Source organism: Pteropus medius, unplaced genomic scaffold (assembly GCF_902729225.1).
Source record: "Pteropus medius unplaced genomic scaffold, Ma_sr-lr_union100, whole genome shotgun sequence".
NCBI classification, from domain to species: Eukaryota; Metazoa; Chordata; class Mammalia; order Chiroptera; family Pteropodidae; genus Pteropus; species Pteropus medius.
The window spans coordinates 10,122,320-10,266,498 of record NW_024355008.1 but is presented as its reverse complement, the minus strand read 5'-3'; the positions used below and the strand labels follow the sequence as shown (position 1 = coordinate 10,266,498).

Genomic DNA, 144,179 nt, shown 5'->3' with positions numbered 1-144,179 from the left:
GAGGCTGCAGCCAGACAGGAAACATGACAAGCTCAAATTTGACAAGGGAAGAAGGAAGGCAGAAAGGATGCAGGGTGAAAGAATTGTTCCTAGGACAGAAGTTATACTTCTGACTCTTCTGACCATTTTATTCTGCCTCAGAATTTTCCTTTCTAATGGGGCTCAGTGATGAGCCATATCTATAGCTACAGGAATATTATGCAAAATAACAAGAAATTGGAAAATGTTTGGATTGCTTCATATGGCTAGACATGAGGTGAACCTAACCAATCTATTTAGTTTAGCTTTGGTCACAGTTGGAAATGATGGTGGCTGCACGCCACATTTCCAACATTCTTATTCTCCAGTTCCATGCATTAAATTACTCACTTGACAGTCACCAATGACTAAGCTGCTACCCTGTACTAGGATTTAGGATTATAAAGGGGAATAATCGTATTTTCTGTGTGCAAGTTCTTAGACAGTGTACTATGATAAAGTTATTAACAAAGCATTCTTGAGGGGCAGGAGAGGAAGACTTCTAGTTATTTGTCCAATATACTCCTGTCCCTTAGCTTAATTCATTTATTTCTCTTGGAAAGTCCCCTTCCCAACCCTGACCACTAAGCCACATCCCTTGAAATTTTGACCATTCTTCAAATGCTGTTTTTTTCAAAAAAGCAGTTCCTAACCTCAAAATTTGGAATTAATCTTTCCATTCTGTGTGTTTCTATAATATTTATTTACATTTCTGTTTACGCCAATTAGTTTTTTTAAATTGTATATGGTGAATGTACACACACACACACACACACACACACAAGGCTTCTTAAAATGTATTCGGGGCCTGTTCATTTAGAACGACTAATCTACAGCCCGTTTCAGGATGCTAAAGTGAGAGGATCCTGCTTTATTCTAGCAATTGAGAATCCTTATATGCACATGGCAAAAATAATTGCTTGTTTTGAAGAGGCATGAAAGAAATGGCCGTTAGACCTAAAATGACCCAATTTTTCTTCTTATCTCTTTCTACGTTGGGACAAAGAAGTAGCAACAAGAACAACAAAAAAATTAATCTAAGAATTTTTTTAATGTGGGAAGGACTCTATATTTCATTTACTCCAACATCTTTTTTGCAGATGAGGAAACTAAGTCCCGATAGATTTGGATATTTCTTTGATATTACACAGCCAGAATCATCAATATCAAATTTTGAGACTCTTGAGTTCAAGGCTCTTTGTTCAAGATCAAATATTTTACCTTTAATAAAAAGAAGGAAAAGAACATGGTAAAAAAAAAAAAAAAAGTAGCACTAAAATATACAAAGAAAAGGAATTCATTGAAAAGCCATGTACATTATAGGAAAAAAAATTTCCTATCAGTCCACTTGTCCATAAAGAATATCATGCTTTCAACAACATCAGTGAAAATGTCTGTAGAGTTTAAAGCTTCAATTTAAAAATCTGACTTTTGCAATTTCCAGATTTTTTTACCCTTAGAGTCTATAATCATTCTATACGGTTGACAGTGAGAATCGTTCTGAGGTTCTTCTCCAAGACATTTCAATATGTTCCAGTGATACCGGTCATTAACAGGTGTTCTTAACAGTTGTGGAAGTAAAATAATATATTAAGGCTTTGCGGAGTAGGGCACACTCACACATGTTCTCTCCCATCATGACTTAGGCAAATGCAGCAGATGCAATCAAATCTGACATAGTTTACTCCATTCTGGGTCTGCTATTACTTCCAGAACCTGTGCCTTTTCCCTGCCTTTTCTCATGTCACTGCTGAGCCAGCCCTGTCCTTACAGATGCGATCCAATCTTATAGACACCGTAGGTCAGCACTTGCGAGCACAAACTCGTACATACACACACACATACATACACGCAATAATAGGTCTCACTACTAAATTTGAATTTAAAACTTACTGTGTTCTAATTCTAAAATTCTATTTACAATTCCAATTATGAACAGTGAAATATATATCACTTAGCTATATACTCTGTATACATAATGTATGTGAATCTATCTATCTATCTATCTATCTATCTATCTATCTATCTATCTATCTATCTATCTATCTGTCTCTTCCCAGTGATACATAATCACTCAGATAAAGACCACCTAATCTAAAAATTTTTCATTTGCTGCAGAGGATGGTCTCTGAAAACTAGTTTTCAGTTAGAGATTACCCTGCCCCCCATACACACACTGCTGCTCTGCACTTCCCAAGGTCCCCTTGAGGGCAGAAGGAGAGTTCACCGGTTTTGAAGTCAGCTACACAGAGACTTAAATATTAGTTCTGCTATTTACTATTTGTGTGATCTGGAGAAAATTACTTACTCTCACTGGACAGTAATTTCTTTATTTCCAGAATGAAGGTAGTGATACATCGTGGAGGGGTAAGGATTTGAGGTAACGTCTGCTAGTGAGTGCTGCATGGTAGTGCTCAGAAAATAATAGCTATTATAACGAAGGTGATGATGAGAGGGAAGAGGAAGAGAGGATGGAGTAGGAAAATGTTGACCTCCACTTTCTAAAATGTCTTTTGTATTTTTTAGTAAGGCTTGGCAGAACTTGACTGCTAGCCTTTATCTGGGGAATATTAAAGTTGAGGTTGGGGAGAGGGAGAGAGAACTAGTGGTGGGGCAGGGGTGCAGAAGGGGTGGCTAACATTTAATATGTGATTTTCCCGTCTTGAAGCTCATATATACATAAACTCATGTCCCTTCTACTGCTGGGAATAGGACAGTCATTGTAGTGAATTCAGCATCTTTTGAGAAGTCAAGGCTTGTTTGCTTGCTTGCTTGCTCTTATTGATTGATTGATTGATTGATTGATTGCTTAGAAGGACCAAACTTTACAAAGAAGGGTGAACAAATTCCTGTGTACTCAATGGCAGCTAATCATAGAATTTCCAGTTACAGCAGCAGACTCTGGTTGCTTGCCAACTCTGGCAATTGTAGTCACTGTGAGATACCCTACAGATTGCAGAACAAATGTCCAGCTCCTTTGTGGAGTAATGGTGTCAGAGTGCACTGTCAAGCCACAGGTAGAGCTGCTGCTGTGGTCTGAACCTTTCAAAGTACAATGGGAAGGAGGAAGCCCCAGCCTACCCCAGACATGCCCTGAATGACAGAGCCATTTAGGGCCTGTGTAACATGTCATTCTGTTTGCAAACACATACTACTTGCCATACCACTTGACAAAACAAACCATCAGAAAGCCTGATGACAAATGACTAATGTTAAAAGAGGCCTGTGCATCACTCCAATGATGACTCCATAGGTGTCAATTAAACATGGAAAAGACCTGTTCTGAAGTATGACCATCTGACATTTCCCAAGGATCTGCAGTCACTGGCTGATAGAGTACAAGTGATCATAACTATAAAGAGATTTAGCAGCCCTCTCCATGCTCAAAAGCAACAAGAGCCCATGGGGACAAGGAACTTGGAAAATCTCCAAAATTAGAAGAAAATAAGGAAAAGGCTGCATCTGAAGCCAGCACTGCTCTTCCTCATGCATAGAAAGCAAAGATCTGGGGTTGAATGAGGTCATCTTTCAGCCACCAAAAAGGCAGACTGTTCCCAGGAATGCTGAGGAGTTTGTCTTGTAGTCTAGGGGTGAAGTCAATTGTTATGTCTCCAGGTGAGAGAAGGAATTGGCAGTAGTCCACTCCCTGCTCCTAGGAATGCTTTCCAAGTACCAGCATCTAGGACTTTGCCCAGCATACTAGGCCAAGATCATTGTAGTTCAAATGTCCTTCATAGAAACCATGCTTTTACTGGCTTTTGAGAGGAAGGAAGAGGACCCATTTAACAAATCTAATGAGAGTGATGCCAAGGTATAAAACTCCTAGAAGAGAGACAGTAGCTGGAGCAGAAGTGCTTTTCAAGGCTGTGGTTCTAGATCTGTCAGGCAGACACCTGTGTATATATAGACAAAGCTTCAAACACCACCACCTCATCACACCTAATGACTACCTGTGACAAGTGCTTGCATTCTCTATTTCTGGCTTTTCCAAACACGAAAATATGTGTCTTTACACTCAGTCCTGATTCTGAACCTATTCTTTAATGCTAATCTTTTTGTTTGTTTGTTTGTTTCTTTCTTTCTTTCTCCAATATGCAAGGTCAGGTAAGAAAGGAAATACTTTTCAGTTTTAATTTTGATCCAGATCTAAAATTATTAATGACTTTTTATTCATTACCCTTGATCCCTCCTTTTTTTCTGTGATTCAAGTAAATGCAACCCTCACATACCCTGACCCCAACATTAGAAGATAATAGTCTTAGAATAAGGTTATCAAGTAAAAACAAAACAAAACAAAAAGACAAAAAACGGTGCTTCTATTCTCCTCAGTCCCTTTTGCCAATGATGCAGCGTACTTAAATCTCTTTACAGTAGCTGCTTCAGTGTTAAGTTTTTGGTTTGGAAATAAAAAGAGGCTTAGTTAAGGTCAATTACTTAGTTAAGGACAATTACTTTATCAGCACAATAGAAAACAACCCAACCCATTAACAACACTAAAATGGCAGAAGCGAACACAGTGGGAACAAGTAGGAAGAGAGGAATACCTGGGATTGCCAGATTGGAAAGGGGCACGTTGTGGAGGTGAGGGGGCAGCGAGGCCATCCAGTCGGCATTGCAGACCTCCGATGATGTCTTTGTCCCGCTGGGGTTGGGGGAGCAGATGGTCCCCATCCTGAGTTTCCTCCTTACCTTCCTAACTGCCAGCATCCCTCTCGGTCAGTCAACAAACTGTCCAGGTTCTGTCGAGTGCCACTCACTCAGTGATCATCATGCCCAGGCTCTCTAGATATTTCAGGTCCACCTTTGTCACTCCAGTCTTACCAAAATACCTTTCTGCCAGGGAGACAGGACAAATAGGTGGTTCTCTACCCCACAGCACCCGCAGTCCCCACCCTCTCAGGCCCAGCCGCTGTTCCACTCCTTTAATCTGCTCACTGCCGGCTCCGTTAAACTTCTTATGTTCTGCTCTGGAGCACTGGAAAGGTAGGCCCCTAGAGATAAATCTTACAGAAACTGAACGTACGACGAGCAGCCACGCCCGTAGCCACTTACAAGACAGGTGCCTACACAGCATATAGACAAGCCGGTGGCTCTATACATACGTGAGCTCCCGGACGCTCCATCACCAGCCTGATACAGGCTTCTGTGGATGTCACTGGGCTGGCACCTAAGCCAGGCCTGCCTGCGCTCCCTCCCCCGGCTTCTCCGCACACACACCTCCTGCCCTGTGCTTCCTGAAGGGGCTCAGAAGAGTAACCGGCGGCACCCGGACTCACGGCAGCCCCGCCCACACTGCCGGGCAGATTTGCCGGGCTAGGCGGCCCGTGATTGGCCGCCGGCGAAGCGCGCTCCGATTGGCCCGCGCTCTCCCGGGCTGCCCCGCGGAGCAGCTTCCACCCCTCTGCTGCCCCAGTCTCCTCCCTCTGTTTCTCCAGTAGGCAGCCAGCCTGCAGAGACTGCAGCTGGAATCAGCAGGAGCTCAGACAGGACTCTTTCCTCGGGCTTTCACCTAGCCAGCACCTATAGATATTTCTTTTCTTCCTTCTTTTCCCTCAGCACGCATACACACACGCGCGCGCGCAATAACAATTACACAGAAACTATTAAATTTTCAATAAACCACAGTGATAGCAGAACAACAAGAGGTAAAGAAGCTGAGATAGGTGCAGTATCCTGTATTTGGATGACAACATCAGGGATGGTTTATGTTTCGACCATTACGTAATTAAGATTCACCTACACACCACTTATTCCCATTTTACGGAGGAAGAAATGATACCTTACATTGTATTGCCCTGTTATTTGAACCTTCTTCCAAATTTTTTGTCCCATTTGCTCTTCACAGTACCCCCTTATGCGGGGTGGGCAGGGAGAGTTGCTGGTACGATCTCCTTTTCATAGATGAAATGGACGTTTGGGAGCGGAGCAGTTCATACACTATTTGGAAATCTCATTTTGGAATGAAGCTTATACGCACACTAACACATCTCCCAGCTTTCTGCAATGTCCCCTACTCCTTCGAATGGTCCTTAAACCATAGGGTCTCTAAGGGTATGAGAACTTTGCACACCGATAATCATAGGGACGTCTTGGCAAACTGGTAAATGAAAAATAAACATCTTGGCCTTGATGGTGGGGCCATGGAAGGCTTCAGGCTAGGCTGCTCCTCAGTGATTCAAGGGGGGCATATGGAAAAAGGAAACAGCAGTCTTTGTTAAGAGAAGGCTGAAAGTTCATATAAAGATCTGTAGATCAGCTAACGTTTAATCACCATGCACCCACCTCATCTTCAAGATAACTTTACAGCACCAGTGCCTGAGTCCCAGCCACCTTTTCATAGTCATAACTGCCACTGCCTATTGTTCCCTTTTGACACATTATTAAAATTTCCTCTTCCAGGCTGTTCTTAACATTCATGTAAGCATGCTTTTCAGATTTTTGAGCTGCATAATATTATCAAAGTTTTTTTTTTTTTTTCATTTTCTGAAAGGAGTATACCTTGGTTAATAAGAAATGTACACAATTCATCATGTATCTTCTGATACTTAAAGGGCATTTCTATAGAGTGCTTTTTTCAAGTACATCACAGGGCATTGGAAATATGTCACCTAGCTATTTGAGTCAACAAAATTGTTTATTCCCTTGGAAAAATTACTCTTAAGAAATATCTCAAGATTTACTTTTAAAATGTCACCGTTCTTACCTTCCCTTGAACTTAAATTTTTTTCTTTTAAATTTCCCAAAACAAAATTTTATGGAAGATGCCTAAGGCAAACAAAATGTGTTATTTAAACTCTACTGCAGAAATGTTCATTTCAATCCCATTTTTTGTTGTTGTTGTTTGTTGGTTGGTTTGTTTTCAGCTCTTAATGGAAAGAGTGAGCATAATAAGAAAGTTTGAACTTTAGACTTAGAGATATCGCTGTGTGAGAACTTGAAAACAAGAGAAGTGAAACCACTTCAGAATGAGACGTTTTGTACGTTGGGCAGCTATTTCAAAACTACTTCATTTGCCCAAGAAAATGCTTCAAAAGAAGACAACACTCTCTCCAAATATTCTTTTTTTAAAAATAAATTTATTTAAATTAGTTTTAAGTATACAGTACATTGGTTAGACATATATTGTTCATAAAATGATTTCCCCAATTGCCCCCTTCCCCCAACCCTCCACTTAGCCATCATATTAATGCTAACTACATTCCCTATGCCATGCTTCCCATCTTTCCACCCAACTATCAACTACTAATTTGTACTTCTTTAACCCTTCACTCAATTCTTCCAGTTCCCCAATCCCCCTCCCCTCTGTCTGTCACCAAATTGTCCACTATATTTGTGAGTCCGTTTTTTATTACTTTTTTCTTTTTGTTTCTTAGATTCCATATATAAGTGAAATCATATGGTATTTATCTTTCTCTATCTGACTTATTTCACTCAGCATAATAACCTCTAGGTCCATCCATGTCATTGCAAATGGTAGGATTTCATTTTCTTAATGGCTGAGTAATATTCCATTGTATATATGAACCATAATTTCTTTATCCAATCGTCTTTGATGGACATTTAGGTTGCTTCCATATCTTGGCTATTATAAATTGTGCTGCCATGAATATTGGCATGCATAGATCTTTACGAATTATCGTTTTGGTTTTCTTTGGATAAATACTTAGAAGTGCAATTGCTGGGTCAAAAGGTACATCCATTTTTAATTTTTTGAGAAATCTCTATACTGTACCAATTTGCAATCCCACCAACAATATATGAGGATTCCCTTTTCTCCGCATCCTCGCCAACACTTGCTGTTTTTTGATTTATTGATAATAGCCATTCTGACCGGTGTGAGGTGATATCTCACTGTGGTTTTAATTTGCATTTTTCTGATGATTAGAGACCTTGAGCATCTTTTCATATGTCTGTTAGCCATTCGTATTTCCTCTTTGGTGAAGTATCTGTTCAGGTCTTCTGCTTATTTTTTAATTGGATTGTTTGTTTTTGTTGTTGAGTGGTATAAGTTCTTTATAAATTTCGGATATTAACCCTTTATCAGTTATATCATTAGTCTTTTTGTTTTGTTGGTGGTTTCCTTTGCTGTACGAAAACTTTTTAGTTCAATGTAGTCCTATCGTTTATTTTTTCTTTTATTTCCCTTGCCCAAAGAAATATATCCGAAAAGAAATTCTTGTTAGTAATATCAGAGAGTTTACTGCCTGTTTTCTTCTAGAAATTTTATGGTTTCGGGTCTTACATTTAAGTCTTTAATCCATTTTGAGTCTATTCTTGTATACGGTGTAAGAAGATGGTCCAACTTCTTTTTCTTTTGCATGTGTCTGTCCAGTTTTCCCAACACCATTTATTGAAAAGGATGTCTTTACCCCATTGTATACTCTTACCTCCTTTGTCATATATTAAGTGAGCATATAGGTGTGGATTTATTTCTGGACTCTCTATTCTGTTCCATTGATCAATGTATCTGTTTTTATGCCAGTACCATGCTGTTTTGATTACTGTAGGCTTGTAATATAGTCTGATGTCAGGTAGTGTGATCCTTCCAACTTTGTCCTTCTTTCTCAAGATTGCCATGGCTATTCAGGGTTTTTTGTGGCTCCATATAAATTTTAGGATTATTTGTTCTAACTCTCTGAAAAAGGCCATTGGTATTTTGATACAGATTGCATTGAATCTACAGATTGCTTTGGGTAGTATGGCCATTTTAACAATGTTGATTCTTCTTACCCATGAACAGGATATATGCTTCCATTTATTTGTGTCTTCTTCAATTTCTCTTTTCAATGACTTATAATTTTCTGTAAACAGGTCTACCTTCTCGGTTAGTTTGATTCCTAGGTATTTTATAGTTTTCGATGCAATCGTAAATGGAATTGTTTTCTTAATTTCTCTTTCTGAAAGTTCATCATTGGTGTATAAAAATTCCACTGACTTCTGAATATTTATTTTGTAACCTGCTACTTTATTGAATTCATTGATCAGTTCTAACTGTTTTTTTGTGGAATCTTTAGTGTTCTTTTTATATAGTATCATGTCATAGGCAAATAACGAGAGTTTTACCTCTTCCTTTCCAATTAGGATGCCTTTTATTTATCTTTCTTGTCTTATTACTGTGGCTAAGACTTCCAATACAATGTTGAAGAGGAGTGGTGAAAGTGGTCATCTTGTCTTGTTCCTGATCTTAAGGAAAATGCTTTTAGCCTTCTCCACTGAGTGTGATGTTAGCTATAGGTTTGTCATATGTGGCCTTTATTATGTTGAGGTATGTTCCCTCTACTCCCACTTTGCTGAGAGTTTTTGTCATAGATAGATGCTAGATTTTGTAAAATGCTTTTTCCGCATCTATTGATATGATCATATGGTTTTTATCTTTTGATTTGTTAATGTAGTGCATCGCATTAATTGATTTGCGGATATTGAACCAACCTTGCATCCCAAGAATAAATCCAACTTGATCATGGTGTATGATATTTTTATTGTATTGCTGAATTTGGTTTTTTAATATTTTGTTGAGGATTTTTGCATCAATGTTCATAAGAGATATCAGCCTATAGTTTTCTTTTTTTATAATGTTTTTGCCTGGTTTTGGAATCAAGGTAATGGTGGCCTCATAAAAGGAGTTAGGGAGCCTTCCCTCATCTTGAATTTTTTAGAATAGTTTGAGAAGAATAAGTGACAGTTCTTCTTTGAATGTTTGGTAAAATTTGCCTATGAGCCATCTGGTCCAGGACTTTTGTTTTTTGGGAGGTCTTTGATTACTAATTCTATTTCATCGGTGGTAATTGGTTGGTTCTGATTTTATGCTTCTTTTTGACTCTTGGGAGATTGTATGTTTCTAAGAATGTGTCCATTTCTTTCAGATTGTCCAATTTGTTGGCGTATTATTGCTCGTAGTATTTTCTTATGATCCATTGTATTTCTGTGGAATCTGTGGTTATTTCTCCTCTTTCATTTTTGATTTTATTTATTTGAGTTCTCTCTCTTTTTTCCTTGATGAGTCTGACTAAGGGTCTGTCAATTTTGTTTATCCTTTCAAAGAACCAGCTCTTGGTTTCATTAATTTTTTGTATTGTTTTTCTAGACTCTATTTCATTTATTTCCACTCTGATCTTTATTATTTCTTTCATTCTATTCACTTTGGGCTTTGTTTGCTGTTCTTTTTCTAGTTCTTTTAATTATAAAGTTATATTGTTTATTAGAGCTTTTTCTCGTTTCTTGAGGTAGGCTCGTATTGAATTTCCCTCTTAGGACTGCTTTTGCTGTGTCCCATAGATTTTGAGTTGTTGTGTTTTCATTTTCATTTGACTCTAGGTATCTTTTGATTTCTTCCTTGATCTCATTAATAACCCATTCATTGTTTAGTAGCATGTTATTTAGCCTCTATGTGTTTGTGTATTTTCTCATTTTTTTCTTATAGTTGATATCTAGTTTCATACCATTGCGATCAGAGAAGACGGTTGATAAGATTTCAATCTTCTTAAATTTATTGAGACTTAATTTGTGTCCTAACATGTAGTCTATCCTTGGAAATGTTCCAGGTGCACTTGAGAAGAATGTATATTTTGCTACTTTGGGGTAAAATGCTCTGAAAATATCTATTAGTCCATCTGTTCTAGTGTATCTTTTAGGCCCATTGTTTCCTTGCTGATTCTTTGCCTGGAAGATCTGTCCATTGGTGTCAATGGGGTGTTAAAGTCTCCTACTATAAGTGTATTACTATTGATCTCTCTTTTTATGTCAGTCAATAATTGCTTTATGTATGTAGGTGCTCCTATGTTGGGTTATGTCCTTTTGATTGATCCATCTCTTTTTTATTATGTAATGCCTTCTTTTATCTCTTATTATAGCCTTTGTTTTAAAGTCTATTTTATCTGATATAAGTATTGCTACCACGGCTTTTTTTAAATTTCCATTTGTGTAAAATATCTTTTTCCATTCCTTTACTTTCAGTCTGTGAGTGTCATTTGATCTGAAGTGGATCTCTTGTAGACAGCATATGCATAGGTCTTGTTTTCTTATCCATTTGGTTACCCTATGTCTTTTGATTGGAGAATTTAAACCATTTGCATTTATAGTGATTACTGATAGGTACATTGTTATTGTCATTTTATTATTCATATTTGTTATTTTTATTTCTTTTTAGGTGAGGCAACCCTTGGTTGACCTCACAGATTGCAAGGACCTTGTCAGTTTACAATCCCTTATTTTTTTTATGCCTACAGCACCAGGTCTTCCTATGTGGTCTCCCATCCAAGTACGAACCAGGCCTGACCCTGCTTAGCTTCTGAGATCAGACAGGATGGGGCTTTTTCAGGGTGGCATGGCCGTAGACTTCATATTTGTTATTTCTATTTTCTTTTTTACCCCTTCTCTTTTTACAGAAGACCCTTTAACATTTCTTGTAATGCTGGCTTGTTGATGATGAATTCCTTAAGCTTTTTTCTGTCTGGGAAGCTCTTTATCTCACCTTCCATTTTAATTGAAAGTCTTGCTAGTATCTGCATTTGTAGATTCTTGTTTTTCATTACTTTAAATGTTTCTTGCCATTTCCTTCTGGCCTGCAAAGTTTCCTTTGAAAAATCAGCAGACATTCTCATGGGGGTACCCTTGTAAGTAACCAGCTTCCTTTCTCTTGCTGGTTTTAAGATTCTCTCTTTGTCTTTGAGCTTTGGCATTTTAATTATGATGTCTTGGTGTAGGTCTGTTTGAATTCCTCTTGTTTGGGACTCTTCGTGCTTCCTGAACTTGTGTGTCTAATTCCTTTGCCTGGTTAAGGAAGTTTTCTGTCATTATTTCTTCAAATAGATTCTCAATCCCTTGTTCTCTCTCTTCCTCTTCAGGTATTCCTATGATTCGTATATTTTTATGCTTCATGTTGCCCCAGAAGTCTCTTAAACTATCTTCATTTTTTTAAATTCTTTTTTCTTTTTGTTGTTCTGATTGGGTGTATTCAGCTGCCTTCTAATTAGCTGATTCGATCTTCTGCTCCATCAGATCTACTGTTGAATCCTTCTAGCATATTCCTCATTTCTGTCTGGTTCTTTTTTATGGTTTCTATGTCCTTTTTAATGCTTACTATCTCTCTGTTGAGGTTCTCACTGTGCTCATCCATTCTCCTCATAAGTTTGTTGAGCATCCTTATAACCATTATTCTGAACTCTGTCTCTGGTAGGTTGCTTGCCTCCATTTCATTTAGCTTATTTTCTGGAGTTTTCTCTTGTTGTTTCATTTGTGGCATGTTTCTTTGTTTTCTCATTTTATTAGCCTCTCTGTGTTCATTTCTATATCTCAGGAATATTTGTTTCATCTCTCAGCCTTGGCCAGATGGCCTAATGTGGAAGGTGTCCTGTGTGGCCCAGTGGCGTACTCTCCCTGATCCCTTATGCTGGGACTTGACCTTTGTGCGGGTTTTGTGTCATCTTCTGTTGTTGCCAAGCCTTTATTGTTGTTAGTAGATCAGTGGATGGGATTAATAGTCAGGTTGACTAATTGTGGGAATTGGCTGCACCTTCAAGATAAAAGTTGTTGTGTGGGGGCTGACCCCACTGAGTGGGATTTGCCCTAGCAGGCTTGTGTACTTGTTTCAACCACCCTATGTGTGTATTACTACTGGAGCTAGTCAGGAGTTGCTCCATTGTGGTCTGGTGCCAGCCTTTAGATGTGTTGATTTTGTGGCCTCTTGGGAGAATCTCCCCCATAGGCCAAGGTCAGCCACTGCTTTTGATTGCTCAGGGCTCCCTGGTGAGAACTACAAAGCGGTCCGCTGATGGTTGTTGCCTATGCTGGATCTACAGGTAAGTGGAAGAGACAATGCTGTAGGCAGCTCTCGGTTATCCCCCATCCCCTATGGCCTATCAGATGCCTGTAAGTCTCTGAAACTGGATGAGCCTCTGAGTGATGTGCGTGTTGGGTGGTGCAGGGACTCTGGGAATCTCCTGGGTCTTGTGAGTAAGTTTCCCCCTGCCAATTCAGTGTCAGTTTACGTGCTCACGCTGTCTCTGTGGCTTGCTGTACACGTTTCCACTTGTAGCAAGGTCAACTGCTGCCTACCCAGGGCCTAAATGCACGACCCAAGGGCAGCTGCCTATCAATGTTCAGTGGGCACTTTGTGTAGTGGATGGGACAGGAGCTCAGGGAGTCAAGGGCCATCAATTCAGACCCCTGCAATCCCCTTAAGAGATATTGCAGCTCCTACAGGCAGCAGTGGTCTGTCCACAACTGTTTTCTTCGAAATACAGTCACTGCGCTAGCCAAGGTCTGTTGCTTGCGCTAACTGCTCAACCCCAGAGCCAACCCCAGGACACAAGAGGCTACTTGTCAATGGGCTGCAGGCAATTTGTGACTTGGGTGAAGTGGGATCTTAGGGAGACAAGGTCCATTTGGCCAATACAACCTCAGTTTTGCTACAACTTCTGTGCCTGAGTGTTCCTCTTGTAGACACAGATCACAGTGAGACCAGATGCTGTCAGGGGTGTTCCCACAGACACTTGTGCTCCCTGGACACAATATTGCAACTCTTGCAGGCAGCAAAGTTCTGCCTGCCATTGATTTCTATGCAGTACCCACCTGTGCCAGCCAAAGTTTGTTGCCTGTGTGGATTAGGAGATCAGGGGAGGGGAAGGGTAGGGCTGTGGCAGTTCACTGTCAATGGTCCCCCGGGGGCAATTTGTGGGTAGGTGGGGCGGGGTCACAGGGCTGGTTGCCTGCTGGGAATGGAAATGTAGTTTATAGTGACGGTGCTGTTGCTGGGATTGGAAATGCCTCACAGTGATGTCCGCCCCACTGTAAATACTTTTGGTTCTCGGAGCTGGCGGTGGCAATCATCCAGCAAGAAGTGCATATGTCAGTCTGCAGGCTGGGTGGTGTGGGGTCTCAGAGAGACAATGGCAGTCAGATCAATTCATCCTCAGTCTTGCTGAAAATTTGGTAACTGTTGTGAGTTCCTGCAGAAGACCCAGCTCACAGCGAGACCAGCTGCTGTCTGGGACTAGCCCATAGGTCCCTGATATCTGCTCAAGTTCGTGTTGGCAGCAGGGATCTGCCTGACCCTGTCTCCGAAATGTGGCTCACAGCACTGGCCGCTTTTGCTAGGATTAGAAACTCCTCTCTTAGTCCAGAGCTTCCTAATGGCCCTGTGAGAGGGGTCTATAGATTGCCTGGTAGGGGGCGCTGGACTAAGGCACAATGGTGGCTGCCTTTCCAGCCCTCGTTCAGATGCCCGGCAATGGAGACCTTTTCAGAATGAATCCCGCGCAAGCCTCTGACCCACCTCTGGCATTCTGGGTGAGCGTCCTCAGGTCAGAAAATCTTTGTACAGGTCCTTTAAAGGGACGTCTAGGAGTTTAGTTGCCTTCCATCTAACCCAGACGGCCAGAATCCCCTCCAGTTTCTACAATTAGAATTATTGGAATCTCCTCTTCCCTGGGCTGGGACCCTGTGCTGAAGAGCCCCCAGATGTGACCAAGACCCCCATCTCCCTCAGGAGAGCCTCTGCAGCCCGGCTCTCCCTCCTGGCGATCCTCTACCACCCACTGGTGTGGGTCCAGCCCGATTTGCGATTTTGCCTCTCCTACCGGCTTCGATGTAGCTCCTTTATATTAGATGTAGGTGTTATGATCAGCTGGACTTCAGGTGATTCTCCACATTGGTTATTTTATAGTTTGGTTGTAATTTCAATGCGGCCCTGGGAGGAGATGAACCCTGCTTTTACTTAGTCTGCCATCTTCCCCGACCCCTCTCCATATATTCTTGAGTCAGTCCTGGAAGACATCTTGCAAGTAGAAACACATCTGCTATAGTATTTGGCATATAGCAGGTGCTCAATAAATATTTGTTAGAATGAGAGAGATGCTTGGCAAACATGCTTTGCTGGGTACTAGGTAGTACCTTAGAGCAGTGCTTTTCAAACTGTAAGTGTAAATCAATTATATTCTGACTGAGTTGGCCTCAGATGGGTATGAGATTCTACATTTCTATAAGCTTCTATCTTGTTAGATGCTGATGCTGCTGGTTCGAACCACACTTTGAATAGGAAGGCCTCAGAAAGCAGGCTCATGTTTGATAGGTAGGACTATGTATTGCTTTTTCTGTCTCTTTTCCAAGGTTTTGTAATCGTTTATATTACTTTTTTAATTTTAAAATATTTGCATTAAAAATCCTAACTAAGAATCTTTAAATATTAGAAAATATTTTTTCTGTTATAAAATAGAAACCAAGTTATCAATGAAATTTTTGTACAATTCCACAAATGTTTAGAAACAAATAATTTTAAAATAAAAATTAATATTTCAAATTCAGATAGTTAATATTTTGTTACACACTATATTATGAAATTTATCAATGGGAAAGGATACCAAATTACTAAAAGGACTGAACTTTTCAAAGCAAGTCAATTTTCATTAATAATCATAACAAAATGGAGTGCTTATTATTTGGAAATTATTCTGATAGGTTCTAGGAAGAACAGTTAAATAAAAGTTGATGAACCTCAGATAACATATAATCCAGAAGAAAAAACAGTCAATTATGTGAATTACAAATTGTAATGTGAGGCTAATGAATGGTTAATAGAGTTACATGTGGCAGATGATAAAAGGTATATATTTTGGTGGGGGAAGGGCCAAGAGATCCATTATTATAGGAAACGACATTCGAGCCAGGTCTGGAATTCTGAGAGAAATTTCTACAAGTGGAAAATGGGTGCGGGGTTCTGGAGTGGGAAAGGGATGTGGGAAAACATAAGCAAAGCCGTACAATGAATGGGAGATAAGAAAAACAGAAAATACACTAGAGCGGCAGCACATAGAATAAGTGGGAAATATGACTCATTTACTCTCACTGAACCTTCACAGGGACCCAGTGAATTAGGTAATATTTCTGTGTTCATTTTGCAAAGGATGCTGAAGCTTACTGGCTATATAACTCTGCCCAAGATTTCATAACTCGTTAGTAGAAGAGCTGTGACTACAAATATCTTGACCACTGTGCCAGTGGCTTCTCGTTGTATGTTACATGGTATTATTGTAAGTCAGGCAAGGCTGTTTATGACTGTAGTATATAAAGAGTTTATACGTTTGTTTTTTTTTCTCTATAGACAAAAGTGGCCATTATAGGTTTTTCAGAAGGGGAGTAAAATGATTCACATTGTACTTGGGGAAGATAATGCTGACATACTGAAGAACAGCTGGAGAAATATGGTCTGTCAGATAAGTCTTTGAAATCAGTTATCTAAGCAAGAGAAAAGTGAGAAAGCATACAGAAGGCCTGACACACTCAGACTAAAGGCATGACCTTTCATAGCTATGGTGCATGCTTCTCCATCCCCACGTCTCATCTCCAAAGACCTATAAATCTAGGGCCTGAATAGATGGCCTGACTACCTCTGAAATATTTTTCATCATTTGAAAGTCTCGTAAAATTAGTCATTCATTTACATTATATACAACCAAACCTGTTTATATGAATACATCTATAAGTTTTGTTTTTTATGAAATTTTTTTCTTCATTACTTGATCAACAGCCCTATTGAATTACAGAAGTGACTGCAGACGTTGCCCTCTCTTGGAGGCTACATTATATTGTGAAAGTATCTAGGATGCCTCATTTTTTTTTGGAATCAAGTCATAAATGAATAGCGAGGGTCCCAGAGTAAGCACCTAAACTTGCCAATTTGACATGTCTGGATGGCAGGGCAAGATGACCTTCATTTTACTCAATTAAAGGTAACCTAAGAGCCTCAGAGGAAAAATATTGACAATGATAGTGCGGCTGGGGCTGTTTCTGGCCCCCACTTATAAGACCCTGTGCTCTTTCTCTCCCAGTCTGAGTGCTAGACAGGAAAGGAGCAGACTTCAAAGAGAATCAGAATCCAGGCACGTGTTTGATCCAAGGACATTTCTTAGAGGTGAGTGAAGATATATGCTTGTAATATCACAGTGATGTGTCATTAGCAATTTTTTTTTCCTGCCTGAAGGATGTGGGGAGGGTGAGAGACTGAAATGAGAACCATGTACATGAGAGATGGGGTGGAGTATAAGGATGCTTTGTTTTGTGCCTCATGTAAGCAGAGTTTATTATTTATCCCTAATCATCCCCATCCTCCTTTCTCCAATTCAAGTAAAAAAAAAAAAACAAAAAAACAAACAAAAAAACAAACGTGATAAGGATCAGAGAAAAATAAAGAGATGTCATCAACATGGGTGGTGCCCGGGACATGATGACAGCAGCAGCAATTACCTCCAGGAAGTGACAAGAGCCTCCAAGGAAAGGGAGGTAAGGAAGCGCACTGACTAGTGAACACATGTGGTACACCTCAGACATTCCTGACATTGAAGACAAAGTCAGGAGGTGGGAATCCAGTTATTTTGTTGATTAGGGCTAGAGCCATAGACCATGTTGTTATGGCCCAGTCACTGATTATACTTAGGTGAATGTCTCTGAGAAACTGAGTACGGAAGCAGCAGCAACTTAAGCAGGAAGTCGTTATATGTGGTATCACCTCATGCCCTCCTGGTCTTTATGGCCCACAACTGAGATTCTGTAATGAGACAGAAGTGAATGGCAGCAGTAATGAGCCATAAGACTATTTCTCTGAGATTTGTAAGCTTGATATTCAAGAAGATTCTGAGTGTCTCTCTGCCATTTATATTTATTGAACATCAAGTTTTTCTGGTATACTTTGAAAAAAGTACAACACAATATTACTATAATACTTTTGAGAAGAATTAATAACAAGTGATGAATGTAAACTTAGTTTAATGTCCATTTACAGTCATGTGCCACTTATCCACAGGGATAGTTTCTGAGAAATGCATTATTAGGCAATTTCATCACGTGTGAACACAAACCTAGATGGTATAGCTTATTGCTCTCAAGTTACAAACCTATACAGCATGTTACTGTATTGAATACTGTAGGCAATTGTAAGACAATGGTAAGTATTTGTATATCTGAATATAGAAAAAGTACAGAAAAAAAGATTTAAAAAATGGTACATCTCTATAGGGCGCTTACCATGAATAGAACTTACAGAGTTGGAAATTACTCTGGATGAGTCAGTGAATGAGTCGTGAATGAATATGAAAGCCTAGAACATTACTGTATACTACTGTAGACATTATAAACACTTTACACTTAAGCTACACTTAAATTTATACAACACAAGATTAAATCAAGCTCAATTATTCAATTGGAGACAGTAAACATGAGCTGTATGAGGCTGCTGCTGGCATAACATGGCATACTATTTCACAGTAAACTTTTTTTTTTTAATAGGTAGAAAGAGTACATTGTAAAATAAGGATAAAAAGTATAATATAGTGAACACATAAGTCAATAACACAGTCATTTATTATTATCAAGTATTATATGCTGTACATAATTGTATATGCTATACTTTTATACAACAGGCAGAGCAGTATGTTTGTTTATATCAGCATTACTACAATCATGTGAGTAATGTGTTGCATTACGATGTTACAACAGCTATGATATCCCTAAGAGATAGGAATTTTTCAGCTCCATTATAATCTTGTGAGACCACCATTCCCTCATATGTGGTCCATCATTGACCTAAATGTCATTATGCAACACACGACTATATTTCTTTTACTGCACAGCATTCTTTCACCCTCTCCCCTTCCCCTAATTGAGAAAAATAAAGCCTCTGAGGCCTTTATTTTCCAGCCAGTTAGCTGCAAAGTACCTTATTCAGTATGTTTTGGAGCCACCTTCTGGTACTAAAGGCACACTTCATGCACAGTAAATTTCCTTTCAGTTTCAATTATCCTAAAAATGTTTCCACATCACCAGCACCAGCAGGAAAACTGGGAGCTTATGCACACAGATTCCTGGGTCATACTCCAACCCTACTGAATCATCCCCTGGGGGTAACACCCTTTTTCCTTCCCTTTAAATAAGTTACTTGAGGAAGTTTTATAGCCCAGATGCTTTAGATTAAGACTTTGAAATGCCAAATAATTTCTCTTTAAAAAAACAAACAAACAAAACAAAACAAAACAAAAAACATTAGAATAGGTAGAATAGCAGAGTAAGTAATTTTTGTGCATGTTGTATATAAATTTATGCAATCAGAAAAGGATATTTTGGTTTAACTGGCAAGAAATCTAAATGTTCTCTTATCCCACCTCAAGTTTCCTGAAATTATGAGAATGACATTCTAATGTATAAATTAGTAATCACTTGGCCGTCAGGCACAATTAGAATGAACTCTGTACATTTGTTATTCATTTAGCAAATTTAATCTTAAAAAGAAATGCATTCTTTTTCATGACGTGACTTGGCACTTTGGGTTACATCAATTGGAAATAGCATGATGCCACATAATCTAGGGGTTAATATCAGGGTACTTGAGAGCAGATATTATCATCCTCTCTCAACCTTATTATTAAAATTACAAGATTGTGCAAACAACTTTAACCAATAAAGATAATTATTTAAAAAAACAAAAAAAATTTAATATAAATAAAAATAATGAATCTTTAGTGTTTTTCCCTTATCAACTCTCTCAGAATGTTAGGTTATAGTCAAAAGCCCTTAGTATGTTTTTTGGCCTTTTGACGATTTAGTTTCAAAGAATTTTGATCGGCTTAAGTTTCTGCAGCTAACCCCCGCAAGTCAGCCACAAGTCTTGCTCCACCCTTCCCAAATTGGTCAAATTGGTCATGGAGGAAGTTGTAGTTTGTCTCAACCATCTATCTGTGCCCACTCCTTCCGCTTCCTTTTAGTAGCAGAAGTAAAAGAGAAAGTAAAGTTCATCTCATATATCTTTCTGTTCAGTTAAGTGTAAAGAAGAATGTCCTAGAAGTCAGAGTTAGGCTGTAGAACTGTATCTTTACACGGTCGTCTTGACTTCTTTTCTTCATTATTACCTTCTATATGCAGATCTTTGACCTTTTTGTGCTGAAACTGGGACTATTGGAACATCATATGTTTAAGTTTGGATCTGATATTCTAAAATCATGCTTCTGTCAGCAAAAACTTGAGATTGTGGTTTGGGGAGTAGTTTTAATAAAGCTTTTACATAGGTCACACACTCTAGATTCTGAGAAGGCTCATATTTTATTCTATCCCCTCCTCCAATTCAGCACCCCAGATGAGATGCTCTGATCTCAGGAAGCCATTTAAATTTAAATTTTTTTTTAAATTCACTCAAATTATATACATATATATAACAAAAATTTATATATAAAACAAAATTTTAATAAATTTATAAAAATATATATTATTTTACTTGAATAATAATTATGTTCTAGATGAGCTATGCTTATTCTGTAGCTTTGAATCTGTCCTGGAGTGCATCCATATCCCTGAGTACTCATGATTCTGAATATGAAAGTCTGAGGGAAAGGCACCAAAGCATCTAATTAAACACAGGAAAGCTCTCTTGGTTCACTCATGCTGTGACCCAGTTCTGCAAGATAGAAGGCTGCAGGTAGATTTGAGGTCAAAACTTGAAATAGTGTCCATTTGCCCAAACCTTAAATGATATGGGGCAACAGCAGGTTGAGAATCAACCTTCTGCTGATTGGACCAACTTTCTCTGGCCATCAGAGACATGACTATCTTCTGAAAGCGATTAGAGGACCAAAGACTTCCTACCTAAGACTTAACTCTCTGCTCTTGACTTGATCAGGTAAAACTTTACCTGTAGGGCCCTGGCTGTCTTTCCACTCAATATACAATAGCAAAGCCTGATCAGTTTACATAAAGAAAGCAAAAGACAGAGCTCTCTGTCCCAGGTCCAGAACTCCGTGGCAATTCTTTGATCTGTTGAGACCTGTTCTTGCTCTCAGTTTCAGACCGTATTTCCTCACCCGGTTAGCTGGTATTCTTTTTTTTTTTCCTCTCCAGCTTTATCGCAATATAACTGACAACATTGTGTAAGTTTTAAGTGTACAACATGATGATTTAATATATGTATATATTGGGAAATGTTTATCACAATAAAGTTAGTTAACATATCCTTCACCTCACATAATTACCATTTTTTTATTGCTTTTATGTTGAGAACATTTAAGATCTATTTTTTCAGCAACTTTCAAGTATAAAATATAGTATTGTTAACTATAGTCACTATGATGTACATTAGATCCCCAGAACTTATTCCTCTTACCATTAGAAGTTTATAGCGTTCCACCAACACCTTAACACACACGATGTGTATGTTGACTTATTTTACTCTTCACTGATTCCCTGGATCTGGCATTTTTCTACACCAGTAGATACCTGCCTAACTTTACCAAGCTGAGCCTTTGAAACTAAGCCAGAGGCCTGTTCAATATAAGGCATCTACTAAACCACCCAGATTTAGGCCTTAATCTCTCTGGGCTTGATTGAGCTGCCACAAAAGAACATTTTCAAGAACATAGCTGTCAGGTAGATGTATTGATCTGTGACATGGAATGAGTCAAAAAAAGCTCAGCTCACCACTATGAGGGAGACACTGTCACTGTTTTTAGCTAAATTCTTTGTTCCACGAGGCATTTTTCTTTCTCCTATTCACTCATTTGCCATCATCTATCATTCACTCACTCAATACTTATTAAGCCTCAACTCGTTCCAGGACTCGCCCTCACTCTGAGGGTGCTAAGAAGTACAAAATAAACTCACACTCTTAAGGACATTTGAGTCCAACAGAGGAGTTTGTGGGCTGCATTTCTGTAACTGGCAGTGACATTGCAAGTTTTGATTTAAACATTGCACCAAAGCAACAGTTAGGTCTCAGTAAAATAGAGTGTATCTTCAAAACAAGTATTGAACAAATACATGTCGGTCAAGCTGTTTACCAAAAATTTGGGATGATGGATAAAGTTCTCTAAGGGGAGAGAGGCAGTGACTGCTGAGCTTTCTGCCCCCAGCCTGAGGAGACCCCAGCAGGAATGTCTAAAGGGAGCTGCATCCACTACTGTCCCGTGTGCAGGATCTTGCTGCAGGGACTGATGCCAACCTGGAACTCTTTCCACAGTTTCTACTGCGGTGTAGAACAAAAAACACTGCCCAAGGGTGTGAGGAGGAATTGAAGTCTCTCTCTTGGGTGAAGTCTGGAGTGACACAACTTTGTTTCCTTTGATATAAAATACTTTAATGGGAGAGGAAAAGCTTGCCCTGGAGTCTTGGGAAAATCAAAGGGCTCTATTCATTTCCTAAGAAAGAAAAATTGATTAAAGTTTTGGTGGATCCCAGCCAGTACCTAAGGCAGAATAGGACCCAGAAATGAAATGAAAACAGCAAACTTGCAAAATGAATCCTCATTTATTTTCTGAATTTTCAGATTAAATAATACCCAAGGAACAGAAAAAGAAAACTCCCTGAAATAAACAGATCTTTGCATCTTTTACTGTTTAAGAGATGTAATGTTGGAGAAAAACGGGCTGGATCTGAGTCAAATTAAGTATCACTTCTTAAGGACTTACTTAAGTATTTTTTAAAACTTTCTATTTTGGAGAAAATTTCAAATTTTAAAAAAGTTACAAAAATAAAAACAGTAAATAAAAAAAAAAACCATACAATCCCTTTACCTAGATTTATTTATTGGTAACATCATCTGCTTTTCTCTCTCTCCCTCTCTTTCTCTGTCTGTCTGTCGCTCTCTATGTGTGTGTGTGTGTGTGCGTGCGTGTGTTCATATGCATGTATGTATATGTGTGTTTACATACATATGCACATATACCCTTTTGAGAGTAAGTCACATACATCATATCCATTTATCCCTAAATACTTCAGTGTGTATTTCCTAAGAATAGGAATATTCTCTTACATAACCACAGCAGAGTTATCAATACTTTTATATAGTCTCCTGCCCACATTCCAATTTTGAAAGCTGATCTGACAAATGTCAGATCATCAGATCTCCTTTATAGCATTTTTTTACTCCAATAAAGGATCCAGTCTAGAATCAGATATTGCAATTAATCACCATGTGTTTTTAGCTTCCTTTAATCTGGAATATTATTAGTCTTTTTTTGTCTTTTAGACATTTTTTATTTTGTGTTTATTTAATGTTACTTTGTGATTGAATTCAGTTTATTCATTCTTTGCCTTAATACTGCACAGGTGATATTGTGTCCTTCTCAGGGTGTCACATTCGGAAGAGCGCTGTGTCCATCTGTTTCTCATTGGTGATGTTAATTTTGATCACTCAGTTAAGTTGTCTGATTTCTCCACCGCATAATTGCTGTTTATTTTTTCCTCTCTTCTAACTAATAAGCATACTTTAGAGAAACCCTCAAAGACCATGCAAATATCCTAATTATCATCAAAATTTTCTCCTTAATTTGTCATCTATTGATGATTCTATCCTGATTAAATTTTTACTATGATAATAACTTTCCAACTTGAGCACTTTTTCCATATTTGCCAGTTAGTTCTTGGCATTCTATTATATGCAAGAGCCCTGTTTTCCTTCTTTCCTTCCCTTTTTCCTTTTCCTTTTCCTCCTCCTCCCTCCTCTCTTCCCTTCCCTTCTCCTCCTCTCTCCCTCCTCCTCCTCCCTCCCTCCTCCCTTCCTTCTTCCTTCCTTCCTTCCTCCTTCCTTCCTTCCTTCCTTCCTTCCTTCCTTCCTTCTTATACCTCTCCTCCCACCTTTCTCACATTCTATTCTTACGTATATATCTATCATCTATTATTGGTAAGGACTCATGAATTTCTACTTTTGTAGAAACACTGTGTTTGTAGCTACTTGGAATAGTATTTTCTTTATTTTTTCTCTTTCAATGTAATGATGGTATTTATTTAAAATACAACTGAATTAATCTATTTCAACTTGCTTTCTATTTTAGGATTTTTTCCCTTCCTATTCTCAATTAATTAATTTTACTTTTTTAATATGTAGAACATTGGCACAATTTCACAAAAAATATACTCAGAGAATTGTCACTCCCTCTCACACCCTTGGGCAGTGTTTTTTGTTCTACACCGCAGTAGGCATTTATATGTGTGTGTGTGTGTGTGTGTGTGTATACATACGCATACATACATATATTTTTTTTCTTATTTTTTCTTTTTTCTTACACAAAAGTAGTATATTATATACTTTGGTTTGCTTTTTTTCACTTAATAATATCTCCTGGAAATCACTCCATTTCAGACAATAGAGATTTTCTTCATTCTTGTGTTTACAGCTGTACTGTACTCTATTTTGTGTATTTACTATAGTTTATCCAACCACTCTCCCATGTTTGGACATTTAGATAGTTTTCAATACTTGCCGACTATAATACTGCCAAGAATAACCTTGTACATATGTAGTTTAATATTTTTGGAGGTAGAGCTACAGGTTAAATTCCCGAAGAGGAATTGCTAAGTCAAAGGATAAATTCATATGCAGTTTTGTTTGATATTTTCAAATTCCTCTCCGTAGTGGTTGTGCTATTCATGTCACATTCTCTTCAGCAACATATGAGAGTGTGTTTCCCCTCATCCTTGACAACAGAGCACACTGTCAAACTTTTGAAATCCTTGTCAAGTAAATGGGAAGGAAATGATGTCTCAGTCAAGTTCTAATTTGCATTTTCTTAAATATAAATAAATTTAAAATTTTTTTGAGCTTTTAAAAGTTATTTTTATATATTTTCTTGTGAATCAATGGTTCATATCTTGGGCTCATTTTTCCATAGAAATTTTTATTCTCAATATTTATAAATTCTTTATCAATTTATAAGTTCTTTATCACTCTTTTTCTGTGTTAAATGTTGTGAATATTTTCATAGTTTATCCTTTGATTTTTGAGTTTGCTTTTTTCATGCAAATTGTTTTTATTTTTAGTAGTTAATCTTATCCATCTTTCCTTTCATTGCACCTGTATGTATGTATGTGTGTATATATATATATTTTAACTATATTAACAATTATAGGTACTAAGTTATTATATGTATATTATAACCATAGTATAGAATATTTTCTAGCACATGTATATGTATATATGTGTACATATAACTCTACTTATATCTATACTACACTATAACAATAGTGCATGTACATGTATAAATATAGCTATACATAAGTAGATAGCTATAGATATGTATATTCATATTATATATATGTATACACATAAAGAAATGTACTATTTTCTCTAGACTTTTTACTAGAAAATTTTCCAAAGACTTTTTAATCATCTATGGAGATTAATCTTATGCTTTTCTTCCTAAGCCCTATTTATATGGTGAATTATATTAAGAGAGTTTCTATTATTGAGCCCTCCCTGCATTATGGGTATAGGGTATAATCCTCAAGATTTTAAAGTCCCATAACTGTCTCAGATATAGTTCAAAATCTCTATTATAGTGCCTTTACTTCTATTTATTGCCTCCTCTCTGAAGCCTTTTAAAATATTTCTCATACTTTGTCCTCGAAATGATACTCTCTTCTTTATTCTTTTCTTTGTGCATACTTTTATTTTTATATGTATCACATTGTACTGTATTTATTTGTTTAAATGTCTGTCTCTCCTATTAAACTCTATACTCACTGAAGGCCTAGATTCTTAGATATATTTTATATCAGTTTCTTAAATGCGAAATTTAAAAGCCCTAACTGCCCATCCAAAAGAGGTAATTAGGAACAGCGCTTATCATATATTTCTGTTAACTAGCCACAGATATTTAAATCAATTCCTATTTACAATTATGTGAGATTCAGATCTTTGAATTAGTGCAACAGCTTAACATATAAGACAAATACAATGTAACTCAATTATCCATGAGTGGAATTATGCTGATCCCAAACTAGTGGGGCAAAATGGTTCTACCATAGATGAAATCATAGATGAAATTCTCAAATCTTCATTCCTCTTACCATTCAACATCAACAGATATTTAAGTCTTGAAGAGAGAAAGTGCAGAACAGAGAGGTTAACTCTCGTACATAGTTCTCAGGTTATCAGGTCCACTATCAAATTTCTCTTCACAGTTCATGTAACTGTTGTTCTATTCCCCTCCACCTTGTCTTCCCAGCAGTTCTGAGTATTTGCTGGTGATAGTTGAATGGCACAATACTGTAACCAGTTTTACATGGTGGTATGTCTTCCTTTGACAGTAAATGGGGAGTTGCTTGACACAACTAGGGCAAATGTGCACACGTTCTTGACATTGATCAAAGATAGTTGGATGTGACCCCATCCAGGTTCTCTTTTTATTATGTTATGATCTTGGGTTTGTAACTCTTCTTCATTCTCTTAAGTGTCCCTCTGCATAATCATAGTCTCACAGAGCCTTTGAGCAAACATGAGGAATCTGAGAGAGAAGACCAGGCAAAGAATGTAACGGAGGTTAGGTTCTGGTTGGGGAGAAAACTTCAGATTCTATTTTCTCATTCTTATGTTAATTTTCACCAAACTAATGTCTGGACCAATCACAGTCACACTAGACAGGTTTAAGAACAATCTCAAAAGTGTTCCCTGGCTCTCATATGCCTAAAGACATGTTCTCCTGCTCTTTGGTCATGTCTTCCTGGCTGCACCATGGAGCCTTGGTAGTAATCACAGAATCCAGTAAAAAAATAAAAGCCCTTTGCAGGAGCTAGAAAATAAAATGCCTTGTTCCCACCATCTCATCATATGTTTCTGGATGGAACAACAGCTCATTTCTGTCAGTTAATGTCTTTTTCTTCAATAGTGGTAACTTTCACCCACCACTTACTTCACTGCTGCTGTTGGCCACTTAATTTTGACAACATTATTGACTGCTGTTGTCAAATACTCAAGCTATGTATGTCAGCCTTTAGGGAACAAAGTTTCTGTGTTTCTGCAATTCAACCTTCCGGTTCAAGCCAAAATCTCTCTCCTAAATCAGAGTCACAAGGGGGCTGTCTTCCAGAACCTCTTCCCCTACTCAGAGCCTCTGAGAAAATGTCCTTTTCATTATCTCTGGTCTTGATCAGTTGCTTTAAACTTTCTTTCCAGTTTCTGATCTTGATTACTTTCTTTTCTTTTTTCATTTCCTAGTCATTTTTTTTTCATGCTTTACTGACCTTCTTACCTTTAGGGCTCAATTATTTTTCTTTTTCTTTTGTTTCTGTCAATAATTTTTGGAATATACAACCTGGGCATTAAAAAAATCAATATTTACTTAAATGCACACAAAATAGCTCTCATCTATAGTAAAAGGAGATACAAAAGCAATTAAATATCATGGTATAATGGAGATTGATCACACTCTGCACTGGAAATCAGAGAACTGCATCATCATTTTGGCTCTATCACTTCTAATTATGTGACCTTGGGCAGGTCAATTTCATGGAGCCTCTGACTCTTTATTTTCAAGATGACCTCAATGTGCATCCTGGTCAAGAATTTTAAGATTTTAAAGATTTATACTGAAAAGTTAATTTGCTCAAGCCAATCATATGTTCTTCAGTTGAAACAAAATTTATGTTGAATCAAAGGATAGACTATTTTTGACTAAGGCACATATTTAATCTCTCACCCTAGGCACTTGTATATAATCAAAAATATGCCTACTTCTGGACTTATTTGTACAGGTTAACTGTTGCTACAATACTGCTGTGTAACAATCACACAATTTCATTGGCATACAACAACATTTAATTTATGTACCTTTGAGGCACTATGGAGATTGGTTGATCTAAATTGGGCCTGGCTTACGTGGTTCTTCTCCCCATGAATCTCTCATCTTTTTCTTGGAGCTAGCAGACTAGTCTGAAAATGTGTTTCTTATGGTAATGGCAGAGAACAAGAGAGTGAGTCCAATCATACAAGCACATTTCAAACCTTAGGTAGTCATGTCCATGATAATTCATTGTCCAAAGGAAATCATATAGTCACACCCAAAGTTAAGGGGTGCTCATGATGCAGATGGGTAATGAAGTGAATAGTTTTGAACAATAATCTAACACATTGTGCTTTGGAAATGAGTGATGAACATGTTTATATATGGCTTCTTCTCAGTGAAAATAAAGGCAGTGATGAAGACATGCAGAAACTTTAGGGATTAGAGAGTCCAGTGTTGCTACTTTTCCTCCTGTGGGACATAACTGAATGCACTTCAGGAGAGAGGAGTTGCTGTTTTGAGACAGCTTTTATGAACTTACTTGCACAATTTTAAGGTTCAGGTATAACTGTCATTTTAGTCAAATAAAGGAGGCAAGATCATAGCACTATCTGAAAAACATCTAGAGCCCCTCCATCTTTCAGGTTTGTGAAAAATTCCTCTGAACCACTGGCCAAGTATTTCTCCTTGGTTAGGCCCCTGCTCACTCTATTCAAGTTAGAGATGATTTTGCAAATTCTGACCAGGACTTATTTATAAAACCAAAGGAGGGTGCTTCAAAGAGGAGCTAATACTAAAACACTGTGAGACACCTGTTATACAATAGATTGAAAAATTACATGACTTATGTTGTATTTCTGTATGTAAAACTGTCTATCCCTTTACTGCAACAGTCTAAACATCCTCAAACTCTGCCACTTTTTACCCCAAAATCTCCACTCGTATTCATGTCTCTTAACGAAACCGTAAAAGAAAACCACAATGAACTTTACACAAGTTACTGATGACTAAGCTGTATTAAATAAAAATACGCATAAAGCAGCAGCCATATATATGAAGTTAGTCATTCCTTTTTTGAAAACTAATGAGAAATTGAGTGTTAATAAGGCAGAAAAACATTGGTTTATTTTCCCATTTATTGGGCTGTATTATCTATTACTGTGTAATAAATTTAACCTAAACTTAATAGTGTTAAATAATAAATATTTATCATATCATGCATTGTCTATGGGTCAGGAATTCAGAGGAAGCTTAGATAGTTGTGGCTCTCATGAGGTCCCAGTCAAAAGATTAACTGAGGTTGCAGTTATCTGCAGACTTGAGTGGAAACTGGAGGAGATGCTTCCACATTGGCTTACTCACGTGGCTGGCTAGTTGATTCTTGTTGTCAAGAGGAGGCCTTGGTTCCTGGACAGGTGGACTTCTCAATAGAATTGCTTGAGTGTTCTGACAGCATGGCAACTGGCTTCTTCCAGAGTGAGTGATCAAAGAGAGACCAAGGCAGAAGCTACGATGTATCTTATGACCTAACCTTGGAAGTCACGCTCTGGTTGTGCAAGTTACTCTCAAGATTGTGCAAGTTCATGACTCTGAATGTGAATATCTCCTTAAATTTTACAGTCTTGGTGACTTGCTCGCTTTATTCTAGTCCTGACCAGCTATACAAGTCATCTGTATTCAGTGTCAGAGGGGACTATATAAGAGGCAAGAATCATTGGGGGCCATCTTGGAGGCTGGCCACGACAAGAGTTAAGCATTAAGCACTTAACCAAGATTCTGACCAATGAGAAAGGACTTCCACTTGTTCAGCAGTTCTCAGCTTTGATTGAACACTTGAATCATCTGGGAGTGCTGATGCCTGGACCTCACTCCACAGTTTTTGATTTAATTGCTTTAGAGGGACCAGCTGTAATATTTTAAAAAATTCTCCAGGTTAAAACCACAATGAGATACCACCTCACACCTGTCAGAATGGCTATCATCAATAAATCAATAAACAGCAAGTGTTGGTGAGGGTGCAGAGAAAAAGGAACACTCATACATTGTTGGTGGGATTGCAAATTGATACAGCCACTATGGAAAATAGTATGAAGGTTCTTCAACAAATTAAAAATGCATATGCCTTTTGACCCATCAATTGCACTTCTGGGATTTCTCCAAAGAAAACCAAAACAATAATTCATAAAAGATCTATGCACTCTAATATTCATGGCAGCACAATTTACAATAGCCAAGATATGGAAGCAACCTAAATGCCCATCAACAGATGATTGGATAAAGAAACTATGGTTCATATATACAATGGAATATTACTCAACCATTAAAAATAATGCAATCCTACTATTTGCAATGACATGGATGGACCTAGAGGTTATTATGCTGAGTGAAATAAGTCAGACAGAGAAAGATAGATACTATATGATTTCACTTATATGTGATATCTAAGGAACAAAATCAAAAACTGACTCACAAATGTAGTGGACAATTTGATGACGGACAGAGGGGAGGGAGGTTGGGAGGCTGGGAGAATGGGGTGAAAGGTTAAAGAAGTACAAATTAAAAGTTGATAGTTGGGCAGGGGAGCATGGAAGAGGGAATGCAGTTAGCATTAATATGATGGCTAAATGTAGGGCCAGGGTAGGGAAGGAGCAATTGGGAGGATCATTTTATGAACATTATAGATGTCTAACCAATGTACTGTATACTTGAAACAAATTTAAATAAATAAATTTATTTAAAAAAATTCTGCAGTCAAGGGTAAATATACTGCAAAGGAATGAAAGGTTTCTTTTGATACTGAAGTCCACACAATATTTGCTATCGTTTATATCAACATCATCCATTCTTCCCTCCTAGGGCAGGGGTATGTGGCAAGGTTTGGAGGGACAAGGGGCATCAGTAATTTATTCATTCACCAACTGTTGCTGAATACAGAATGGCTCAGGCTGACTATGTTTTTTTTCTCTCTCACCTATACACTCTATTTTATAAAAGATTGGAAGGAGCAAGGTTAATTTATCAATGCTAGCCTGATATGATTTGAGGCTCTTTATTTGTTTCAAGACATATCAAAACGGGCAGATTGGATGAACAGGAAAGTCCTTGGATGAAAAAGAGAATAATGGGAATTAAATGTGTTAGATTGGAGTTAGGCTATTTGTTTACTTATATAACAGTTTGCCAATGACTTGGTGTACACATGTGCATGCACACACACGTAAAGTTGAGAATAAGATCACTCTTAGCTCATATTATTTTAGAGGCCAGTGAAATGTCGTACCTACAAGGCTACTTGGTTGTTGGCTAGTTATCCCTTTGATCCCTCTTCATCCCATGGGGCGGGAGCCTGGACTGAAAATGATGGGAGAAGGGTGAAGGAGGATTGGAACTAGGGTTCTTGTGAAAGATATTGTTTTCTTCCAGTGAAAATAAACAAAATTTCAGTATGAAGACTAACTGTACTTTCTTGTTATTTGGAAATCTTGTTAGAGCTTTCACATTTTCTTCCTAGGGAATGCAACAAGCCTCAGAGATTATGATAATTTGGGCTAATAGTTTAGCATGTTGGCAAAGAGAAGAGGATCTAGTAAGGACATATTCTTGAAACCTCTGTCGTCACCTCAATCTGAGAATTAAAATGAAAAATAAAAACACTGCAAGTATTTTTTAATGACAGCAGCCTAATTTGCACTTCTTATATAAGCAAGAACATTTCCTACAGATTGCACTGGGTGTCAGCATGACATATCCTCTTACTCTCATTTAAAGGGACATGCAGATGAAAGGGGATGAGCTGCTGAGAAAACAAGTCATTCTCTTCTGACATTCATTTCAGCTGCAGTGGAAGCTTGGCTAGAAGGCAAATATTTAGCAATACAAAATATCTATCTTCTCAATAGGATTTTAGCAGAGTTTTGTTGTATGGCAAAGTCTCAAAGAACTACAGCGTGTCCATCTCATGACAAGGCAGATCACTTCCAATGGACTCTTGAATGCAAGTGTACTTGATGGGAGGTGGAGGTGGCTTGAAAGGTGGGGGTCTTTCCATGCTAGGAATAAAACATTGTGTTTTCAGTGCTAAGAATGTAAGGTGTAATTAAAGGAGATATATATATATATATATATATATATATATATATATATATATATTTAAAGTAGGAAATGGCAAAAGAGGAGACATGCCCCACTAGTTCTCTATTATCCCACTAGTTGCCTATTCTATGCCAGAATTTTCCTGGCATAACCTATGCTTGTTAGTCTAAGATGATAATATTAATCAATTAATTAATTAATTATGCCTGGTATTTTATCATTTGCAAATCATTTTTATCATAACATTATTTAATTTGTATCTAGAAATTGACTATTACTGTCACCATTAAACATATAAAAATGTAGCTCAGAGGTTTCAAGCAACTTGCTCAAGAGAATCAGACCAGCAATTCAAGTCTTTTAACCAGAATCTATACTCTTCATGGCAACTACTTCCTGAAAGAAGAAATGAGCCTCTTATGTTCATTAAAACATTCCTCTAGAGACAAAAATTTAAAATTCTAGAACCAAAGACTGAAGCTTTTCAAACAGTCCCTTTGCCAGCCATACCCCCAGACTTCACTCATTGTGTACTGTGGGGATACTGCTGAGGTGGGAAGTAAAGCTCTTCTGAATCCTTGAGTTGGTTGGTACTGGATGGATAATGCCTGAATCCCTTCTCTTTATTTTTTTATGTTATTTTATTTATTTATTTTAGGTGAGGCAATCCTTGGTTGACCTCACAGATTGCAAGGACCTCGTCAATTTACAATCCCTTATTTTTTTTTTATTTTTAATTTTTACACCTACAGCACCTGGACTTCCTAAGTGGTCTCCCATTTAAGTACTAACCAAGCCCAACCCTGCTTAGCTTCCAAGATCAGAAGGAATAGGGCTTGTTCAGGGTAGTATGGCCATAGACTGAATCTCTTCTCTTTAAATCAGTGAACATTCTTAATGTCATCTTTGTATAAAGTACTGTTCTTTGTTAGCACAACTCATCTCTTGTCTGAAAGGCATCAAACATACAGGTGAGTCTGGCGTTCAGCTATACAAATACTCCAGCCCTCTTGATATTAAGAATCAGAAATATATCTGTGAGTATATTTATGTCTGTGACTCAAACTCCTCCACCCCTTGTCTGTCAATCCATAGTATCTTAACTTCTCTAGATCTCTCTCTCTCTCTCTCAATCTCTTTCTCTCTCTCTCTCTCTCTCTCTCTCTCTCTCTCTCTCATATCTCTATAAAACACAGACATTTGAATGCAGAACAACAAAAAAGATCAGCGCATATTTTCAGACTCCCGTTTTCTCATTTACATATACAAATCCCTAATGCCTATTACCTTAGTGGAGACAATATATATCAAAATGTAGATACAATTCTAAGAAATTTGCAATTCTATTTTTCAGAGAAATGATGAATTTTTCAAGGTCATATGGTGGCCAAAATGTAGTACTGGACAAGAAAACAGAATTTCTGAATATTATTTTAGTGTTTTATCCACCATGAAACACTCCTTGCACATGGTTATAGTCTTCAAAGATACCCTAAGAAAAAGAGAGGAAAGTATTGCACAATGGTCAAAGTTATCTTCTATAGCACTCGTAAGATACAAGAAAGATTAGCTCTATGTATTATGAGGGTTTCCTCTAATCATGACCTAATCTGTACTGATTCAAAATATCCAAGTCAGAGAACTGGAGCTTAACCTTACATGTCATTTCAGATAGCTCAGTTCAAACTGAAGAAAAGTTCTGGAAAATATTTCAATAAGACAAAAAAAAGGGTAACCAACTGCTTACTTTCTTTTCCCCCTGGGGAAAAGGAAAAGGACAGTAGAGGCTCATTCTGCTGAAAAGCAGCTGGAAATGTCTTAAAATTACCTTTCTCATTTAATTTCACACTTGAGCATCTAGGACTGGCTTGGCTCAGGCAGTTCAGAGATGCATGAAAATGAAAAAAAATAATGAAGGTTAAAAGAAAAATTATTTTCAGTTTTGAGGCGAGGGGAAACTCAGTTTTTATTTCATGCCCACTGACTTGTTCCATCTGATGAATGTTACAGCTTAAGCAGGTAGAGGGGACATCAAGTCAGAAGTTGTGCATCTAATCCAAACTGCATGGAGCTGGGAAAGCTATATAGCCTCTCTGAGCTTCCTCTGGGCCTTATTTCCTCAGTTAAATTTAAGAAGGACACCATGCTGAGTGAATATTGTGTACTGAAAAGGTATCTGTTTCTGCATATCTTAGTATTATACTCACATTTCTCTTTGGTATTGACACCATTTTCTCACTCCAAGACCAAACAATACCAGGCAAATAAAAAGCAAAGCTGCCACAATAACTGGCCAAGACATTCCATCTTTGGGCCTATTAACCACAATACCTGAAAAGGGTGTAAAGAGAGAGAAACTTTAATGCCAAACTTTGGCAACTGGAAACCAGGATCAATTGAACTATTTCTCCTACATGTCACATGTTCTCTCCATGGACCGTAGGGAACTTCATTGAACACAATTATGCTCTGAGATCATATCTATGCTTCATTCTCATTTCTGGTTTGGCATTTATACAATTACTTTTTTACATGAATGTCTTTCTTGTTAGAATGTTCGACAACTGGTTTTTTCTTTCATTTTCCCGAGGCCTGGCACCTGGCATTCAATGAAATGTTATTTGTAAGAAGGAATTAAAAAAAATGCTAATCTATAAATTTGTATTCCAAATTTACTCCAGTAAAGAAAAGTTTATGTGTGAAATAATGGTCTAGCTTTGGATTTTCTTATTCTTGAAGGAGTCATTAAATGCTTTATGGAATATTAGTGTGTTAGGCAGAGGAAGAAAGAGTAAAAAGCATTATAACATTCCAAAGCCCTGAAAGGCCAAAACTGATAAGGCCTGGCTAAGACCCATGGAGCTGTAGTGTTGAAAGGACTATTGTCCAAGACTTCTCATCCAAATGTCACTCGAGGAATCATATCGAGGGTAGAGGTTTTCTAATCCTTTTCTATCTCCTTCCTTCTTTTTCTTCCTATCTCCTCCTATCAATTTCAGCAAAAGAAAGGGGGAAAAGGGACAAAAGGAGTAAAACTGAAACCATTGGCTTTGCTCTTTTTATGATCTAAAAAGGGAGGAAGTTGCAAGTAAAGTGCTGGCTAAAATTATATTGGTGAGGAATTAATAGATTGATTTTTACAATCTATGCTGACTATACTTATACTCAGCTCATTCATTAACTTTTGAACACCAGGTGAAACTTCATGAATCAAAGACTTTCAAATATTTGGATTCTAGACCAGAAACAATATAATACTATATTCTGGATGCTTTTACTTTTTCTCTAACATGAAGAAAGAGTTAAGAAAATTAACTCTAAGAAATAAGATTGGTTCTAAGATTGTCTGGCAGAAAATAAAAGGGACTGTTAATAATTACATAGTTACTTAACTTTTTCCTTTTCAAAAATATTTTATAATCATGTTAAAATTCAAAGAGCACAGAAATATAAAACTATAATGAAAAAGAAGTGTCCTTACTACTTCAGGTGCTAGTTACCTACACAAGCGGCCGTAATTTTCAATAGTTAATTATATAATACCAGAAATTTTCTGTGCATACATAAACTTATATACATATCATGAATATATATCCCTTTTATTACAAATGGAGGTACACTATACATACTGTTCTGTCCCTTGGCTTTTTTCTCTTATAAAATGTTCTTGGAATATTTTCTAAAGAAGTATATAGAGATTTACCTCATTCGATTAAGTGACTGGCTAGTTTCCCAGTGTATGGATCTATCATAGTTCATTTAATTGATTTCTTAATATTAGGTGGTTAAATTGTTTCCAGGCTTTTGTTATTTCTGACAACATTCCAGTAAAATTTCTTATAGATTACAAATAGATCTTTAGCTCTTTAGATTTCATAGATCTTTTGGGCCAAATGTGTATTTTTATATCAGAATTACCTGGATTGATTTTCTTTTATAGTTTCAACTACATTATAAACTGCTTGTAGGTAGAGACTAAGGTTTTTAATTTCTTTTAGTGCCTAGATTTGCTACATTGCTTTTTATACAGCAAAGTTTAAAAGAAAAATCGTACGCGTCTAAAAAACTGGATTTAAAACATTAGTTAGCAAATCTTTTCTATGTTTACATAGTTTGAACTGCAGCCATGTGATGTGGTCATGTTAACAGTGGTTATCAGTGTGGAAGATTTTTCTTTTTACAACACACATACACTGAAGGTACCCTGGAAACTCATGTAGTTCTATAATATATAACCATATGAGATTATGTATTGACAAGTGGCTAGAGAGTACATAGTAATTCAAATCATTAGAGTATCGCAATCACAAAATAAACAATCATACAGATGGTCAAGTCAGGACTACATAAAGTTCCATTTTAGTTGAGTCAACTTTATTAGTAATATGGTGGGATATAACATTTGCCCCCAAAGTTTTAGAGAAATGGAAGGACAAAAGTTATTAAATGGGTGTTATATCAATGTTTACAAATTTTCTCCCAACTAAATATAGAAAGGGAGACCACTGACTTCAGGAATGTCTTAATGTAGAAGCAGAGCTCCAATCTTGCCCTATCTCTAAAGTAGGCAGTTCTTGAAGGCACTAATGTCTTAAAGAGATATTGGTAGGATATCAGTTTGCAATTCTGTTGACACGTTGTATACAGGATGATGCTCTAATAATCTGAAGACCTCATGACCTTCAATATGAAGTAAGCTGAGTACCCAAGTGAAGTGTTAATCCATCAAGTGAGTATATCTTGAAGTGAAAGAGTTGATTATGCATCTGAATTTACAATCAAGACCAGCATTGGGAGGGTCCTAACTTTATTGAGTCCTTTGCTCTCTTATGATACAAAACAAGAGATTACATTTAGCACTGATAAAATTTTATTAGTTGAATTATAGGAATTCTCTTTGTTCTAGTGATCTCTTTCTTGCCTCAGACTCCATTTTTACAAGATTGAAATTCTTCTCACTACTTTTTACTTGGTTAATTTTTATTCTTTTTTTTTTTTGTATTTTAATTTAAATTTATTCTCAGAGAACCCTTTCTTGTTCCCTAATTAAAAATAGATTTTTTCTATTAGACTTTGACAACACCTTGTACTATATCATAGCATTTTGGAAATTTAATTGTATGATTACTTATTTACTGTATATTATCTCTAATAGATTATAATCTTCAGGAGGCCAGTGTATACTAAATATCTAGCATAGTGCGTGGCAAGTGGTACGCAATCTAAATATTTGTTGAGTGAGTAAAACATAAAATCCAAAAAAAATAAATGGCAAATGACTTACCAGTGATATGGATCTGAATATTTTCAGTAGATCCATTGGCAGTTGTGAGAATACTTGACAATGCTTTGGATGTGCTGGTGAAGACATCACCTAGGTATACAAAGGGGATATCTAAACTAATCCTAATAGTTATCTCAACCTGAAAAAATGATGGAAAATCATGATTGGATTTCACCTGCTATTAGGAAGAGCTCAATTTGAATGGCTCAAAGACTCCTAAAAAAATGTGTAGAGTTTACTAAGGACAATTTACAGCAAGGTTAGGATCCTAAGATCTGTTTAATGGCTACCAAAGAAGTAAAACTTCCTATTGGTTTATAGAAAAAAGAGAAAGTGTTCAGCATAAACAGCAAAATGATATCTGCTAAAAAAATCTCCATGAGAAATTTAAGTAGTTATGGGAAAATGTCTTAAGTTGCAGTCATGGAAAGATGAGGCATACCCCTATTTTTCAGGGTATCAGAGGTCCAGCCAATCAAAACAGTGATTCTCCCCACTCTAATGTGCTTGAAAAAGCCAATAAAAAAATCCGTTTCAATATTTGAGTAGATAAATAAATCCATGTTGACAAATCATTCCATTTTCCAATGGAAAAATAAAACTTAAAATGCATTTTTAATGAATTCGATTGGCCAAAACAGCTGTTATATAAATTTAATTTTGAAATAAAATAGAGAAAAATCTAAAACTTGGTTTCTATCTTCTTTGAGTGACTTGGAAAGATATTGGTTTCATTCATTGTTATTTTCATCATCAAAATGCACTTTTAAATACTTATCTGAGATTGGCTTCTTATCAAATATTACTCTTTTATCTCTGCCCAGATGGAGCAGACCACTGCCTTTCCTGACCCTAAATCTTCCCCAAATACTCACCATGAAGTGTTGAGCCTACGTTTGAGGGGAATGGACTGTACATTTCACTGGGCATCCATGAAGCTGATAAAGGAAGCACATATTAGAAGAATTGATTTGTATAAGACTAGTTATTTTCTCTTCTAGACCTTTAATTGAATCTAATAATTATTAAAAATAAATACAAATGAACATTTAAAGCAAGATAATTGAACTATTCAAAGCACATATTAGAATGTCCCAAAATAAAGTGGGAGTTGGAGGTACGCTTGTGGTTCAGACATCACTAATTGGGAAGGTTTTGATTATAGCCACTTAGAAGAAAGAAGAAGGAATGAAGGGAAAATGCTAGGAGAGATTCTTCCAACCACAGAGAATGTGTTGTGAATATTCTCATGTTCATCCCATAGATGATTTAAAACAATAAGAAAGAATGAAAGCCCTGGTGTATAATGGTGGCCTTTGGTCATTAAAAGGTGCCAATAGGACTGTGAAGACCTTGGTAGAACATGCGCAAGTAAACAAAGTAGTTTATATTTGTGTGTAAGCTGACATTCCTGTTCAACTGTGGAAACTGAACTGTGTCAAAAGAGAATTATCAGACCCCTATGGCCACAGGTCTATTAGCTGCTGGGTAAGTCTTTTTGATGCATTTGGAGGCAAAACATCCCCATGAGCGGATGGCAGCCAACTTGGGCGACACATATGGCTTTTGAAATTGATTTATAAGCTCATTTTGTTTAGTTCCTCATCTCTGCCAAGAAAAATCCACTTCTTGGCCAAACTCCACATATCTGTATTTGGTAATAGGCCTATAATGTGATATAAAGTAAAATAACTATAGTAGTACATGAGTAGTATGCTCATTTATTTAATATATTAGCATGAATAATTTTCCAAGCTAAGTGCTTTCTTGTGTGTCCAGACCAAACAAATAAGCAAAACCAAAATGAAATAAAAGAAACATTAAAAAAAACCTTTTGTCCTCCCCTTTCTTAGTTTCCCCATGAAAGCCAAGAGCAGTTGCATTCAGACAAAGTATAGCAATGCTTTCTAGGGATTGCTCACAGGGCAACCTGTCATAGCTACTTCCACGTGGAGTTACCCCACAGATAAGGTTGGTTTTGTGAACAGCTATTTTGAGTTCAATTAGGCCAAGGAGGTGTTCTTATCTTCAATATAATTTTTCTAACCCTGCATCTGTGATTTCCACCATTTTTTTATTTTAGATGGAATACCAGGGTCTATAGATGTTGATGGAGTATTTTTCTAATGATCGTTTTTAATGATTAAGCCATTAAGTCAGGAATTTGATTGACAAAGAGAAACAACTATAAAAATAAATTGGGAACATGCCTGGATTCAGGTAAAATTATGAAGAAGGTAGTTTGTTCTGGATAACTTTACAGGTTTATTTGCCCAATATTGTATCTCCCTTTCTTCCTACTTTTAGAGTTTTATGCCTTTACATCTTATCTCTTTCAATTTTATTTGTAAGAAAGAAAAGTATAAATTAATTTATGCTAAGATATAAGTGGTTGAACAAGTGCTATCCCTTTGAGCAAAATGGGTATTAAGAAAATAGATTTTCCATTTCATATTTATCAGCAGGTCAATAAAAAACATTTAGCAATGATCGATTACATGCGGACACCAACAGTTTGTTGTTGTTGTTGTTTACCATATACAGAGTGCCAGTCTTTTCTGGTCAATATTGATTCTCTCCAAATAAAATAACAAAGTATAACACAGTTTCAGGAGATAGGGACACCATCAGCATGCCCCATTCAAATTACAAAAACGGCAGTACTTAAAATCGTGGAAATTATTTGACCATTTTATAAAAGTTATTTTTAGATTGTGAGGAATTTTTCAAGTGTAAAAAAGGAACCTCAAAAATGCGTGATAGAATTAAACTACAAAAATCTATTTTGGAAAAGTAGGGGATTACTTTTTCTAATTTTGGTCTTAAGATTTCTCTTTTAACTTTGTTTAAAAAATACAGTGGGGGAATGCATTGACAAAAGTGAAGAACTTCCAGTTGATAGATTCGATATGTTTGAAAATACCTGAGTAATTTAAAGGAAAAATTTCAAGAGCAAGAATAAGAGTTTATTATAAATAAGAGTTTTTCAGCAAGACGAAGAGATAAACAATTCTTGCATCAATTGCTCCCACAGGAGGGAGGTCTTCCTGAAGAATGATTGTTTATAGAATCATCAGTAAAATAGAGTTGGCTGCCTCCAATGATTCATCTTTCACTAAAACAATACTTTTCTAAAAGTTTCTACATTCTATTATTTAAAAATCCAATTTTTAGAATACATTCCACATGGATTACTCTATCTGCCATTTTTAAGTCTCCTTGAGAGTCTCAGCAGAATTGTGTTGCTATTGTCTTTTAATTTATTGAAACAGTCTATGGTCTTCAAGGCATCATCATGTTTGTTAAATACAAGAGTTAAATCTCCTTTAAATCCTTTGAGCACCCGTTTTCATCAAAATCCACGAATGAACACAACTTTGACATTTGGGTGGTAAACACCAACTTTATGGATAACCTCTTCTAGTGTATCACTAACATCAACCGAAAATATAAACAGAGGGGTACTATGTTGTTGGAGTTTCTCAGATAAATTCTTATATCCTCTCTTGAGCATAACCTTGGTTTCTTCCATGGTTTCTGTAAATTTAACTTTTGGTAAAGCTTGTTCAGCAAGGAAACGATGTGACTTAGCCTATCATTCCACCATAAGAGGGTATTCTATGGTAAAAATAGGATCAGCTTCAATAGCATAGTAGTTTTCATTTGTTTGCAATAACTTCTTTAGACATCCATCTATAACCAGTCTATAATATTATGACATATTAGAAATCTTTTCTTTTTGTAGGAAAATCTTCTTAGTTTCATATCAATATCTGTGATTATCTGAAGTTCAGCAGCTCCTCTTTTCATGAAACCACAGATAACTTCTTTATTCTTGTTGCAAACTGAATCTCTCTGAAATTCTGGCATAATTATTATATTTCCAGAACTTTTCTTGGTTTTCCAATCTTCATTATGTCACTCTAAATTTTCTGTCCTTGATTTTGTCCTAGGATGACATAGGTGGCAAGCAATATCTATAGATACAGAGATCTCAGTGACCTTGGTCTTCTGCTCCATTTTCCTCTTCGAGGTGAATATAGACTGGGCCAGCACTACTTCTTCTACCAGACATACATGCTGGCATTAGCTACAGTGTCTACTCTTGCCATGATCATCTAGTCCATAGATGGTACCCTCATGTTCTTCCTGACCATGAAGATGGCACACATGGGCTTTTGAAGTGTGAGGCTTATGTGCTAGCTGTGGAGAAGCCCCCCAAAGTTGATATTTTAACAAAAGATAGAATTTTAAATCAGAGAAATAAATTTTCAATTTGAGACTGACCTAATCAGGAACTGGGTGACAGAATGGGAGAAAAGCATTTTAGAGAAAAGGAAAATGGATTAAGGTGTAATATGAGACATATATGATTTTAGAATTCGGGGACAAGTGTGGTGACTTTAGAGAATCGGTATTCCAGCCAACAGGGAACAGAAAGACAAGATTCTCATGCAGACTGAAATAGGAGCTGTGGGTTCTCTCATTGCTATGTCCCTGCTATTGAACCTCAGTCCCTCAACTTTAGCCATTCTTTAACCCCTGCTTATGGAAAGTAGAAGGGTTCTTACGAAATTAATAGGCACAGCTGCCAAAAGCCTGAGGAGAACCAGACAGGACCAGGGACCAGATAAGTAATGTGTCTTTAAGATTTAAAAAGAGTATGTAAAATTTGAAGGATAATAAATACATGGTCAAAGAACAGAATAAGACCCCATATGAGGTCAATAAGAGGTTCTCTGAGTCCCAGGTGTGTGTGTATACTGATAATAAGTTTGTTGATTTTGGTAATGGGGCAAGTTTGAGGCATAGGGGCCCATGGAAATTCATATTGTTTTTCTACTTGTCCAACTTAGACAGAATGACTTATTAAATGTGGCTTTAGGCTCCAGTGGACCAGATGAATGATAGGGAAAAACAGAATGAAAAAATCAATTAAGCTTCAATTTTCTACTTCATGGCCTGATCATCTGAGTGTCAGGGTGAAAATATGTCCCTGGATATTATTAACTTTATAAATTTTGAGCATTTATTTGATCAGATTTGGCATCCTCATTCCAAAGGTGGGTAGTTAAAGTAAAATAAACATTTCTGTTCCAGACTGTGGGAAACTTAATAGCTGAACTATGATTAGATTCCAATATTCTTAAATCCCAGCTTAGACCTCTTTAAGTAGATAAAATGACAAAAAATACATTAAAACATATATTTATAAATTTAGTGTACATGCAATGCACTCAGAACCTTCTGGAGACATTCAAATATATATGAGCTACACAAAATGCATATATGAACAAATATATAACATGATCGTAAACAGCACTTGCACTTCTGAGTATTTATCCAAAGGAAATCAAAACACTAATTCATAAAGATCTACGTAGCCCTTCATTCCTGGCAGTGCTTTTCACAACAGCCAAGATACGGAAGCAACCTAAATGCCCATCAACAGAAGATTGGATAAAAAAATTATGGTACATATATACAATGAAATATTACTCAGCCATAAAAAAATGAAATCCTACCATTTACGATGACATGGATGGAACTAGAGGTTATTATGCTGAGTAAAATAAGCCAGACAGAGAAAGATAAATACCATATGATCTCACTTAGATGCAGAATCTAAGGAACAAAAAGAAGAAACTGAACGAAAACAGATGCACAGATACAGAGGACATTCTGGTGATGGCCAGAGGAGAGTGGCTGTGGGAGGCTGGGACAAAAAAGTAAAGAGTTAAGTTAGGTACAAATTAGTAGTTAAAAAATAGTCACAGGGATGTAGAGTAGAGTATAGGGAATATCATCGATAGTATTGTAATGGCTACGTGTAGAGCCGAACGGGTGTTAGAATAATCTGGGGGATCATCTCATAAACTATATAAATGTCTAACCAATGTACTGTAAACCTGAAACTAATAAAAAAAATAGCAAGGGCACTAAAAACACTGCTAGTGGGCTTATTTCACCAGAAATCAGCCCATTATCACTCTTTTTCTGTTTCTGAATATTTCATAAATCTATTAAACATACTGAAAGAAAAAAAATCCCATTGTCAATGCCTGTCCCGAGCTTTATCAAATGCATCACCTAATACTGGATGTCACATTGCAGTCTAATCCAACGAGTAGAAATATGTTTCAAAAACAGTTTGGGAATGAGCAATCAATATTCACTTATTGGATCATAATGTCTTTTTGTCGATGATTATAAATAGAACTGACTGTAGGAAACTTTTCTCTAAGTTTATGGATAAAAAATAGCAATTAGTTAACCATATCCTCTTATTCTTGCATATGTAAGAATGTGGGTTTTCACTGTTGGGAAAAAATTGTTTGTTGAGTTTTAAAGTCACTTTCCGGAGTTCACAATTTCTAAGGCTATTTTAATGGTAAAAATGATAAAGAGCTGTGAGACGATAAATGAAGTTTTCAATTGGAGAAAGATAGAAAATATGAAGGATTATAATAGTTCATTTCATTACGAAATCTATTAAAAAGACCAAGAATATACTTGTATAAATTATAAAGCACTTTCAAGCAAGTCCCTTTTAGTTTACCAGTTTCTGAGGTAAAAAGTACCTTGGGTGGCCTGTATGCATCATATTGATGTGATGCATGGGAAGAAAGGTTTTCTTTTTTATTCCTGGCAAACATAGTATTATAGCTATGATTTAAATAAAGCAAACAAATAAGTTCAAAAATTCCAATTAAGCAGATTATTTCTGAGTGTTTTCTTTCTTGTACTTGCCCATATGTACACATATTCTTTCAATTATTTAAGAAATATTGGCTGAGCACCTATTATATGCCTGCTATTGTTATAGACATTAGGATACTAAAATGAACAAGACAGAAAAAAGGTTTAGGTCCCTGTTATTGTGTATCTTACATTCTAGTAAAATTTCAATACACAAATAAACAAAGAAAAAACATCAGACGAGTATTATGCTGAGAATTAGAATATGGGAATGTATATTTAAGCTGGAGTTCAGCTTTCTTCTATAATATTATTCAATAAACTTTTATCCCCACTGTTACATAATTTTCCCTTGTAACCAGCAAGTATTATTTCATTTATCTGTTCAACAATACTTGTTGAGCATTAACCTTATGCCAGGGATTATCTTAGGCACTAGGAAGACAGGTAAGCAAACAGTTAAACAAAAATCACATGGAATTTATTTGTATAATATCCAGAATAAAAGATGACAAATTAATGTAGGTAGAGTTTCAGCATAGTTTATTACAAACAACTCAATTTTATGTTAACATCATATGGGATAAATATTAATCTATTAAGTATGGACTTTCATTCTCAGTCTAATACTTTTATTCTCAATTTATATCAAATTGGTAAAAATTTTCCAGCTCATAGCCTTGCCTATATAATAAGATATATTGGCAATATTAGTACTTTTTGGTTATTGTTTTAATTGGCTTCATAATAGTTCATTGAGTTAATATGTCATCCTATTCCATAATCTCTTATTATTGAACATATTCTTCCTAAACACTCCCTCACCCTCACTCTCATACACACAGATTTTTTTGGTTATTGTAAATAACATTACAAATGTTTACTCCTGTCCCATCTCTGGTATGGTCGTTCAAAATCAAACAGTGTTGTGAGTGTTGTGTCTATCATTCGTTTACTTAATTTTTAAATAATCATATACTATGTATATTTAAATATTCACATACTATGTATATGGTGTTTGGTTGTACTTGTTTTTAAATTTTCTTTAAAAAATATCATTCCTTATATCGTCAACTAGAATTTTCTTTTTAAAAAAAGTTTATTAGGGTAACATTGGTTAATACAATTATATAATTTTCAGGTATACGTTATAATTTAACATCTATATATTCTATTGTGTGATTATACCCAAAGACTACTTTCTTTCAGCTACCATATATTTGATCCCTTTTACCCATTTCACCCTTTCTCAAACTCCTTATATTTGACTCTCTTTATCCTGTCTAACTCTTTCCTCCTCCTCTGTTCCCTACACTCTGGTAACCACTAGTTAATTGTCCACGTCCCTGAGTCTCTGTTTGTCCTGTTCATTTGTTGCTTTTAGGTTTATATCCCACATGTAAGTGATATCATGTGATTTTCAACTTTTTCTGTCTGACTTATTTCACTTAGCATGATTATCTCGAAGTCCATCCATGTTGTCGCAAATGGCAGTATTTCATCTCTTCTTATGGCTGAGTAATATTCCATTGCATATATATACCACAGCTTCTTCAGCCAATCATCTATCGTAGGACACTTCGGTTGCTTCCATGTCCTGGCCACTGTGAATAGTGCTGCTATGAACATTGATGTGCAAATATATTTTCGGATATGAGTTTTCAAGTCATTGGGGTAAATACCCAGTAGAGTGATTGCTGGATCACATAGTAGATCAATTCTTTGTTTTTTGAGGAAGCTCCATACTGTTTTCCACACTGGCTGTACCAATTTGCAGTCCCACCAGCAGTGTATGAGGGTTCATTTTTCTCTGCATCCTCTCCAACATTTGTTATTACTTGTCCTGTTAATAACAGCTATTCTAACAGGTGTGAGATGCTGTCTCATTGTGGTTTTGATTTGCATTTCCCTAATAGCTAGCGATGTTGAACATATTTTCAAGTATTTGTTGGCCATTTGTATGTCTTCTAGGAGGAAGTGTCTGTTCAGGTCCTCTGCCCATGTTTTGATTGGATCGTTTGTTTTCTTGTTATTAAGTCGTGTGAGTTTTTTGTTTATTTTGGATATTATTCCTTTATCAGAGGCGTTGCTTGAAAATATATTTTCCCATTTAAATGGTTGTCTCTTTACCTTGTTGACGATTTTACTTTGATGTAGTCCCATTCATTTATTTTTGCTTTTACTTTCCTTGCCTTTGAGGTCAAATTCATAAAATCCTCTTCAAGTCCAAGGTCCTTGAGTTTAGTTCCTATGTTTTCTTCTATGCATTTTATTGATTCTGGTCTTATATTCAGGTCCTTAATCCATTTTGAGTTAATTTTGGTGTGTGGTGAAAGACAACAGTCTAGTTTCATTCTTTTGCAAGTGGCCTTCCAATCTTCCCAGCACCATTTATTGAAGAGGCTTTCCTTTCTCCACTGTATGTTTTTGGCTTTTTTGTCAAAAAGTATTTGCCCATATAAATTTGGGTTTACGTCTGCACTCTCGATTCCGTTCCACTGGTCCATGTGTTTGTTTTGCTACCGATATCGTGCCGTTTTGATTACAGTTGCTTTACAGTATAATTTGAGGTCAGGTAGAGTGGTGCGTCCAGCCTCATTCTTTTTCTCAGGATGGCTTTGGTAATTCGGGATCTTTTGGGCTTCCATCCAAATCTGATGATTTTTTGTTCTATTTCTTTAAAAAATGCTGATGGGATTTTGATGGGGATTGCATTAAATCTGTATAATGCTTTAGGTAATATGGTCATTTTAACTATGTTGATTCTTCCAATCCAAGAACACAGAATATCTTTACATTTCTTTGTATCTTCTTCAATTTCTTTTAATAGGGTTTTATAGTTTTCATTATATAGGTCCTTCACATGTTTCGTTAAATTTATTCCTAGGTATTTCATTCTTTTTGTTGCAATTGCAAAAAGAATTACTTTTCCACTTCTTTTTCTGACACTTCATTATTAGAGTATAGAAACACTATGGATTTTTGAACGTTGATTTTTTTATCCAGAGATTTTACTGTATTTGCTTATTGTTTCTAGTAGTGTTCTTGTGGAGTCTTTAGGGTTTTCTATATAGAGAATCATGTCATCGCAAATAGTGACAGTTTGACTTCTTCGTTTCCTACTTGGATGCCTTTTATATCTTTCTCTTGTCTGATTGCACTCGCTAGGACCTCCAATGTTATATTGAATAACGGTGGCGGTAGGGGCAGCCTTGCCTTGTTCCTGATCTTAGAAGGAAGGTTTTTAGTTTTTCACCATTAAGTATAATGTTGGCTGAGGGTTTGTCATAGATGGTCTTTTTTACGTTAAGATACTTTCCTTCTATGCTGATTTTGTTAAGTGTTTTGATCATAAATGGATGCTGTATCTTGTCAAAGGCTTTTTCTGCATCTATTGATATGATCACATGATTCTTATTTTTTAATTTGTTTACGTGGTGTATCACATTAATTGATTTGCGTATGTTGAACCATTCCAGTACCTCTGGGATGAAGCCCACTCGATCGTGGTGTATAATCTTTTTAATATATCGCTGTATTCGATTCGCTAGTGTCTTATTTAGGATTTTTGCATCTGTGTTCATGAGTGATATTGGTCTGTAGTTTTCTTTTTTTGTGTTATCTTTACCAGATTTTGGTATTGGGCTAATATTGGCCTCATAAAATGAGTTAGAAAGTATTGCCTCCTCTTCAACTTTTTTGGAAGAGTTTGAGGAGAATAGGTATTAAATCTTCTTTGAATGTTTGGTAGAATTCACTGGCGAAGCCATCTGGTCCTGGGTGTTTACTTTTTGGTAGGTTTTGGATGATTGTTTCAATTACCATACTGCAGATCGGTCTATTTAGATTTTCCAGATCTTCTTGATTCAGTTTAGGAAGATCGTATTTTTCTAAGCACTGGTTCATTTCTTCTAGGTTATTAAAATAGTTATGATATACTTTTTCATAGTATTCTTGCATGATTCTTTGTATTGTTGTGATGTCAGTCATAATTTTCCCTCTTTCATCCCTGATTTTGTTTATTTGTGTCCTTTCTCTTTTTTCTTTAGTGAGTCTAGCCAGGGGTTTGTCAGTTTTCCTAATCTTCTCAAAGAGACAGCTCTTTGTTGCACTTACTTTTCCTATTGTTTTCGTTTTCAAATTCATTTATTTCTGCTCTAATTTTGATGATTTCTTTCCTTCTGCTGACTTTAGGCCTCATTGTTCTTCCTTTTTTTAGTTCTTTAATATGAAGCATTAGGTTGTTTATCTGGACTTGTTCTTGTTTTTGGAGGTAGGCCTGTAATGATACGAACTTTCTTCTTATGACTGTTTTTGCCATGTCCCAAAAGTTTTGATATGTCGTACTATCATTATCATTCACTTCTATGTATCTCTTGATCTCCCTTTTTATTTCTTCTCTGACCCAGTTATTCTTCAGTAGCATGTTGTTTAATCTCCATGTATTTGTGGTTCTTCCTGATTTCTTTTTGCAGTTGATCTCTAGTTTCAAAGCATTATGATCAGAGACTACGATTGGTTTGATTTCAACCCTCTTATATTTGTTGAGGCTATCTCTGTGTCCTTGTTTGTGGTCAATTCTTGAGAATGTCCCATGTGCACTAAAGAAGAATGTATAAGCAGCTGTTTTGGGATGGAAGGTTCTGTAAATGTCAGTTATGTCCAGTTGGTCTAATGTGTCATTTAAGGATGTTATTTCCTTATTGAGTTTTTGTTTGGATGATCTGTCCATATCTGACAGTGAGGTATTTGGGTCCCCTACTATGAGAATGTGTTCATCTGTTTCTCCCTTTAGCTCTGTTAGTAATTGCTTTACATATTTCGGGGCTCCTTGATTGGGAACATAGATATTAATAAGTGGTATGTCATCTTGGTGCATGATTCCCTTTATCATTATGAAGTGTCCGTCAGTATCTTTATCTTTTTTATTTTGAAGTCTTTTTCATCTGATATTAGTACCACTATTCCCACTTTTCTCTGAATGCCATTTGCTTGGAATATCATTTTCCACTCTTTCACTTTGAGTCTATATTTGTCTTTGGAGCTGAGATATGTCTCCTGGATGCGGCATATTGTTTGGTTTTGTTTTTTGATCCATTCTGCAACTCTGTGCCTTTTTAATGGTGAGTTCAGTTCATTTACATTTAGGGTGATTATTGAAATATGAGGTCTTCTTATAACCATTTTATCTTTTGCTTTCTTGGTAGCTCAGTGTTTCCATTGCTTCCTTGTCTTTGTGTTTCTGTTTTCTTTATTTTGGTTGGCTTTTGTGGGTTTTGCCTCTGGTTCTTCCTGTTTTATGTTATATATTTCAGTTCTGAATCTTTGGTGTGTGGTTACCATTATGAATATGAAAAGCATAATTATATATATACAGTCTTCCATTTTCTTCTGCACGTGCCTTATCTCTTTTCCTCTTTGCGAATTTGGATCTTTGAATCCTCCCCTTTTCAGTCATTGTTATCTCAGTTTGTCTCTATATATGCTGAACTTTCAATACTATCTTGCTTAGCAATTCTCTTCTTAATGTTCAAGCTTATAATGTCCTATTCTTAGTAGGGGTTGTACTCCTCTGCTTCTATTTGCCTGATAGTCACTTTACTCCTAATTATGTTTTTTTTTTTTTGTCATTTTGTTTTAGGTGAGCTTACCTCTTTCAGAATTTCCTGTAGTGCAGATCTTGTATTGGAGAATTCCCTCAATTTTTGTATGCCTAGAAAGGTCTTGATTTCTCCTTCATATCTAAAAGAGAACTTAGCTGGAAATATTATTCTAGGCTGGTAGTTCCTTTTTCTTAATAGTTTAAATATTTGATTCCAGTCCTTTCTAGCTTGTATGGTTTGCGCTGAGAAGTCCAATGATAATCTAATGGGTTTTCTTTTATAAGTTTCCGTTTTCTGCTCCCTGGCTGCCCTGAGAATTCTGTCTTTGTCATTGATTTTTGATAACTTTAATACAATGTGTCTTGGTGAAAGCCTTTTTGGGTTGAGATAATTGGGTGTTCTGTTGACTTTTTGAATTCCAAGCTCCAGCTCATTCCTTTGATTTGAGAAATTCTCATCCACTATTTGTCTAAAAATGCTTTCTAGTCCCTGCTCCTTTATCTCGCCTTTGGTAATGCCCATTATTCTTATGTTTCCTCTCTTGATGGTATCAGCTAGTTCTTGAATTTCTCTTTCATTATTTTTATTTTTCATTTTCTCTGTTCTTTCTTCTGATTTATGTCTAGCTTTCTGTCTTCGATGTCGCTGATCCTTTCCTCCATTTGGTCGACTCTATTTCCCAAGCATGCTATTTCATTTTTCAACTCTTGCAGTGTGTTCTTCATTTCCAGAAGTTCTATTGGGTTCTTTTTGAGGGTTTTGATCTCCTTGCTCTGCTCATCTAGTTGTTTTTTCAATTCCCAAAATTGTTGATTTGAGTTGTTTTAGATCTCATTGAGTTTTTTTCAGAAGTACCATTTAAGCCGCATATTTCTATGTCTGTAAGCTTATTTTCTGGAGATTTTTCTCTTTTTTTTCTGAGACAACTTGTCATCTTGTTTGTTCATGGTGTCTAATGGACTATTTCTCTGCCTGGGCATTAATGAAAGTGTATTCTGTTGTTTTTCCAGAAAGAAGATTTATTATATAAAGGTCACACCTGGGGCTCTGTGGTGATGGGTCTGGGCGGATATAGGAAGAGGGGCTCTCTGGGTTGGGAGGGTGGGGTCTGTGGCTCAGCCTTGGTTTTGCAACCGGGGCTGATAAAAATCAACTGTTGTTTTTCTGTGGTCCCGTCCCGCTTCTCTGCCTTTTGTACTGATTACTGGGCCCTGCTGCTGACTGCTAGAAGTTCCAGCACTTCCAGGCAGGCTGATAAGGGAAGTCGCTGCACTTTCTCCCCTCCCTCTCCTCCTGCAAAGAACTCCTGAGACTGCGAGAGGCGGCTTCTTTATTTCTCCCAGTCTACCACCTGACACCTGAAGTTCTGACCTATGGTAGCTCTTATGCGCAGATCTCACACTCAGACGTGCTGGTGTGCAGTTGGGTATTTTTTTTTTTTTGTTGAGTTTTAGATCTTCAGCTTATTGTTGTTTCAAGGGGAAAGATCTGAGGACATCTCTGCCATGTTTCCCATGTTTTGCTTGCATTTGCTTTTTTGCCTGAACACGACATTACTCAGATTCATTCATGCTGTTGTATGGCTGTCATTTATTTGTTTTTCATTGCTCTATAACATTTTATTATATGACTATGCTGTACTCTAGCTATTCTCCTGGCTCTAATCATTTAGATCATTTATAATTTTTATTATTATAAATAGTGTTTTCCTCTAATATTTGTGTACATGTCTCCTGAATACATGTCCTAGCATTTTTATGTGTGTGGAGGTGGTATATATCTAGGAGTAGAATTGTTGTATTACAAAGTATGAAAATATTGAGCTTTAAAACATAAGGCCAAAGTGGTGGAAAGTGATGGTACCAATTTATTCTCTCGCCAGCAACATATACAAACTTATATCTCTTTACATTCCATATAACACTTGGTAATTCCAGACTTCTTAAATTTTGACAGTTGATTAATGTAAAATGGTTATCCGATTCTAGTTTTCATTTGCATTTTCTAATTACTAGAGAGACTGAGCATCTCTTTAGATATTTTCTAGCCACTTGTGTTTCATGATTGCTGATATGTCTGTTTGCTCATTTTCTACTGCTTTTTGCCTTTTTTTCTTACTGACTTGTAGACATTCTTTCTATACTCTTGATATAAAGTTTGATCCTTTGTGAATTACATATTCTTAATCCTTTTTCAATTACCTTTGTGGCAAATATCTTCTCCCAGATTACAGCCTTCTTCTTTTACTTTCTTTGAGGTGCCTTTTGATGAAAAATATGTTCCTTAACTTATTCTATTCTGTATTTTCAATCTTTTTTATGATAAGTGCTTTATATCTCTTCTTTAAGCCCTTTCCTACCCCAAAGCCAGGAAGAACCTTTATTTCATTACATATTTTAATGTTTAGCTTTTGACATAAAGAACTTAAAGTATATGGAGTTTATTTTTGTGTAATGTGCATGGTAGGGAAACATTATCATGCTTTTTTTCTTATAAACAATCAATGTTTTTAGGTCCTTTGCTGAACAGTTTCTTCTTTTCACAGTAATCTGTCATGCCACCTTTGATATACAATCTAAGTTCCACTTATTAGTGGATGGATCTCTTTGTGTTCTCTCTCTTCTGATACTGCCTTTTCAGTCTTGTGTTTGGACATTGAGTTTACAGGTGTTCATTACCGTTGACACTTGAGCAATCGGGGGTTAGTGGCACTGAATCCTGCACAGCTGAAAATTCACATATAACTTTTGACTCCTCAAAAACAACTGCTAATAGCCTACTGCTAACTAGAAGCCTTACTGATGACATAAATAGTTGATTACGCACACTTCGTATGTTATATGTATTATATACTGTATTCTTACCATAAAGTAAGCTAAAAGAAAGAAAATATTAAGAAAATCATAAGGAAGAGAAAATATATTTACAGTACTGTGTGTATTTATTGAAAAAAATCCACATATAAGTAGACCCACATAGTTCAAACCTGTGTTGGTCAAGAGTCAACTGTATATTATTCACATATTTATTAAAAGAAATATATTACATTAAATTATAAAGGGTCATGCACAGACTAATGATGAACGTATATCATGAATTAAAAATTATGATTAACCCAAATCTATGAACATAATGTTCATAAAAGAGTTGAAATAAATAATGCCACAAAGAACAATATCATACGTTTCTTGTCTCTCATTTATTTTCTAAGGATAAGTTTCCACCAGGGAGATGACTGAGCTAATGGGCACAAAATACTTTGAAAGGTTTTAAATGTACAATTTAAATGCTTTCAAAACAAAAACAAAAACAAAAACCACATATTTACTCTTGTGGCCAAGGGCCTAGTGGTTAAATTCAGAGCTCCACCCCTGTGGCATCCACGGTCTTTGTTTTTCTTTGCTTCAGCCATCTCCTTTGCTATGTCACCACAACACTGATCTTTGTCTTAGAAACACTAAGAGACAGCATATTTCCTCTTCGAACCCTGTCAATACTTGCTAAAGCAGCATTAGGGTACACTATTGCTGTTCATTGGCCAGATTAAAAGTAACAAACCATTTCTGTTTCTCACATTGGGCTCCTGCTTTGATCTTTATTAGTGATACGTATATTCTGCTAGGTTGCTCTTCTCCCAGATATACTCAAAGCTTGCTCTTTCACCTTCATTAGTTATATCTTTACTAAGTTGTCACCTTCCTCAGTAAAGCCTTTCAAGACAACTCTACCTAAAATGGCAACCCACCCCTCACCCTTGATTTTGACTGTTTCCCTTTACTGCTTTATTTTTTCCGTCTCACTTATCACCATTTGTCTGTTTCTCTTCCACCAGAATTTGGAACTGAGATTTGTTTGTTCATGGTTGTATGTCCAGCTCCAACATCAATGCTTTAATGTGGTAGGTGCTTTGTAAATATTTGTTACTATGATTATGAACAAAGCACATTAGAGTAATTTGATATGTATGTTGGATGTATGAATGATGCCCAGAAGACTCATGGTTATTCTTACAGTTTTTGGTGTCTTTCCCACTGGAGGTCCAGGAGTAGTTGAAGCCTTGGGTAGTCACATTGGAATTGCTGGCTGTAAGACAAAATTTTCCAAATCCAAACTTTTTATAAAGCTGAAATTTAACTTTGCTTTGATGTCCTGAATTTTTAATTTATGTGACTTTGTAGAAAACTGAAATTGAAAATGTGCTTCCCTACACAGGAACATATTAAGCAAAAGCTCTGTAGTTTGTGTTTAATGCCAACTTGTCAGTGATTTGCTTCCTTTTTCTGTTCTTGTCACTAACTCAGACCCCTGGGAGTATTGTCAAGATTACACAAATATTACCTTAAAGTCCCATGACAGATGAGAGCTACAGTATGATGACAAATCTCCAACCCTTATTAAGATTATAGTGATTGTCATATCAATATATAGTAACCAGATTACAAGTTACAACAGAGTAACTCAAAACCAAAATATCAACTTCAAATGAAAAAATATAGCTTTTTGCTCACATCCCAACATTATTGTGGTTGTAGTAAAACTTGTGAGTGTGTTGTCTCTTTTGAATCATATGTAGAAAGCCTTGCTATACTCACTTGGAGGGGTGGCATTTGGAGTCGATGTACTCACATCTACAAGGGTTATTGAAGATGGAGCTTGATAGCCTATTTTGAAAAAAAAAATTCAAATTGTTATAGATACTAACATTCACATGTTTAACTCTGCCACTACAATTAACAAGGGTAGCATGCACAGGATGGAATATTAGAGTTGGCAAGAATCTTAATGAATACATAATTTAATGGCTTCATTTTTATAAATTATGAAACCGAGTCCAAAAGGTATATGCGTGCAGTTGCATACTAAATATTCAACATAATTTATTTGATATTAACCCAGTTCTCCTAATGCCAAGTGTGTTATATTCACACGTTTGAAATATATTGTTTTAGGGTCTACCATGTGCCCAACCTATTCTACATACAAAGAACGATCAAGACAAGGTCTTCACCCTCACAAAACTTATCTTGTAGTGAGTTCTCACAATCGCATATAATATTTTCACATACTAAATATGGTTTTGTATTTATGTCAATTCCTAGCTTTCAGAGTCATCTCCATCTTTATAATTCATCATTTCCCATTCTCTTCCTTTCTCTCTTTCTCTCAAAATGAAGAACTATTTCATATTTATTTGAAAATACCTCTGAGAATGGAGCAAAGTAAATTGAAGGAGAAAAATATCCAACTACATTTCATTAAAAACACGTTTATGTCTCTTAGGAAGACAAATTTTCAATATATTTTATTTATGTGCATTGCTCCTTTGTTTCAAAACATATTTATGGTGGCTTACATAAATATGCAACACAAGAAGATGAAAGAAGATAGAAAGAAAATGTGGGCAAAGAAAACATAGAAAAAGTATGCTGAATCCCATTGAAACCTGAGTGGCGATAATACACAAGTAAGGATAGTGCTTTTCTTTTTCTTTTTTTTTTCTTTTCCCTCTTTAATTTCATCCCTCCTTCCCCCACTCCCCCTCCCGTCCCATCCCGTCTCATCCCATCCCCTCCCACCCCTGATCTATAGATGTTGCCATTTCCCCTTAAGAACTGGATCTCTGAAGTCAGGGCGTCTCCTCCCACAAGCTCTCAGCGAGCAACCAAGGGCCTGGGGGCCTGGTGCACCCAGGGTAAGGTGGCCTGGAGCGCCCAGGATATGGTCTGTGGCTCCACCTGCGGTGCGAACCCAGGACCTTCTGCGTGTAAAGCAGATGTGCTAACCACTATACTATAGAGTCACCCCCAGGACAGTGCTTCTCTTGATGTCATGTACTCTTAGTAGATGTGGACCCCACATTTGGTCAAAACTTTCTAGTAACAATGTTAAGAAATTAAGAATATATGTTTCGCCATTGAAGGACATCATAAGATCAAAAACAGTTAATTTTCAAGAGAAATACAGCTACTTCTTTTACTGTGATTAAAAAAAATTCTGCCCAGTTTTTATGAAAGAATACTGTAATATATACAATGTTCTCAACAACATCCTTACAGTATTACAGCCAGCATGCTCATTCACCCTGAAGCTTTAGATGGTAGTGAATGGCTTCCCAGCTTCCCAAGTATCTCTATTCTGGGAAAGGTCATGCCTTAAATAGAAGATATGGATAATCAAAACTCTGAAAAAATATACGTAGGATAAATAAATAAATTAGCATTGTGGTTTGTGCATTTATAAGTAGTTCACATATAGAGAAAATCAACAACAATTCTTTTGAAACACAGCCTACCAATGAATACCAAAGATACACTACACCCCAGTTCCATGAATACAGTCAGCTATGGAGAGATGATGTTGTATGAGAAACTAAAATGAGAAAAGAGAATCAGATAAGCAGAAAAAAAATGTTTTAAAGGCCAGATATGAATAGCTTCATTTATCCAGCAAATACTTATTGAGTGCCCAGTGTGTACTGTAATAGGAGATGAAGTGAAGAGAAAGAGAGATTTCATCCTCACCCTCATGGAATAAACAATTTAGCGAGAATAAATGTCAGTGTGGCAGACTCTCAGCTGATCACCAAAGCCATTCCTCGTCTTCCTGGCACAGATAAAGTGAAGTACATTTCCTGTTTTCCTGTGTGGTTAGATGTAGTGATATACTGAATAGTAGCCAATAGAATGCAAGTGGGAGTGATGATTGTCATTTAAAATCCTGGCCTATAAAATCTCCCATATAAGATAAGATCTTCCATGATCTTTCCTCAAGTACTATCCAGATATTATGATGCAGGGAGAGTTAGAAGTTACAACCTAAAGGTGAAAGAGTTACTGGCAGCCTAGGTTCTTGAATGACTGTGGAACAGAGCACCCAGTCACTGGCTCGGCCCTACATTGGCTCTTTCCTTAAAGATAAATGGACTTACACTATATCAGGTAAACACAAATGAAATAGAATTTTGGAATTCGTTGTCATTGTAGTTTGTTTCCCTTCCCTTGCCAACAGTAAAAACATAATTGCAATTCAAGATGGTAAGTGCTATCTATGATAGAGAATATACAGTGTACTGTGGGATTCCAGAGTAGGAGAACAGAACCAAGACACAGGAGCTCAAGGAAGGCTTTTGGAAGTTGTGAAATATCAACTAGGTCTGAAGGATGACAAGAATTAGTAGGACAAGTTGGGAGCTGGGGCAAGAAGGAGGAGAAACAAGGAGAAGAATGTTCCAAGCAGTATGAACAAAAAAGTTGAGAGAGGACTGAAGTCAATTCAAAATTTAAAGGCACTGTATGCAAAGTAAGAGATAAGGATGGGGAAATAAGAAGGAGCTATATCCCAAAGACCCCACTGAGGAAATGACATTTGACTGGTCCTTACAAAATACTCTAACCCAAGAATAAGTCAGTGGTGGCCTGGACTATAGGGGCTGAAGAGTTGTGCACAGATTTAAAATATGGACTCAACAAGGCTTGGCAAATGATTGGATACAAAAAGTAAAGAAGAGAGAGAAAGTCAAAGTTATTCCCAGTTTTCTGGCTTGGGCAGCTTTTTGGATCACAATATTATTAGCTGAAAGAAGAAACAGAGGAGAAGCAGTTTTAGAAGTGGCTAGAGGCACAAAGATGAATTAAATTTTGGACAGATTGATTTTGAGTGCATATGAGACATTGATTCCAGCAGAGATGACCATGTGAGTTTGACTTTTAGGACTGAAACTGGGATGCAAATAGCATATATTTGTGAGACATCAGCATGTAGACAATAATTGAAGTAGCTGAGAGTACCGAGGGTGGTGAGTTCAGGGAGAAGAGGAGGGAGCCTAGAAAGTAACAATAAAGAATGTTTTCATATAAGGGACTGGAAGTAGAAAAGAAGATTGAAAGGGAAGAGCCAGAAAGGCAGGAAGAAAGCATATGGTGTTAGAATAGTCAGAGTGACTGAGGGTTTCTGGGAGCAGGGCAAGTCCATCCGATTCAGCAAATATTTATTGGTAAACTCTGTGTGCCAGTCACTGGGTCAGTGATGCCAAATGCTGCAAAGGAGATAGATTTCCATAGAGCTCTTGATTGCTAAGAAGCCATTATATTAGACCCATCAACCTGTACACAGAGTCTAGGAGACAGATTTGCAAAGCACTTGAAGATTTGTGAAAGCATTGTGAAAACTGTTAAAAGCCTGAATTACAGAGCAAGACTCCCTGGGTTGAATCCTGACTTAGTTTTAAGTTATGTATGATTTTAAGAAACTCTATAGACTTTTCCATCTTCCTCAAAATCCTCACTTATAAAACAGTACTTTTCTAGTAGGGTGATCTCAAAGATTTGGAGTCATACCTATCAAGTACTTAGAAGAGTGCCTGGCATGAGGTAAGTGTTAAAAAGTAATCTTAGAAGCTATAAAGTAGGGCATCCAAGTTTAGTTCAGATGTTCAAAATATAAGCATACCCTAATAACAGGCAATTTGAATCTCTTGATTAATTTAAAATTGCCCCATTTCTCTTGGTCTTTCTAGAAGAAGGTTGATTCAGGGTAAACAATCTCTACTTCCCCAGGCTGACCCAACTCAAGAAATACATTCCAAAGACTGGACCAGAAAAGAAAGATACTGAGGAACACTTCATAATGATAAAGGGAATCATGCACCAAGAAGACATACCACTTATTAATATCTATGTTCCCAATCAGGGAGCCCCGAAATATGTAAAGCAATTACTAACAGAACTAAAGGGAGAAACAGATGAACACATTCTCATAGTAGGGGACCCAAATACCTCACTGTCAGATATGGACAGATCATCCAAACAAAAACTCAAGAAGGAAATAACATCCTTAAATGACACATTAGACCAACTGGACATAACTGACATTTACAGAACCTTCCATCCCAAAACAGCTGCTTATACATTCTTCTTTAGTGCACATGGGACATTCTCAAGAATTGACCACAAACAAGGACACAGAGATAGCCTCAACAAATATAAGAGGGTTGAAATCAAACCAATCGTAGTCTCTGATCATAATGCTTTGAAACTAGAGATCAACTGCAAAAAGAAATCAGGAAGAACCACAAATACATGGAGATTAAACAACATGCTACTGAAGAATAACTGGGTCAGAGAAGAAATAAAAAGGGAGATCAAGAGATACATAGAAATGAATGATAATGATAGTATGATATATCAAAACTTTTGGGACATGGCAAAAACAGTCATAAGAAGAAAGTTCGTATCATTACAGGCCTACCTCCAAAAACAAGAACAAGTCCAGATAAACAACCTAATGCTTCATCTTAAAGAACTAAAGAAAGGAAGAACAAATGAGGCCTAAAGTCAGCAGAAGGAAAGAAATCATCAAAATTAGAGCAGAAATAAATGAATTTGAAAACGAAAACAATAGGAAAAGTAAATGCAACAAAGAGCTGTCTCTTTGAGAAGATTAAGAAAATTGACAAACTCCTGGCTCGACTCACTAAAGATAAAAGAGAAAGAACACAAATAAACAAAATCAGGGATGAAAGAGGGAAAATTATGACTGACATCACAACAATACAAAGAATCATGCAAGAATACTATGAAAAAGTATATCATAACTATTTTAATAACCTAGAAGAAATGAACCAGTACTTAGAAAAATACAATCTTCCTAGATTGAATCAAGAAGATCTGGAAAATCTAAATAGACCGATCTACAGTATGGAAATTGAAACAATCATCCAAAACCTACCAAAAAGTAAACATCCAGGACCAGATGGCTTCGCCAGTGAATTCTACCAAACATTCAAAGAAGATTTAATACCTATTCTCCTCAAACTCTTCCAAAAAAGTTGAAGAGGAGGCAATACTTTCTAACTCATTTTATGAGGCCCATATTAGCCCAATACCAAAATCTGGTAAAGATAACACAAAAAAAGAAAACTACAGACCAATATCTCTCATGAACACAGATGCAAAACTCCTAAATAAGATACTAGCGAACCGAATACAGAGATATATTAAAAAGATTATACACCACGATCGAGTGGGCTTCATCCCAGAGGCACAGGGATGGTTCAACATACGCAAATCAATTAATGTGATACACCACATAAACAAATTAAAAAATAAGAATCATGCGATCATATCAATAGATGCAGAAAAAGCCTTTGACTAGATACAGCATCCATTTATGATCAAAATGCTTAACAAAATCAGCATAGAAGGAAAGTACCTTAACGTAAAAAAGGCCACAAACCCTCAGCCAATATTATACTTAATAGTGAAAAACTAAAAACCTTCCTTCTAAGATCAGGAACAAGGCAAGGCTATCCCTACCGCCACCGTTATTCAATATAACATTGGAGGTCCTGGTGAGTGCAATCGGACAAGAGAAAGATATAAAAGGCATCCAAGTAGGAAACGAAGAAGTCAAACTGTCACTATTTATAAATGACATGATTCTCTATATAGAAAACCCTAAAGACTCCACAAGAACACTACTAGAAACAATAAGCAAATACAGTAAAATCTCTAGATACAAAATCAACGTTCAAAAATCCATAACGTTTCTATACTCTAATAATGAAATGTCAGAAAAAGAAGCGGAAAAAATAATTCCTTTTGCAATTGCAACAAAAAGAATGAAATACCTAGGAATAAATTTAACGAAACATGTGAAAGACCTATATAATGAAAACTATAAAACCCTATTAAAAGAAATCGAAGCAGATACAAAGAAATGGAAAGATATTCTGTGTTCTTGGATTAGAAGAATCAACATAGTTAAAATGACCATATTACCTAAAGCATTATACAGATTTAATGCAATCCCCATCAAAATCCCATCAGCATTTTTTAAAGAAATAGAACAAAAAATCATCAGATTTGGATGGAAGCCCAAAAGACCCCGAATTATCAAAGCCATCCTGAGAAAAAAGAATGAGGCTGGAGGCACCTCTCGGCCTGACCTCAAATTATACTATAAAGCGACAGTAATCAAAATGGCACGGTATCGGCAGCAAAACAAACACATGGACCAGTGGAACGGAATTGAGAGTGCAGACCCATATAAACCCAAATTTATATGGGCAAATACTTTTTGACAAAAAAGCCAAAAACATACAGTGGAGAAAGGAAAGCCTCTTCAATAAATGGTGCTGGGAAGATTGGATGGCCACCTGCAAAAGAATGAAACTAGACTGTTGTCTATCACCACACACCAAAATTAACTCAAAATGGATTAAGGACCTGAATATAAGACCAGAATCAATAAAATGCATAGAAGAAAACATAGGAACTAAACTCAAGGACCTTGGACTTAAAGAGGATTTTATGAATTTGACCTCAAAGGCAAGGAAAGTAAAAGCAAAAATAAATGAATGGGACTACATCAAAGTAAAATCATCAACAAGGTAAAGAGACAACCATTTAAATGGGAAAATATGTTTGCAAGCAACGCCTCTGATAAGGGCCTAATATCCAAAATAAACAAAAAACTCACACTACTCAATAACAAGAAAACAAATGATCCAATCAAAACATGGGCAGAGGACCTGAACAGACACTTCCCCCTAGACGACATACTAATGGCCAACAAATATTTGAAAATATGCTCAACATCGCTAGCTATTAGGGAAATGCAAATCAAAACCACAATGAGATACCATCTCACACCTGTTAGAATAGCTGTTATCGACAGGACAAGTAATAACTAATGTTGGAGAGGATGCGGAGAAAAATGAGCCCTCATACACTGCTGGTGGGACTGCAAATTGGTACAGCCACTGTGAAAAACAGTATGGAGGTTCCTCAAAAAACTAAGAATTGATCTATCATATGATCCAGCAATCGCTCTACTGGGTATTTACCCCAATGACTTGAAAACTCATATCCGAAAATATATTTGCACATCAATGTTCATAGCAGCACTATTCACAGTGTCCAGGACATGGAAGCAACTGAAGTGTCCTACGATAGATGATTGGCTGAAGAAGCTGTGGTACCTATATGCAATGGAATATTACTCAGCCATAAGAAGAGATGAAATACTGCCATTTGCGACAACATGGATGGACCTCGAGATAATCATGCTAAGTGAAATAAGCCAGACAGAAAAAGCTGAAAATCACATGATATCACTTACATGTGGGATATAAACCTAAAAGCAGCAACTGAACAAACAAAGAGAGACTCATGGACATGGAATATAGACTGTGGTTACCAGAGTGCTGGGAGTGGAGGAGGAGGGGGTAGTTAGACAGTTAAAGGCGGTCAAATATAGGAGGGTAGGGGGAGGGTGAAGTGAGTAAAGGGGATCATATATATGGTAGCTGAAGGAAACTGGACTTTGAGTAGTAAACACACAATAGAATATACAAATGTCAAGTTATAATGTACACCTGAAAATTACATAATTATATTAACCAATGTTATGTCAATAAACTTAATTGAAAAAATGATCTCTTTACTTTAGAACCCTGTTCTTCATGTGAAGTTTCATTGTCAGTTTGCAGTCTCTTATCTTTTCTTCCATGAAATAGCAGTATTCATTCATTCATAAATTCATTCATTTATTCATTCTTCCTCCCTCTCCACCTCTCTCTTACTCTGAGAACTGACGACTGAATTCACTGAGTGACTTAGTAAGTGAAAACGGAAAGGAATTGTTTTAACCATGGTGATAGCATAACGATGGTGATAATAATGATGAAGAAAGAGAAATAGTAAGTAATCTTTGGAGAACTTTATATTTATTTGTAAGCTATACTACTGTTTTCTAGAAATCTCAGTCTACTCAGCGGTCACTAGTTACCTTTTAAAATACCTCTTACTTAAAAGCAACAGACATATTCCCTACCCAGTCTGCTTGCCCATCGTGTGGCACTGATTAGCTCCATGCAATTTTATTCTGGCAGTATCACTGGAATCCTGATAAAGTTTGATAACTTGACTGGGAATTTCACTTGTATGAAGATGACTAATTAATATTCCTTTCTGGAAGTCAAAAAAATAATGTGACAAAAATTGTTGCTTACTGTGGGTTTACTGAAAAAAAAAGAAAAAAAGAAAAGCTTTCATTTCATTCCATTTAATGTGTTCTGTTCGGAAATCCTGCCTCTTGCCTGCCTGCTCTATGCTTCCTCTCACAGACAGGCCTGTGGAGTCTGTTGAAGGCTGAATATGTATGTGTCAATAAGGTTCTGGGAACAAAAGCATCACTATCCTGAGAGAGCTGAAGGTCATTTCAGTCTTATTGGTCTCCAGCTGAATTTTGTTTTGGTCTTGTCCTGGGGTCTGTACCAGGTTGCACAGGTTATTGAATATCTTTTTACTAATGGAAGTTTTTCATCATGTAGAAGTCAGAGCTGAAGCCATTTAGAGAACTATCTAAAGAACTAGATAAACAAAGTCCCACCCACTCCCCTTGGCTTTGCACCATGGTTCAAGGTTAAGGCCCATTGGTATTACATGAGCTGACCTCTAATAATCTCTACATTGTTATCTCTTGCTATTCCCTACGTACATTCTTTCATTTACTCACTCAGCATTTGGGAGCCTCTATCTTGCGAGCATTGTGCTTGGAAATGGGGATTCAATGATCAGCTCTTCTAAAGTTTAAGTTCATGGTGGATATAGACATCGACCAGAGAATTACATAAATCAATCCAAATATGAGAATACGTGAAAGAGGGAAAGCTAGTCAGAGTACCAGGAAAGCTTCCTTGAGGGATGCAGCAGAAGAAATGGGGCAGGAGAGGGGGCTGAGAGCTTTCAGGCAGAGGACACAGGAAGTCAAAGGCCCTTGGGTGGTCTCACATTTCAGGTTTAGTAATGTGCGATTACCTGTCTTTTCCAGGCTGGGCCTTTACAAGCCCTCAAGGAGTGTTTGTTCTGTGTGTTGAACTGACTTGCATGTGAGACCGTGGGCGCTACATGTCTCAATGCACACTCATGGCCTCAGCAGCAGCAGGACAGTGATCTAACTGTGGCAGCAAGACTGCTTATTCCTCAAGGGTTTTTGTTTTGTTTCGTTTTTGTTTTTAAAAGAAATCCTTTCCTAGAGGCTGACCTGGAGATTCTTGAATTGTAGGAGGACATATCTGTCTCTTGACATCTAGTAGAGTGTTTTAAAAGAATTGTATTTGTATTTCCGCTAGCCAAGTCTTTAAGATTCATATTGATTAAGATGAAAAGAGATAATCGTGAAAGATGGAGAGTGAAGATATGAATAAAAAAAGTACAACCAAAGAAGAGTTTCAGAAGCAAAGTCTGAAGTTATAATAGAAGAAAATAGTAATGAACTAAAGACGTATCAATTTATATAATTTAAAAATATTAATCATTTTATACAAAGAAAGTAGTCATTTATACGCAAAGGTAACAATAACATTCTCGGAAAATATAATTTTCTTAAAAAAATTGCTTAATTAAATATTCCAATCAAAATAAAATCCTCAGGAATGGAATGATCATAAGGAAACCTGCAATAAATCTTGAAATATGTAAAAAAAAAAATTCATATCGATCACATGTTTCAGTATGTGAATAAGGCAACTTGCTTCTCGTCTTTTCTGTTTCAAGGTTAAATTTATTCTTCATTACATAACAAAGCCTCTTCAATGTTCTATAGTTGGTTCTATATTATGACTTACTATGCACATAAGTTACCTGCCAAACCCAGTGATAGCGTTGTTTATTTTGTTTTCTGGTTGTTTATTGCTTCTTCAGTTTGATCATTTATTGTTATTAAATCTTGAGAGTATCCAGAGATACATTATAATGAGTTGTTTCTAGTAAGTAAGGAGTTTAGGAGAAAACACTACTTTGTACAAAACGTCTTGTTTATATTAATTCATAAATGACCATGAGGTTACATAAGAAGGCTCAAAACCTTCTTAGTCTGTTTCTATTTCAAATCTTTAAAAAAAATTCTCACTAAAATTAAAAATTACAAGCTCGATCCCATCTGATCTCGGAAGCTAAGCAGGGTCGGGCCTGGTTAATACTTAGATGAGAGACCACCTAGGAAGACCAGGTGCTGTAGGAGTAAAAAAATAAAAACAAACAAACAAATAAATAAATAAATAAATAAAATAAGGGATTGTAAGCTGACAAGGTCCTTGCAATCTGTGAGGTCAACCAAGGGTTACCTTGCCTAAAACAAACAAACAAACAAACAAATAAATAAAATTAAAAATTAACCCTTTATAGTATCACTAGAAATTTGATTAAATCAGAAAAATGCTCTAGTCGGTTCTGAGTTGAATGGAGAACACAGAAACATATTCTATAAGAGGTAATTTTAAGTCTCCTCATGACATTACGAAGCAGAACCAGATCTCTTAAATCAGATTCTTGCCAACTTCCCAGTGACTGTTCCTTTCTCTATAGAAGAAGGGAAAAGCAGGGAAATGAATGGTGGGTTAATCTGGGGGAAATATTAAAGTATATTCCAAATAATTTACATTTTAAGGATCATTTAATATGGACCTACCATGTGCCCAATAAAAGAGACAGGTGAGCAGTTGGAGGATAAAAAATAAAATGGTAATAAAAAGAAAAGAAATATTGATTTAGTCTTTGTTTTCTCCTTCAAGGAATCAAAAAATACAAGTAAAGGTCTTGGTTTATTTTGAAATAAATTTTGTTTGCTAGACTCTTTTTGGTGACCACATGCCTTCTCAGACTGGACCATTTGACTCTTTATATATTTTATACATTTTCACATCTGATGCTCATAACTATATAAACTAGATAATATTGCTCCTGTTTTTTAAGATAAGGAAACAGTATTAGAGAGATAAGATGACTTGCCCCAGGTTATTGAGCCAGTAGTGACAGACTCGAGAATTTATGCTCAGCCTATCTGACACCAAAAGCTATGTTCATTCCACTCTGGCAGCCTTGTAGAATATCATTACCCTTACTACAGCATGCATCATCAGAATCGGGGCTTCTCCGTGGGAGAGCTCAGTCATGGTCAATAGTATACAACCATCCAGAATAGAAGGCCTTTTATAGCCTCTGCCTCTGCCTTTCTCCTACTATCACCTCTCAGCTTCCTGTCATAAAACTACCCAGAGTTTGAGCCCTGATCAGATGCCTTTTTCTTTAGGGAGCCTTCCTCTGCTCACTCTGAAAACTTTCCTTTGTTAATCTTTCCCTCCTTTATACTTTAAAAAATGTCCTTCACAACCCCCCAAATTTATTGAGTTATCAGCATTTACTAATAATCATGAGTTATCACTGTTCTAAGTGATGAAGCTAGAATCAGCAGAAAAATCAGATTCTACCCCCCCACCAAAAAGAAGTATGACCAAACAAACAAAAAACCCCTGCACTCATGGGATTTGCGTTATTTTGGGAGAAGCCAGACAAGTAAATTATACAGGATGTTAAAAGACACTACAGAGAAAAATGAGGCAAGGAAAGAGGACAGGAAGTGAGATAGAGGGGGCTACAGTTTTAAATAAGATTGTCATGAAAAGTCACATTGAGAAGGTGACATTTAAATAAAGATCGAGAGAAGATGAGGGTGTGGGCCAGTGGACTTTTGGGGGAAGAATTTTCCAGGCAGAGGGAATAAGTAAAAAGGCCCTGAGCTGGGATCAACCCCAGAATGTTGGAGGTGAATTTGGATGAGGCAAAGTGAGCAAAAGGGAGAATAGAGTAGTGAATCTATAATAAATTGAATATAACATGTGGCTTTTCAGGCTAACTTTAAAGGTATTTACCCTTCCTCACTGCCCCACTCCTCTTCTCCACCCACGTGACCAAGATTCTGGTGAGTGTTGTTAACATCATTATCCAGTGCAAGTGGAAACACACATAATTATTGGGCTAGATTATTTGCTTTTATTAAAACACACACACACAAATTAGACAAAGACAGACTGGTTAATTAATCAACCACTCTATTTCTTATGTTAGGTACACGGCATAGTGGTTAAATATTTATATAACTTACAAAGTGATCCCCAATAAGTCTAATACTGACTTAACCTGATTACTAACCCGTAATTACTATACATAGTAATTACAATATTGTTGACTATATTCCTTATTCCGTACTTTACATTCCTGTGATTATTTTGTAACTATCAATTTGTACTTCTTAATCCCCTAACCTCTTTCACTCAGCCCCTCAAACCCTATCCCATCTGGCAACCATCAGTTTGTTCTCTGTATCTGTTTCTGTTTTCTTTGTTCATTTATTTTGTTTTTATATTCCACAAATAAGTGAGATCATATGGTATTTCTCTTTCTGTCTTTTCGCACTTAGCGTAATACCTCTAGGTCCATTCATATTGTCGCAAAAGATAAAATTTCATTCTTTTTTTATAGAATACTCAATATCCTGTTGAGTATATGTATCACTTCTTTTTCCAGTCATTTTTTAATGGACACTTAGGTTGATTCATATCTTGGCTATTGTAAATAATGCTGCAATGAGCATAGGGATGCATATATCTTTTTGAATTCATGTTTTACATTTTTTCAGATAAATATCCAGAAATGGAATTGCTGAGTCATAAGGTAGTTCTATTTTTAATTTTTTGAGGCTCCTCCATATTGTTTTCCATAGTGGCTGGACCAATTTGCAATCTCACCAACAGTGCATGAAAGTTTTCTTTTCTCCACATCCTTGCCAACACTTGTTTGTTGATGGTAACAATTCTGACATGTGTGAGGTGATATCTCATTGTGGTTTTGATTTGAATTTACCTAATAATTAGTGATGTTAAGCACCTTTTTTATATGCCCATTTTTAACAGGTTATTTATTGTTTTGCTATTGAGTTGAATGAATTCCTTATATGTTTTGGACATTAATCCTTTACCTGATATATGACTTGCAAATGTTTTCTCTCAGTCCATAGGTTGTATTTACATTTCATTGATTATTTTCTTTGTTGTGAAGTTTTTTTTAGTTTGACATAGTATACTTATTTTTCCTCTTGTTACCTGAGCTTTTGGTGTCATATCTAAAAAGTCATTGCCATGGCCAAAGTCAGGGAGCTTTTGCCCTATGCTTCTTTTCTAGGAGTTTTATAGTTTCAAGTATTATGTTTAAGACTTTAATCTCTTTTGAGGTTTTTTTTCTGTGTGTATGGTGTAAGTAAAGGGTCTGATTTTATCCTTTTGCATGTAAATATTCAGTTTTCCAAGCACAATTTATTGAAGAGACAATCCTTTCCCATCGTGTACTCTCGGCATCCTCGTTGGAAATTAGTTGACCATATGTGCTAGGGTTTATTTCTGACCTCTGTATTTCATTTCATTGGTCTATGTATCTGTTTTTATGCTAGCATCATATGATTTTGATTACTATAGCTTGGTAGTATAGTGAGAAATCAGTATGTGTGATGCCTCCAACAGTATTCTCAGAGCTTCTGGCCTGTGTGTCCTGGAGGTTAGGACGAGGGGGAACAATGCCTGAGTTGGGCAAGAGGCTATGTTAGGAGCCCATGCTTGGTCAGCAAGGCTGAATGGACACAGAAAAGAGAGATATGGCCATCCTGGGGAAAAGGAGCACAACCCCTAAATAGGAGGCCAAGGTGCATATTTTCCCAGACAAAACAGGAGTCCAGAAAAAGGATTCTCACTCAGGAAGAATACTTAGAGAAACAAAGAAGCACTCAAGTTGGAGAGACCTCCAGATAGATGCTCAAGGGCTGCACGAAGGGAAGAATCAGAAAACTGAAGGAGAGATGTGATCTGCACCCAGGCCACATAGATTTGCTAGTGTCCCGTGAGGTTAAGGTGACAATTTTTGTTCTCCCCATCCAAAGGGCACCTAAATTCGATTATAGCCAGACTGACAAAGGTCTTTCTTTACTTACCTCCCTCCCTTTTTTCCTACCTTTTGATCCCCAAAGAGAAGACCAAGTCAATAACTAGGAGTGAAAAAGAGGAAGAAGCCCGGAAATCAAAAAGCTGTGAACTACCTTTCCCTTCCCCTCCCCCCGCAGACATAAAGCACACATCTCACATCCCAGGCTTCCATAGCAGACTTGGGAAGGGAGGAGGGGGAGTAGTTCTGGACTGAATTAAATTTTGTGAGTTTTGACGTTACATTTTTTTCTTTAATTGCCTACAGCACCTGGTATTCCTAGGTGGTCTCTCATCCAACTACTAACCAGGCCCAACCCTGCTTAGCTTCCAAGATCAGATGAGATCGAACACATTCAGGATAGCATGGCCGTAGACTTGACATTACATTTGACAAGACTTTTTAATTATAGACATGGTCTGGCTTTGTGACTGAAAAAAGACCAGACAAGATTTATTATATGAATATTACTCCCAAAAAGCCAAGGAATCTGCCTGAAATTTCTTTTAGAGGCCAAGAAGAAATTATTCAATAGAGCTCATTTGGACAGGGAATGATGCAGTAAAGAAAATGAATTTTTGCTAACCTACCCAGTCTAGTTTTTTTAACTACCTACAAAGGTAAAAGTTATTTGTAAGTTCAGGGTGCCAACACTTGAGTGATTTAGTTAGTCAAAATCAATTATCCAAGACTTTGCATTATTTCTATGTAAAATTGAGCCTGAAAATATAACTTATTTTCTCAAATAGTAATATTTCACCTGGCCTTCTATTCTATTAACATATCATCTATCAGTATAGCTACCTAGTCTCATTGGCAAATGTGTAATTGTATTCCATCAATTCACCTGAAGCACAAAGAGCTCTTAAACCCAAAGCAACATTAACTGGAGAACTACACTTAAAAGAATATAGGCCATCAACAGTATTTAAAAACATTTGAGTTTGTCTCAAGAACCCCCAATGTGAAGATAAGATAGAAATATTGACCTTCCAGCCAGCTTAAAGGAGATATGTCTTAATCTCTGCACAAGACCTTGTTTTCACGTGGGATGCAGATTGTTTGGAGGAACATGTGCTTATTACATGTATTGCTGTGTTACTGGTCTAGGAAAGTTTTCAAGAGTCCCTTGGGGGAAGCAGGACAGAGCTCATCATACATCATGTGATGCATTTGTAGACACTCGGTAATTATGAAATAAACTGAAGACTGCATCGTACAATAGCTACTCCCCAGAAGTACCTCACCCCAAGGAGAGAAAACTGAATAAACAAATACCAAAAATAAACTAGTCATCAGGAAGGCTACCTTTGACTTATGGGTGACAAGTAAGGAAAAAAATGAGAAATTCTTTAACAATCAGTAACATGTGCCCCACGTGAATGTAATAAGAAAGATGCAATGATCAGAATTTCTAGGATTAAAGGGAGAAACTGTAGTTTTGTATGGATTCTGTTATGTATCGCTGGGCAATAAGAATTATACTGTAATATAACCTATAATTTAATTCCTTCTAAGTGAGCCTCTTTCTTGGAGGCTGCATTTCTCAGAAAACATTGATTCAGAGAAGGGAAAGAAGTCACAGCTGTCATGTCAACCTTTTTATAGCAACTATACTAGTATCACATTAGAAGGGATTTATTCAGTGTCTAAAGATAACTTATTGAGCAGTATTCTCTGAGGCAATAGAACTCAGCCTCTAAAGTCTACCTGGGTTTCATTCTGGCTTTTCCACTTTCTGCATGACTTTGTATAAGTTATTTAACTTCTGTGCCTCAGTATCTTCATCTGTAAAATTAAGATAATAATAGTTCTTATACTAGTACTGTTGAGAGGATTAAATAAGGGGATGCATTTACTAGTTTAGAATGGTGCCAGGCACAACAGAGGCACTCAAATATTAACAATTATTGTTAATATTATTGCTTAGTACTATTAATATAATCATGGCAATTGGTAAAACTTTTCAGATAATTACTAGGAAAAAATGAAAGGCCCTTGTACAATAGTCTTTTAAAAACCCTTTATTTATCTCTCAAGTATAGGCAGCAACCCTGGTGAGTCTCCTGTTACAGTACTCTCCATTTCCACATACGCATATTCTAGTTCAGAATATCATCACTTTAAATCCCTTGAAATCCGTATCCTTCGGTCTTGTTGCTCCCTGTTCTTGCTGATACTATCTACCATGCACATGGCTTCTGTTCTACTCACATTAGTTACATACTCAAAAAGTCAGAGTGGCTGTTCAATGACATTCAGATCACAGCCCAAGTCCACAGTCCATTAACTTAAGCTCACCTTCGCCTGGTTCCACCTCACCTAAGCTGCTCCCTCCCCAACAAGCACTGCCAACACTCATCCTACTTGTCTTATGGCCCGCACTCATTTATTTTGTCTTTTCTCAAAACCAATGTCTGAAGATCCCTCTCTCATCTTTCTTCCACTTGGAGCTATATTTCCTTCTAGATCCCTTGTGCAGATTTCTCTGATTCCACTCCCCCCACCCCCAGCACTCACTTATTTTTCTTACTCTTTGGTGCCTGGATATATATGATAAAGGTGGAAGCTATCAGACAACAATGGAGGTGTCCAGACACTTTAAGACAGGCATGGTATGACCAGTGAAAGTATCAGAAACTGTCACAAACAGATCTGTCACAAACACTTCACCAGAGTCTTCTCAGTGCTTTGCAGACTCTCTCTGAGAACTCCTTAATTTTAGAACCCAATATTGAGACCTACAACTGATCTGATCTGCTTCTCCTGTGATTTGTATTCAACTAATCTCATCCAGTGGCATAATTTCCAGTTTAATCCCCGCCCCTTTCCGACATGCTTCCTCATAAATCAGCAGTTTCACTGTATACCCTGGGCAACTGTTTCTTTCAGTCTGTACCTGCAGTGTCTGATTCCCCCACTTGCCAAGGATCAGGTGTGAGAGCTGGCCAATGGTTACTCAAAGTGTCCAGGAATAGAAATATCCAGATTGTGGGAGATTAGTCAGGTTTTTGGAGAGGGCTTGATATAAAAATCAGTGTCATCAGGCCCAAAGGTCATGCGCAGACCTAAAAATAGGAAGGTGGGTAGTGGGTAGTGAAACGGGAGGCTGGGCAAGCGGCAGGCCCTGCTGAATCGTAAACTGTGCAACTGGGGCATCGCTGGTCTTGTCTGTCACTGTATCCCAGTATCTTAAAAATTCTTGATAGGTCGTAGGCACTCGGTCTTTATTTGTCGTTGAATAAATAACCTGTACCTGATTCGTAGCCAGTAGTTAGAAGGCACAGGGCACTCTTTAGGGCAAGAGAAACCCTGAGTTATGCCAGCATTGTGTCACCCTAGACTTGTCAGGTGTGTCTGATTGTTCCATGTGGGCTTGTTTCATCTCGCTACTTAGCTTGTCAGCCTCATGTCTTTTCTGAGGACAGGAAATGCAGCTGGGACTCAGCAAATACCAATTAGTTCAGGCTGAATTGAGCTGGGTTTCCCTGGGTAACTCCTGCAGTTTGTAATGAGTTAAAAGGTTCTCCTCCAGTTAAAGAATATTTTTTTCATTTTAGTCAACAATTAGTTTAAAAAATATCCTTTCATTAAGGAAAAAAGAATACAAATTGGATGTTTGCAGCAAAATATGTAGCTGAATAATTATGACTGAATTGTATAGTTCATTATATCTTAGAATTTGAAATGAAATCATAGCTTTTTTCAGCTGGTTTCTATGACATGTTCTATCTTGTTCATTTCCTTTCTTAAAAGAACATGCAAAGATGAACCCTACCAGCTTCTGAGTTAGCCAGTCACCCTGTGATTTCACAATTTCCCTCCAGCTTGCCAAGACAAAATTTTTATTTTTCAGTTGTAACTCAGTTATTATTATAAGATTTTATTTAAATATAAACAGCCATTGATTTAGCATTTTTTTGACATGAAAAAATTAGACTGAGAATTGTTCCAGACATAATCTATTGTTACTATCTTGACAGAGGTTGAGATGTTGTAAAGGAAGAAATAGCTACTCTTACATCTGAGCCTGATGTAATGCAGGGTTTTTCAGCCTCAGCACTATTGACATTTTGGACCAGATAATTCTTCGTTGTGGAGGCTGCCCTGACCTGTGTTGTACAATGTTTAGCAGGATCCTTGGCGTCTACGTACTAGATGCTAGTAGCACCCTCCCTGCTACTTTCCTATTGCGGCAATCAAAAATGTCCCCAGATACTGCCAAATGTCCCTGAGAGGTGTGGGGGAGGGCAAATTTATGATTTGTTTGCATCAATGCCAACTTCTGAAAGACACTGCTGTCTCTTCGCTGAAATTTCTTTAGTGAGAACAATTGTTCAAAAATAATTCTGAAGTCCAACACGGTGAGACTTATCTTAAGGAGGTCTTTTGATTCTCCAGGAATTTCCCAACTACATCGTCATAGTGTGATCGTAGATCAGGTAGCATTCTTTTTTTTTTTTTTTTTGAATACTGGAGTTGTAATAGGCTGTAGGCTTCTTAAGGGTAACAACTCTCCTTTCCCTTTCCTTGAATTTCTTCACAGTAATAAGAATGGTGTTTAGTCTGATGAATACATGTAATATAAGTCAGCTAACCCCATAGAAAACTCAGCTAGAAGAAATTCATATCTGCTTTTAGTTGGCCGAATGTAAATGTTGTGATGGCATGCTATTTTTTCTCTTTTATTTACTGTTGCAACTCCAGCAGTGTATCTGGTACATAGCAAGTGCTCAATAAATGTGTGATGAATGAATTATGTCATTTCCTTTCTAAAATATAGATTTTAATGGGAGAGGTCCCTGCCCATTTCGTAAAGGACATCATTTAGAATCCTTAGGCTGGAGTTCAAGGCTCTCTTTATTTCACATTTTGTAATCTTCGCTTCTGCTTCTCTGCTATGCAATCCCACCCCTCTGACCCAAGCTTAGTTATTAACATTTTCTCAAATTCCCATGAGCATCCTTGCTAATGCACAACTGCTTACTTTGTTCTATTTGTTTAGAATGTTTTCCAAGCTCTCAAATGAGTCGAATAAATATAGTACACACTTCAAAGCTCAGCTTATTTCAACTCTCTTAGGTAATATCTGACTCCATGAACCCATAGGGACCCTTCTTTGCTCAAAGCCTGAGACTTACTGATCTGTCCCGTTCCTTGAGATGCAGCACCTTTCACTTTACAATTCTGAATTATCATTTTCATGTATGCATGTCGTTTCTCTCAAAATACATTGTAAACTTTTTGAAGGCAGGAACAAATTATCATATTTTAACACCATAGAGTCTATTAAATATCCACATAGTGCCAGAAACATTATTCTCATTAATTCTTTTATTTATTCATTTATTCAACTAAGATTTTTTTTTGCTTTCCTACATTGTACTGGGTATGTGCTTTGAAGAAAAACAAATATGCTCCCTGTCCTCATGAGTAGTTTAGACCGGTTGAAGAAAACATGGTATCCAGTGTGGTGAGAACTAGATTTAGAGTTAGAAGATTTTGGTATGAATACTAACTTGGCCATTTTCTAGTCATGTGATCATTTAGGCTCTCAGCTCCCATCTGGGAATGATAATCCTTGCTCCAACTATCTCTCATAATAAAGAAGATCAAAGTACATTGTATTTTATGTGCAAACATTTTATAAATGACTGGATATGCTGGCTTAAATTTTTCACAAATTCTTTGATACTCTCCCCTTCAAGAGTAGAGCCTAATTCTCCTCCTTCCAAATATGAGCTAGACTTAGTGACTTGCTTATAACAGACAGAATAAAGTAAAAGAAATGATGTAGAGTTTTGGAGACTAGATCATACAAAGGCAGTGTGTCTTTAGTCTTGGTCACCCTATTTCTTGAATTACTTGGTCTGGGGGAAGCCAGCTGCCACGTTGTGGACAGCACCACAGTGAGGCACTGAGGCCTCCTGCCAAAAGGCTTGAGCTTGGGAGCAGGACTCTCAGCCCTGGTCAAGCCTTCAGATGACTGAAGTCCCAGCCAACAGCTTGACTATATCCTCATGAAAGAACCAGAACCATATGACCAGCTGAGCTGCTCTTAGATTTCTGACCCCCTAGAAACCATTGGCACAATATACGTCTTATAAGTAGCTAAGTTTGGGGTAATTTGTTATGCAGTAATGAATAAATAATCCATAGAGTACTATAGAGATTCGAGGTATTATTTTTGAATACGCTAATATTTGTTAAATGAAGAATATAGTAATCTGCTAAGGTTTGTTGCTGAATGAAAAAAAAGAAGCTTAAAAAAAGAAAATTACAAAACTTTAAGAACTAGAAAAAATCAGATGTAAAATTTCTAATGGGAGATTTGTAGGCATTTCTCATTCTGCCAAATGCTTCATTTTCTGAGGTATCAATCTGTGACAGTGACTGCAGGCTATATATCAAAGGCTACAGGTTAAAGAAATTGTTCATCCCTACCAACTGCTTTTGTTTTATTCCATTTTCAGTTCTCATTTTAAGCTAAAATTAATAGTTTTAATTAAATAAGAATGAAACTTTATTTCTCTGCATAGAATGTACATTGTGTATGTGTATTAGAGAAAGCCACCACAGTTCTTTTTTAAATACAAAGGCCATGAACATGGGAATTTACGATTTGTTGCATCAATGCCAACTTCTGAAAGACTCTGCTATTGCTTTGCCATACAAGCACTCACCCAGCCTGACCTCCGCTATTAATAATGCCACTGAGAGGCTAAATTCATAGTCCTCACCAGTCAACTTGGTCTAAATTAATTTGAACCAGAGCAAATTTAAATTTAAAACTATCTACTCACCTCTGGTCCACAGGATCCTCATTTACAACCAATTTCTTAAACATCTCACTGAGAACACAGCTATGGGGGAGAATAGTCAATTTATTAACCTATTTAATAATAAATATAAAATTGAACTCACTGAATATTTGTTTACTCTGATTTTGTCACAGCTTGAAATGAGGGGCTTCGGAAGCTGTGCTAACTCCTAACTCGTAGAAACCATGAGAATAGTTCTTACTATGTTTATCTAAAATGTCATAGATTAGAAAAGGCCATGGATCATACAAATTTTCTGAATTTTTTTTCTTTATCAATCTGCTTTGTTAAAGGATTAATAGCTCATGGAAATTAAAACAGTGTGAAAACATTCTTACTTGTAGGAGGTATGCTGTTGGCTGAAGAAGGTTGAATGTCAAGGGTAGATTCTGTAAAATTTAATGCAGGATTTGTTGGAGGGGCCACTGAGCCTGAAAGGAAGAAATATTTATAATGAACAAAAATATTGTAATAAAAAGATAAAGTGTTGACTTAGTCCCCCTAAAAAACTTAGTTTATTCATCTAACAAATCATTACCGAGGGCTTTTTATAGGCAAGGTATTGGGATATTATGGTGCATGGCAAACATGAGCCATCTTTAAAGAGCATACAGCCTGATTAATAGGTAGGTAGCCAAGCACTGTGTTGAGTGCTGTTACAGTGTAAGTGCAGGGTGCCACGAGAATGCAAAAGAAGGGTACCAACCAAGATTAGGAGGTCAGAGAAGACTTCCTGGAGAAAGTGACATTTAACCAAGACCTGATAAAACAATAGTAGCAGCTAATATTTTGAAGCATTTGAAAAGTAACCCTACAGTTTACAAATCATAAATCCATTTGAAAAGTATTCGTACAGTTTACAAATTCATAATACCATAATTTTTTTTATCAGCAAGAGTAGAAACAATGATACAACTATCAAATTGGTTGTAACACCAATGAACCTAAGATTGATGGTATTATACTCTTTCTAAAGTGTTTATTTTTGTCATAAAATTTTTGTTTGGCTACATTTGAACTCTCTGTGTGGGGAATACATTGTTTTACTTATCATATTATATATTCGTTTCAATTCCTTAAAGCCTCCATTATTTTACTGTAAAATATTCCTACTAGAAATATAAAACAATTTACAAATGCCGGAAGGATCTACTGACTTTAAGAACATGTGTATTAAATATGATTAAGTAATTTTGAGACTAGAGGACTTTGTGATTTTCTAGATAGAATGGTATTGGGTATTGTGTCACATACCAGATGTCAATTATTTGGATATTTAATTACAAATTATACTATTGGTTCTACTCTGTAATTTACTTTAAGATAAAAGTATGTATTATTTCTGTCACTTGATATCACATAGTATATTGGAAAGAATTTCTTCTTGTAATCTGGATGCATCTATGTTTTATTCTCATTGTTGATAGTGTTGTTATTGCCATTGGCTGTAGGTGGCACTAACAGCTGGCTCTGACTTGCTGTCATATAAATGATTCTTTGTTATTAATCTCTGGGGAGGTGTAGGATGAGAGTAGTTATATGGAGAATAAATGAATATGTCAGCAAAATGACCAGCTTCTTCTCCCGTGCCATCCCAAATAACTTTGAACTCTTTAGCGATTATGATTTGGCCTGCTATTATATCCCTTAACTTCACTTTCTAATTCTGCCTATTATCTTATACATCTTTCTCAAATCATATCCCCTATCTAACAAGAGATAGTTCAGCACAGTTTCTCAAACACAATATGCTCTCCATGACTTCTTGGTCTTCGAGTATGCTGTTTCGAACTCTTTCCCATCCCAAACCTCCTGTAATTGACCTCCTCAAACATAAAGACTAGGGATCATTGTGGTGTGCTTATAGACCTCAGTGTTTACCCTAGCAAAGGCCTCATTATTCATCAAGTATGCTCTTCAAGAGAAGTAATTGTTTTGCTCCTCAGTTTGTACTTTTGTATTTTATGCAAGCGGATGAACAAATGCCTACAAATTCCTTCTTAATATTGAAAGAAAGAAGATCAGCTTTAAGTACATAGCTAACTAATGGTGCATAAGAAACATCATCTTCCAAATTAATACCCTTAATGAGTTGGAGCATGGACCTGAAAAAATAATACTTAGGTGTTTTTCTTTGTAGATTTATTAGAACAGAGGTTGGCAAACTATGGCCCGCAAGTCAAATCCCATTCATCATCGATGCTTGTAAATAAAGTTTTATTGGAACAAAGCCACGCCCATTTGTTTACATATTGTCTATGCTTGATTTTGTACTATCATGGCAGGGCTGAGTATTTGATATAGGAACCATATGGTCCACAAACATAAAATATTTACTACCTGGCAAATAAAAACAGAAAAATATGCCAACTCTTGGAACAGAATATGTTGATAGGTTATGTTCAATCCTGGATTTCCACAATGGAAAGCATTTATTTTTCAATTATTGAATATTTTTATCTTCAGATGTTATTTTGCTATATTTCATCACCAAATATCTTTGTAACAAGAGGGATTCTTGAGTCAGGCAGCCTCAAAGTGCAATAGAAAGTTATTACTCTGAGATTTGCATTTTGAGATGAACTCTTTGCTTTCTGACAAAAGTAATACATAGCTTTCAAGATGAAACCTGAAGCCAAAAATATCTTTTTAGTTTCAGACTGGCCTGCAAAATAGAAACTCTGCCTTGGTCAAAACAAAACTCAGGGAGTGTAAGAAGGAGAGGGTAAAACCTAATAGGAAAAAATCGTTTCCCAAGACTCAAAAGCAGTACTAGCAGAAACACGTCATCCAGTTTTCAGACAACTTCATTTACCATAATGTTGTCAGGGGCTGAGCTGCTGGTCGAAAGCACTTGCATTCATTCCTGAGTGTGTCCACTCTGCAGTGGTCCTGGCAGGGTCCTCAGGAGCACTTTCATGAGGAGCAAGGACCATGTGTCTCTCCCATGGGGCAGCTGGGTTAATTCTAGGGCTTCCTCAGAGCTTGAACCAGCCTGTAGCTGATCCACCTAGAAATGAAGCAAACCCCAGGGCTTGCTAGGTTCTTGCTTCTCAAATTATGGTCCGTGGCTTCTCTTAGGAGCTTATTAGAAATGCAGAATCTCAGGCACTCTTTAGCACTCCCATCCTGATTTACTGAATCAAAATCTGCATTTTAACAAAATCCTTGGCTGATGAATATGCATATTGAAATTCTTTATTGATACTCTCAGGATCCCCAGGATTAGTCATGGGTATGAAGAAAATCATGAAACAGGATTTGTGTGGCATATCCCTCTTCAATATTCAGTGTTCCTCTCATCCCATTATTGAGTTATTCCTTTGTAATCCTCAGTCTACACCCCAAAAGACACATACACGCACTCACTTGCACAACTTAACTCTCTTTCTATCCCAAAGGTCTTGATCTTAACTGTTATGGTTGGAAAGCCATTTAATAAACAAATCTCTGTCAAGGCTGAAGACAGCCAGGATATTCCCCACCAGAGCGGGTATTTGTACTCAATGTTTGGATTAAAACAAAACAAAACATTCCCTTCACCTCAAAACACAAAGAAAGAAAGAAACAAATAAATGCTTGTATATATCAAAAAAAAATTGACTCTGTATTACTGTAATTTCAGACATTCTGATAAGCTGGGCTAGCAGGATAGGATATTTTTGGAAAGAGCTTTCTTTTCTTAAAATTTACTGTTGAATCACAGGAATCTGTAGATTTTGGTACTCAAATAACTGCTCGATAAGCCACTGATCACCCTTACACTGATCCTTTTTCCTTTCTGAGTTTTCTAGAATAAGAATTACTAAGTACTTAGACTTCCTGGGAAACTGGGGGTTGGTGGGACAGGGAGCACATCAGAGGGCTGTTACTTTGCAGCCTTTTAACATTATTACTCTTCTTTGAGAACAAAAAGGAGCAAAAAATTCTCTCCTTCTCTCACTGAAACTGCTTTTTGCTGTGTAATATTCTCAGAATTTCTCTGCTTTAGCACTTGACAAATTTTTCCTCTGTACTTTTGTCTTAATATCTGTCAAAAATAATAGCTTGATAAGGCAATGACTCTTAGATAAGTCATCAGAAGTTTACTCCAGAGTTCATACAGCATCCCACAGTACTACCACAGGCAGAGAAAGCATGTTTGGAAGTAAATGCCTATGAACTACAACAAATAGGGATACATGATACAAAGACATATGTCAGAATGTGACCAGAGTATAAGCTATAATTTTAGGACACTGGACTCTTCAAGATTTATTGTCTTTAATATTTCATCATAAAGGATAAAGACTCATTTGAAAATTTAAAAATAACCATCTGCTCAGAGCCTAAAATTATACTAGATCCAGGACTATCTTATTATTGGAATTATGGTATGCTTTGAGTATCAGAATCAGTGCTCTTCCATATTACCCTAAGAAAATTTATTATTTTCTGACCTTAAAACTAAGCACAGTTCAAGAGAAAGAGAAGAAAAGCCATAGATCAAGAGAGTAATATTTAAAAATCACACATAAAGTATTATTATCTGATAAAGTAGTATTATCCAAAACACAAAGAACTCAAAATTCAACAGTAAGAAAACAAACTATCTGATTTAAAAATAGGCCAAAGACTTTAACAAATACTTCACCAAAGAACATATACACATGTCAAATAAGCATATGAAAAGATGCTCCACATCATATGTCATCAGAGAAATACAAATTAAAACAATGATAAAATACCATTACACAACTATTAGAATGGCTGAAATCCAGAATATTGACAATATAAAATGTTGGCAAGGATGTGGAGGAACAGAACTCTCATTCATTGTTGGTGGGAATGCAAAATGGTACAGCCATTTTGAAAGACAGTTAAGTGATTTCTTAGAAAACTAAACATACTCTTACAGTACAAAACAGCAACTGTGCTCCTTGGCATGTACTAAAGCAGTTGAAAACTCATGCCAACACAAAGACCTGCACATGATTGTTTACAGTTGCCAAAACTTGAGAGCAACCAAGATGTCCTTCAGTAAGTGAATGAATACATAAACTGTGGTATATGCATACAATGGAATATTATTCAGCACTAAAATAAAGAACTATCAACCCATGAAAAGGCATGGAGGAACCCTAAGTGTATATTACCAAGTGAAAGAGACCAATCTGTAATGTTACCTACTGTATGATTCTGACATAACGCTGCAAAAAGACAAAATATAGAGAGAGTAAGAAGCTCAGAGCTTGCCAGGGGTTGAGTGAAGCGAGAAAAAGACGAATAGGTGGAGCACAGAGAGTTTTAGGGCAGAAAAATAATCTGATACTATGATACTATGGGTACATGTCATTATACATTTGTCCAAACTCATCAAATGTACCATGCTAAGAATGAATCCTAAGGTAAACTATAGACTTTGGGTGATTATGATGTGTCAATGTAGTTTCATCCTTGCTAAAAATGTACCTTTCTAGTGAGTGATGTTGATAATGGGAGTGAATATGCACATGTGAGGGGAGAGTACGTGGAAAATCTCTGTTCCTTTTAATTTTGCTGTTAACTTAAAACTGCTCTTAAAAATTGTCTTTAAACAAACAAACAGAAAAGCCTAGTTTTGTCTATGGCCATGCCACCCTGAACAAGCCCGATCCTCTCTGATCTCGGAAGCTAAGCAGGTCAGGCCTGGTTAGTACTTGGGTGGGAGACCACCTAAGACCAAGTGCTAGGAGTTAAAAAAAAAAAAAAGAGATTGTAAGCTGACAAGGTCCTTGCAATCTGCGAGGTCAACCAAGGGTTGCCTCGCCTAACAAACAAACAAACAAATAAATAAATGAATAAAATGAAAAGAAAAAGCCTAGTTTTAACATCAGAAAATATTGTTTTTTTAAATATAGTTCTGCCCATGGTGGGCATAGGGTTCTCCTTAGGAATCTGAGCTTGTCTGGTCTTTAGTGCATGTCCTTGATTCTGCTAAAGCTATTGGAAATCTATATGAGAACCAGTCACCTTTACACTGTTCCGAGACTGCAGCTCTAACTATGTCTAGCCTTCTAGAAAGGAGATGTATTTATTTTTTAAAGAATTAGGCAAAATTGAGTATAGACATTGTATTGTAAAACCATGACATTTTCTAAATGACTAACTCTAAGTTCGCAGGACAATGCAGAGTTACAGGGATGGTGCCATTGTCCTAGTATCAGATTGGCACTGGCTTCTAAATAGTGGAGAATAGATTTGCAGTGAGCCATACACCTTTTTACATACAAGGATCCTAGGAACCAATCACCTGCATTTGTGACAGAGCTGGGAAGGACCCAAGATGCAGACTGTGGCTTTAAAACAAAACTTTCCCTCATAAATTATTCTGGTTTTTATGAGTATGTTATAGACTATAATATTTCTGAAAATAAGAAGGTGGTAAAAGATGTTAATAGTCCTGCAGAGTTTAATGATGACTTGCAAATCTGTTAAAGTTTTATAGATTTTACTTTACTGTTATATATGCATATTTGACAGTTGTCATTACAAGCTTCTTTTTTTTTTTTTTTAATAGGCCATCTGTTGTCACTGTATTTGTTGAAATATTTGTTCACATCTTTTATATGGTAAAATCTACATTATTTAATCTGGTTCAAAGTAGTTAACATTCTGGTTAACCAAATGTTAGAATAAGTAGAATGATCCTACATATTGATTTTCAAGTCATAAACATCTTCTATGTGCCAGATTCTGTGCTTCAAACTAGGATGCTAAAATCATTATGATACAGCCCCTGTCCTCAAGGTATTTATGTCTCATATATTATCTATTTCTAAGTACATATGCTATATATAATTGAATGTTTTTAGTGATTCAGAAAGAATTTGAGGATTTTTAAAATCTCTCTTGATCATCAATATATTAGTGTTAATTTTCATTACATGGTAGATTAATAAAAATGCTAGTTAATTAAGAGTTATTAATAGAATTTGAACAAAAAATTTGCTGTATTCACCAGAAATTCTTGAAAACAGGAATTGTTAAGTTTTATATGAAGAAATTCTTTTCAGTAGAGTCCCATTTATCAAAAGATGTTTTCTACTTTGAAATTTAATAATTTTGAGTTTTGTGAATGAGTTTCTGAGATTAAAATATCATGGATATCATGAATATTCTATTTCTTCCAATTAGAAATGTCCTGAACTTATGGCAGACTCGACCATGCCTTGCTGACCTTATTAAATAGACAACTCACCCAAGGAAAAAGTGATCTTTTTGGATGAGATATTCCACACTTTATTTCCGGGGACTGGAGACAGAGCCATACACCAGATGGTCAGGTTGTTTGATTGGGCTGGTTTATTGCCATACACCCTTGTCAAAACAGACTTCAGTTCCAAAAATCCACCTTTGTTTTTTCTCTCTTCAGTAGTAGTGTAGATTTCTACAAGACAGATAAGAAGAAAATTTGTCATCAACATTTTGTGAATCATACAGTGATGCCATGGCTGGAGACGGTTCAGTTTATGGTAATGTAGCCTAAAGTGGTCAAACCACAGCTTCCATGTAGTAGGGTTTGTTCCAGCAGGTCTGGAATTAACCAGAACTGTTTTGCTCAAGCTTCTGCATGGCATTGATCCATGGTCAAGGTGTGAAATTTGTGTTGCTTTGTTTGTGACCATGGATCCAGGGAGGTTGGAGGCAGGCTGTCATTGTTTTTTGATAATTGTGAGATTGATGAATTGTATCTGGCTGGGTGAGAACCTGGGAGGGCTCTGCTATTGAGTCTGGGCACACAGCAGGAACATGACTAAGTGACTAGTAAAATATAAAACAACCTCAGCAGAGACTCCATTTTGGACTCCATGTTTCTGAGATGTTTTGTGCCATATTGGTGGTTCCCTTTCCACAGGTCACCCTAAAGAGGAGTCCATGCCCAACTTCTCTGGATCTCTTTCTGTAAATATACATGTGATACATATACTTACTTTAACAGAGTTGCTGCAGTGTATCCTTTTCCTGAATAAGCTGTAGATTTATGACCATTGCCATTTTGGGTCCTGTGAGTCTTCTTTAGAAAGAGAACCCTGTTTAAGTGCTACTGTTAGTCCAACCTTCAAATCGCATACATGGCCATAACTTTCTCGACTCTCACAGCTGTTTTACATGAAATGTTCTACACTTGTTATTACTTGCCAGAGTCATAACTAAATGCAGTTGTATGCTGGTAGAATTCTGAACGCATTGTCTGGCCTTATGGTTGGGAGGGTAATTAGGCACTTTAAATTAGGGCTTAATAGGACATATTGATAATGACTTTTAACAGAAATTTTCAGGATTTCAATCCTGTCATTATTGTGGGTGAACTGTTTTCAAAGTGAAAATAACAAAATCAATAGTAGTCTCGAAGTGAATCAAGTGCGTCAATATAATCATTTGGCAACGCATACTTTTAACTTTATCAATTAAAAGGGGGGAGGGGGAGATAAAAGGAGTCAAATATTTAGTGGTGGAAGGAAATTTAACTTTGGCTGGTAAACACACAATGCAATATACATATGAAATATTATTGAATTCTATCTTTGAAACTTATTTGATTTTATTAACCAATATCACCTCAATAATTTTAATAAAAAATAATTAAAAAGAAAAAAGAAAAAAATAATAATGTAGCAAGAATTCTGTGACTGAATTATTGTTGAGAATATATTGTGCTTTGAGGATAAAAGGACTCAGGAGAAAGAAGAAGGGCTGTTGTCTCAGGCAGGGGATGCCTGAGATTGTTTTAGCAGAGACTGTCATGTTTATCATCTATGAAAAATATGGCTTTGTCATTCTCACCTGAGCTTGTCTTAATGTGTGTTCCTGTTTCAGGAACTTTTAATCCTCCTGGTGAGCATGTTCCTTGTCATGAAGCCAAGTTCTTTATGTATAATTTCTATAATCTACCCCTACCACCAATCCACCCAGGTCCTTACAAGAAAATGCAGAATCATTTGTTTATTAACTTAAAGCATTGGTACTAAGTTAATTGAACTAAATAAAATTATTAATAAATGTATGTTGAGTTAAACTTTTTTGTCCTCGTATAAGAGATCTGCTTTTTCTAACAATTAAATAAACCTTAATGTTTATATGTGAGTTGATGAAGTCAACTGTATTTCTTACATTCTAGGAAAGGTTATCCCTCATCCCATTAAAGCCATCAGATGAGCTATCTGAAAGTGGCATCTGGTAGGCCAGATGATGTTTTTCTTGGAATGAGAATTGTTCTTAATTGCCAAGATCAACTTGGGCAATGGCAATTTCTTTTGTTCTTTGCTTTCTCTCTTCGTTTGCCAAATCCACTTCCACTGAGTTTCCTTACCTTCTCTTTCGCCTTGAGGAAAGCTTCTGTCTATAAACCATGTGAGATTTGCTGTGGGATATACATTCCTCAGTGAGCAGGTAAATATTCTCTGGGGGAAAACAGGACACAGAACAGATTATTTGAAAATTCAGAAGAAACTGGTGCTTCTTACACCTCCAGCAACCCTCACAAGAGGTAAACTAGCAGGAAACAATTTTCTCCACTTTTAACAAGGCAGTGTTTATCTTTAAGAGGTTTTGTGAAATGTGAACTATAAATGGAATTTCGCTTATAAAGATGTTATACATTAATGGCTAGAATCCTAGGTCAACTTAAGAAAATCTAGGACAATATTAATGTTGCAAATCTGATTTCTGGGTTCTGAAAAAGGAAAATTACAACTCTACATATGCAGAATAAAATAGTGCTAACTGGAAACCAAAGGATAAAAGGAAGAAACTATAGCAAGCAGAGCCCAGAGAATAATATTGTTAGTCTAAAAGCTAAATGAGAACTGTACTTTGGTTGTTTCTATTCCTCAAATAATGTAACGTACTATTTGTAGCAACAACCACAGACACCATTAAAATAAATATTTCACTTTTGACTTGTAAAGAGTTTTCCTAATTCATTTTTAAATTTTATCATCTTAATAATCCTATAGGGTAGGTAGGACACACATTATTGGCTTTTGACATATGAGGAAACCAAAGCACAGAATCACAGAATGGTTAAAGGGAGTGGAATATAGTTGATGATATGATTGGGAACAATGTTACCTCAATCCCAATCTAATATATTTCCTGGTAAAACACATTGTGTTGGAATAAAAAAGAAACAGAACAGGTAGATTATGTTACAAAACCAGAAAGTTTAGCAGTAGGGTTAGTTATGGTTTATTTCCAACACTGTTTGTTCTTTGTAAGATGGTGGTTTCTTCAAAAGCCTGGTGAAAACATCCAATAAGACTTATTGGATCCTCATTATTTTATCTGAGATACTGCAAAATTATCATCCCATTTATAGTTACTTATTTTCTCATCAAGAGATGTATGTATTTCATATATGACCAACCCTAGTTCTTAGTTCTCAAGTATTTTTCATAATTTATAAATATATTAGTTAACTAATAAAGAACAATTAACTGTATCTGATGCTTGGTGTGCCAATTTCCCCACAGACTAGTTACTCCCAAAGCACCTGTACCTATAGAGCTGAGAAACCAAACTGAAGCATATTAAGTTAAATTTCTCTGGTGAGATCCTACTGAGGTGCAGCCTAACATCCTTCAGTATATCTCTACAAAAGTCTCAAGGAAATAATGAGACTTTCAGAGGAAACCATATGTCATATAGAAGATGGTAGGTGGTAAGCACTGCAGCTCCCCGTTTTTTCACTCATTCAACACTTGACAGAGGGGATAAATGCATGAGGCAGGAACGCAGGCCCATGTAATTATGCCACTTTCTGTCCTAGAAAATCAAAAGCAAAAACAGGTCCCCTAAACTATATTCTTATTAAGTATAGGAAAAGGAATTCAGTTCATTTAATGTAATAAAATGCCAATGATTCACGTTTATCTCTAAGTAGTCCCTAAAGGGATGTAAGAGTTATATAACATGAAATGCTAAAAAAGGTATTGTCAATACTTTAAATCGCTCTTATGATTCATTTCCTCCATGCTCATTTAACTCACCAAAAGCTGATATGATAATATCGTTAACAAGTGAGGGTTTCATAATTTTACAAAGGTAAATGAGTAAGAACAAAAACACATTAAATTTGTAAAAAGAAAAAAATGAAATAAATGTGTACAAAAGTCCATGTCCACACATATACAAATGCATGCACACACACACACATACGCACACACATACACACACACACACGCACACTGTGTTCCTTTGTTTAGAAGTAAAATCACTCACTCACTCATTGTGTACCTGTCGCATCTGTGAGACAAACCAAATAATTTGTTTCTCCAACACATCATTCTAAGTAAACATAGAATAAGTGAGCAATAGCACAAGAGTTATGTAAAAGGTGCCAAAAAGAACTTGGGCAGTTCTGTAGGAATTCAGAAAAGGGTAAAATCTGGGAAGAATTTAGAGAACAGAGTTGTATGTTATGGACAGGCAAGAGATTGGCCTGAACTCTACAGGTGGTCTGTATTAGAAAGTAGTGGGGAATTCTCAAAAATGGATAGATGGAATGGGTTCACAGGACAGGTGTGACTGGGGATGTCCTGGAAGCAGAGGGAAGCCAGCTGATGGTTGGAGCATGATGAGATTGATAAGTCAGGAAAGATTGATCCAAATCTGGCTCTAAGACTGATCATTTTCATATTTTCACAGATGAAATACAGAAATGGTGACCATTTGTCAGTTAGCCTATATTCAGTTTGCCTAAATTTGACAGAACCTTGTCCAAAGGCTTTTCATGGAATAATTTTGAAAACATTTAGTTTTTTTGTATAGAAAGATAAATCTTTTAAAAAAAGTTTCCCTATGTTTTGTAACTGTGCAAAAACTTTTACTTATTTAAAATGAATTTTCCTCTTCTCTTTCTCTTCAATTCAAACTAGCCTTGTCTGGTCTAACTGCACCATGACTCATTGATTCTTTCCTTTTCTTTCCACTTTTGCACATACTGCATGTCCACTCCTTTAATCATTAAACCCTTAAGACATCAGAAGATTCTGGTCAGCGTCAATCAGTCTTAGGAACAAAGCCTCGGGTCTGTTGACCACAGAAACAGAGTTTCCGTCAAACTAAAGACAACATCTTTACTTCAGTTGTGTTTTGGCTCTAGACCCATGAACATGGAACAACCTTACCAGCTCCATCCCCTCAAACCAGACAGAACGTTTCCATGACTGACATCAGGACCTGGTGCAATAATCAACTGCTTTCTACCTTAGTCTTAACCAATCAGTAGAGCCCATGGCCCCAACTCCCTTAGCTACCATGACTAATGGTTTTCCCCATATGTAACCTATCCCCTAGAGGCCATCAGGGAGCTAGGTCTTAAGAGCACTAGCTCTTAAAGAGCTAGTTTATTTAATAAACCTCTACTTTCTTTGCTGCAAACTCCTATTCAGGTCTCAGTGGGCTTTAATGAGTGCAGACAAATGAACGCCTTGAGTTTGGTAATGGTTTACCAATTTTTATTCCTTTTGGAGTCTTTCTTCCCCAACTTTTCTTTCCATTTGAAATTTAACTTTAAGTCTGTACATGTATTTTACTCTGCCCTTTCTATCTTTTCTCCTTTAACTCAAGGTTTTTTCTTCCACTTCTTTAAAATGTTCTGTCTCCTCTTGGCATGCTTTCCTTCTTACACACACACACACACACATACACACACATACACACAATCTTATAGTATATATATATACATACATGCACACATATTCATTTATTTATAATATGTATGGAAATATGTATTTTTTTGCTTCATTTACTATTATCCCTTTATTCCAATATAATAAAAAGCAACCTCAAATCTGTTTCTCAGATTTGCTGTGTTTCTTTGAACTTGGGGATTTCCTTTCACTTAATCTTCCCTTTCCTGCAAGTTCTTTGGCTTCCCACTTACTATATTTACAACATCTATAGTTACTAAACCAAATAAAGACTCCTGGTCTGACAATTGGACAAAATATTTGAAAACACAGATGTCCTTGAGTCATGTGGTTTCACTGCCCATATTTCACCCCTTTCTCCTAAATCTCCTTCCTTTGAGAGTCAGATGATCTAGACACCTAGAAACAGAACTAAGATGGGTGGGTGCTGGATATGTTGTTTTATTACCTGACATTTGCCAGGAACATCTTTTCGGTGGAGGGGGTGGAGAAAATTTTACATCTGTGTCTGTGCTGCAAAAAACACACAGGCAGGGACACACCCACTTGGAAACAAGGCTTGGAAGTGGGAGGGAACAAGAACCGGAGGTACCCTCCTCCAAGGGGCAGGAGTCAGCTAATAACTACCCAACGTGCAGGAGCACTCACCCTGCACTGGAGGCATCAGAGACAAGACCAGAGCCTTGCTTTTCTGTAAGTACCTACTTGTGGCTGGAGACTGTTCCCTAACTGTTCAAGGTTGCAAAACTTGATGAGTAAAGCTCTCATTCATTGAGAAATGACCCAAGTAGTGAGTCAGAGGTAAGGCCACTTTAAAAATGTAGTATAATTTTCCAATTATTTTTTATCCTTAGAATGGGGTAAATAAGCCAAACATCTGGAGTAAGCCGCTGTCAGGAGAGTCTTATCAGCTATCGGCCTTGCAGGTGGTGGTGCCAGGGAAGGTGGAGTGTGCCAAGCTGCTTGCCAGGGACCACCAGGTGACACCGAGCCTGTGGAGATGTGTTCCAGCTCTTTCCTCTGTGCATGCCAGCTCCTCCTGTTGAAAACAGCTAAGCCTGCTGTTGGATTTCTTAAAATTCTGGCACCAGAGGGACTTCTCTAGGGACAAACTGACCTCACAGGAAGAACTTTATTTCCGAGATCCTAGCAGGTTTTGTTGCCTCTGGACTGCTTTTTGCGATAGTTCTTAGGAAGTACGAGTCTCTCTCATATCGGCATCTGTCCGTGTTTGCCGCTACCAACACTGAGGAAGACCTGGTAAGGCTCTATTCCTGGATGTCCTGAACAGCCTGAACCCTGAAGCTGCTCCTCTTGCTTCCAAAGGCATTTTCTAGTTATCGGGACCATAGACACACTGGAAGCAGCCAGGAGGAAATCAAGAGAAAAGCTGAAGTTTTCAATATTCAAAAAAGACTGTGGTGGTGGTTGATGTAGAGGACACTGAGTCCACTGAAGAGCTTTGTAATTGTTGCACTAATTTGTTTTGTCTCTGTGGCCCAGCCAGGGAGGGATCAGTACATATCTGGGGCACAGAGGGGAATATACGTGAGAGCCTCAGAGGCCATTTTGCTTAGCCCTGACTCACCCCGACTCTCCAGTGAAGCAGAAAGGAGGAACATCACACCAGCCTTTAACCATTATTGCGAATCCCCAAGAGTTATTACACAGTCCCTCCCCAAATATACATTTAACCTTAGTTGTGGTTCAACTAAAACTACTGGCTCAAGGAAAACTGTAAAAGAGGAGATAGGATGAGGCGGGAAGAGGAAGAAGAGAGAACCAGGATTAAGGCGAAAGGGGACTTAGAGATGAAGGAGGAGGAGGAAATTGGTGAGAAAGGAGAACTAGTTGGCCCTTTTGTGAGTGCCATGCCCCATAACAAGGGGGCCCGGGTTTCTGAGGCATGGGAATATTTTCACCTGGCCCCTGCTCGTGCTGGGCACCATCCCAACCAATATGCCACCTGCCGCCTGTGTGGCAGGCAGGTGAGCCGTGGCCCTGGGGTTAACGTGGGCACCACAGCTCTGTGGAAGCATCTGAAGAGCATGCATAGAAAAGAGCTGGAGAGCGGCCATGGTCAGGCAGGGCAGCACCAGGACCCAAAACCCCCAGGGCCCCCGCTCACACTAGGTATCGAGGGCGACTGGGCCAGGATCCTGGAGCAGGTGGGTGCCTTGGCATTATGGGCCAGCCAAAGAGAAAAAGAGGTTCTTAGGAGGGAGAGGGCAGTGGAATGGCGGGAGAGGGCTGTGGAAAGGAGAGAGCGAACTCTGGAGGAGGTGGGAAGGGCCATGCTGGAGATGAAATGGAAGATGAAGGCTGAGAAGGAGGCCTGCCAGAGGGAGGCAGACAAGCCTGCAGCAGCTCATCCCTTCCATTTCGTTTAAATCGGGCTTGGGGAAATCTATTTTAAAAACACCAAATTTAGACTCATAGCAAAGAGCCATTTTAGTTTCAGCTTAAATATATATAGCAAAGCAATTTAGTGGGATTTTTTTTTAAGAGAAAAAGTGCATAGTATAAGTTAATCTCAGCAGTTCTGAATTGACCAAATGCTTATCTATAGGTTTTCTGGAGTAGTACTGACCAAAACTTTAAAATGTACTAACCAAAGGTAAATATTTTGCCATCATGGGTCTGTGAGTTGTTCTGGGGCAGAATGTACCAGCTTGTCAGGACTGAATAGTGAAAATAGTAGGGTTTATGTCTCGCACTTGGTTTTGGTGAAGCTAAAGGTTTTGACGGTTGAGGCTGGTCGGGAAGCTAGAATGTGCCTAGGTGACTAACTCACTCTAAGAAACTCCAGGAGCAGAGCTTAGGCTGCCTGAGACACAGGAGTTTGCACACACGCTGGTAATGATCTGAGAACTGGATACAACGCTCGTTCTGTGGAATCCAGCATTGGAAGGACACAGAAGCTTGAGCCTGAGATCTCCAGGCTCTTCCAAAGTTTATCTTTCTCTCATTGTTGCAGTGTTGTACCAAACTGCTTATAGTAAAGCTGTTTTATCACTATAACTTGTTTGTATCTTGTCTTTTCAACAATTTAACACATAAGTAATTAATGAGTAATTAGCACAAAGAAAAAGACTTTTCAGCTCACTTGAATTAAACATAAAGATAGAGGACATAAAAATTTATTCATAAATATTTAAAAATACAATCTCGTTTCATATTAGATTGTTATAGGAGAAAGACTTAGTGAGGGAGAGATGAAAGAAACTCAGAAATAAAATGAAAAAGATGGAGAGATAAGGTAAATAAGGAGAAATAAAGAAGAGGCAGAAAAGTTAAAAAGAAAAAGGAATGGAGAAAAAACGTAAATGTAAGAGAAGAGAGACAGCTTCCTAGAAAAAATTCGCCGTGGAAAGAGAGAGCATGACTGCCTTGGAGAAGGAAAGAGAGAACATTTTCTTAGATTCCAAGGTCAGTTTGAATGAGCTAAGTTGCTTCTGTGTTGTCCCCACAGAACACACAGACCACTCATCCATTTGAGCAGCAGGTTTTGGATTTTATTCCTGCCTCTGACATACTAATTGCATATCATTCACTGTTGTCAGATTTTTTTAAAACTCTTTATCTTTAAATATTCAGAGATGTTAAAAAAAAAAAAAAGAGAAAGAGCCTATGAGTTTATAGAAAGAGAAAAATTCCCTGGGCTGCTGAAGCTATGCCTAAAATGTTAACTCAAGAATAGAATAAAAACAAAGTAGGAATGACTCTGGCCTTTGTAGGGGAGCTGACTTTTTTTTTTAACAATTCCTCTGGAACTTTTTATTTTTTAACTGGGTTGGGAGTGGAGAAAGCGGGGATGGTAAACTGGGGAGACAAGAAGATCTAAAGACAGTATCTCATTGTCTTATAGATAGCCCAAGTGCCTTATGGGCACTGACCTCCCTGAAAGCCAACAGGATCCTAGTATAATAATGGCATTTTGCCTCTTGCAGTCTTCATTTGTGGGATTCCCTCTTGTTGTTTGCTCTTAGACTCTATCAGCAGCTTTAACAGAAAGCTCTGTCTTCTCTGTGAGGTGTTTGTAGAAAAAACACAAGTCTAAATAGCAGGCTTGTGAAAAAATCAGGCTATACTGCAGTCTTGTAATCACCATTTTTTTTTCTAGAAACCTGCTTGTTATTAAAAATTTCACTTCTCATGTGGTTTCCCCACTGGGGTATGGTGTCCCTTTGAGGGTCCCCTCTAGCTGTGTGAAAGCTCAGGTGCTCACCACCTCAGCAATGATAGCAGCTGGCAATCATGTGGCTGGACACTTGGACTCAGCCTTATTGTGCCACAAGATATAGAAAATATTAAAAAGAAAAGAAAAGAGGCTGCAATACCTAACCTTACACACACACACACACGCGCACATATGCACACACAAAGCACATACCTGTAATAAAACTTAAGAATGAATATTTACATACAAAGATTCAGGCTTTGCAACACAAAAATTAAATAAACAAATTGTGCAAACAGTTACTGAAGCCATCTTGCTAAACTCCAACTTGTGTTTTAGATTATAGAATCTGTTTTACATGGTTCTTATTATTACAAGGCTCTCTTCCTTCTTAGGCATTTTAACCCCAACTGCTTTTGTTTCCTATGTTTTATGTTAGGTAGTTTTCTTTATGTTTTTTTTTTTCCTAAATTTTGTCAAACATAATAACAATAAAGAATGACAAGGACAGGTCCCATGTAAATGAGCATAAAGTACAGGCATAAAAGAGAAAGGCATGGCTTGTGGGAAGACTGAATTGTTGAGTCAGCTCTGCAGTTTTCATGTATTTCTCTTGTGCCTCCTTTCACTGCATCACCAGAGTTGGGTGTAGACGGCCAGGGACTCTTGGCTGAGGGATTTGTTGGCTCAGCATCTTTTACTCTAATGTGAAAATATACTACGTGATTGGGCCCTGAGGTTTAAGTTGAAGGTCCCCTTTCCATCCCAGCTATAGAGCGAGGATGCGCGCCATGTTGGAACTAGAGAAGCCTCACTCTGGGGCACGCACGAGAACATGGTAACCACAGATGCGATACTTTTCTTGGACAGTCTTGGCATGTCTAAACTTGAAAGGCATCATCATTAGAATAATATGGAGGTTTTTCTGTTTTACATAAAAACTAAATTAACCATAAACTTTATAACTCTAATGAGTCACACTGGAAAACACTGCTCACAACTTACCAAATCTCTATTGTTCCAATAGAGGCTGCCGCTGTAGTGAATGGGTAGCATACAGTAGGCAGCCAATATGTGCATGTTGACTTAGTTGCTTTCCAAGGAATGAAGGGCGGTGGTAGGAAATTACGCTTCCCAACACTTAAGGAAGTCTGATGGTAGATACTTTACATAGGTTCTTTCATTTGATCCTAACATCACCCTTGTGAGGTTGGGATCATTCTCTCTGTTCACTAACAAGAAAGCTAAGGAGCTGAGATTCCAGGGCTGGCATTAATAATTGATGGAGGAGAATTCAGACTCAGGTCTATCAGATTCTACAATCTATATTCTGTTTTTTTTTCATTATCCCACACTGTCTCTTAGATTTATGAATATAAATACAGAGAAAAGAAGGAGTGAAAGAGTAAGTAAATGACAGATAGTGGGAGGAAAGAAATAGTCTTGAGACATTTACTATGTGTCATGTATTTTATTACTGTGCATAAATTTAATTCGCCTAAGAACCTTGTGAAATATTTATTACGACCCCAGTTTTAGAGATGAGTTAGATGAGACCCATGGGGGTTAATTACTTGGTGAGGATATGTAGCTAGTAAGTGGGAAAATTAGGATTTAACATTAGTTCTATCTGCCCCTGAAGCACGATCTCCTTTCATTATACAATCCTGCTTGAATATGGGCATGTTAAATTCTCATCTCAGCTTGGTCCTTTATTAGTGACTCAGCCAGTTGCTCAGACTCTCCAGGCCCCAATTTCTCATCTGTAAAATGACAGATGTCCTACCTATTTTAGAGGCTTCTTAGGAGCATCACATGATAAAAGTATGCTGCAAAAGAACTTTGAAGAGTTCATAAGTTATTAAAAATACAATGAGGATTATAAAAATATTAGAGCGAGGAATCGCTAATATTTGGCAAGATCTTAAAAGATCCACAGACAAGCCATGTCCTGTAGCTGGTTAAGTGGATCTGGCGAGAGATTATTCACTAATTCCCCAGGAAGGAAGGTTCTCTGGTTTTCCCACCCAACACCTGGGCAAGAATAGGTACAGAACTGGAAATTTGATAACATGTAAGACAATGTCCTTTTTTTAAAAAATCGAAATACTTGACTTGAATCTTATGGTTATATACCTGGAGTGAGTCCATATTACCTATAAACATTGGCACCAAGAACCTACCAGAAATTCTTATAAGAAACAAAAACATCTATCAAATATTATCCCATAGGTTATTTGTTTTGTTTAGATTACTGAAATGAAGTCCACTGACAAAACCGAAAATTAATTGTAGCAGAACAATTTAAATCTTTTTCTGTATGCTCAGGACTATAATAACACTTATCCAAAAGCTAATATATAAAGTCAACAAAAGACACAAATACTTGAATAATGCTTATATATGCTTATCTAAAACCATCCCACAGAGTCTGAGCTAAAATTTGTACTCAACTGTCAAATTAAATGACTGATATTCAGCAGGGCTAGAAATCATGTTATTTAATGTTATTAGGAAGAGAAAAAACTACAGTATGAGTATAATTTTTTCTCTTGCTATGTAATAGGAAACGTTTGAGAGTTAGTGGCGATATTTATTTTATTTAGGGTTTTTGAAAGCTTAAATGAAGTCACAATGCTGAAAGACAGTTGATTAACACACTTAATAGTAATATTGACAAAAACAGCAAAACAATGTTTATTGAGCACTTAATATATGCTATATTATGCACTAAGAACTTTTCCTACATTATTTCATTTGATTCTTAATAACAATAACAATGCACAGATACTCTTCTTATCCCCTTCAAACTGACTAAAAAGATGTGAAATAATTTGCCCAAGGTCACAGCCAGCAAGAAGAAGGGCCAGCAGGTGAGCTCAAATCCCAATGATTAGGGGCTGGGAAGTACCCGTAAGAAATTGAAATCAGAGGGCCTTACTTTACTTCATTTTTCTTCTGCCCTTTCTCCTACTGCCTGAGAAATAGTCAGTGCTCTGAAGGAATACAGAAGGGAACATTTCCTCTTATTAACTTCAAAATAAGAACAATGGGAAAGCTGGTACAAGAAATGGGTTAGAACAAATTAAATGTCAGCTGAGCATAAAACTCATCCTTTTACCAGGAGTCACACTGCTTTCTGCCCTACTTTTCTTTCACTATCTACTTCGATTTTTATTGAAGAGGAATTTAAGCTATTGTGACTATTTTTCCAGGAAAATTAAGTACTAAAAATTATAGAGCACATGTTCTGAGAGCCCTAAGTTAGAAAGTAAGCATTCCCATAAGCTTTGTATTCTTTCTCACCAGAAATTAATTTGCCGTGGGCCAAGAAGTAATATCCTTTGGAAAAACATTCTGAACAATGATGCAAACTGACACACCTTGGCATATTATACTATAGATTTTCAAAGGCTTTTATGTGACTCACCTCTCCTAAGAAATCCATGGAGTTATTTTCCACAATCATGGGGATTTCTGGCTTAGCTTAAAGGCAAATAGAACACAGTTAGTGGCAACAAATGCCATCCTACCTGACCGTGTGTGTGTGATTTTGTGTGTGTGTGTGTGTGCGTGCGTGCGCATGAGAGAGAGAGAGAGAGAGAGAGAGAGAGAGAGATTCATCATTTGTCAAATATTTATTAAACACTCACTCTGTGCCTGGCAGTATGCCTAGGAAACAAAGAAGGACAAATCATCTTCCCTGTCCTCAAAAAAATTTGTATTTTCATGCAAAACACACATACATAAACTAGAAATTAAAATATACTGAGATATGTACCATAATTGAGGACATGTATGATTTGAAGAAAGCTTTAAGAGAAGCTGCTAACCCAACGTTGGGGGGATAAGAGAAGTCTTTTGAAACATCCAACAGATACTTGAATGATGATTATCAATGAGTCAAGTGAAATGGGGACTATAGAAGAGGGGAGGGGCAGGTGGTGGGGAAAGAGAAGAGAGGAGTATTTTGTGTCTGAAGGCCATACAGTATAATTTATAGACCTCTGAAGAGACAGGGAAAACACTTGATACTTGTTTAGTTGCCTGGCACTAGAAAATATCAGGGACTATTTCAGTGATTTTGTTGTCCTGCTAGACTGTAACTGCCTCAAAACCAGATTGTTTTACTCATTTCTCCATCTCTAGCACTTAACAGTGCCCAGTACAAAGCAGACACTGAGTAGTACATCATGTTGAACTTAAGTAAGTTCTTGAGTACAGCAAAGCTGTCTATGAACCAGTGGAGAAAATATTAAGGCCCTATCCAAGTGTCCTCAATGCCTGCAAATCCACTGGGCATTTGCCTCTACTTACTGAGGCCTCTTGCTAGGCACACCTATGACTCTCTCCTAAGGATTTACTGGGGTTATGGGTGCAGACTGAGTCCACAAGTAGGGCAAACTTTAAGTCCTAGAGAGTTCATGGTAATAACAGATCCCCCAGCTTCCTTGCCTTCATTTGGGAAAACTCTGATGTGTATTCTCCCAGAATTCCCTGGGGCATTGAGCTCTAAGCCCATAGCTCGGTTGTGTACATTCTATTATCTTCCTTCCCTTCTGATGTTTCTTCTACTTCTGATGTTTTCTAGGATTACCTCTTAAATGAATTAATTTAACTCAAATAATTGTCTCAGTGGTTTCTTTCAGGGGAACACAAACCAAGCTACAATCCTAAAACACTAACAGGAGGAAGGGTATTTCTGACTTCCTATTAATAACAAATACCAGTAGAATGAAGGACTCAAAAGAAAAAGCAATTACTAAAAGTTGCAGGAGCGATAGAGATTCTTTTCGAATCAAGTTTAAAGTTAAGGAGTGGGGGAGTGCAAATCTGTGATGGCAGATGACTTCCCTCTAAATAAAGTATAGTTAAAGAAGACTAATGAGGGAAATGCAGGCAGTAGCAGAGGAGCTGGGCAAGCTTCTGATCCCTGGTCTGTTAGAGAATGAAGACATTGTTCAGGAAGAAGAAATTAGCTGTCTTTATTTAGATACATGTTTTTAGCTTTCATGTTTTTAGTTTTGGCTTATTCTATATGAGGAATCACCAAGAGATGCAAAGTAGGTTCTGAATAAGATACATATTGACTTCTGTGCTAGGGCCACTATAATATACGTTTGGGTGACCCGCACAAATAGGTTAAAAACTAGATAGGTTCTCCTAACACAACCTAGCTGGCCCATTTGCTAAAGGAGAAAGACAGGAAGTGGGGAAAATCTAATTCTATTAACAAGTAAGCAGTCTCATATCTTTAAGTATCCACTGAAAGGAGTTCGAAGAAGAAACGAAAAGAAATGTAGAGACAGAGCGATTTAGAGACAGACAGGGTGATGAGTGAAATGTGAAAGAGTCAAAAGTATTCAAGACCAAGATGAAGGTATTTTAACATAGCAAAGAAATACAGGGCACGGTTTAAACATTGACAAGGTAATTAGATTGGGTTATGGTACAAAAACCCATGGTCAAATGGGACACAGTTTGCCTAACTTAGAATTAATATTTCTTTGCACATCCCAGGTGACTGTCTTCATTGCTTTGCCAGTAGTTAGGCCAGATGAGCCAGTTTTATGTTTGTGCTAAGACAGTTACAGCCCAGTAAGTGAGCTGACGGTGATAACAAAAATATGAGCAGACATTTTAAACTTTTCACAGAACATTATTTAGGCTCCATAAGAAACCCGACCATCAAGGTGATTGGTTATTTCCTAGTCCATTAATGTGGAGAGATGGAGAAGAAGGGAAGGAGGGAGAAAGGAAGGAAGAGCTGGAGGAAGAAGGCAAGATCCAGAGAGAGAGAGAGATAAAGGAAAAGCTATAAGCAAGTGACTTCAAACTAAATTAACCTTGGCAGTAGCTATGCCATCTTTATGAAGTACACCATCTTTATGAACTTTCCTTCAAAATACTGAATTATGTAAACTCTAATAATAATGCAATATGATTCTAAGTAAAATGTAAAAACAAATTTTTTTTTTCACTTGTTCTGTCATTTGGGGAACTGAGGAAAAAAATCTAGCAGCCGATAACCTTACATTCTGTGAAGTTATTTTCTTTTCATTTACCTTATTCTCAAAACCAATTAACTGCTCATTCACATCACTGCTTTTCTCTTTGCCTTAATTTAAAAATGTCATTTTGAAAAACACAGTTCTTGGTCACAAAGATGAACAAAGGTATTCAAAGCTAGGGGTTTCTGTTTATTAATATTTCCTTATATCACTGAACAAAATAGAAAATTTAGATTTCCCTCTCAATTTGGACCCTACAGGGTCAGAGGGCCATCCCTTCAGGCTCCTTTGCTGGTGGAGCTGGACAATCTTCACTTCACTTGGCTTTGGTGAGGGTAAGGGGATCCCTGTAGAGTTTCTTTGAAGCTGTATGTATCATTTTCCTTTTTTCACACTGGCTTTATTCTGTATTGCTCCAGCAAGCAACTAAGATGATTAGGCAACTAAGCAATTAGACTTTGGAATTTATAATTAAAGAGCTCTCTAGAATTCTTAGAAAACATTAAAATTGTAAATAAGGTAGTGACCACCAGAAAATTGACCAATCTATGGTTTCCATGTGATTTTATTCTATTAACTGAATCGCCATTCTTTTACTTCTTACCCTCATCCCCACCCTCAACATGAATGACAAGTGTCAAGGTAAACAGAACTCCAGAATAGCTACCCTTACATGGCTGCATTCCAGCTAACAGGGTGCTTCCTCTCTAAGGGAAAGTGAGGCAGGAGACTTTGAAGGAGAATGGCGAGGGATCCAGAAAACAGAAACTCTTACCAAAAACCTTGATTGTAGTAGAACTCCTTAAGATTTTGCCAGGCCTGACTATGACGTGGCAAGAGAACTTCCGGTCATCATCATGAATTTGGACTGGAGAGAGGTAGAGCCCATAGTCCGTGCCTAGCTTGACTCTGTCTTTAAATAATATGGAATTGCTGATGGAGTGATCTCCAGTAATAAGTGTTTCCTGAGTTCCATTATCCTCCTGGTGAGAAAAATAATTACCAGTTATTGAGCACTCAGCTGTGCCAGCTCTGTGCTAGGTATTCCACATGTACTAATTCATTTATATCTTGTAAAAATAGAGATTATGAATGAAGAATTGAAATTAAGAGATATTTAATGTTACTAGACAAAGTTTCATTACACTTAACTTTCAGTTAAAAACTCCTGTCACCTTTTTCTAACATGAATAGAAACTTGCTGCTCTTCTGATTAGAACTTCCCCTTCGTAACTCTTTACAAGTTGCATATCTGGGATGGGATTTGGGAGGCACAGCACTGGGGGCTAATGGCAGATCATAATTCTCAGTTCAAGTTCAAAGTTCAGAAATCTTAATACTAAGATGTACTGAGGAGGCTGTATCAATTCTACTTATTAAATTTTCACCTGAATCAGATGATCAAAGTCACCCTCTCTTCCCAGCATTACTTCAGAAAAGGTCTCATTTTAGTTCTCCTCAGAGCCAGGACTCTAATGAGATAAGGAGACTCTCGTATGGCATGAAATTTAAGGCGGTATTAATTCTCTGGGTCTTGTACTTGCAGGATGAGCACCTGAAAGTGAGTGCTCCTTAAATTTTGTGCTGTAGGCTCCTCCTTGCCTTCTCACCTCAGTCTAGTCACTGTCTTTGCCCTTCTGCCTTATTTCTGTTTCTGTGCTACCTCAAAGAGGACACATGATGAGTAGGCTGTAAATGTTAATCTGAATTTTGGAGATTAGAGTTTATTTGGAGTACCTGGTTCCTTTATTCCATATCCTTTCTTGGGTTTGTGAGAAAAATCCCCATTATTCTTGCCCTACTCAGAATGTCTATAGACAAAAGTCCTGGGAGTGTCACAGTGTTGGTCAATGTGAGTAAATGTGCAAAGGACCCAGTGAGGAGGGTGCTCTTGAGGGGCTACAAGGGTAGAGGAAGGGTTATGTCCTCATACCCCTTTAGTATGACTCAATCATCTTAATTGAGTTGCTTTGAAAACATTGATCCATAAGCTTCTTCTCTGGAGATTTGAACTCAGTTTTACTGGTTGAGACCCGGGTTGGGGCATTTTTCTTTTTAAAAAAAGGTCCTCAGAGGAGCTAGGGCTGAGACCCACTTGTCCAACTCTAAACCACAGTTGAATCGTTATGCTCAGAAGCCAAGAGAAATGGAGGCAATCAAAGTTTACAAGAGTGAACGCTAATGTATCTGATGGGGCAGAAGTCGTAAAATAGTAAAAAATGGAAATTTGTTACTCGGAATCTCTAGTTTAAAAAAATTAGACAGATTGGGGTAGAAGAAATGAACACCAGGTGAGTGAGAGAATTCTAGTATGGGCTGGGAGCTTAAACAGTGGAAACAGGAACGTAGACTTCTTAAATCGTTTATGTAGATGTTTCCTGAATATACTTAGTAAAAACTCTTATGTAAGACACAATCTTTAAGTGATTATGGCTAACATTGGTGTCAGATTTATAAACAGATGTATATAAACAGTACTGCATGCAGAGAGAGAAGCATACGCTACTTAAGATGTTCTCTTAAGCAACGTACATTCCTTTATACCCACATAAAAGGCTCTGTGCTGCTGTCCTCTTGACGAAGAAGGGTAAAAAAATTTAAAGGGAGAGAGTTTAAATTCTGGAAACAGGGACTCCAGAAAGACCCCTAAGTATTGGGTGGCAACAGCACAAAAAAGTGGAAGGCATTTCACTCAGCGTCTGCTAATCTGGAGACCAATAATTAAGGAGCCAGGCTCCCCCTGCAGGTCCTCCAGCACAAGTTGAATTTTACAGCTCCTGCTTTAAGCACAGGGACTGTTTTTATGAGGATCTTGAAGTTCAAAATGCTTCTTGGTCATTTAGTAAATGACTAGCCACCTGGAACATTTCCATCTGTCACTTTGTTGTGGGAAGAAAGGCAGTCAAAAGCTGAGGTTGGAGACTGGTGAGAAAAACTGCTTTTTCCTTTGTATTGTGACTAGCCAGGGTGGTTTCATGGATGGTGAAAAGATACCAAAGAAAAAAAAATTTTTTTCAGAAGTTGTTTTTTTTTGTTTGTTTTTGTTTTTCTGGGCAGTTAACTGTTGTAGAGGGAAGGGTTTGTTTCTTTGTTAGAAAAGATGGAATTCAGTTGCAAAGCATGCCCTGTAACCTACAACATCCAAAGATCCTAAGACAATCTAGAGTCTCAGTTATAAAAGGGCTGAGGCGAGAACCTGCATGTGAGTAGGTGACTTCACGGAGCAAATGGGAGGAGAGGTGGAAAAAACTAGTGCGAGCAAACAATGAAATGTCTAGAGCTGAGAGAGGGAGAAGTAATACCAATATTATGCTTTGACCACTACTAAAATTTTATATTCTTATTAATCATAGTTTAAATTTATTTAGAGCCTACTATATTTAAGGCACTGTGCAAAGTTCTTTCAAGTCTTATCTTATTTGCTCCTTACAACAAAAAACTGAGGATAAGTAACTTCCTCAAAGGTCACACAAAGCAAAAGGTACTTAAGTCACAACATTAGAAAGCAGAGATGCCAAGGACAAGGAAGAAATAAGCCTCAGCAATAACATGCATTAATGAAAACCAAACCATCACATAAAACTTTCTGGAGTATTAGAAATGACAAACAAAAGAAATTCCAGGAGGCCAGAGGCCTTTATATACTTTGTAGATCATTGAGGTGTGGGCAATTTGCTGATTAAAAGGGCCCTTGGGAGTCATATAGCCTATGACTGGGGTCATAGAGTATACTTCAACTCCCACCTGATACAGATGATCATAGAGTCTGCAGGAAACAGATTGATAAGGGTGGGTGGGTGGGGTCTTACGCAGAGTCTTTATTCTTGCCTTTTGTCCTCTTCTCGTTTTTCAAAGAAAAAATTTTGACAACTTTTTTTTTAATATTAACAAATATTTGTAGAACTTCCTAGGACTTTCAGCTTGATGAACCTTTATGATTTAATGGGAAATGTAGATTGAACTAGCAAACCTACGCTAGTCCTGACACTCAATAGATGTGCAACACATATGAACTCACTGTCCTCCAGCTTCACTGATGATTGACCAGCTACCTGATGAGTATTCATTATCTGCTTGACTAAATTGAGAAATTTTGGAGAGTAACAAAACTAACTCTTTAGAGATTAGTTTTTATACAAACTGAGTATGAGCATGTGCTAAGTTACTTAGTTGCATTATCTTATTTATACCTACAATAATACTATGATGTCAATACTATAATGATCCCCTTTTAAAGATGAGGGGACTAAAACTTAGGTTAGACAACACATCTATAATATGACTTCTGAGACAAAAGGAAAAACGTATGCCCCTATGTGCACCTATCAAAATATCTTAACATATTTTGACCAAGCAGTAAAGCTAACAAAAACTCTACAATTAAAACTTAAAAAAAAAAAAAAAAAAAAAAGACTGCATAAAGCCTACATTGCTCTATCTGTTCTCCTCTGTCAACTTTTATACATGTGCCCATGGGGGACATGATGCCATGAAGGCCCAGGAACCACAGGCTGATTGAAAAATACTGTTCCTTGAACAGTATAGCAGGGTGTCAAAACAAACAAACAACATTCCAATAAAATGTTGGAATTTTATTCATTATGGATTTTCCCTAAATTTTCATTTTAAAAAATATTTTATTAATGTTCATAGCTTGATTATTGATTTTTTGGGGCACTCTCTTAAATTGTGCACTAAAGGTGAGGGCTCTACTCACCCTAATCCTAGGTCCTAGGTTACACAGCTAGTATAAGGTAAAAGCAGGACTTGAAAACAAGAATTTCCCTCCAAAATTCATGTTGTTAATGACTTTGCTATATATAGCCTCACAAAAATAGTAGAATGAACAATTCTTGTCCTTTCTGCTTAAAGTCTATTTGAGGAGAAGAAATTCACGAGAAAAGCAAATACAAAATCAGACCCATAGAAAAGAAATAGATGCATATTTAAGTTACATACAGGTATTGGATAAACTACTTTGCACGATGAAAGCTGGGTCAAGTCATACTGAATCATGATTACGTCTTCCCTATGTTCCTTAAAGACCTCACAAACCTGAAAATAAGTGGTGGAAGGCTTCCTTTTTTTTTTTTTTTTTTTTTAGTAGAAGCAGAATTTTCAATCCAGAAAAGGGGCCTTGGTATACTATTTGATTTAGTGACATTATTTCATCTCTGAGATAGGCCAAGCTTCATGTTAGAGCTGGCTGTGTTGACCACAGCAAATGGCAGGTGTTGAGTGTATAGAACTCATTCAATAAATTCTGTTAACTGTATTGATTGCTACTTCTTTATCTACAAACTGCTTCCTATCTTCACATTTCCTCCATTTATTTCCCATCCATTCAGTGCTATCAAAGTAGCTGCTTGCAAAGCTCTTCGCATCCACTTTGTAAACAACAAAGACAATATTTTTCTAATCATCGAAATTGGTTGTCAACACTTTGTAGATTGCTAGCACTTTAATTTTGATCATGGTGAAGACAATTAAGGTCAGCTGTCACCAGGTAGAAGGTGACAGTTTTGTTTTCCGAACAGTGAGGCTTTCGGGCATGGGAAATCAGCATTGTTTATAGCACCATTTCATTTTCTGATTAAGTATAAAACATTGTAAATACTAAAGAAGAGTATATTGAAAGATGCATTTATAGATAAACTTTTATTTGTTCATTCATTTGTTTGGTTTTAGAATGTTAATTTTCTTTCCTTATTTGTGTTTTTACTTATTTTTATTTTTCAATTATTCTTGACATTTAATATTATAATAGCTTTGGGTATATAGCATAGTAGTTAGATATTTATATAAATTACAAAGTGATCCCCCTGGTTAGTCTAGTCTCCACCTGGCACCATACATAGTTATGAAAATATTATTGACTATATTCCCTATGCTGCATTTAAATCTCTGTGACTATTTTGTAAGTGCCATACTTTATCATCAGCAAATTATCTTCTTTCATTAGTAGGTTGTCTTTTAGTTTTGTTGATGGTTTCCTTCACTGTGCAAAAACTTTAGTTTGATGTGGTCCCATTTGTTTATTTTTTCTTTTGTTTCTATTGCTCAAGGACATACATTAAAAAAATATTCATCCACTAAAGGGTTAATATCTAAAACTTATAAAGAACTTATAAAACCTAACACCAAAAAAAAAAAAATTCCAATTAAAAGCAGAGGACCTGAATAGACATTTCTCCAGAGGACTTATAGATGGCCAATAGACATGAAAAGATGTTCACTGTCACTAATCAACAGAGAAATGTAAATTAAAACCGCAATGAGATATCACTTAACGTCTGTCAGATGGCTTTCATCAGTACATCAACAAACAACAAGTTTTGGTGAGGATATGAAGAAAAGGGAACCCTCGTGAACTGTTGGAGAGATTGCAAATTGGTACAGTCACTATGGAAATATTTTGGAGGTTCCTCGAAAAATCAAAAATAGAACTACCTTATGATTCAGCAATTTCACTTCTGGGTATTTATCTGAAGAAATCTGAAATGCTAATTCAAAAAGATATATGGATCCCTATGTTCATTGCAGCATTATTTACAATAGCCAAGATATAGAAACAACCTAAATGTCTATTAATAGACAATTGAATAAAGAAGGTGTGGTACATCCGTGGAATGGACTATCACCCAATCATAAAAAGGAATGAAATCTTACCATTTGTGACAACATTGATAGACCTAGAGAGTATTACGCTAAGTGAAATAAGTCAGACAAAGAAAGGCAAAAACCATATGATCTCACTTATATATGGAATCTAAAGAATAGAACAACAGAAACAAAACAGAAACAGACTCATAGATACAGAGAACAAACTGATGGTTGGCAGCTAGGAGAGGGGTTGGGGGCTGAATGAAAAGGTGAAGGGATTAAGAAGTACAAATTAGTAGTTACAAAATAATCACAGGGATGTAAAGTAGAGCATAGGGAATGCAGTCAATAATATTGTAATAACTATGTATGGTGCCAAGTGGGTACTAGACTTTTATTGGAGGAACCACTTTATAAATTATATAAATGTCTAATCACTGTGCTGCACACCTGGAACTAATATAATATTTAATGTCAACTGTCATTGAAAATAAAAATAAATAAAAATAAAAAAGAAAGTTAACATCCCCGAAGCAAAATAGGTCAATAAATAAATTTTTATCTATAAATGTTTCCTTTCAATATTTTGTTCTTTAATTTTTATATAAAACATCACAAATATTAAAGAAAAGTATATTGAAAAGAAAGATACGTTTATTAAAATTTAAAGAAATATAAGCATCTAGGCTCTAGTTATATGCCTTTATCACTAATATTGAACTATTTGCTGAAATATTCCTCTCCTCGTCATGATTTTAAAGAGAAAAATTGTGAGTTTCTCTTTATTCACAAACTTTGGGAACAAACATTTTCTCAACAACCCTCTCCCATATCAACTTGTACTCATAGATCCCAAGATCTTGGTGTTATTTCCTGGCCAATTGTTCTTTAATTATTCAGCTCAAACGTTATCTTCGAAAGAAGTTTTCTCGGGTCCATCTAGTCAGAATCGAACTATATCCCCTGTATTTTTTACATTTTTTAATCAAAATTTTACTTCATAGTAGGAAATATGTCCAGTATAGTTTGTGTTTCTGAAGGTCACAGCACTCGAAACATATCCTCATATGTTTATTAGATCGAATTGAAATTTATACTGCGGGAAATCAGGACATTAGTTTGGAATGAAAACAGAATATTAGAGTGTATATAGAAGCTCGCAGAATTTCCCTGATGACTATTGCACATTTGTGCCCCAGGATATAAAATGAGAAAAAGATCACTTCTCCTTTATCTATCAATTGCATCCCATCTAAACACACTCATATTCTGTACTTTCTTATATATCACCCCATCATTCGCATGGACACCAGTGTCCGCTGAAGGGTTAACCTTGTGTGTTTACTTAATTATTTCTCATGCTAGATTGATGTTGGGTATCTTGTCTATTTGCATCTGATGACAGTCTACTTCAGTGTAGTCACAATCCTGGAATGTAAGTTCCCCAAACGCAGAGGATGCACTCCATGAGCACATTTAACACAGCCTTAGTATGGGATCAGATACACATACCAAATAATTTTCTAATGATAACCGAGGATCCCAATAATAACCTTTTTCCGTGAGGATCATAACTGAATTAATTAGATTTTATAAAATTCCACCTATAGGAAGACATGGCTTTTGTTTTCCAGTGACTTAGATTAAAATAATTTTAGTTTGTAAAATTGTTTCCAGGATTTAACACGAGCTTGAAGTGGAAGCGTGTGCAGCTTCTCAGAGTTACTGAATTCAATATAGCAGTTTTCTGCCTTCCTGAGTTCATCTTCACCTCATCTCTGCTTTTAACCTTTTTCTAAAAGCCACAGTATATCATGGTTGTGAGAACAATTGACTTATCATTATAATTATTATTGCTAGTTCAACAAGATACTAAAAATCTAAAATAGGGATTTGAGAGGATATTTATGTCCTCTGTAGACCTATAACAGTTATGACATGAAGAGCTTCATTTTATTTCTTAATATGAGGAAATGAGATAATTTCATATCAGACTTGCTGAATCCCACAGGCGCCAAGAATGTGGAGCACAGATGTAAATCAGGGGAGCAAATAGATTTTGACATTTAAAAAGGGAATGCACAGTAGGAATTTAATCAGCACATTTCCTAATATAATATTCCCTTTGAAGAGAAGTTTCTCTCAAAAAAGATTCCTCAAGTGTGCATGGTGATGCATTCTTTAAAGTGACAGCATGGCTTGAGGTTCTAACAGAAGTTTAGGACTCACTCTCTCAGCGTGTGACCTTAGGTGTACTTTCTCTGCCTCTCATTTATTCTAAATGTCCTGGCAGAATCCAAAGATAGTGTCTATTTAGCCTTCTCAGTTTCTTTAAAGAAAACTACTAGATAAGGATGCCTTATCAGTTATCTAGTCACTGATACTCAATGAACTGCTATTCATTAACCAAACAGCCAGCATCAATTTAGTGACTGTCAATTTAATACGAGAACAACATACAGGACTGTGAGGAAGGAGACAAAGAGAAACAGATCCCTTCAATTATTTACTGAGTGCCTATGTTCTAGGGACCATATCAAATCCTAGGGATTTTTGAAGCGAGCGATGCAGCTTTTTGCTCTGGAGATGCTCAGCGTCATACAAAAGACACAGGTCAAGTAAAAGGCTTTTTACATTTGTTTGGAAAAACGAATTATACACCTTTAAGATAAGACACTACAGATCAACTTATTAGCCTCCAAAAGCCTCCACAGTAAAATTTTATTAAACTTTATTAGGATTTATTATTATTAAACTTTATTATGCCCATTGATATTTGAATTTATGAAAATTAGAATGAAAACTTTTTACCTATTGGTGGAAACTATTAAAAATATAAATAAGGTATAGAAAGTTTATTTCTCTAACTGTAATGTTAGTATAGTGGGTTTCTGCCCTCCCGAGGTCATTCCATTATAATTTTTTTAAGAACCACATTGTATTACATTTGTTAAGAAAAATGGACTTATATTAACGAGAGGCATAATATCCAGAAAACTTACATTTTAAAAAACAATCCTATGAAGGGAAAAGAATGTTTTCTGACGGATGACAAAGAGACATTGTAGACTTTAGAATAGTTTGAAGATGTTATTTTAGAATATTTTTTTCTTTTTATACTACTGACCAAAAAAAAAAAAAATCTAGATAAGGAAAAATTATCAGTAGGCTATTTTTTAAGGCCCACTTGTAAGTCAGTTATTTTGGATTTGCCACAGACCCAGAGGAATCTTTTTACGTGAAAGGTCTAGTTTCCAAGACATTCCATAAAAATCTAAGAAACTTATAATACAAATGATAAATCATGGAAATACAATATTTTACAAACTATAGACCTGCTACATTAATAGAGATCAATGAGTTATGCAGAATTTTAAAATTTTGTGTTTTTATTGTGATGACTATCTAAAAAATTAACCATATTCTAGATCACCTAAATGAATACCCTCTTATATAATTCTCAAAATTGTGTTTATAATTATAATTCTATTAGTTTTGTGTTATCATCCAATTTAACAGTATTAGAGGTCTGCTATACATACTGACTAATACCTGCTTCTCATCCAATATGCTTTCCTATTATTATTTGTTATTCATTTTTACTGCATTAATATTTAAAGATCATTGCAGTTATTCACTGAAAAGGGCAACACTTACCACCGACCATGCAAAGGTGAACTCAGATGAAATTTCTGAGGAGATATTTTGAAAGCATGGTATTTCCAGAGTCTCATTTATCTCTATTTCTATTGTATTGTTGCTTCTCCATTCATCCTGTGTAACTGTAACAAAACATAAGGTGGAAAAGACATAGATCTGTGGCTGGTTTATAAGGTGATTTTTTTCAAAGAAATGAGAATAGTTTAAATATGGTCCTAATCGTATAAATGGCAAAACACAGAGCCATCGAGAAGTTTGCTTATCTCTAAAAAATTATTGGGAATCTATCCTCTTAGAATCCAGCTCAAAATGTGGTATGTTCCTTTGCTTTACCCCCAAATTAGTGCTTTAGTTGTCAGATCATAATCAAATAGAATATAAAACTTTATAACCTAGTCGCTAATTATCTTTTCAGAATTTTTAGTAAACTAATTTTTTTTTAAGTCTGTGAACCTAAAACAGCAAAATTGAGCAGAAACACAGAGAGTTCTCTTGATGCCATGCTTGTAGCCTCCCCCACTATTAACTTCCCTAACCACACTGGTACATTTGTTATAATTGATGAACCTACACTGACGTATCATTAGCACCCAAAGTGCATAGTTTATTTACATTAAATTTCACTCTTGGTGGTGTACATTCTTGAGTTTTGACAAATGTATAATGATATGTGTCCACCATTGCAGTATCATACAGAATAATTTTCCTACCCTAAAAATCATCTGTGCTCTGCCTATCCATCCCTCCCTCCTACAAACTCTTGACAATCAACTGATCTTTTTACTGTTTTCATCATTTTCTCTATAGAGCTTATAAACATTCTTTTGTAGAAGGAATGATACTAAAAAATATATAAAGAAACCAAGGAATTAATGAACAATTTTCATTGTTAAAGTGATATGAGATAACTATCTGTTCTCTAGTCTTTGGGGGGAAAGTTTTATATATATGCATATGTGTGTGTGTGTGTGTGTGTATGTGTGTGTATGTATATGTACTTTCATCCATTTGTGACTAAACTATAACATCAAATGATAATTTTTTAAATGGAAACAATTCTATCATCCAAATATCCTGAAAATCTTATTTTCATTTTTTCTAAATCTTGTTTGCATGTGTTTTTTCATGTTTTGCAATTACATGAAACAGCAAATGTTACCGATATTTGTACTTAACAATGTTTTGCATGATTCTTAAACTATTTGTGGTTGACGTTTTAGAGGCTTAATGTCATCCATCATGTATACCCATCATCATTTGTTTAGTCACTTCCAATTACTGAATTGTTTGCTCTTTTAGTTTGGATTTTTACTTTGTTTAAACTATTAGAATCTATGTAGCAAAGATCATCTTTATACTAATAGCTTTCTTCTGACCATTCAACTACTTAAGGAAAATTCCCAGAAGTATGATTAATGGATCATGGAATATGAACTTTCTTCTTCTTATTAATAGTGTGTGTGTGTGTGTGTGTGTGTGTGTATTTATATATATATATTTTTAAGTGGAATATTTCTCAGCTTGAGATTGTTATATCTAGCTTTTAGAACTTTGTTAAATTTTAACCTCGCCTCAGTTTTAGCTATCCTCTTTACTGATAAGTCTTTCCTCTTCTTACCCTTAATTAAAACAAGACCTTCCTATTAGGGTACATCTTCTTGGCATCATTCTCAAATAGTGGTTGTTTATTTTCTTGTATCCTTATTTCTTCATGATCAGGAGGTGGGGTCAGTTACTTCCTTGCTCTCCATTGGTGCTTCCAACTATTACTTTATCCCCACAATTTAAAAGAAAAAAAGCACTGTCCTTAATGGTTAAAGGCATTGAGCTATAACAGTACTTCCAAATGGAGTTATTTGTATACCATCATCACATTTTTTTTGCATATTTACATACCACCATTACTACTATTTAATTTTATACTTTAAATTATTGTAATTGTTTTACTTACATAAATTTATTTTAGACAGAGACTTATCTAGGCCCTTAATATTTGTGTAGTCCATGAAATACACTTGATATGTTAATTATATTTTAATGTACCTTACCCAAACATACGAGTATCGAATTTTTGTAAAGTTTGTCCAGATTCTGAGATTGTCGTTAAAGAATTAAGAATATATCAAAAACAATAAATTAAAAATATAATGTCAGAAATTAAGTACTAATTTGATGGGAATGAAAATTTATTGGACATCACAAAAGATAGATTCATGAGTTGAAAAATAAGTCAATAGAAAATTTCTAAAGCGAACCACAGAAAAAAGAAAATATAGAAAAACATTAGGGATATGTATTAATTAAAAAGCATGCAAGCGTTAGAAATAACATGATTGAATTTCTATATAACCTAGAAACGGGGAAAATTTTTCTTAACTATGACTCAGAATCAGAACCATCAAGGAAAAAAGAGTGATAAGTTTTATTTCATAAAAGTAAGTTTTATTCTGTGCTGGAAACAATATCATAAGAAAGTAAGGATAGATGACAAACTAGGAAATATTTGCAACTTACATCACAAAGGGTTAATAGCTTTTATATACGGGGCACTTTCAGCATAAAGATAATAACCGTAATGAATTCAAACTCATTAATATTTTTAAATTCATGTGAATGCATGATACTTAACACAAAATACTTATTGCCACCTAAAAGTAAGAGTGAATCAATTCATTTTAAATCTGGTAAAAAGAAGGCATTAAGAATCAATTCTGCTTTTCTTTTCAAAACTGTTCATCTAGTAAATAATTTTTTGATGCGAAGAATTTTGTCTTTATAGAAATACTTCAGCTAACAAATGAAAGAATAATAAAATTAGAACATCACTATTTGGCAACCCATAATGAACTAATGAATCTCAGTAATACTCATCAGTGGCTGTTTATATTACATGGCCAGACATATGTCTCTGATGTAACTATACAACATCATCTATGAAGTACTCATGCCAAAAAATAAAAACAACAACAACAAAAACCTTAATGTGATCAAATGTCTCTGAACATAATTAAAAGATGAAAGAGGAACATGGAAATAACGTGGGAATGTAAGAGCAAAATACAGACTATGGTTAATTCTATAGGACAAATAATCAAGTTTACTCAACAAACACATTGCAAAAGAAAAATAAGAAATGTCAGATAGCCCTCAGGTTTAAAAATATTTATTAAATGATCACAATAAATTGAGTTTGTCTGGATCCTAACTCGAACAAAATGTAAAAATAAAAATTGAGGCCAACTGGATATTAGATGACATTAAGGACCTACTACTTTTATTAGTTCTGGCAGTGGTTTTATGGCTGTATATTTTTTACTACATTCTTATGTTTTTAAGATTCATTCTAAAATGAATAGGACATCTTGGATTTTCTTCAAAATAATCTAAGAGGGAAGAAGTTGATAAGGGTTTAAATGAAATGAGATTGTCTATGAGTTGATAATTTTTGAAAGTTGTATGTTCAGTACATGAGAGCTCATGATACTGTTCAATATAACTTTCTATTTGTTTGAAATTTTCCACAATTAGAGGTTTTTAAGTTTTTTTCATGAATCACCTAAAACCATCTTGAGTACTGCTGTAACACATTTTGAGAAATACAATCCCTCTTTTCCCCAATTAATTGCTATTATTTTCTAATCCAGAGGTTGTAAAACTGTGGCCTGTGGGCCAAATTTGTCTTGCTGTCTGATTTTGTAAGTAAGGTTCTATTGAAAAACAGCCAGACCCATTCACTTACATATTGTCTATAAGTGCTTTTATGCTCTGAAGGCAGAGCTGAATAGTTGTGACAGAGATTGTGTGGACCACAAAGCCTAAAGTATTTACTATCTAGCCCTTCGGAAAAAAAGTTTAAGGACGTTTGCTCTAATCTCCCAATCATCATCCATTATTCTTTGAAGAGGTCGATACCTAGATTGCGATCCCCTTACCCAGCCTAAACTCTGATATAATCCTGAGTGATTTCAGTGACCATACAGATGACCTATCTAATATCTGGCCTCTTAGTTCTTCTCATTCTCATCTCCACTAACTGTCCCTACTCAGTTTCAGCCATTCGCTCTTACAATCACATCTTGGACCTATCGTCATGCATACTTGCTCCACCTACAAAAATCACTAATTCAAATTTATAAACACCTTTTCCTTCAGTTTGTTTGTGCAAATAGTGCTATCTCATCTGTTCCATCTCTATTAGTACCATCTTGACTAGTCCCATTCTCTCTACTTTCTCCCATTCTTTTTAATACCTCAAATCCCTTGGCTCAATGTTTGTTTGTTTTTTCACCAATCGAAAGAGAATCCAACTGTAGTAGACTCCAACTATTTACTTTGTAATGACTTGACCCATTGCCAAGCACTGCTGGTGAAAGGCATAGTGCAAATTGATTTTGTTACACTTTCATGCCATAACCAAATAAATGGTCAACATTGACCAAAAATCCAAATACATCTACATAGTGATGTATCGATAAAAAATATCCATAAAAAATATTTCAATTCTCCATTCTCTTTTTCTGAAGCCTCCTTTTTTACCCAAAGATGATTTTGTTTGCCATATTAGAAAAAAAATATAGAAGATGGCACCTCCTTTATTATATGTACTCACCCTATTTTCTCTTCTGTTCCAAAACAAAACAAAACAAAACAAAACAAAACAAAACAAAACAAAACAAAAACCTGTCCTTTTTTCCATTTCAAGATAATCCTACTATTGATGTTATAGATATCATTGCCCCCATCTTCTCAGAAACTTCTCAGTTTATATATTTTATTTTATCTATGGTATATTTAGCGACTCTCTTTCAACTGTATCCTGCCCATTGGCTTTGAAGTATAGTCAAGTGTCTTGCATTAATTTAAACCACCACCACCACCACCACCACCCTTATGAGAACCCTCATTTGAGCACTCATACCTTTCCCATTATTACTGACAAATTTCTTAGAAATTGTGTCAACATTTGCTGTCTTCATTTCTTTGATTCCTACTCATGCCTCTTCTACCATCAGTCTTACTTCCAACTCCATAACACCACAAAAACAGTTGTTAAGATGATCAATAAATTCTATGTTCCTAAATACAATCCAATAACAGTTTTGTCCACTCAGAACATCAGAATCAAAAAGAAAAAGCAACCTAACAAATGGGAGAAAATATTTGCAAATCGTATATCTGATAAGGGGTTAATATTCAAAATATATAAAGAACTAATACTACTCATACAGTTTTCATATTTTTATCCTACCACTGAGTCTTTGCATGTCTTATTCCCTGTAAAGCTGTGTTTTCTACCTTCACCTGGTTAATGCCTACTCAAGCATCACTTTTCCAGGAAACCATTCTTGAATTTTCTATTATACTCTCTGATAACAGTCTACTTTACTTTCTTACTGAAGAACATCTCTCACTGTTGCAATTTGACATTCATCTGCTTATTTGATCAATGTCTGTCTCTTTCCATTGGAGTTCCTGATTCCTGAGGGCAGAGTCATGTTTGTATAGCATACCACTTTATCCCTCATGTCTAGCACTATAAGCACTTAAAAATATTTGGATAAAAACCAAATACAAGAATTTAAGAAGAGTCAATATTCAAGTTCAAGAACAAACTATGCTATAAAAACTGATACATAAATCAATGGAATAGAATAGAGAGTCCAGATATAAACCTACACATATGTGGATGATTAATTTACAAAATGGAGCCAAGAATATTCAATGAGGAAAGGACAGTTTCTTGAATAAATGGTGTTGAAAAAAACTGAACAGAAAAAGAATGAAACTGGACCCCTATCTTATACCTTGCACAAAAATCAACACAAGATGGATTAAAAACTTGAATTTAAGACCTAAAGCCATAAAACTTCTAGAAGAAGACATAGGGAATAATCTCCTTGACATTGGTCTTGGCAATTATTATTATTATTGTTTTTGTGTTTGACACAAAAGCAAAGGTAACAAAAGGGAAAATCAACAAGTGGAACTATATCAAACTAAAAAGCTTCTGTACAGCAAAGAAAATTATCAACAAAATGAAAAGGCAACCTATTGAATGTGAGAAAATATTTGCAAATCATATATCTGATTTGATAACCCCTTATACATATCATATAAGGGGTTAATATCCAAAATAAAGAACTCATACAACTCAATAACAAAAAAAAATCTGATTTAAAAATGGGCAACAGAACTGAATAGACATTTTTCAAAGAAGGCATACAAATGGCCAACAGACATATGAAAAGGTGCTCAACAACACAAATTATCATGGAAATGCAAATCAAATCCACAATGAGCTATCATCTCACACTTGTTAGAATGACAAGTATCAAAAAGATAAGAGATAACAAGTGTTGATGAGCATATGGAGAAAAGGTAGCCTTTGCGGACTGTTGGTGAGAATGTAAATTGATATGGCCACTATGAAAAACAGAATGGAGGATTCTCAAAAAATTAAAAATAGAGCTACCATATTATTCAGCAATTACACTTCTGGGTATATATCTGAAGGAAAATGAAATTACTATCTAAAAAAAAATCTGCATCTCATGTTCATTACAGCATTATTTGTATTAGCCAAGATATGAAAACAACCTAAATTTCCATCAGTGAATAAAGAGATAAAGAAAATGTTCTAATATGCAATAAAATATTATTCAGCCATAAAAAAGGAAATCCTGCCATTTGAGACAGCATGGATGGACCCTGAAGACATTATGCTAAGTGAAATAAATAAGACAGAGAGGCACGAATACTACATGATCTCACCTATATGTGGAATTTAAAATAATAAAATAAAAATGAACTCATAGATACAGAGAATAGATTGGTGGTAGCCAGAGGCTGGGTGTGGGGAGTGTTGGGGCAATAGGTAAAGATAATCAAAAGGTATAAACTTCCAATTATAATATAAAGCTTTTATTGTAATCAGGGAAATTAAAGCCACATTGTACTCTTATAATGAATCCTGATAATTACAAATTTTAAAATGCATCAAAATTTTATAATATAAAGCATCTTGGGATCCAAGAAGATTCACATCAAGGAAAAATCAATTACAATAACCCAAGGCTTAACTCAAAGAACTTTCTTGGAATAACTCAAAAGCTCCTAACCTAAGAGAAATCCTGTCAAGTGAAAATGAATAAATAGCAAACACCAAACTGTTTATTACATTCCTACCCTCATCCACAGCCTCAGAACACTAACATACACACAGAAACAAATACTGTGGAAAGAGAAAAGAATGCCTTCTCAGATAGGCCCTCAGGGAATAGAGGACAGGATTTAGATACCGCTGTGTGAACAGACAGAAAGAAAACAGGAAGTGGTCCCAACTGCCTCTGGTCTCTCAGCATTTTTGTATTTAGATTCTTGTATGCCACTTCAATTTGCATTTGTTTATGTACACCATAAATATTTGCACTTTATATGTGCTTTGCTTACCCAACTAGCTTGTAAACTTTAAGATCTCACAGAGATGTAAGAGAGAAATGGCACAAGAGAAGAAGTGGGAGAAGATCAAAAGAATAGAGGGGAAGATATGTCATTGCTTGGGGACTAGACAGGGCTTTGGAATGGCAATTGCCTCATCTGAATGAAGTGTCTATCCCTTAGCTCTATGCCAGGCTTACATTTTTGGTCATTCTGTGATGAAGGATTTTTTTTCCCTTTCTATTTTGCTCTTTTCTATTTTGCTCCCTTCATACCCAAATACGCAATACCAAAACCTTTTCCTTAACACTGAGGCCATTGTTTTTCATTGATTCAGTTGACTGGCAGCAAAGTTATAATCAGAAGATGGGAATCTTCTTCTTTTCTCCTCGTCTCTCGTTCGTCCCCTCGTCCTCCCCTCCTCTCCTCCTCCCTCCTCCTCCTCCTCCTCCTCCTCCTCCTCCTCCTCCTCCTCCTCCTCCTCTTCTTCTTCTTCTTCTTCTTCTTCTTCTTAATTTATTTTCAATTAGAATTCATAGTCGATATTATTTTATATTAGTTTCAGGTATATAGCAAAGTGGTTAGACATTTACATAATTTACAGAGTGTTCCCCATCCCCAGTTTGATAAGGCTAGTACCGACTTGGCATTATACATAGTTATTACAATATCATTGACTATATTCCCTATGCTGTACTTTACAACCCCTTGACTATTTCAAAACTACCAATTTGTACTTCTTAATCCCTTCACCTTTTTCACCCATGCCCCCAACTCCCTTCCCATCTGGCAACTATCAGTTTGTTCTCCATATCTATTGGTCTGTTTCTGTTTTGTTTGTTTATTTTTATTTTTATTCTTTTTAGATTCCACGTATAAGTCAAGTCATATGGTATTTGTCTTACCCTGTTTGATTTATTTCACTTAGCATAATACCTTTCGAGTCCATCCATGTTGTCACAAATAGTAAGATTTCATTCTTTTTTATGGCTAAGTAATATTGCATTGTATATATGTACCACATCTTTTTATCTGATTGAGAAGACTGGGAATTTTCCAACCACACAGAATACAGACATGGCTTCTGTCTCTCTATTGATTTGCAGTTTTTAGTAGCTACAAATTTTGTTTCTTGGGTTGCCCTTTATTTTAAGAAACACATGTTCCTTAAAGGCAATACTACTCTTCTTTCTGGATAACACACTATCACTTCTCCACTGCTGTCTTCATGTTGAAGACATAGCCTATTTCATATAGGACACTTATCCTATTTCCTATAGGGTATATCAAACCATGTTGCCAGTTCTTGGTGGAGTCCTCAGATATGTAATAGTATGGTTTATGAATCTAGGCAGAAGTTACAAAATCTATGTCTAAAGCCAAGGTCAATGTGTATTTGTGCTAATGTATGTCAAATGTCCTGTTGGGTTCCAAATTAAGCAAGTATAAAAAGAGAGGGAGGAGAACTCATTTCTAATAAGAACTGAGAAATAGAGTTCACTCATCCTTATATTATTATTTTTAATAAAAACTACTATTCACCAAACTCTTTTCCTTTGGCAGGAACTATGTTAAGTGTTTTACACAGAATATCTCATTTATCATGAAAATAATGGTATATATGAAGGGGGTATTACATTGTCTATATTTGTTATATAAGGAAACCTGAACTTAGAGACTTAAAATAACTGGCAAAGATTATATATATGGGCGTGTATATATATATATATATATGTGTGTATATGTGTATGTATGTGTATATATATATATATATATGTGTGTGTGTGTGTATGTAAATACATATATATGATTATATATATGATTATGTATGTATATAAACACACACACTCAAAGATGATATATATACACACACAAAATGACAGAACCAACATTCAAATCTGGGCCACCTGACCCCAAAGTTGTAGAGCTAACCATTGTTCTATACAGCTCTCTTTATTTCTCTCCATTCAACCCAACCCAGCCCATCCCCAATTAAATTCATATATTTTTTTTTCCTAGAAAACAGTGATAAGAGTAAGGCATTTTAAGGTGGGGATGGAGAAAGTCTTGGTCTACAGGAGGACTGTTCTAATACCATGTCTTATCTTTTGACGAGAAATGAAGAGGAGGTAATAAATCCAGGCCTGCTAGCCCTGAGCAGCTCCATGCTCCCTTAGCATATCCTTCATGAGTTATTTTTTGTTGTTATTCTTATATTACCAGGCCATTTTGCCCCGAGTTAAAAACATTCTATTTCCAGTGCACTTTTTATTTGTTGGCTTCTGTTCTCATTCTTTTTCATTACTAGAAATGAAAATCATTTATTTTAGAAAGAAATTATTTAGGGTAGGCGTTATTATCATAATTTTCCAGATGGGCTCAGAGAATTGACATGATAGAATCCAGGTAAAATTTCTTTCTAGCCATGAAGGAGCTAGAACTTAAATTTAGGATTCTTGCCTCCAAATGCAGATGTCCCAGGCATGTTCATGGGAACGCTACATGTCCAGCAGCCTCTTTGGCACCTTTACCTACCCTATACTGAATATATGCAAAGCCACTTTCAGAAATTCTCCCACACACCTCCTTTACTTCCTTTGCCTCCTATCTCAGTGGATGGTATCAGCATTCAGGTATACGTGCCAGACACTTGGATATCAACCTCGATTTTACTCTCTTCTTCACTTGTACTGCAATTGTCTTATATCCACTTTATTATCCAGTCATATCTGTTTAATACCCGATGTATAAGATTTATCTTTTTGTTTCCTTATCTACCCAAATAACACTCTGTCTCCTCTGGGCTACTGGGATTATCTCCTAACTTTTAATCACCTTTCTTTTTTTCTTGTCCCCCTTCACTTCATTCTCATGAAGCCAGAATGATTATTTATTACACAAATATAATCAGGCTATAAATGTCATGTCATCATTTTATTGAAAATACTTCAATGTCTTCCCATGGCATTTAGATAAAAATAAAAATCCCAACATGGCTGACAAGGTCTTACATGATCTGGTCCTCACCGTATCTCCCACTTCATCCCTTATTTTCAGCACCACAGTCCTGTTGGTATTCTTCCACTTCCTCAAAGACCACAAAGCCCTTCACACAAGCTGTTGCCTCTGTCTGGATCACTCACGAACCTTCCGCCTCCAAAACGGTGTTAATGTTTACTCTTCCTTCCGACTTCAGTTCAGGTGTTGCTTTCCTAGAGACGATTTCTTTGGCCTCTATTATATGCTCTCTCACAAGACCATTGCAACTCTTATCACTTATCACTGTTGCAATTTTATATTTATTGGTGGAATTATATGATCAATGTCTGTCTCCTTTACCAAGAAATATCTTTTTTGGTTCAACCTTGCATACTTAGTACCGTGCCTAGCACATGATTAGCACATAATACATATTTGTTATGCTTACCATTTGTTTGAATGAGAAGGTTGTAGATTTTGGTCTGAATGCCCTCTGGATACAAAGTAAAGCTGCACTCATACTTCCCGCTGACTGAGGAAGACATGTTCCTTAAGAGCAGAGTCCATTTTGACACATTCCCAGGAGTTTCTGTGAAAGCCACCAGTGATGTACAGGGAATCCCACTGGCACAGTGGAAGCCATGCTGAGGATGATAAAGGGCAATGAGGTCTACCTTTTCAGTGACCTTGGACCATTGCATTTGCACCAAGCCTTTCTTCTGGGTTTGGCAGGTCAGGTTGACATCAGAGCCAGGTAAAGCATAAATGTCTTTTCCTGCATTGAATGTTTCTTCCGATACTCCTGAAAAGGAAACACATGAGCCATAAGTTTGCATGATTCACATGGAGTGACTTAATTATAAACCTTGGTTACTTTGGTGAGGTGAAGGTAGCAACTGAGGAATTCCTTTCCAGCTGCCTTAGAGGTCAGAGAGAGCTTGTATATAATATAGGTAGAAAAAAATGATACTCAATACATATAAGGAGTCATTTAGTTAAGGACACTAGAGGGACTTATTGACTTCAGAATATTTATTTCTTCATTAGTTGGTCCATATAAAAAATAATTTAAGATCTCTGTCAACCTATGAATAAAAATTAAGACTTTTAAAATTGAAACTCTCTAGCAAACTTATTATGGCAACTATTCTTACATTTAATAATTTTTTTTGTTATAAATCAATAGCTGCATATAACACTCAAGTGGTATTTTCTAAAACCACAAAAATAACTATAAGCTGTGTGTAGCAGTTTTTAAAAATATATATTTACAAGAGGCTTTTACAGATACTGTCTTGTTTAATCCTTCTCTTATACCAAAGTGATGTTAACATTCTTTATCAAGGAGGCACAGGCAGATTAAGTGATTTGATCGAAGTCACACCTCAGTAAAAGAACATGAATTTGGCTGCTTAGAGACTGTGCTCCTTCTATAACCTCATAACCTCCAAACTGCCTCCCAAATTGGTTGAGAAGGGTAAGAAATTTAATATTCAATATATGAAGATAGAAATGGCCTTTATCTCCACGGGGTTTGTAAAGGGAGGAGGGGAGAAAATATCTCAGGTAAAGGCTCCACTAAAGATAAACCATTGGTCAGCATCATCTATAATTAATGCTTTGAAATATCAGATATAAAAGATGATTCTTTCCCATCAGCTCTCCAACAAAATGATACAGGGCACTTAAAATATGTTAAACACTGAGTCTTTGACATACCTTCAATAGTGTAGGCCTCAGTTTTAGAATTAACATGGAATACTTTTACAGGAATGAAACATTATTGTGACAGGCACTACAGAAGCTCACAAAAGGAAAAGATAAAAAGATGACAAGGAACTGAGAAGAAACAAGGCTCTCGAAGGTACTTGACAAATGCGAATTATTACACTTTTATAGATGCCAAAATTTGGGTAGGGAGAGGTTAGTACAGTTTAATGTAGCTTTCTATGAGCTCTCCTTTGCCTGATAATATGTCTCTGATCCTATCTGCAGCATTATATTCCAAAGTCTCTTTTGATTTAGAAATTCTCCTTAAAATCTTCATAGCTATGTCTGAAAAGCACAGTTAATTCTTAAGACACTCACGATCACTATAATACCCTCATGCTGTGGGATACAGAACTCATCTTTCTTCCTGCTATTTTTAAATAGGCCTTTTAGGCATTCGATCCCACTGTCACCAGGACCCCACTTTGTCTCCCAGGTCTATACCTACACATGCTTCATTAAAATTCAGCGTCTGTTCAACTCTCAAAGACATTAGTATTTGGAAGAGAAATGCTTGTTATATTCAAAAGGAAAAAACAAGCAAACGAAAAGATACTTGAAAGAGAGAAAAAGTTGAGCAAGGATCTCTGAGCATGGATGGCTTTGTGATTTATTTATTTTTTTAGTATTCCGAATTCGTTATATCATTTGGAGAGCATTACATTTTCAAGAAGCAAAATTTTCCAGTTACTCCAGAGATCCTCTTAGGAAGGAAATGGGTGAAAATGTCTCTGAGCAGTGGCGCAAACTACCCATTCCCTTCTTGATTTTAGTGTTCATTAGTAATCATTTCTAGACTTCAACAGCCCTCCCACAGCTGCCACTTAAACACATAACTGAAAATCTTAGTAACGATCTGTCTTTGGTGCTCAATTTCAGCAGCAGTCACAGGCATTTTAAATGAACAGAGACCCCACGTGCCCCCCAAGGCAGCCGATTTGACAAGAAAGGACAACTAGAAGCCTTACCCCTGACAAAATGTATCTGGATGATGGAATAGACAGCACAGTATGTCCATTTTTTCTCCATTGTCTCCTGAAGGCCTCACACCAGCATTTCCATCATGTTCACAGAAGTCAATTGATGCCTTTAACTAAGCAAACTCCAGCCACTCTATTCGTGCTTAAAAACCCCAAATCTACCACACGCCTGGGTCTGTTTATCACTTGGCAAGACCAGGAAATGAAATGTTAGACAGGAAAGTAATGTGGTTCAGAGCTCAGTATAACCTTCAACAGAACAATGTTAAAATTGTTCTCTGAAATCCGTGCATCACCTTTGTTAAGAGACTTTTCAGTATCCAAAGATCCTCTCAATCCTTCAGGATTGTGTCAGTCAAGCTGCTTCTAAAATCCAAACAAAGGAGATCATGCAGAGCAGTTCATAATGTGTTTTTTATATATTTCTTTTCAAGAGCACAGTCATTTAACGAATGTGAGCCTAGTGTCTTTTGTAATAGTTTTTCTGCTCAATTTTAAAATATGTTTTCTTTCCAGAATTGCTTCGGGGTTAAGGAACAAAGAATGAACACATTTAATTTTAATAAAATCTGAACAGTAACATAGGGGAGCATCAGCTATCAGCCTGAATGTTATTCTCTCTCCTTTTGCAGGGAGACCCACATTTCCTGGGGGTAGGAAAATGAGGGCTCCTTTTCACTCCTTGCCTGGGAGAGGCTGGAAGTCAGACAGGGACGTCTCCTACCCTGTTGGCTGGAGGCCTTTTTTGCTAAAGGCAGAAGAGCTTATGTCTCAGCCAAAAGCCGTATAGAACAGTGCTGAAACAATCAGAATCCAAAGGCAGAGAATCTCCCACCTCAGCTAACTACCAAGCCTGTTACACCCGCCCAGTTACCTCCATTTATAAACCGAGTCTGGGATTCCGGGACATTATGACTATCCCCTGTCAGATATGACTGCACTGGTTTTCCAGCTTGGGATAAAATAAACCATCTTCACCTTCCAACTTTAAGAAAACAAGTATTAGTCTGAGGACTACAGTGTAAGTTTAATAAACAAAAATTAGAAACCTGCTCTTGATGCCCTCATCTCTTCTCTGTTCCCCTAGAAATTCCAGAAAATTATAGTGATGAAACACATAGAGCCAAAAACAGTCCAAGACATACATTGGGAAAATTCTGATCTTTAGGTTGGCGTTCTGATTAAATTGGGACATTATAAGCCTGGGGAAGAAATTCATTTAGCTCACTCCACTTCTCATATCAAGAGGAATTTACCTAAGTAGAAACCAATAAAAATCTAAATTTATTGTCTACTCTAAGAACAACATCTCTTCCCCCTCGACATATTTAGAGGTCTCATATCTCTTAGTGCTTTAAAGTAAAGCAACTCTACAAAAACATTTTTTAAAAATAAAAATAAAAATAAATAAAACTCCTCCAATTCAGCTAAAAGGTAATTGTCATTTATTTTCCAGAGCTACAGATTCACTTTTAATGGAATCCTTGCCTCTCATTGGGGCTGGGTTGCCCAAGGCACCCTTTCAGTGGCTGCTGGACAAATAAATTGACCCTCTCTGAGAGTTATTCAGGGCCTGGTTCATGGTTTTTTATACCTAGAAACCTCTGCAGTCTGGAGTCATGAGATTTGACTAGTTTTCCTTTGGGACTCACCCAGTCTCTAAGAGAGCAAAAAGTTCAGAAGCCCACAGAATATTAATGGAACTCACCTGGTGTCCTGCAGCTATTAAGACCCAGGCTACAGCCCCTCCATAGCTGTTTGCATGCAGCAGGTGGCAGCAACACCCCACAGACCAGCGTGGCTATCCCAGATGATACGATTTTTTTTTTTTTTTTTTTGCCTTCACTGCTTTTCAATCCCAGTAGTATTTTCTAAAGGCCCTTTCAGCATGGGGATAGGCATTCTCCATACTTAAAAATAACTCTTCTATGGAAGTCACGTCAATCTCTTCTATTATCCTCCCTGTTCACCAAATCCCAATTGCAAAGCATTTCTTCTGCCTCAGATTAAAGTCTGCTGCATACAAAGAGAAAACAGAAGCAGTCAGTTTCACACACAAAAAGAAATCTTGAACTTCTTGAACTTCAGAGGCAAATTCAATTATTTACAAAGAGAAGCAGGGGCACACATCATTTCTGCTAGAGGCGAGTTATAATTGTGTATTTTGGACGAACTTTTTGTATGCTCCATCTAAACACTTACCCTCAATGAGAAAAGGACATTTTTACAAATAGGAAGTTGAGAAAAATGGCAAACTTACTTTTGTGGTTTTCATAAAGGTTAACTCACATATTACTGATTTGTCATAGATTTTATTCTTTAACTACTTATATTAAAAAAATGTGTTATACTTTTGTACATGTTTCTCTCCCAAAATGTTTAGAAGCCATGATGCTCAATGTTTCAGCTAATCGAAATTATATCTTGAGTGCCAACTGTTAGGATTATGAAGAGCCATAGTTCTGGGTAATTTTAACACACAAGTGATAAAACACAGCTCTTGCCCTTAGGCACTTATCATTTTGCTTGAGAGAAAACATCTCTGTGCACCAAAAGAGTTGAATAACATAATGGACAGGATGGATGAAGAGGTAAGGACAGATCCTTAGGACAAGAGAGATCTCCCAGGGATCAAGTGGGATAAGAACATCTGAAGTGTGGAATCCAGACTTAGCTTATATTATAGAAGTGAGTCTGGTGGAATCTAGGAGGTAAGTCATTGCAGGCAGAGGAACCAGTAAGAACCAAGGGTTAGTCGTAGTGACGTTCAAGGCTATTTCAGTGATTTGACTGTTATCATTGAGCAGAGACCTTATGGGGGCTTGGGGCAGGTAAAATCGTCCAAGGGGTGAGTTTAGATTATGAAGGGCTTTGAATTTAACCTATATATATATTTTTTTCTTGTCAGAGAGAATTATTTGAATGTTCGACAAAAGGGTAACATATTTAAAAGTAGCATTTTAGGAGGAAGGATGAATTAAGTGGACATGTGCAGCTTCAATAAAAAAAGGAAGAAAAAGGAGGCAGAAGACCTATTAGGGATTTTATATTTCTTTAGGCACCTGAGAATGAGAGCCTGCTAATTGGCAGTGGCTATAGCAAAGTGAGATGGGGGCATGGACATTACAAGAAAGGGGAGGTAAGGCTTCTTGTCCAATTGGACTTAGAATCAAAAGCTCTTCTGAAGTTTTATGCATCAGAATTAGGAGAAAAGAAAAATTGTAACTGAGCTGGATTCCTTCCAGAAGAGCCACCCCACCCAAGGAGCGATTGTCAAAAGATCGCTGGACTTTGGACAGTTAGTGAGGGATAACCTGTTAGGGTACAACACAGATGCCCTGCTCTAATGAAAGCCACGTTCCTCCTTCGGTTTTCATCCAAATTTCATGAGTTTTAAGAATTAACATTTAATGGAAGAGAAAGAATTTCATAGGACTTTCAGCATAACAATCTGTCTTTTATCACCATCATTTCCACCATGCTCAATTCCATCTATTAAAAATGAGTTTTAATTTAATACATGTTTTTCCGATGACAACATCAATATCTATGCATTACCAGAAAACATTTTAAAAGGTTAACAGAGAAAATAAAAAACAGCTGGAATACTAACCACTCAAAGGCAAACAGTATTCACAGTTTGCTTACATCTTTCTAGACTTTTATAAAAATATATATATGAAGAAAATTGGTTTTTACTATTTTTACTGTATGCACTCTAATCTGTACATTTTTCACTTTATAATATATTGCAGACATAAACATGTTATAAAAGAAAAGACAAACTTTCTTTTAAATGGTTGCATAATATTTTATTGTATGGATGCACGGAAAAATTATTTTTAAGTTTTACTTTGAGAAATACAAGCATAAAATTCAACTGATAATTATTGTTAGTAATCTTTGCATATTTCTTTTCAGTGGCAAGTTGAAATAAGGAGAGAGAAAGAGAATCTTGATTTTGCCAGAATGCTGGGAAGCTGTTGCTGACTCAATAATAACTCAATAATGTTGGTTTTTACAGAAATACATTTTTAACGCTGTTAATATTTCTAGGGTTAAGTTAACATAGCCAAAGTGAGAAGAAATATTTTAAATTCTACATTCTACCTGGTTTCAAAATGTTGAAATTTATTTAAAATGTTTCTACATTCAATGAAGAGAAGAATATCTTGAAAAACAGAAGTCTTGTGATTGATTTTGGAGTTTAAAAAAAGGGATAGTATGGAGCTAAATCACATGTATGATTCTTTTGTAGATGACTGCAAAAATAGTCTTAACCACATTGTAGTTTTACAAGTGCAGATTAACATAGAGATATTGCGTGAAAACAAAAGGGTTATAAAAGGGAGGGGAAATGAGTAAGATAGAAAGTTAGTCCTCATTGCTGAACATCTTTTTAAAATTACTGTTTCATTTCTAGCTTAATGAAAACAGTGTAATGCACGTTATTTCATTTTATTTGATTGAGGATCTTACAGAGACCAGGGACATTGTTTGGAACCTCAGACCCCAGAGTGGACTATGAGAATATAGAGGAATGAAATGAAATGTGAATGAAAACATACCTTCCCTCTCCAGAAATTAAGTCTAACTTTGGAAAGATTTGCCTCTTTTGTGGAAGAGTTAAAAACAGAGGTATGAGCACGCTTGCACCTGAAAGATGTCTATTTTCTGCCAAGACCTATAGAATGATGGAGCTAGAAAGAACTATATGATTACGGAGGAAAGAAAGAGCCCTTCATTTTACATATGAAAAAACTGAGCCCTGAGAGGTGAAAGTGTCTTGCCCAAGGTTAAAGAGTTTGTTATAAAGAATTCTATACTACTTGTTATATTGAGTCTTATATTACACTATTAAGTTATTCAACAACATATTCAACAGTTGAAACTAATCGTTCTTCAAACTAAAATGTAAATTACCTCCAATATCTTGACAAATAAGAAACAACCTAAAAGTCATACTTTGTAAAATTCCTATGACATTTCTATGTATTAACATATACCTATATGTCACAGAGGATGCCATAGTGAGTGATTTTTATGTGTATTTATATTCATTTAACAAGTTTCTGTTTGTGTATTTGTTCGTTCACTTGCTTTCTTTCCAATTTAATTTCTTGGAGGAATTCTGACCAACTCTCTGGGTGAAACCAGACACACTATTTTTTAATTGAAAGTATTATATAACTTGGTATTATAACCTGGTATTATATAACTTGGCATCAGTTAATTTTATTTTCACTGTTTTAGTCATTTATTATGTACCTTTCCCTTTGATTTTGCTCAGAAAAGGCACTATATGTCTCCTATTTACTTCTAAACAATTCTCTTTCTCTTTATAGTCTTTCCTGTATCCTCAGTACACACAACCTGTGGCTGAATGTGGAGGCTGCACTAGTTATCCATTACCTACTTGGGAAGGCCACATTTCTAGGAGAACTAGATGGTGATGCAAACAAATGAACAATGGAAAATATTATGTGTGGAAAGTCCTCCTCTTAAGCAGATGATCCTCAAAGCTCTGTTTTACCTTACAATAAAATTGCTTTTGAGAAAGTAGAATCTCCTTGGAATTAGCAGAATTCGTTATCAGTTTCTCACTCTCACTATAGTTATAGTACTATAGAACTTCAGAAGAATCGACTCCCTTATTTTGTAATTGAGTAATCTGGTGCCCAGTGAAGAGAAAACATAAACCTGAAGTCAGTTATTTATACCATTCAAGGATTTGGCTCTTCCTTGGGCCATTTTTTTTTTCCAGTAAAGATTAATCATATCACTAATGTTACTATTTACATGACCACAAGAAAAGGACAACTAAACCAGGCTGAAATGTGGGTGCTGGGTTGTCAACTAGACTCACTCTCCAGCAAAGTGTTTCACTCACACATGACAGCTTCAGGGCAGAGACACAGTGCCCCATCCATTCTGACATATGCATAACCCCAGAAGTGCAAGGGCGTCAACACCCCACAGGGCAACACAGAACCAACTGAGAGCAAAAGCTGGTGCATAAATCCCTTCTCTTCTGTCATTCAGCTTGGTGATTCTAAGGAATGTTCTGCACGGCTCCTCAGTGGGTGCCCAGAGGGACTAGGGCACATTTATCCGCTGTATGAGCTGCTTAATAATCCACCTCTAGAATGGCTTTTCCTCTTTCCATGCTTTATTCTTTTCAATTTCCCATTCTTGCTCCAGAGAATAATATTCCAAAGTAACTGTGAGCAGATACTTATCTAGGGCTGTGTTTTTGGGCGGAATGCCTACTAATGCTGTCTCCTTACTCATTGCTCTATCCCCAGCCCCCAGAATGGTATTGGGCACATAATAGATATTATATGACTATTTTTTGGTGAAACTCTCTTGACTAAGTAAAACCATTTACCATCAAGGGGAACAATATAGCATACTCATCTTACAATTTCCACAAAATTGAAACAGCTATACAAATAGTTCTAAAAATAAGACATATTCTTCATTCCGATGAGCTTCTCAACAAATATTGGACTCCATCTACATGTCAGGGACTAGGTTTGATCTCAGATACAAAGGTAGAGGACCATTCCTCTCTCCTCATGTCATTTCAACATTATCAGGGAGAGGAATGATCTCTTTAAATATGAGCATTTCAAGGACTCCTGTTGGATCCACCACAAATTACGACTTTTAGGTCCCCTGTGAAGTATACAAGACTAAAGAAATTAGCAGCTTATAAAAAAGCAGACAATATGTACCTTGACAAAGTGAATATAGAGATTAAGACATTTCATGTCTGACTTGTCAAATGCTTAAATCACTGTAAAAAAATAAAGAAATACTGTCACATGAGCCTTGGAATTCAATAGCAGTACTTAAGATAGAAATAATGGCGATGAATATACCTCTACCAATGACAAGGTTTTTTTCTCTGATTGCCAGAGAGTTAAAGGGTGTAATTCTGAAACTATGGGGAAATGACTATGATAAAACTAGGTCTCTTACATATAGGCACATAATATTAAAAAACATCAGAAAAGCCACAATGCTACTTTGGCTGTCATTAGTGGCTTAGCATTCACTGCAGTTACTGCTTCTTGGGAGCTGCATTACCCAGACTTGGTAAACCAATTTCATCTGAGCAGAAAACAAAAACATGCTCAAAAGTGATAATTGGGTAGAGTTTAATATAAAGTTTACTTATAAAGCTGTGATATGGTATAGGGACACAACAGGGATGCCATAGTTCTCAGGGCCAGCAACACTGGAAAGCCATTTCCTTCCCCAGGACTGAGGGGAAATGAGTGTGAGTATTGATGGAGAGAGAGAGAGAGAGAGAGAAAGAGAGAGAGAGAGAGAGAGAGACAGAGAGAGAGAGAGAGAGAGAGATAGAGAGAGACAGAGAGAGAGACAGAGAGAGAGACAGAGAGATGGAGAGAGAGACAGAAAGTAACAGTAAAACAGGGCTTCCTGACAGGAAGGTGGCTTCTAGTATAGAAGTATAGACAAGTCATAGCAACTCCTAGAGTAGGGAGCTGATGACATAAATATCTCCTTCCCCAGAGGGAGGAAAGAGAGTAAGGTCAAGATATTTATGTGTACCCATTTGCTGAAACCAGAGGGATCTCATTTATACAGTCCACACAGCTTAGACTCCCAGGACGATGAAAATGGTGCATCTGGAGGGACAAACAGGTAACTGGCTTCGTGGTCCTTAGTTATTGTAACAGAAAAGACTGCAGGCTTTCTTTGCTGGCCACCCTGTACCAGGGGAGGGCTCACCATTGGGTGCTCAGCCTACTGGTGAGGAGGCACCTCAAAAACTACCAGTGAGAGAATGTGCAGCAGGATGATGAATCAGAGACGGTAGAGGACCCTTTTCTTTCTCTGAGAAGATGCCACTTCTTTCAGCCAGGTGCAATATGAGGTGTGTCCTTTCATGGGAAAGAGTTCCCTCTACTGGCAATGCCTGCAAGAGGCTCTCATAAGAGATTTAATGGAAGAAAAAAGTTGAAATCAGGAGACTTGTTTCATTTGTTCTCTATATGGAGACTAAGACATTCTTTGAGACAGTAATTACTGTTGAAAAGCATTTAGTTCTTGCTTTTAGAGACAGGCAAAGGATCAGCACCCCTCAGTTCCATTATGTATGTCACCTCCTCGTATGTCAGGAGCATTCTCTGGGGAGACCAACTTTTACTACTTAATGGATCTTTTCTTTTCAGTAGGTCTCAACATTTCAGGTAGGACCAAGCTTCCTCTAAGAACAGATAAAATATTGTCAATTGTGACAAGGTGGATGGATCTTGAGAGTATTGTACTAAGAAAAATAAATCAAACAGAAAAGGACAAAAATCATATGACTTCACTTATATGTGGAATATAAAACAGAAAGGAACAAAGGAATGAACAAAACAAACAACTCGTCGACACAGACAATAGTATGGTGGTTACCAGAAGAAAAGGGGGGACAAGAGGAGGTTGAAGAGAGTAAAAAGGGTCAAATATATGGTGATGAAAAGAGACTAAACTTTGGGTGATGAGCACACAATGTAATATACAGATAATGTATTATAATACTGTACACTTAAAACTTATATAATCTTATTAACCAATGTCACCCCAATAAATTTAATTTAAAAAAAGCCACTGGAAAAAAAAGAGTGAGCACAGGCATCAACTTGAAACACTTATTTGGGAAAATCCTTGGATTTTCCCAAGAAATCTTTTACCTTTATAATGTGTGAAAGAAGCATATCAGGCCATGGAAATACTCCCATAAACTATTAGGGAGAAAAATGTGTACCTGAGAATAAGCAAACCAGAAATTGATTGGTTTCAAAGTAGGACCCATTTGCAAATGATAAATGAAGACTCTTTTTCATTAATATCTATCAAGACATTCTACCACACCAGTGGTGGTGAATGGTGAATGGCCATGTAGTCTTGGATCTTGACATTTGTTGTCATGGTATGCACTAAATGCATTGCCTAGAGATATTTGAGACTATGGGTTTTAAAAATATAATTTCTTATGTAGGGATTAAATGGTGTAACATATTGTATTAGTTTATAAGGCTGCTATAAGAAATTACCACAAACTTGGTGGCTTAAAATAACAGAAATTTATTCTTTCACAGTTCTGTAGACAAGAAGTCCAAAATCAAAGTGCCAGCTGGGCTGCTCTCCCTCCAAAGGCTGTAGGGGACAATCTGTTCATTGGCTTTGCAGCTTCTGGTGTCTGTTAGCATCACTCTAATCTCTGGCTTAATCTTCATATGTCCTTCTTCTTCTCCTCTCCCTGTGTCATCTCTTCTGTTTCGTATAAGGATATTAGTCATTGGGTTTAGGACGCACCCCCTTAATCCAGGATGATCTCATTTTGAGACATTTAACTTAATTACATTTGCAACGACCTTTTTTTTTTTTTTTTTTAAATTCGGTCACATTTACAAGCACTGTGAGTTAGGACTTGCACATCTCTTTTTGGGATCCGCCATTCAAGGCACTCAAGATATCATGAAACAAAATCATCTCAGAGAACTAAGTATGCTATTGGCACTGAAAAAATTGGAGTCTTGTAGTAGATACTGTGCTGTGCCGACCAACTCCCTCATTCAAGACTGAAATACTCATTTCCCCTGCTGCTGAGAGTGTTGCCTACTAATGGCCTATAGTGGAATCACTCTCTAAGAATTTTCTCCAACTCAAGAGAGCTGCCTCCCCATGTTTATGCTTTCTTCTTGGGAACAGCCCGTATGTAATGAAAGGATAATAGGGGTGGGTGGATATAAAAGCTTGGTCCCTTGTCTCAATTCTGGTCAACTATGAAGGTTCATCCTAAATCCATAGCTCCCTGGTGGGATAGGCTGAGGCTTCTGCTGCAAAGTTATAAAAAGTCAACTTCTCTTTCTCCCTCATCTTGCTTCCCTCATGCCCTTGTATGTATTGTTCCCAAGAGCAGTCCCCATGGAAACTCCTACAGGCAAATCTCACCAGAGTGTCTGTTTCCCAGGGACCCTACCCTGAGATACGCTCTGGCATGAGCTAAACTACAAATATTCTAAGTAGCTCAGAAGAAGTCTTTGGAGAGCCATTTTCCCAGTGGGCTGGGAGAGCCATTTGGATTATTGAAGAAAAGCTCGGGTGAAAGAAGTCCTTACTTTCCACCGTTATTGCATTCTGCTCTATTATAATCCCTGTATTCAGAAGCATGGTGTAAGACATTTAAAACACAAACATGAGAAAGATGAAAAAAAAAATTTTAAACAGAAATAATGTTTTTCAAAAATTAGGCAGAAGGCTAAGCAAGCATGGAGTATTAGTAAGAGAAATTAAACCAAAATATTATCATATTAAAAAAGATTAGAGTATGTTTTTAAACAGACAATGGAAGCAAGAGGTCCTGGATATTGAGAACAGAGAGTAAGAAAAAAATCTAAGTACGGAAAGAGAAAAAGAAAAATGAGCTAAAAGTTAAGAATTAATCTGGGCCCATAATGATCTTGGGAGGAAATGAGTTTTCCACAGTGGAGACTTGCAGAGTCTTCCTCCCAGTAGTTTACACCACAGACGAACAATCTTTCAAAGGATGTGGTTTCTTGATAGTGACCACTGTCGGGGAAGACCAAGTAGCCTCCAGCCTGGCCTTCAGAAACTTTTTATCCACATACCCAATGGAAATATTTGTTAGACATGTATCAGAGATCTTTCCACTGGGAATTATTTGCCATATTAGACTCTGAAACCTTGTATGACAACCACATTTAAACTTTTACACGGCTAAAAAAAAAAATACCTGTATGATTTTGGAGCAATTGAGTGTAGAACACAGGCTCTGCTGTTAGATCTGCTTCAGTTCTTAGTTATGCCATTTCCTAGCACTGTGACCTTAAACAAGATGTTTAGTCTCTCTGAGCCGCTCTGTCCTATTGTCTGTAAAACAGATGGGTGTGAAGATTGATGACACACTAAGTGACTGACAGCAAAGTAAACCCACTGCAAAATTACCTATTATTAACACAAAATGCAAAGTATTCTTTTTATTGATTTTCTAATGATAACAATAGTCTTTTGCCAAAACGTTAGTTTGTACTTATTGCCTCATTATTTCCTTAATGAAAAGAATTTGAATTTGTTTTTCTCTACTTGTGTCAACAGCAGATTCGAAGGAACTGGAGAAAAGTGATTGTGTTCTGGATAGTGCCATCCATTATTAACTAAAGTTCCCAGCTATGTTTTGAATCCCTAACACAGACAGTGATGTATGGAGCAAAGGGCGGTCAAAAAGAGTGATTTTTCAGACAAGGGTTTGAGCTCAGAGCATCAACAACTTAGAAAATTATGTTTTGCCTTAAGAGAGACATTGGGGAAATGAGAAAAGTGAAAGAGAACGTTACAATGTCATCTTTCTAAGCAATGTTACGTATAAAGGATTGTCAGGGACTAGGGTTTGAACAGAAATAAATTTTACATTAAAATCTGGGATTCACTGACTGTTAGTTAAATGACCTTGGTCAAATAACTTAACTTCTTTGAAACATACATATAAAATGAGGATAATCACAATAGCTATGTTCCAAGTTTACTGTGAGAATTCATTGAGATCACAAATGTGAAAACACTTGGTATAGAGTCTGGCTCTTAGCATACCTAATAGAGCCACAATAATGTTCATAAAAATAAAATGCAAAGGAGGGGAGACAAGAGAAGGAGGACTTTCTAGATATAGCTCTTCCCCAAATCAGTGATGTTGGACAGAGAAGCCATTTAACTTTTCCAGCCTTGTATTTCCTCATTAGTAAAATAGTAAACTGCTAAAGATTACACAAATGAAAATGACCTTCTAGTTCATTGATTCAAGACAAGTTTAACGGTCACCACTAAATGACTTTTAGAGATCTCAACATTATAGCAGTCTGCTTTGCCTGGAATTAAATTACAAAGTATAACATATCCATGAAATATACAGAAGATGATAGGCCATATAAAACAGAACATTATAATAAATTATCTGAATGAATATTTTAGTTCTGGCAGATGCAGCCTATAATTCCTTAATGCTCCCCAGCCCTACCCCACTAAGAAGGTTTTTTTCTCTGATCCTTAAAAAATCAATGCTACAGCAAATTAATCATAGCCTGATGTAGTGATTGGATTAATGGGAAGATCTTGCTAGAGCTTACATAAAAGCCTAAAGTAAACAGCCACCCAACATACAGAGGTACTGGTTAGGGCACAGAGACACTATAGAAGACATTTAAAATTGAGTTAATAAATATACTTTTAAAAAAACTACTAAACTAGAAAAGGTTGGGATTTGAGATTACCTTTTTGCCTCTTTAGCAATTTTGCTCAAATCAAATTGAAGAATTTAAGTATTCAAACTGTAGGTTCAATGGACTTTATGGGCAATTTAGCCAACGCATCTGCCCAAATGCTTCTTGGGGTGGTGTTGGTTCTAGGTTATTTAATTTGGAGCAGATGAATATCTACATTTCCATCAAATTCATTTGTAAATTTAAATTAGTCCCAGATTATTCAACAACTGAGTCTTTTAAACTAACCCTGAGGAAGTCTTTTAAGCTTCTTCGACAGAGGAAAGTTGTAATGCCTTGGCAGAAGACGGGATAGCTAAGAAACTCAGTCTCTGTGAATTTACATGGTTCAAAATGTTGGGTATAAAGGTTCAGGGAATGATGAATCAATATGTACTCAGAGGTGGCCATAATGTTTTGATTTACCATGTTTTACTTTCCCCACAATGCAGGTGACAAAATAGGAATAAAGCAAAATGAATCTATTCTTATTAGATTGGGACCACAATCTCATATTGGCTTTAGATATTGGATTTCCTTACAGCTTCCTGTATTGTTCACTTATTGCTTTCAAAGGAGCCAGAAATGGCCTGGGATAACAGCGTGTCTACGACGTGAGACATCGTAAATGGATGACACAATTTCCCTGGGCTCTGCTGCCAGTGGAGTTCCCTAAGCAAGTTATTGTTTATGTGTCAGTAATATTTGGGGGCTCAATGGAAACCAGACAGGAATAATCCTTGCCTAGAATTATGATAGCATAACAGAAAGTGGGAACACAAAGATGAATACTCTTACTGATGATATTTATTTAGGTTTAGTATTGTCTGCCTGAGTGAAGAGCTTTGTTTCTTTTGGTTGAGGAAGACTCAAGGGTTCTTTCTGCACTGGTTTCCTTTCCTTTTAGGTTTTTATTGACTATACTTGCCTCTGATATTTCCCTTATACCTAATCATGAAATATTCCTCTTTCCTATATCAAATATGACATATGCCCCCAAATCTATAGGTTGTAGAATTAGTTCTTTAATATTTTCTAACATAAACTTGATCTGTCTGGCTCAAGGCCTCAGTGTGACAAAATAATAAAGCACTCTCTTTTCTTTGAGTTATACTTGAAACTTGGTGTGGCTTTTCTTTTTAAAAATGTAAGTCTGATGATAGGTCCTGTAGTTTGCTGATAGATCAAAAACTGAGAACATTTTTCATTAATTAAAAAAAAAAAAGGCATCATCTGACATAGGCACAGAGAAAAAGAGTAGACAAACTTAAATCAGAACAAAACCTGGGAATTAATAGTGCTTTGTTAAAATGGAAGTACCTGAGGTGGAAGGTGTGTGGTGGGTGTGTGGGGAGAGATGAGGGGGCACACCACCACCCAATTGGAAGATGCTTCTGTCCTCTAGTAGCTCCATCCAGTAGCTTCATCCTGTACCCTTGGAATCAGCAACTGGCTTATCTCTATGCCCAGCAGTGCCTGGCAGGAGGACCAAAGTCAGTCTTATACCTACTACTCTGGGGCCCCATTGTTCTGTCCCAGCAACACACCCATGAACTGACTAGTTTAAGAGCTCACCTGGCTGAAATGGAGCTTAGCTCTTTCCTATCCCAGCTCCCCTTGCTCAGAGGATGGGGATCCTGTGAACCTTTTTCTGGCTTCTGTGGGTAAGTCTATAGTGGTACTTTTCTGCTCCCAACCCCCACCCCCTACACACTTGTGTGGTCAGCCCTTTTCCTTTTCCTTTGTAGGCCACTCAAATGTCTGCTCCATACTATTAGTCTTCCTAAGATTCCATTTCTTTTCTTTTCCTCTCTGTCTACTGTTCTGGCTCTGTTTCTCAGTACTAAGTTCAAACAAGCAGTGGAAGAGGAATAGTGTGTGCACAGAGGCTGAACTTCAAGATGGGAGTCAGAGAGAGTAGAAGATTCTTTTAAGAAAAAAAACAGTTAGAGGTAGCAGGAGAAGTAAGAGAGGTAAGCAATTAAGTATCTAGGATAGAATTTTTGGTAATGTAGCATTTATTTTAGGCTGAAGGGAGGCAGTGAGTAAGAAGACGAGACTAACAATTCAAGAAAGGGGGAAATTTACAGAAAAGTGTCTGGGAGAAAATTAAGAAGGCCGAGATCTAGAGCACAAATGTAGTGTCAGACTGAAAAGGGAAAGTAAGGTGATTCTGCTTTGACAGGGGAAAAAATATTATGGTGGGAAACTATGGTAAAATTGGAACGTCGCAAATAGGAAAACTTTAAAAATTTAGATTTGAGCCCTCAACCTTGGATGTAAACAGAAGAGAAGGTGGGTCATTTGTTGAAAATAGGTCGGAGGAGCCCTGAGGAAGGTGAGGAAGGAAATTTTGGACTATGAACTGGGAGGATGGTGACAGGAGGTCAATGGAAATAAAGAAAAAGATTCCTGAGTAGAAATGAGAATGTGGTTCAAGATGACCTGTTGACTTTAGGCTGGAATCAATAATACTTTGTGTCAAGGAACAGAAGAGGAGAATGTGTGACAGGCAGTTACAGCTTGGCAAGGTGGTGCTGTCAGGCGGTTGACAGACCCAGGCACAAAGGGAATAGGGAGGACAATTAAATTTGCTGACTATAGGGTATGTAAGCAGAAATGAAAACTGAAAACCTGGCTGAAGAATGGAAAGAACATGAGAGTTGAAGGAGAGAAGAGGAGGAAGGGAGGAGAAGTTCAATTTTTTCTCAATGCTTATATGTTGTTCTCTATTCCCATGGGTTTATAATTTTGGCCCCAATTTCATGAGCAGATTTAACAACAACAGCAACAATAACAACAATAAAGACCTGAATAATATCCAATTTAAAATTCAGCTCCTCCTTATCCCAACAGCTCACTGTAGTACCGGATAACATCAATATATATGGGAAAAATGGACTTTGGTAGCAGGAGACTACTGGCCGTAGTCATCTTAAATGAAGTGAGAAGAAAAAAGGTTGTGTCTTTAGCCTAATATCAGCAAACTGGGAACCACAGGCCTTGGACTCAGAGGCCAGGGAGTAAGGGATGATCCTTAGAGGAAGCACAATGCAAAAGAATAACTTTTGCCTAAACTATTTTTTCCATGTCGTATCTTATGGGTATCAGGTATTGAGGTAAAGAAATAGTTATGAAATTCTGTCTAATCTCTGACCCAGAATTATGCTAGTGCTCAATTAGGAACCAAGAAATGGGATTCTGTGGAGAAGTGGGAGGGAAATTACCTGATTAAATCAAAACAGTTCTCCACATCCAAATATAAATAGTGCCAGAACTTGATTGTCTCTTTGTCTTTGGGCAGCTGCCAAGTTTCACCCCAGGAGGTCTTTATTTTCTTTCAAGAGACCAAAAATCAATCACTTAATTCTTGGTGAGGTTAAGATGAAAGATTAAAGGGGATTAGAGTCAATTATAAACACAGTCCCTTTTGCCATGCTTCCTGGGGACCAACAGAAGCTTGTCAGACCCCTCATTAAAGCAATTACTCTCGTAAGTCAGTGATACTGTATCTGCTTTATTTATTGGTCATACCTGAGTCTATATTGAAACCAAACCAGAGAAGTTAAGAGAACAAAACAGGAAATAAAATACCTTTAAAATCTCACAGCCCCAGACTGGAAAGATTCTGCTTACAGTCAAGGTTGGTAGATAGGTAGGTAGGTAGGTAGGTCGATCAGAATGTAGATAATAGATAGATAGATAGACAGACTGACCGAAAGACAGACAGACAGACAGAAGACAGGCAGAAGGATGTTTATCCTGGATCAGGACTGGTGAGGACTATTAGCTTCTGGGTGATCAATCTACTTTTTTTTTTTAAGTTTATTGGGATAACATTGGTTAATACAATTCTATAATTTTCAGATGTACATTATAAATTGACATCTATATATTCTATTGTGTGATTATCACGCAGAGTCAGTTTCCTTCAGCTACCATATATTTGATCCCCTTTACCCACTTCACCCTCCCTAACCCCGCTATATTTGGCCTCCTTTACCCCGTCTACCTCTCTCCTCCTTCCCCACCCCCTCCCCTCTGGTAACCTTTAGTCCATTGTCCATGTCCCTGAGTCTCTGCTTGTTTGTCCTGTTCATTTGTTGCTTTTAGGTTTATATTTCACATATAGGTGATATCATATGATCTTCAACTTTTTCTGTCTGGCTTATTTCACTTAGCATGATTATCTCGAGGTCCATCCATGTTGTCGCAAATGGCAGTATTTCATCTTCTCTTATGGCTGAGTAATATTCCATTGCATATATGTACCACAGCTTCTTCAGCCAATCATCTATCGTAGTACACTTCGGTTGCTTCCATGTCCTGGCCACTGTGAATAGTGCTGCTATGAACATTAGTGTGCAAATATCTTTTCGGATATGGGTTTTCAAGTCTTTGGGGTAAATACCCAGTAGAGGGATTGCTGGGTCATATGGTAATTCAATTCTTAGTTTTTTGAGGAACCTCCATACTGTTTTCCATAGTGGCTGTACCAATTTGCAGTCCCACTAACAGTGTATGAGAGTTCCTTTTCTCCTCATCCTCTCCAACATTTGTTATTACTTGTGGGTGACCATTCTAAATATTAATATTAGAACAACAATTTCTGAGCTGGAAGAAATGGAAATGGTGATGGTAGTGGTGGGAGATGAGAGGAAATTGAAAACTAGGTAAATGATAAAATGTTAGGGGTCATGGAGACAGCTGAGCCTGGAAAATACTACTGGTGTCTCCTCCACACCACATGAAAATGCTCAGCCTCGGTATAGTGGTGAATGACACATCTGTTGAACTGGCTCCTCTATCAGAGTAAATTCCTCATGAGGCATTTCTATTACTCAAAAGAATGGCTAAGTGGTTCATAGGCATCTTGTTTAAATGTTTGCTAGATGCCAAGTGTGAACTGGGGTTTGACAATCTGAATTCCTTACTGTGTGACCTCAGAGTCATATCAAACTCTTTCCTTATCTTTTACGAATGTTAATCGAGTTAATAACACCTTTATTTATTTCTTTTTAATATTCCATGTGTTTATAGTGATGTTTCATTTTTAAAGTCTGTTTCATAAACTGAGAGTGAATTTGGTTAAAATTAATGAAGTCTCAAAATTGGTATTTTAGTCACATAGAAAAGGAGAAAATGCAATGTAATGACTCACTGTGATACAATCCAATGTCCTAGCAAATAGTTAAAATTTTTCATTAGTATGCACGGTATTAATTTCTTCTGCTAGTACAACAGGCTCAGCTATGTTTGCCTTGAGATTTTAAACATGGGATTTCTGTTCATGTTTACATGATTAAAAATACAACATTAATTTTGCCTTAATACTTAGCTGTGCTTTATTTTTCTTTTTCCTTTTTAAGAAAGAAGAGTTAGAGCAGAGAGGGGACAGGGACAACTCGGTGAATTGCTAATGTAAGCTTTATAGAGGACTCTGAAGGAAAGCATAAAATGAAGGCAAATAGCACTGTGCCAGCACGTGTTACTCACAGTCATTCTCCATGGAAGGGGACCCACCAGTTAATTTATAGGGAAGAGCCTCTTCCACCTGCAGGATTTTAATAGAATTTAAGCAATCAACAGCACTGGATTTAGAATCACAAAACCTGAACTTGAGCCCTATTTCTGTCATTTGCTAACTTTTGTAAACTTAGGCAACTTATTTTACCCTCGGAGTCTGCTTTCTTACCTGGAATGAAAATTTTCCAGAGTCTTCCAACTAGGACAGACATTTTTCTAGATTTTTAGAGAGGATAGGTGAACTCACAAAAGAAGCAGCACCTATGCCTGGTGCATGATAGACATTAAATAAATATTAAACTATTTTCTTCTTTCTCATTTTAATTAATAAAAGATGGCTTCTGAGAAATTGTTTCTGGTAGTCACATTTCTGACTACCCAGAGTAGTGGCAGGGACAATATCTATGTAAATCACTTTATAACCATTTTCAAAGCACTGTCAATCATATACTACCCCAGTAAAAAAGTCTCTGATTTTGACAATCTTATAGTTCAATTCTTTCATTTTGTAGAGAAGGAAATTGACCCAGAGAGCTTAAGTGAGACACCCAAAGTTATACAGGTACATGGTAGCACAGTCAGGACTCAAAGCCAGGTTTCTTGCCCGCTGTTACCATTGTAATACTGGGCAAAAGAGTGCATGTGCTTGAGGTGTCTGTGAAATCTGAGGTTCAGGGATGCTTAAAAGTTTTCAATCAGCTCATTGGTCTTAGGCAAGTTGCTCAACCTGGTACGTTCTTAAGTCACAAGAAAAAAGGAGCAGTCAATCTGACCAACAAAAATACACTTTCAGGAATTTATGCAGGGGCTGAGGGTTAACCTTGAAGTTAATCTAGAGCTGGCCTCTTACACTTACCTGGTGGCCCACAGTGATCTGATCGTCTGTGTCCTAAATAGCTCTATCTGATGGTGGCAAATGAGAGTCTAGACATGAAAAATGAGACCAAAATAGACTTGGAGGACTTCCAAAGTTATCCTACACCAGCTTTCGCCCAGGAATCTCTTCTTTAGATTGGGCTTGCAGCTGAATCTTTAAATGCAGATAATGCCATGTGGCACACTTCAGGGCATACCTACCCAGCTCCGTTGGTGGGCTGTACAAGGTTTTGATTGAGGACATTTGGGGAGAATTTTAGAGTGATGGTTTTCAGAGGCCAGTCTAAAGATTTGTGTTAGGCTGCCTGGCTGGAATTCTGAAGAATCTTCTGGAAAAACGGTTTAAGAAATAGAGACTCCCCGGACCTCTCCCCAGGAGATTCATTTTCAGTCAATCTATGGTGGAACTTGGGCATCTAGTTTTAAAAAGCACCTTAAATGCTTTGATATGCAACCATTGCACTAACTTGGGGAGAGGACATTTGGGGGAAGATAGTGGGGACTTGTACAAAAGGCAGGTATAAGAGCTTCTAAGCCAAGTGCTTCCCTTTACAAAATGATGTAAAAGATGATGGCTAAGTATCTTTACCTCATTCTGCTCTACTATAAGTTACTCCTCCCTCCAGAGCCAAACCTAATCTCCCATCTTCCAGAATCCAGATATGTGCCTTGAGCTCTACTTAGTATCTCACTCTGCCTTGAAGGGATATCTGTCTGCTCCTATAGTAGAGGTAGTGAGATCCTTCAATTGAGAATGGAGAATATTTGTATCCTTTAGCGACCTGTGTATCTAGTGCTGGCACACGGTAGATACACATCAAACGCTGAAAACCTGAATTAAATACAAAGTCCTTGCTATCAAGAAATGGTATCATTTCAGCTTTGGCTTTAGGAGAAAAGGATGTTGACATGCTTGGGAAAAACCTCGTGTTATTGAGAATTCTGAGATTTATTTTTCCAGGCAACTGGCAGACTCAATCCTTGAGCTCAATCAATTTCCACTAGACAAATCCTAATCTGACAAGTGATATAAACACCCACAGTGTCACTTCAAGAGATGAGCCATGTGGCCCCTGGGCGTTCCACATGGCTTCTATGATTCTAAGTGTGATTCAGCCAGTGGCTTTTAAACAAACACAGATACCGATCTAGGAAGCAAAACAAAGTTAGAAGCTGCTGAGCCCTCAAGTCTACAATAAATCAGCCCTTAAATCAACGGGAATACCTTGGGAAGTGTGTCGTCTTATGAAGTAGATTCATCTTCAGCTGCTCTGAATTAATTTGAGGATTTATAAAGTTGGAGTGCAGGGATGAGAAAACAGTGTTGGCTTGTGTTGGCTTATGTTGGCACCCAAAGAAGTCAAGTGTGTGAGCAAGAGTTATTTGCTGTTATCTAAGTAACAATTCAGTTTTTTTTTTTTTTAAAGCAAGAGTTAAAGCTGTGCTTGCCTCCTCCCATTATCACATTAAAATCACAACTAAATTATAGAACAATCAACTTGGACAACCATCTGAAGGCTGGACAGAACTCCTATAAGTAAGGATATAAAGAAGAGAACATATTAAGACTGGAAGGAGGGGCAGAGAAGTGAAATGGTCTGGCCCTGGACCAACATGTGGCAGTTGAGCATCTAGAGGAGTATCTTGACTGCAGAGGTCTTCCTGGAGGAGCAAGGGTTCCAAGCCTCATACCGGGCTCTACAGTCCAGGGTACCAGTACTGGGAAGAGGAGTCCCCACATTATCTGGCTATGAAAATGAATGGGGATTCCATCCATCAAGGTGAGAAGGAAGGCTGCTGGAAACTCAGACATCTTCCTAAAGGGCCTATGCACAGACTCACTCGTTTGCAGGCACTCACTCTGGGATCTGGCAGAGGGACAATAGCTTTGGAGGCACCAGAGACATGCAGAGAAAGACTGAGTTGTGTATCTTCAGCACAATGGCTGTAGGGATAGCCATCATTATCCCTGTGTTGAGCTTTCCTCCCATGCAGGCCACGGGAGTCATCTTTCCTGTGTTGAGGCCTCCCCTCACACAGCCAAATGTGAATCTGTACTGGCCTGATGAACTTTGCTAATTCCACCCTGGTGACTCTGTAAGAGCCCACCCCACTTATCTCATACACTGAGGCACTTAGCTGAGACTGGGCAACCAGCCCCATCCTGCACAGCGCAAGAGGCTCTTTCAGCAGCAAGGAGCAAGAATCCATTTGCACACTGCTGGAGACACTTTTTGGTGGTGGGCAACCAGGCTCAGCCCAAGCCATAGTCTTTCTTGGACAATTCTCGGGGGTCAGCAGGCCCGAGGCAGGAAGCGGCTGGTATTGGTGTACTCCAAGACTTTTTCAAGTAGCCCCAGGCTCAGCACTGGTACCAAACCTGAATCTACATTAACCTGGTGAACACCACTCACCACACTCGTGATTTTCTGACCCCGCCTCACCCACCTCATGTACTCCCTAAAGATCTGTCAGTGGCTGAGCCTTATGGGTAGCTGGTAGGTGGCTCTAGGTCTTGAGATGTCCTAGGCCTTTTGCTAAGCTACCGCAGGACTGGTACCAGTAGCAGCTGGTCTCAGTTCTTAGCATGGCCTCCCTCACCCATGCATCTCTGGGTAAAGTACATGGAGCGAACAACCTTGGATAGCTATGTACCTCCTACCAGGTAGCTCCTGGCCAGTCACAGGCAGCATCTGCCCTTGGCCTGCATGGAAGCCCATCTAAGGGGTCCCAGAACCAACATATCCAGAGGCCGGCTTCAGACAACAACAGAGCAATACCCGATTAGCTCCATAAGCGACCCAGTGCAGGTAATCAAGGAGACTGCGCCATTGGGCCACACAAGGCAATTACTACATAAGGCCACCCAGCCATGACTGAGAGATATTCCAGATCTGATATTCCAGAAATGAACAGAGAGAGGCAGCCAAAGTGAGGAAACAAAGAAATATGAATGATCTCCGAATGAAAGATCAGGAGAAAACTCCAGAAAAATAACTAAATGAAATGTAAACAATCTACCAGATACAGAGTTCAGAACACTGGTTATAAGGATGATCAAGGAACTTAGTGAGAACTGTAAGAAAGAGCTAGTAAGCATAAAAAAGGACATAGAAACTATAATAAAGAACTAGTCGGAAATGAAGACAATAATAACTGAAATAAATAATACCCTAGAAGGAATAACTGCAGATTAGATGAAGCAGAGGCTAGAATCAGAGATTCAGAAGACGAGGTACCAGAAAACACCCAACAGGAACAACAAAAAGAAAAAAGAATTAAGAAAAAATGAGGATAGTTTAAGGAACCTCTGGGATAACATCAAGCATAACAACATTTGCATCACAGGGGTGCTGGAAGGAAAAGTGAGGAAGAGCAAGTGATTGAGAGTCTATTTGAGAAAATGATGACTGAAAACTTTCTTCACCTGGTGAAGGAAATAAACATTCAAGTCCATGAAGCGCATAGAATCCCAAATAAGATGAACCCAAACAGACCCACATAAAGACACATCATAATTAAAGACACATCACAGTTAAAGACAAAGAGAGAATCCTAAAAGCAGCAAGAGAAAGGCAGCTAATTACTTACAAGGGAACTCCCATTAGACTGTCAGCTGATTTCTCAACAGAAAGTTTGCAGGCCTGAAGGGATTGGCATAAAATATTTAAAGAGATGAAAAGCAAGGACTTACAACCAACATTACTCTACCCAGCAAGGCTATGAATTAAAATGAAAGAGAGAAAAAGAGCTTCCCAGACAAGAAAAAGCTAAAGGAATTTGTCATCATTAGGTCAGTATTACAAAAAAAATGTTAAATAGACTTCTTTAAAAAGAAGAAGGAGGAAAAAGAACATAAATATTAATAATAAAATGGCAAAATTATGTGCCTATCAATGATCACTTTAAATATAAATGGATTAAATGCTACAATCAAAGCACATAGGGTAGCCAAATGAATAAGAAAGCAAGACTCATACATATACTATCTATGAGAGACCCACTTCAGATTGAAAGAAACACGCAGACTGAAAGTAAAAGGATGGGAAAAGATATTTCATGCAAATGGAAATTTTAAAAAAGTTGAAGTAGCAATACTTATATTAGACAAAAGAGACTTTGAAACAAAGACTGTAATAAGAGACAAAGAAGGATATTGCATAAAGATAAAGGGATCCATCCAACAAGAGGACATAACCTTAGTAAACATTAATGCACCCAACATAGGAGAACCTATACATAAATATATAAAGCAAATATATAGGAGAACCTATATATAAATATATAAAGCAAACCTATATATAAATATATAAAGCAAATATATATAAAACAAA

General features: G+C 36.8%; 3 protein-coding genes and 4 pseudogenes across 8 annotated transcripts in view; 1 reads left to right on the top strand and 6 right to left on the bottom strand.

Annotated features, from left to right (window-relative positions):
• The window catches only part of PLCXD2 (phosphatidylinositol specific phospholipase C X domain containing 2), a 46,849-nt gene extending 41,400 nt beyond the window's left edge, over positions 1-5,449 (bottom strand). Inside the window, exons 1-2 of one of the 3 annotated variants that reach the window (XM_039857046.1) lie at positions 5,236-5,449; positions 4,563-4,851 (exon numbers count right to left, since the gene is read on the bottom strand). In XM_039857046.1, the coding sequence (XP_039712980.1) occupies positions 4,563-4,725 (163 nt within the window). In that variant the 5' untranslated portion in view covers positions 4,726-4,851; positions 5,236-5,449. Of the gene's footprint in view, positions 1-4,562 lie in introns of all 3 variants that reach the window. The other 2 variants (XM_039857045.1, XM_039857047.1) reach the window with 2 other exon arrangements.
• A 5,785-nt stretch (positions 5,450-11,234) lies between these two features.
• LOC120598250 (uncharacterized) lies at positions 11,235-11,353 on the bottom strand (annotated as a pseudogene).
• Positions 11,354-30,282: 18,929 nt separating this feature from the next.
• Positions 30,283-121,341, bottom strand: CD96 (CD96 molecule). Its single transcript, XM_039856828.1, has 14 exons — positions 121,136-121,341; positions 118,846-119,199; positions 107,979-108,103; positions 98,494-98,701; positions 95,138-95,193; positions 84,185-84,275; positions 82,073-82,261; positions 75,192-75,284; positions 53,816-53,884; positions 53,235-53,306; positions 37,797-37,859; positions 36,922-37,011; positions 33,845-33,968; positions 30,283-31,594 (listed from the first exon to the last, which is right to left on the bottom strand). The coding sequence occupies exons 1-14, from the start codon at positions 121,194-121,196 to the stop codon at positions 31,486-31,488; spliced, it is 1,704 nt and encodes a 567-aa protein (XP_039712762.1). The 5' UTR covers positions 121,197-121,341; the 3' UTR covers positions 30,283-31,485.
• Positions 32,381-32,499, bottom strand: LOC120598243 (uncharacterized; annotated as a pseudogene).
• Positions 39,984-41,063, bottom strand: LOC120598081 (cytosolic 5'-nucleotidase 3A-like; annotated as a pseudogene).
• On the bottom strand, positions 68,291-68,409 carry LOC120598236 (uncharacterized; annotated as a pseudogene).
• On the top strand, positions 87,157-90,548 carry ZBED2 (zinc finger BED-type containing 2). 4 transcript variants are annotated; one of them, XM_039856830.1, is made up of 3 exons: positions 87,157-87,314; positions 88,058-88,220; positions 88,382-90,548. In XM_039856830.1, exon 3 carries the CDS (start codon positions 89,282-89,284, stop codon positions 89,915-89,917), a length of 636 nt encoding a protein of 211 aa, XP_039712764.1. In that variant the 5' UTR covers positions 87,157-87,314; positions 88,058-88,220; positions 88,382-89,281; the 3' UTR covers positions 89,918-90,548. The 4 variants fall into 4 exon arrangements, with proteins under 4 accessions (XP_039712764.1, XP_039712767.1, XP_039712765.1 ...); XM_039856833.1 differs by lacking the exon at positions 88,058-88,220 and having other exon boundaries at positions 87,158-87,314; positions 88,454-90,548; XM_039856831.1 differs by lacking the exon at positions 87,157-87,314 and having other exon boundaries at positions 87,662-88,220; positions 88,454-90,548.
• Positions 121,342-144,179: the final 22,838 nt, after the last annotated feature.

What these genes read in the sequence shown, in the direction of transcription:
- ZBED2 (XM_039856830.1), top strand. Translation starts at nt 89,282, where the DNA reads ATGAGGCGGGAAGAGGAAGAAGAGAGAACCAGGATTAAGGCGAAAGGG.
- CD96 (XM_039856828.1), bottom strand. Translation starts at nt 121,196, where the DNA reads ATGGAGAAAAAATGGACATACTGTGCTGTCTATTCCATCATCCAGATA. An exon ending in TCCAAATGCCACCCCTCCAA is followed by an intron (nt 53,307 to 53,815) that starts GTGAGTATAGCA and finishes TTTGTCTTACAG; the next exon opens with CCAGCAATTCCAATGTGACT. An exon ending in TGTCAATACCAAAGAGAAAT is followed by an intron (nt 31,595 to 33,844) that starts GTGAGTATAATA and finishes TTTTATTCCTAG; the next exon opens with CATGGAAAGACCCCCACCTT.